The 140576-nt window shown below is 35.4% G+C and overlaps 15 protein-coding genes, 5 long non-coding RNA genes and 2 pseudogenes across 40 annotated transcripts; 8 read left to right on the forward strand and 14 right to left on the reverse strand.

The window, feature by feature from the left end:
* Positions 1-10014: 10014 nt before the first annotated feature.
* Positions 10015-11740, reverse strand: LOC147921479 (uncharacterized). Its single transcript, XR_015588503.1, has 2 exons — positions 11224-11740; positions 10015-10286 (listed from the first exon to the last, which is right to left on the reverse strand). It is a non-coding gene; the product is annotated as an uncharacterized LOC147921479 (long non-coding RNA).
* An 8039-nt stretch (positions 11741-19779) lies between these two features.
* On the forward strand, positions 19780-20603 carry LOC147921480 (uncharacterized). The gene is made up of 2 exons (XR_015588124.1): positions 19780-19926; positions 20106-20603. It is a non-coding gene; the product is annotated as an uncharacterized LOC147921480 (long non-coding RNA).
* An 819-nt stretch (positions 20604-21422) lies between these two features.
* On the reverse strand, positions 21423-22257 carry LOC104760475 (serine rich endogenous peptide 7-like). The gene is made up of 3 exons (XM_010483394.2): positions 22069-22257; positions 21791-21982; positions 21423-21659 (listed from the first exon to the last, which is right to left on the reverse strand). Exons 1-3 carry the CDS (start codon positions 22217-22219, stop codon positions 21571-21573), a joined length of 432 nt encoding a protein of 143 aa, XP_010481696.2. The 5' UTR covers positions 22220-22257; the 3' UTR covers positions 21423-21570.
* A 1524-nt stretch (positions 22258-23781) lies between these two features.
* Positions 23782-24675, reverse strand: LOC104760474 (serine rich endogenous peptide 7-like). Its single transcript, XM_010483393.2, has 3 exons — positions 24444-24675; positions 24149-24340; positions 23782-24037 (listed from the first exon to the last, which is right to left on the reverse strand). Exons 1-3 carry the CDS (start codon positions 24529-24531, stop codon positions 23940-23942), a joined length of 378 nt encoding a protein of 125 aa, XP_010481695.1. The 5' UTR covers positions 24532-24675; the 3' UTR covers positions 23782-23939.
* Positions 24676-32184: 7509 nt separating this feature from the next.
* Positions 32185-32847, forward strand: LOC104760471 (uncharacterized). The gene is made up of 2 exons (XR_762934.3): positions 32185-32346; positions 32519-32847. It is a non-coding gene; the product is annotated as an uncharacterized LOC104760471 (long non-coding RNA).
* A 2434-nt stretch (positions 32848-35281) lies between these two features.
* Positions 35282-49507, forward strand: LOC104760470 (uncharacterized). 3 transcript variants are annotated; one of them, XR_762931.3, is made up of 3 exons: positions 35282-35517; positions 35592-35793; positions 36534-36945. It is a non-coding gene; the product is annotated as an uncharacterized LOC104760470 (long non-coding RNA). The 3 variants fall into 3 exon arrangements; XR_762932.3 differs by having other exon boundaries at positions 36543-36945; XR_015588206.1 differs by lacking the exon at positions 36534-36945 and adding an exon at positions 49207-49507 and having other exon boundaries at positions 35286-35517.
* LOC147921481 (uncharacterized) lies at positions 49030-55389 on the reverse strand. The gene is made up of 2 exons (XR_015588207.1): positions 55170-55389; positions 49030-49388 (listed from the first exon to the last, which is right to left on the reverse strand). It is a non-coding gene; the product is annotated as an uncharacterized LOC147921481 (long non-coding RNA).
* Positions 55390-55888: 499 nt separating this feature from the next.
* LOC104760469 (serine rich endogenous peptide 1) lies at positions 55889-63459 on the reverse strand. Its single transcript, XM_010483391.3, has 3 exons — positions 63257-63459; positions 56564-56644; positions 55889-56397 (listed from the first exon to the last, which is right to left on the reverse strand). Exons 1-3 carry the CDS (start codon positions 63372-63374, stop codon positions 56294-56296), a joined length of 303 nt encoding a protein of 100 aa, XP_010481693.1. The 5' UTR covers positions 63375-63459; the 3' UTR covers positions 55889-56293.
* A 3025-nt stretch (positions 63460-66484) lies between these two features.
* LOC104760468 (serine rich endogenous peptide 2-like) lies at positions 66485-67307 on the reverse strand. Its single transcript, XM_019240192.2, has 2 exons — positions 67141-67307; positions 66485-66820 (listed from the first exon to the last, which is right to left on the reverse strand). The coding sequence occupies exons 1-2, from the start codon at positions 67295-67297 to the stop codon at positions 66681-66683; spliced, it is 297 nt and encodes a 98-aa protein (XP_019095737.2). The 5' UTR covers positions 67298-67307; the 3' UTR covers positions 66485-66680.
* Positions 67308-68257: 950 nt separating this feature from the next.
* On the reverse strand, positions 68258-68911 carry LOC147921482 (nucleolin 2-like). Its single transcript, XM_087497414.1, has one exon. The coding sequence runs from the start codon at positions 68894-68896 to the stop codon at positions 68258-68260; it is 639 nt and encodes a 212-aa protein (XP_087353540.1). The 5' UTR covers positions 68897-68911.
* Positions 68912-73701: 4790 nt separating this feature from the next.
* LOC104760467 (vacuolar protein sorting-associated protein 2 homolog 2) lies at positions 73702-76354 on the reverse strand. Its single transcript, XM_010483390.3, has 10 exons — positions 76077-76354; positions 75700-75744; positions 75157-75191; positions 75039-75089; positions 74841-74945; positions 74675-74746; positions 74492-74563; positions 74251-74367; positions 74085-74158; positions 73702-73995 (listed from the first exon to the last, which is right to left on the reverse strand). The coding sequence occupies exons 1-10, from the start codon at positions 76108-76110 to the stop codon at positions 73935-73937; spliced, it is 666 nt and encodes a 221-aa protein (XP_010481692.1). The 5' UTR covers positions 76111-76354; the 3' UTR covers positions 73702-73934.
* A 1656-nt stretch (positions 76355-78010) lies between these two features.
* Positions 78011-78607, reverse strand: LOC104760466 (putative defensin-like protein 9). The gene is made up of 2 exons (XM_010483389.3): positions 78472-78607; positions 78011-78375 (listed from the first exon to the last, which is right to left on the reverse strand). Exons 1-2 carry the CDS (start codon positions 78521-78523, stop codon positions 78188-78190), a joined length of 240 nt encoding a protein of 79 aa, XP_010481691.1. The 5' UTR covers positions 78524-78607; the 3' UTR covers positions 78011-78187.
* A 4829-nt stretch (positions 78608-83436) lies between these two features.
* On the forward strand, positions 83437-84611 carry LOC104760465 (CASP-like protein 1B1). Its single transcript, XM_010483387.3, has 3 exons — positions 83437-83715; positions 83814-83937; positions 84213-84611. The coding sequence occupies exons 1-3, from the start codon at positions 83504-83506 to the stop codon at positions 84468-84470; spliced, it is 594 nt and encodes a 197-aa protein (XP_010481689.2). The 5' UTR covers positions 83437-83503; the 3' UTR covers positions 84471-84611.
* A 662-nt stretch (positions 84612-85273) lies between these two features.
* LOC104760464 (uncharacterized) lies at positions 85274-85741 on the forward strand. The gene has a single exon (XM_019240191.2). The coding sequence runs from the start codon at positions 85274-85276 to the stop codon at positions 85628-85630; it is 357 nt and encodes a 118-aa protein (XP_019095736.1). The 3' UTR covers positions 85631-85741.
* On the reverse strand, positions 85669-89487 carry LOC104763121 (subtilisin-like protease SBT2.3). 3 transcript variants are annotated; one of them, XM_087499471.1, is made up of 11 exons: positions 89288-89487; positions 88835-89206; positions 88573-88732; positions 88094-88413; positions 87898-87993; positions 87748-87820; positions 87369-87651; positions 86965-87296; positions 86612-86882; positions 86239-86520; positions 85669-86160 (listed from the first exon to the last, which is right to left on the reverse strand). In XM_087499471.1, the coding sequence occupies exons 2-11, from the start codon at positions 89041-89043 to the stop codon at positions 85745-85747; spliced, it is 2442 nt and encodes an 813-aa protein (XP_087355597.1). In that variant the 5' UTR covers positions 89044-89206; positions 89288-89487; the 3' UTR covers positions 85669-85744. The 3 variants fall into 3 exon arrangements, with proteins under 3 accessions (XP_087355597.1, XP_087355596.1, XP_087355598.1); XM_087499470.1 differs by having other exon boundaries at positions 88094-88497; positions 89288-89457; XM_087499472.1 differs by lacking the exons at positions 88835-89206; positions 89288-89487 and having other exon boundaries at positions 87397-87651; positions 88094-88497; positions 88573-88592.
* A 3665-nt stretch (positions 89488-93152) lies between these two features.
* Positions 93153-94058, reverse strand: LOC104763122 (glutathione S-transferase T2-like). Its single transcript, XM_010486539.2, has one exon. It carries the CDS (start codon positions 94056-94058, stop codon positions 93153-93155), a length of 906 nt encoding a protein of 301 aa, XP_010484841.2.
* Positions 94059-95674: 1616 nt separating this feature from the next.
* LOC104760462 (putative ribose-5-phosphate isomerase 4, chloroplastic) lies at positions 95675-97989 on the forward strand. 12 transcript variants are annotated; one of them, XM_010483384.3, is made up of 9 exons: positions 95675-96139; positions 96334-96461; positions 96607-96676; positions 96766-96873; positions 96964-97059; positions 97170-97226; positions 97349-97466; positions 97563-97629; positions 97716-97989. In XM_010483384.3, exons 1-9 carry the CDS (start codon positions 95990-95992, stop codon positions 97792-97794), a joined length of 873 nt encoding a protein of 290 aa, XP_010481686.1. In that variant the 5' UTR covers positions 95675-95989; the 3' UTR covers positions 97795-97989. The 12 variants fall into 12 exon arrangements, 2 of the variants coding, with proteins under 2 accessions (XP_010481686.1, XP_019095734.1); XR_002036451.2 differs by having other exon boundaries at positions 95767-96139; positions 97556-97629; XR_015588209.1 differs by having other exon boundaries at positions 95767-96139; positions 97556-97629; positions 97736-97989.
* A 442-nt stretch (positions 97990-98431) lies between these two features.
* On the reverse strand, positions 98432-100201 carry LOC104760461 (uncharacterized; annotated as a pseudogene). The gene has a single exon (XR_015588208.1). The product of XR_015588208.1 is annotated as an uncharacterized LOC104760461 (transcript).
* Positions 100202-100302: 101 nt separating this feature from the next.
* LOC104760460 (uncharacterized) lies at positions 100303-101749 on the reverse strand (annotated as a pseudogene). Of its 2 annotated transcripts, none has more exons than XR_015588218.1 (2): positions 100875-101749; positions 100303-100572 (listed from the first exon to the last, which is right to left on the reverse strand). The product of XR_015588218.1 is annotated as an uncharacterized LOC104760460, transcript variant X1 (transcript). The 2 variants fall into 2 exon arrangements; XR_015588219.1 differs by having other exon boundaries at positions 100303-100626; positions 100875-101744.
* A 2831-nt stretch (positions 101750-104580) lies between these two features.
* On the reverse strand, positions 104581-107749 carry LOC104760459 (putative UDP-arabinose 4-epimerase 4). Of its 3 annotated transcripts, none has more exons than XR_015589433.1 (11): positions 107532-107719; positions 106768-106939; positions 106567-106691; positions 106350-106463; positions 106156-106263; positions 105975-106066; positions 105743-105884; positions 105555-105649; positions 105347-105453; positions 105112-105256; positions 104581-104962 (listed from the first exon to the last, which is right to left on the reverse strand). XR_015589433.1 is itself a non-coding variant. In XM_019240184.2 (11 exons), the coding sequence occupies exons 2-11, from the start codon at positions 106826-106828 to the stop codon at positions 104736-104738; spliced, it is 1239 nt and encodes a 412-aa protein (XP_019095729.1). In that variant the 5' UTR covers positions 106829-106939; positions 107532-107749; the 3' UTR covers positions 104581-104735. The 3 variants fall into 3 exon arrangements, 2 of the variants coding, with proteins under 2 accessions (XP_019095729.1, XP_019095728.1); XM_019240184.2 differs by having other exon boundaries at positions 105347-105476; positions 107532-107749; XM_019240183.2 differs by having other exon boundaries at positions 105347-105476; positions 107425-107540.
* Positions 107750-128784: 21035 nt separating this feature from the next.
* LOC147921483 (uncharacterized) lies at positions 128785-131686 on the forward strand. Its single transcript, XM_087497701.1, has 8 exons — positions 128785-129179; positions 129294-129841; positions 129914-129949; positions 130264-130378; positions 130458-130557; positions 130890-130961; positions 131013-131280; positions 131538-131686. The coding sequence occupies exons 1-8, from the start codon at positions 128785-128787 to the stop codon at positions 131684-131686; spliced, it is 1683 nt and encodes a 560-aa protein (XP_087353827.1).
* A 397-nt stretch (positions 131687-132083) lies between these two features.
* Positions 132084-134666, forward strand: LOC147921484 (uncharacterized). Its single transcript, XM_087500216.1, has 4 exons — positions 132084-132784; positions 133213-133277; positions 133357-133644; positions 133734-134666. Exons 3-4 carry the CDS (start codon positions 133642-133644, stop codon positions 134382-134384), a joined length of 654 nt encoding a protein of 217 aa, XP_087356342.1. The 5' UTR covers positions 132084-132784; positions 133213-133277; positions 133357-133641; the 3' UTR covers positions 134385-134666.
* The last annotated feature ends 5910 nt before the right edge of the window (positions 134667-140576 follow it).

A 140576-nucleotide genomic window follows, 5' to 3' on the forward strand; every position in this document is an offset into this window, starting at 1 on the left:
GCTGAGAGAGCAGCTGAGGAAGAGGATCAAGATGCAGAGGAGGAGCAGATATAAAGAACACGCCAAGCCTTGCGGAGGCTGAAGCAGAAAGAGGTGGAGACTCCGGCAAAACTCTTCAAGGTTTTCAGGAAGATGAGCTTCGTTGGTACCTGATACCCTCACCGTGAGACAATGAGGCAGTTGGGCATCTCTAGAGATGTCGAGTTCTTGTTCGACATGTGCCACCTAGGCCAAATGATGCGAGCCCACCTTGAAGCTTATGAGGAGGAAATGGTCCACTTTCTCTCCACATTTTGGTTGCATTACTTTGAGGACCACCCGACCCTAATACCCGATGGGGGGATCGGGTTCATCACCTTCTCTGTGAGAAACAAGGAGTACCGGCTCACTTTCAAGGAGATGGAGAAGCTGTATGGTTTCAAAGCTGGTAATGGAGAAGGAATGGAGGTTAGCAAGGAGGAAATGAGGTCCCTTTGGCTGACAATAGGAGACAAGCTCCCCTACAAGTCCACAAGCTCCAAATCCGCTCAAATAAGGAGCCCTGTCCTGAGGTATTTTCACAAGTCCCTCGCATGCACTCTTTTTGCTAGAAAGGAGACTGGGAATGTGAATGATCACAAGCTTCAGCTGCTGGATATTGCATTGTGTGAAGTTTTGGACAATGTTAGGGATGGTACACTGCTAGTTGGAGATGTTGTGGATACTAGCATAGTGTTTGTGTTGCTCGATCAGTTCCTCTACATCAAGTCATGGGCCTTTAAGAGAAGAGAAGGAGGCGGAGAGATCACCATTGGAGGATTGGTCACACCGAACTTGGTGTTATGCGATGTGCCCTTAGAGGGAGTGGTACACGATCCGAGATGGCTGGACGTACACTACCTCGTGATGGCGAGATTTTTGGCCAATGAGAGGCCTAACGACATGACGCTCTTCAAGTTCGTCCACCGAAACGCCGGAGCCACCCAAATGATCCTACCCAATGTAATGTGCACCAAGGTTCGGCTAGGAGACAACATCGACTTTGCACCACCATTGGAGGAGTTGTACAACCCGGAGGAGGAGTCCAAAGCTGAGAAGAGAGAGGAAACCGGTCAAAGACAGGGAGATAACTCGGAAGATTTCGATTTTGAGGAGTATGTGTGCTCTCAAAAGTAACCGGTTGGGATGAGGGAAGCCCACAAGAGGATCAGATGGCTGAAGAGGATGAACAAGTATTTGGTGAGAAAGGTGAAGGATCTCACCGGTTCGGTGAAGACTACTGGAGGTCAGATCAAGGAGCTGCAAGACAAGGCAAGCTGTGCCTCAGCTCCTAACTCGACATACGCACCAACTTGGAAGGGGAAAAGCGGACCGCTAGGAGGAACTCGAGGACTGCCTCCTCCAGAACCTTACCGAGCATCATCATACGAACCCCAAGCAGAGGGAGATGTCACCCAACCAGAAGCATCGCGGAGAAGCCATTCAGACGCCTATCCGACGCCTTACCAGATACCATACACGATACCTTATCCGATGCACCCATCAAGCACACAATCGGTGATTACTCAGGACTCTTCCCTCCGCCTTACTCAGAATCCCGGCACCTGCTGAAGCCGGTGACGACCCAGGCTACACGTTGGCGAGTATGGAGGCTGCTGCAACCTCCTTCTTCACCAACCCATGAGGTACCACTTTCCTCCGATCTTCGTAAATAACATTGCATTTAGTTTATTTCATATTGTGTGATTCTTGGATTCTTTTTCCAACTTTTATTTACACAGAGGCTGTGTAATTTAAGTTTGAGGAGGGTCCAGAATATTTTTAACTTTGTGTTTTATTTTCTTAATTTTCTTATTTCAAATTTTTTGCATGCTAGTTTTATTCATTTGAGTCTGCATCTATGTGAATTGAAAAACCCAAAAAAAAAATTTGAAAAAAAAAATAGTGTTTATGTAGTTGCATTCACATATTAGGATTGAGTCTAGTTTGTTTCATATAGGATTGTTGCATATGCATCTTAGGGAACAATGATTAAAATTACCTTGTTTAAAATCAAACCTTAGGATTGAAGCTATAGCCTTTAATCACAGTTCATTGTTGCTAGATCAATCTTTGGAAAAAAATGAAAAATCTTTGCTTAGATCCTTATGTCGTTTGAATGCTTCCTCCACTTGTTTGAACATTGGAACATCTCTATATTATTGGATTTAATTTGAACTTTAATTGTCTTGCTTCTGGAACTTGAATACTTGCTCATGGTAACTCTAAATTCGGGTTAGCACTCCATTATACCAATCTTTTTCGTTTAACCCGATTTATTTGTCCTACCCATGAACCCAAACTTTTCTTTCAAACCTTGTTTTGAATTGTTGAGTGAGGCCTTTTTCATTGTGCTATAGGTTGTGAAACTTTGAGAGTATTGAGAACGACAAAGAACTGCCTCTTGATTTAGCTAAGTTAGAATTTGAACTAGCTAATAGATTCGGTTTTGAAAGATAGGTGGTTAGTATGTTTATTTGGGGTTGGGTTGAGGAATATATATAAAAAAAAAAGAGAAGTCCATAAGGTTAGAATCAATTATCTCTAAGTCTCTAAGTAAAAAAAAAATAATAAGAGAAAAAGTGTTTGCTATAGTCTCCTAGAAAGAAAAAAAAAAAAAATATATATATATATATATATATATATATATATATATATATATATATATATATATATATATATATTAGGAGTTTAGCAAAGAAAGAAAAAAAAAAAAAAAAAAAAAAAAAGAGCTAGAAGTTTAAAGTTTAAACCTTAGGAAGTAATAAAAAAAAAAAAAAAGTTAATATCAAGGATGTGGGTAGTATAATTCTTGGGGTTTGATAAAAAAAAAAAGAGAGAAAGAAAGTGAATGAGAAAAGAGTAGATTATCAAGAGTTAAGCTTTGTATGTCCAAATTGTTCTCAATCTTAGATAGTTTTCACAACTGTCTATCATTCCTTCTTTTAAGAGAAAACCATCCAAAGAATTTGTTTTGAAACCACCTTACTAAATCGATGCATGGTAATAAGCATAGAAAAATATTAGTAAGTATGTTGATTGATCTTAGCACCATTAAACTATCTTTAAGGACTATAGCTTGAATCCTTCGTTCAACATATAAAGGTTATGAGTCCCCGTTTTCAAACCGCACCCTCCTACTTCCTTGCTAGAGGACTAGCAAGATTTAAGTTTAGGGGTTTGATAACTCTCTAGTTTACATGTTTTTAGCATCTTTTTTTGTCCATATTTTGCATTGTTCATACCTTTAACCTAGCATTTTTAGGTCATTAATTGTAAGAATTCACTTTTAGGCCATTTAGGGTGTTGCATTTTTGCATTTGCATATTTTGGATGAAAACAGGTGCTTAAGAGCCTAGAATAGGGAAAAACAAGGACAAACCCGAGCATGTACCCAAAGGAGTCATCGAGCTGGAAGAACAAGTCCGAACCCCCAACATGATCGAGGAGGATCCAAGAGCCGGAAGAACAACCCGATGATCTATCCGAGGAGTAACCCGACTTCATCCTCGTGTACCCCATCGAGTGGACCATCGGACAGGTCTGGGAAGCTAGGTCAAAGGAGTTTCCATATATAAACCCCTCCTCTCCTTCCTCACAAAAGACCACGCCGCAGACCCTCAAACAAGAGAGCGAGAACTTCTGTGAGAGAACTGAGCGACTCAAACACTTTTCCCTTTTGTTTTGGATTTTATTTTCATAACTTTTTATCATTTCTTTTAGATTTCTTTCTTGTACTCTTATCCATCTACTTTATCGTTTAATATAATGAAACTTTCCTTCAGATTTGTTGTTATGTTTCTTGCTATGATTTCAGAGTAGTGAAGTAAAGTTTTTAGGGATAGGATAGATGATTTTGTGTTCTTGATCGGTTAGGATGTCTTAGTTGATTGAATATGTTTAATACATTTCTTTCTAGATTGGTGTTCTTAATGTTGTCAACAAACCGAGAGGGTGAAATTAGATCTAAGGTGTTTTACCACCGAGAGGTGTAGATGAGATGCTTGAATCAACCAATGCTAGAGGTTTGCTCACTTAGCCTAAGAGATTAGATGAGTAAGGGGTTTACTGACAATAATGAATCGGATCTTAATGCCTGCTTGGTCATGTTGGAGAGATTTGGGTAGGGGAGTGATCAAGGTTGATTGTTTCTATCACGAGAGTGTTTTAACAAGATTTTAGAGATTCATTGTCTAGGAAATTTTTGCTTGAGGCATGTAAGGCATCTGTACTGGTTAGGAACACTTAGGATTTATTTACCCCATCCTTAGAAGCTTTCGTATGTTAATTGCTTGTATTTTCATTCATCACTCGATCTCTTACATAATCAGGTACACGATAATCTGTATCGAGTAACCCCTCGAGTTGTTCATATTTCATTTGCTTACTCGATCACTCCACCTGATCCTGTACTCGAATGTTTGCATCGAGTGCTTAGGTCGTGTGGTTCTTTGTTTATATTCTTTTCTTTTATTATTTTAGGATTGTTAGATAAAACACATAATTGCTTGGCTTGACTTGCATTGTTCTGATTGCATCCTTCATGCTAGCATAAACAACCATTTGGATTGATAACCCTTTGTACTACAACTGCATAGGGAATTGATACCCTGGTTGAAAAACCTGCTATCACAGGGTACTAAGGCAGAGTGAGATCGAAGCTGCTCCCAAGTTTTCTTAGAAGATAAGAACCCTGCAAACGAACCTGAGGCACGGAGCCAGAGATATAAATCCTCACCATTGGAGTCATTTGGTGGCGTAATGGTAGTGAGTAGCTCTATAAAAGATTGTTGTTGTGCTTAGCTTGCAGGAGGCATCCACCGTTGACCATTCCTTTGCACCTCTGAGAGTACTGCATTTTTCCTTATTCTTAGCTGTCTAGATCCATTTATCCCCATTGTCTCGATCAAAGGAGAGAGTTCACACAAGTTATCATTCCTAAACCTATTCGTTCTCCCATTTCCAAGCTCGCATCACAGAAAGTCCTTTAGAAGAGGGTTAAGCCTGATCATACCATGAACTGTGCGAGAGAGTCTCTGAGAATCTTCCAATTCCCAGAAGTTTTTCCTGTGGAAAGCATTGCACTTCAACCATGCGATCCATAGGGAGCCCGCATTAGAAAACATGTTCCATATAAGATTTAGTTGAAAGACAAATTCGTAATCCTCGAGCTTTCTAATGCCAAGACCACCCTCCTCTTTGGGGCGACAAACATCTTTCCAAGCTACCCTGGACCCCCGTGCTGAGCCAAATTTGTTTTTCCAGAGAAAGCCAGCACAAAGAGAGTCAAGTTGCTCATAGAACCCTTTTGGGAGATTAAAAACCGCGCTCCAGAAATTGACCATACCGTAAATAACAAAGGTGATTAGCCTGATCATACCCGCGAAGGATAGTAGCCTAACTGTCCACGAATGGAGTTTGGATTTGATCCTTACAAGGAATGCTTGGACGGTGGCAAATGATATCCGAGCAGGATTCAATGGTAAGCCTAGATATCTGGTCGGGAAGGAACCATCAGAGATCTCCGATATGGCACTAAACACTCCCACCTCCACCTCATTATAGCCTCCAAAGAAGATTTCTGATTTGGCAGGGTTCATATCAAGGCCATTGAAGAGCTTGAATTGGCGCATGACCTCCGCAACACCAGTCAGTGAATGCCTAGAACCATCCGTGAAGACAAGCAAGTCATCTGCAAAGAGAAGGTGGGTAACCTGCAGAGATGAGCAGAGAGGGTGCAGGTGGATTCTAGTGCTTGCAACTGCAGCTTCTAGCAGTCTAGTAAGGACCTCCATTATCATGATGAAGAGGTATAAGGTGATGGGGTCCCCTTCTCTAATTCCCTTTTTCCCTGCAAAGAAACATGCAAGTTCTCCATTGATGGCTATAGAGAAACGAGGCGAGGAGATACATTCCTTGATCCAGGTGCAAAACAGAGGTGGAAAGTTCTGGGCTTTTAGCAATTTAAGAACAAAGTCCCAACATACAGTGTCGAAAGCCTTCCTTATAACCACCTTGATCATGCAGTTCTTTGGACATAATTGTTCGTGATAGTCTCTGATCAGGTCCGATGCAAGAACCACATTCTCTCCTAGACTTCTTCCCTTGAGGAAAGCCTCTTGATAGGGACCAATGCATTACAACAGAATTGGCTTCATCCTATTTGCGATGATTTTGGATATGAGCGTGTAATTCAAGTTGCAACAGATGATAGGCCTGAAATCCCATAGATGACTTGCTTGAGGTACTTTTGGGATGAGGGCTAAGATTGTGGTATTGATGTCCCTTAGAAGGCGCCCATTTCGAAAGAATTACTGAACAGCATCAACAACCTCCTTTCCTACAATGTCCCAAGTGGCTCGAAAGAACTCAACCGAGAAACCATCAGGACCAGGACTTTTGTTGAGAGGCATTGCCTTGAGAACTGATTCAATTTCCTCCAGAGAGACATGACTTACTAAAAGCTGTCCTTGTGTTTCCGAGCATCGGAAAGGAATAAGCTCTTTAAGCATCTCCACTGACGCACCTGAAGTATGCATATCCGTTTGGCCCAAAATACCCTCAAAAATAAGCAGCAACAAAGGTTTTAATCTCATTCACATTCATAATTCGGCGATATCCATCATACAAAAGATGAATTTGATTCCTAGCAGCTCGTTCCAGGACAGATTTATGAAAAAGGAGGTGCTCTTGTCTCCCAGGTTCAGCCAGATAACTCGCGATTTATGTCTGAAGAATTTTTCCTCAACATTGAGTAGAATCTGCCATTGAACTCTCTCCTGATGCTCCTTAGTAGCAGTTTGAACATCCGGTGATGAGAGAAGAATTCTCTTCAGATTAGCCACTTTTTCTGCTTGGCTTTTGACCCTTTGAGTTATTCCACTATAGTGGCGCTTATTCAGTTTCCGGAGAACGTTCTTAAGCTTTTTGAGAGATCTGACCCGTTTGAACTGAGAGGTACCAAGAATAGAGGCAGGTGACGATTCCTGAGAGATGGACTGGCGGAACTCCAGGTGATTTATGACATGGTGGAAGAACTTAAACGGCTTCCTAATAGAACACCTCATTGCAGGAACATGAAATAGGCAAGCCGCATGGTCCGATTGTTGAGGCGCCATAAAGTCAGCAAAAGATTATGGGTTCGAAGAAGCCCACGCTTGATTAATGAGTGCATGATCAATTTTCTTAGAGGTGGCATTGTCCTCTTGGTTGTTCCAACAATTGAAGGGAAGTCCTTGAGCTTGAGCCTCGAAGAGCTCAAAATCCTGCAGTGTCAAATTGAATTCGTCAATGCCAGTAGTATCAACTCCTTGGTGAAAATGGTGGGAATGATGATCAAGCCAAGGGATTTGGTTGAAGTCACCGACCACCGCCTAGGGGCAGCGGCTAACTGGAGTATTATCATGGAGAAAAATCAACTCCTCCCATAATGGCACTCGATCCTCTGGCAGATTGTGTCCGTAAGCAAAAGAAACAGTAAGACTTAAACTTAAAGAGGGAATATAGATACCGCATGTAACAAGCTGAGCAGAGGACTAGTACACTACTAAGGAGAGAGAGGGGTCCCAACACACTACAATCCTCGTAGAGTTGTGGTGATCAATTTTTCCAAAATACTTCCAGCCAACTGGAATAGTTGCAACTCTGCTTGCATTATTAGATTGAATATGTGTTTCCAAGAATGCTCCAAAAAGTGGCTATGGATGGTGATCAATTCTTTTGTAAATTCCTGACGCCTAGAACTATTCAGACCCCTTATATTCCACACAAAAAACATCGATGATGGGTATTAATGTGACATCGTTGTCTTACGACCACTTCTCCTGCGAGAAACCAGGATGAATGGAGCGTCAATTTCATCTTCATGAACCGCCTCCTAAGCCTTCTGTTCGCATTTGTCAGGGGGGATGGACCCTTCCAATACCCCGACCTCTGCGTCATTAGCATATGCGACTGGAGCAGAGATAGAAGGGGGTACACTATAGGTCTTTAAGGCAAGCCACTCCAAAATTTGGTTGGTAGAGCCATTCTCTTCCTCCCTGGGTGAACGAGTCTGTGGAGAGTTGTATGATTTGGATGAGAGAAGCTCCCGAGGAGGCCCTGACTGCATGGTTTCCGATCCTTCTTTGACCTTCCAGACTAAAAGAGAGCTTGCTCAAGGGGAAGTCTTTGGTAATCTTACCATAGACCTTCCTTGCCTTTAGCGCCTTCTGCTACAAGGTCTACTGCGAGACCTAGTCGTACGCTTCCTTTAACCAACTGGCAGAGAGGGGCAAGAAGAGGTGCCGTGCCCGAAGGCACAACAAACTGAACATTTAGGTGGGAGCCAGGGATAGAAGACGGCTATTTCCACTTCACGCCCATCATAAAACCCGGAGATTACCTTGGAGGGAAGCTCCTTCGTGAGATCAACCTTGACTAGCACCTTTGCAAATTCAAAATTTTCTTTTCTCTCAGTTTCAGGAGCTAGAGCTACAGATTTTCCCATAGCCATAGCAATGCGGCTAAGACTCTGGCGATTAAACAGGGGGTAAGGGACTCAACAAAATTCGACTGAGATAGAGGCTGAGGTTATCGAGGGAGAATCCGGAGTGAATTCTGGAGACCAAGGAGAGACAAACATTGGGTAGCCAGCTATATTCCAAACATTCCGATCCAGAAGGATAGCCCTGGTCTGACGGTTGGGAACACGCAGGAGAAAAGCACCATATCTGATCTTGTGAACATAAAGACGAGGCCCGAAGCAAGCTCAGAGAGCATTCAGCACACCTATGACTCGACCCATCTCCAGAGGATTACCATGAAGTTGAGCGAAGACAAAGTCCTTGAATTCTTCTCTAGCGGCGTCTAAGTTGTCATCGGGGATTAGAACAAAGGGGGCACCAGAGATATGCTTAGTTGGGATGCCTACTTCTTCCAATTGAGAAGAGTCTCCAAACAAGGATGTCCTTTTCTTGTCTGTTCCAGCCAGAGCTATCTCCGAGGAGTTATCGGAGAGGGAGTTCCTTGAATGGTACCTTGAAATTCCGCAGGAACGAGAGTAGGACCCAAAGCCACTGTTGTTTCAGTTGATTTTTCTGTGACCAGAGACGCTAGAATCTCACGAGGATAGGGTGCGTCTGCAACAGGCACAGAATTCGAGGCATCTTGGGATCGCATATCTGTTTCCGGAGCTGCCAAGAAAGGCGGAAGGACCGCAAGACGAACATCCTCAGGGGAGGTGGTAGTGGAATTCTCCGTCGGCAACGGACCTATAGCAGAGGTACGAGAGGAAGCCAACAGAGTCGAAGTGGAGGAAAAGCGAGTGAATTGGGATGTGCCAGGGACTAGGGGTTGAGTTCCCCTCTTCTTCTTTTTTTTCGCCATCAGTAAATTCTCACCCACCGGTGAGAGGCCGATGAATAGCGGTGATTAGGGTTAGGGAGATCTAATCGCCTTTTCTATCGCCTCAGAAGAGAAGGGAGAGGAATTCAAATGGTCTACACTATCTTGTTTTGAGAACAATTTTTTTTTCTGGGACCGTTGGCGTCCGAAATTTCCAAAAATTATTCTAATTTGTCTTCAATTTTTATTAGTGATTCCATGCTTTCTTTGTTGAATAAATTAGTGATTACATCTCGTACAGAAAAACTCTAATCCAGAATTCTTTTTTCTTAAACCTTAACTTCGACTATGTATGTGATCACCATGCATATAACTAAACCTTAAACTAACAATATTTAACCCCTATTCCCCTGTGTGCCCAGTGGCCACAATTCTTAAACTCATACGATGAAAATGTACGTACAAATGGCAAGCTGCGTACATAATCAATTGAACGCTGACCATGCATGAGTCCATGACCAAGTTTCATAATATTGTCATTTGTCAAGTTTATGTATGTGTATGTATATCTGACCACCGAATTTTACTAGGAATGTTATACTAGGAATGTATGTGACGTTTAAGAAAATGATTTTTTTAGAAAATAGTGAAAGACATAATACACTATTCAAACGTTATGAAATAATTTGATCGTTTATTAAACCATATACAATATTACACTAATCAAATACTTTATAAGCTTGACTTATGATGGCAAAAAATATGAAATTAAACACAGACACACACACACACACATATATATATATATATTTATTAACAAAACACACACACTCATATAGTTAAAGACTTAATAGGTGAAATCGAGATAATCTAGTAGTGAATGTGACCACCACCATGTCCACTTGTTGATCCTTGTACACCCGTTCCACTCATTAGTCTTCTCCCTATAAATTATATTAAAAACTTGTTAAAGCTAATTTAAAAAAGCTTAAAAAGTTTCCAAAAAAAGAGAAGCTAATTCAAAAATAAAATAGTAAAAAACATTAAGATAGTTTATTATACTATTAATAAAATGTTAATGATGATAGTTTTTATTTTTCAACAAGTCGTTAATGATCATAGTTTTAAAAAACGCGAAAAAACCCGAAAAATACGCCATTTAATTTTTTTTTTTGCCGTTTAATTCTTCTAGTTATTAAATTTTACAAAAAATATTCGGTTTAATTTTCGTTATCTTTAAAAACTTTCATTTAGTTAATAACGGTAGATTCATACTTACGACATAACGACTGTTAACTCTAATGACGGAAATATTAACCAGGATTAAAATATAACCCCACGTAATTAATTAGAGGGAACTAAAGATATTGTTGCCCTCTTCTTCTTCCCCCAAATCGATTTCGAGTTGAACCCTAAAACCCTAAACATTACAATTGAAATTAACAACAGTTTCATACCTCATCTCTCAGTCAATTCTTGCAACGAGCACACCACACAATCAACCAGAACCGCAACTACTTAGACGACAACTATCATCGCAATCAAAGGAATTCAGGATTTGAAACTTGAGAAATAAAATTGCTTTTAGGGTTCTACAGTTCTAAAACTTGATTTGGGAGAAGAAGAAGAGAGCAACAATGTCTTTAGTTCCCTCTAATTAACCACGTGGGTTTATATCAAAAAAAAAGAAAACACCAAACTTTACATAATTTGAGACAAATCATCTACCATAGGTAGATAAATATACGTTTCACTAATATCTAGCTTAACTATATAGGAGATGAAAAAAATTTAAAACACCCTTACTTTTAAAAAGATGATAACTGAGAATAATAAACTCATCAACATCTTTTAAGATTTTTTCGAAAGAAAAGGACATACCATTACCACCTCCGCCTGGAGCATGCTAACTGGTTGATGATGGTGTTCCTATGGCACTATCAGGCTTATAATAACTCATCATCCTCCTCCCAATATTTCATGATTTGTTAACAACCTTATGTTATACGTGGTATATAATTGTTAAAACCAGGACCCGGCCCACAGGGGAAGCCACTGAAGCCAAAGATTCGGGTCTCAAATTTTGAAAGTTTTTTTACTTAGAAATAAAAGGTCTTTTTTTGTTGGATATATATAAGGGCTCATATGTAAAAGGCTTTAAAAGAGTATGTAAAAAGCTTTAAAATGACACATTTTTAATTTTTTGCTTAGGGCACTCCTGATTGCTGGGCCGGCACTGGTTAAAACATTAACCTGTCATCGAGAGTGGTTCATGGTGATCAGAAGGAGAAGATTCTGTACGGCAAAGAAAGGTACAAAGAAGCAAAAGCACTATGAGCAAATTGGTAGAGTTCGAAGAAAATGTACTATTTTCCATCTCTTTTTATTTCTTTCTTTTTTTTTACTTGATTGAAGACTAGTATTTATAAATCTGAATGAGAAGGGAACATTCCAAAAAGAGTTGAAAAGATAAGAATTATTAATTTTCCCTAGTGAATTATTAATTTTCTCCACCACTCATTTGTATTGGTTAGTTTGACTTCTTGTGGGGCAAAAATTGACACTGTTTTATTTCTCAACTGGATTTTCTTTTCTTATAAAGTAAATAATGAATGCAGGACTGGGACCTTGAGGTCTGATAAAGGATCCAGTTTGATATTTCCTAATACTTATCTGAGTTCTTCAAATATATATTTGGATCTTACTACATTGGATCGATATATATGATATGTTGGCATAAAGACAGTAACTATTAAATCCTTACTATTAACGGTAAAAAATCTGAAGATACGTTGTAGAAAACAAGATAAAAACCCGCGTTACTTTTCAGGATTTGTTTTTTGAAATATTTGATTCGTAGATATTTTAAATACTTTTAGGATTTAATATTTTGGTTTAATTATAATTAATTATTTTTAATGATATTGTTTCACTATATATGCGTACATTAATAAATACTAATTACATATTACTTTTGTAAAAGATATGTACCATATATTTTACAAATATTAGGTATGACTTCATATTATTTTTTCCAGGGACTATAATACTTTAGAAATCTTAGATTATTTGTAGGGAATATTGGAAACAAAGGATAAATAATTGAATTATTGTCCATCTATGCATTCTATATTTATGTTTGGTCACATATGCTTTAATATCATTTAAACCCCATTATATCCTCATATTTTAAAAAATCTTGTGCAACTATTAAAATTTAAAATAAAAAAGTCATTTATTTCAAAAAATATTTTGGACAATATATAGAGCCAAAAAAATATACACTTTAGTAAAACTTCTTTACATTAATAATGTTGGGACCATGGTATTTTTTTAATTTATAGTGATATTAATTTCTTCTTTTTCAAAAGATATTAAATTATCTATAAATAAATATTTGTTATTTATAATATAAATTAATAATTATTAATTTATAAAATTATTTTGTAATTGTTAAAATTCTTGAAATATATGAATTGGAAAAAAATTCTAAACAATAAGATTAGTATTTGTATGTTCTAAAATTTCCTAATACTTATCTGAGTTCTTCAAATATATATTTGTATTTTAGTACATTGGATCGATATATATGATATGGTTGTATAAAGACATTAACTATTAAATCCTTACTATTAACGGTGAAGAATCTGAAGATACTTTATAGAAAACTAGATAAAACCCGCGCTATTCTGCAAGAATTGTTTTTGTAAATATTTGATTTGTAAATATTTTAAATACTTTTAGGATTTCATATAGATCACATAAATGGGGAAGAGAAGCGGAAGAAATTGAGGTAGAGGTGAAGAAATCAGAGGAGAGAGGAGGAGAGAGAGGATGAGGAAGAAAAAGATAAACATTGTTTGTGATTAACTGAATAAGTTTCTACAGAGAACAAGCACGAGATATAAAGAGAAGGATTAAAGGGCTTAGACAACATTATTATAGCAGTCGATTAAGAACTAAACAAGGCCCAAATGGTCTCTTATAAGTTATAACCACACTATAGATTGTGAGGTAGTTGCACCTAGTAATATATAAATATATTTGAGTTTTTAATAGTAGCCAAAGGGATTAAAGTGGCAAAATGTTTACAATGCACTTACTAAATGATTTAAGTGACTAGTTCGAATCTCACTAGTGACTTTTTTTGTACTGGTTTAGAGGTAATATTTATGTTTAAATATTGGGTATTACCTGATCGGATTCAGGTACCTATTTTAATAGGTCCTATAACCATTCGGGAGTAAACCTAAGTATTTTTTTCGGATATTTTAAAATTTTGGATAAGATTTCTTGGATATGGATTTCATGTATTTTGCCCATGCCTACTTGAAAAGACTTGTAGATATTGAAGCTTTGGTGTCCCATGTTTTCAAGTATGTTCTTCTTTCTTTGATTATTTGTAAACATTTTCATTATCTCTTTACATTAAATTTCTGCATTTTCAAAATCAAAGCCTACATAATCACAACTATGATAAAAACTAAAATTGCAAAGTGATCCAGAATAATATAATACTGTGAAGTTGAAGAGAAGCTAATAAAATATAGAATTACATAATATTATTTTTCTTAAAAGTTACAAATTCTGCTCCCAGGCACTAATATCGAGAAAACTTATCGAAAAAATTTTCTTGTGTGCTTTCAAGTTTTAAGGCGAATCTCTGCTGAAGGCTCCTCAAAGACCATGTGCAACATGGATCCATGGAGCTTGTTCTCCCGAAGAGGATTATCTCACCGCCGATTAGTTTTCCGGCTCGATGCAGCCGTCGCGTAACCAAGGAAAAGCTAGGACTTCACGTGGTGGACCGTCCGTTTCCCATTATTGGGCCTTAGAATAAAGTTTCAGCCCATTAGCAAAAGCTTGTGCACAAACCCATCACGACTTTGGTTCAGGTCTGTCGTTATCTCCTTCCTGTCAAAACTACTTGATATGATGTTTCGATTCTATGAGTACGGTGGCCGAAGAATCCACCTGAAGGATGAATTGGCATCATAGAACAAGTATTGGCAATATTCCTCTGAAACCCTTTTACCATGTAATCTTATGGCCAAGCTTTGTAAGAGCTTACACTCGCTGAACTATTATCGACGAAGTGATCCTGGTTTTAGACTTTCTATGCCCAGGTCAGGTTTTCATAACTTTCTATCAATCACCACCTTAGCGTTGCATTATGTTTCTGTTTTGTCTGGCTCTGAATCCCATGCTAGAAGAGTATTTGTTGCTTTGGGTAACTTTGAGATTCTATGGTGTCGAAGTCAGCTATATGGGTTGATCAGGTACGGCATTATGACCACACATCCAAGGAGTGTTGGTTACCGTTGCCTTATCATTCTCTCATCTTTGTATCCCTTCTGCCTGGAGCCAATCTATGAAAAAATTATTTACTTCAGGGATACAACTCTTACAATGGGAACTGTTTGCCTACCTAGACATGTTTATGATAATGTTATGTCAAGCCCAATGCTTTGGGCACGAGTCTTCTCTGCTTGGTCAATTCGAGTGCTCCTCGGAAGCAGAATGTTGGTTGCCTCAGAAAGGCTTGAGAGATGTCGCTGTCGTGACCAGTTGAACAGCCCTGTTTGGATGTATAGTGTGCTGATTTCTAATTTTGAGTCTGATCCGACTTTGTGCTGCAATCCGATGCTAATACCCGCTGCTCCCCCTTGCGAACCACCGCCAAAAGATCGAGAAATCGAGTCTGCTTCCAATTCTCAGGGCCAAACTGGCTACAAGCTTTTTGTAGAATTCATTAACCTCCATGGCCAATGGCTTCATGCGAGGGAGGACCCACCTGCTATGTTACGGTTTGTCACCCATCATATGCGGTTCCTGTTTTTAGGTTCTACAAAAACAATGAGGTATGTGTACTGTACTAGCTTGTTGGTTGTACTCTTTCACGACTTTTCTTTGGTAGTGATGCATAGTCTGAGTATGAACCCTTTCTACAAGCGCTTTACCTTCACCTCACCAACAAAAGATGGTGCAGTTCTAGGTGAGTTTTGGTCTTGTGATTGCTCCTGGTTAATCCTGCTTGTTTATCTCATTTTGGAGAAAGCTCTCCCACCAAACCTTACCAGCCCTTGGCGACCACCTAACCCCCTAGTCTCCGCCATGGAGAACCTTTCCAAAATCTCGTATACATCTATCGTACGAGCTGATTTTAATCACTTGTTGATTATGGATTTTCTGAAGCACGCCTTCAAGCTGAAATCCTACAAGACATCAAAAGATCTTACAACATCTACAAGCTTATCAAGGTTGTGCATACTCGTGGAAGACTCATGTAGTCTTTATCTTTACCTTTCTTTTAATACTCTTTTTTTAAGTTATAAGAACCGCCTCTTTTGAGACTTTAAGTTTAATGAAAGCTTGTTTGACCAAAAAAAGAAGCTAATAAAATAAAATCAGAAACCGGTTCTACTTTTGAGATAACCGTCAAAGAAGCCATGCCTTGAGAGTGATGACGAGTCGTCTAGATACACGGTGAAGCGCGAAGGCATATGCGAGGCTCCAGAATGACAGAAGGAGATGCCCTCGAGGGACACTGGATTATGAGCAAAATTTGTTGACCTATATTGGTAACGCTTACAAGACAAGGACTGCTAAAACTGGTCAATTAATTTTAACTAATACATATGGTACAAAGGAACACATACCTTTTTCAAAGCCACCCTTTCATCAAATTTTCAATTTCTTTAGCTTTGTAAACTGGGCAGGAAAGGAAATTGATCGGACGATGGAGGAAAGAAGAAGAAACCGGAAATATTAGTAATTTCTTAGGTTTTTGATTCTGAAATATTTTGTTAAAAGGTAAGCAAAGTTGGAGCTGATCTATATTAATTGTTAAAATTATATTGGCTATTGATTTTTAAGAACCCCTTTTAAGAACATGTCAACTCCTCCTTAGAGAGAACCATATTATGTTTTTATTGTATTGATGATATGTTTTTGTAAAAAAATTACTTACATTGCTATTGATCTTACAATCACTTTAAAATTTCTCATTAAGGATAAAAATATAAATTAAGTTTTGAAACTAATAAAATCTTATCCCCGTGAGCCTACCTTAATCCAAAGGCCGATTCGCTAGGTCTAGAAAGTTTTAAAGGTTTTCTATATATTTTACAAAAAAAATTAATGATAATAAAATTTTAGCATTAAGTGTTTTGCAAATCATTGATTGAAGCAATCTCTATGTAACAAATTTAAGGCATATTTGTGATCACGCTCTGTTTTCATTGGCAACATATTTGACAAATTTTTTAAATATATGAAAATATTTGGATTTATAACAAATAAAAAGTATTCCGTCAAGCAGCAGATTTAGTGGTGATGGCTGTCCATTGTGCGATCATGATAGGATCTTACGGCTATTCGCATTGGGAAATCGTCGGCTCTAGGTCTATAGCAGTCAGATCCAGGCCCGGTGTTATCTGTTGTCAAATCTGTCAAACTTTTTAAAAGGTTCAAAATTTATATTTCAAAACCTTTTAAATTTTTAAAATATTATAAGTATTTATGTAAAACATAAATTATCTTATTTATCTACGTTTGTGTTTTTATTTTTTATGAGCTGTAAAACATATTTTTGAGTATGATTTTATAGATGAGTTGATCATTAATTTTTTATTTTTTATCTTATTTTTTATTTTTATGAGAAAATAAATGATTTTGTTCTTGGAGTTTGATGGATTAACAAGTTGTGTGGTAGTCTAAAAAAAGGTTTTTTAGTGGAAGAATGTGAAGAAGTTGACGAGGATGAAGAAGAAAGAAGAAAGAGAGTATAGCGAAGAACAAGACGATAAAAGTAATGATGACGATTACCACAAAATTTGACAACATAAATGACTAGAAAGAATATGAAGAATAAGAAAACATTGAATAAAAACACGAAAACATAGGTGGTAGTGCTCAATTAAATATGAAAATGAGTTAAATTCATGATGATAAAATTGTTTTGTTTTTCTGGTGGTCAAAGAAATGGTTTAAGATATGTGAAGTCATCAGTTTAATTTGTCTCGCCTGGATGTCGAGTTAAATTCATGATTTTTTTAATCAAATTTGATTTTATAACACAACTGATTTTTATATTTCATAAAATTGTATATCTGAAATTGAACTTTTTCTTTAATACTAATTTAAATTTTTATAAGATAATATTTTACTACCGTCATCAATCATATAAAGTTTTCATCAAAATATATCAAATATACCCACGCGTAGCGTGGGTTCAAAACCTAGTATTTTTAAATAAAAAGTGTAATATTCAAATCTTGTTTTTTTGGGCTGAAATATTAATATTAACTCGAATTTTATTTCATGATATGAACGCTTTCGTAAGTGAAATAAATAAACTTTACACTTTTAGTTTTGACTTTTTTTTTTTTTTTGGACAAAAACTCTTTTAGTTTTGACTTAAAAAAAAAAGAGAAATGCATTTTACAGAAGAAATTAGGGGGAAAACAAGACACGTAAATGCGTTCGTAATAAATAATTAACCGTTCGTAATAAATAATTAACCAAGTTATACGACACAATACAGAAAGTATTACATTTTAAAATACAACTGTAGTTAAGTCGAGTTAATCTTAATCGCACATATTATTACGAACGGTGACCAAGTGCAATGGTTTAAAGATAACGATGACCCTTTTGTTTTCTAATGACCTTTCATCTTTAACAAAACGATTATTTATTTTTTATAATAATAGTATAGTAGTCAACTAGTCAGTTGACGACAAGAACAAAATAAAGTCCACTCGTCAAGGCTGTGAATTTTGTCCATGTCTGTAGCCGACTCGTAAAAGTATCGTAGGTACACAGAACCGTATCCTCATGACAAAACAAAGTCTACTAGTCAAGTCTGTGCATTTTGGCCGTTTCTTGTAGTATCGAAGGGAAGATGAGTGTCTTGTTTGTGGAATCGTACCAGTTCGTTGTTATGGAAAATTCTAAACATATATTTGTATTTAGTCCATAGAGATCAATATAAGGTTTGTCCTAATGATTTGTCTACATCCACACAATATTGAAACATTAAGGTTATGAATCTCCAAATTATTCTACGTTTACCATGATTAGTTCTTTAATATTTTTTTATCACAGAATCATATTCATCTATTAGATAATCAAATCATCAGTTATTAAAACTGGTTGAGAGGAGTTTTCTTCTTTCTTTTATCTCATATTTCACCTAATGCAAATGTTAAAGCCAATTCTTTAGTTGATAAGAAAAAAAAAGGAAAAAAATATCATCAGTTGCTGTAAACTTCCATTTATATATAACTATTGTTATTAACATTCTTATTTATCATGACTGTTATAAACTTCCTGATTCCTGAAGGAAGAAAATCTCCGTAACTATACTAGTGGAGACTCTGCACCATCCAAATAAGTCTAGAAGAACCAACTAATTACAAAGAAGCAACGTCTTAAACGTTCCAAACCGGATTTAACCGAGTCTCTGCGTATTTGCATTATCAGATCAAAATATGCCATCATCCATTCAGTCACTACTACTTGACAAGAAAAATATGTATGCTTTCGAGAGGATTTGAAATATTCAATCCAGGACTTTCCCAAAAGCTTTGCACAAGTGTATCATTAGACAAAAGGCGTCTTGGCTAACAAGCATGACTTGTAATTGGGAAAATAAACATTTTATTCATATATCTCATTATTATAATTAATAAACTCCCCAAACTATACCACTTTCTCGTATTTCTACTTTACGACAGCTTTCTCCTATTCCTTAGTTTCTCTGTTCAGCTTATTAACATAATATTAAACAGATATATTGAGACATACATATTAAATAAATAAATAAATAAAATATCATTTCCCATTCCACTCTTCCACTACAAATGGTATATAGTACTTAGAACAAACACTAAATGGAATAGTACTCGTCCTTCTTATTAAAATTCTGAATGCTTCGTTGTCTCTTAAATAGACTAAAGAGCTTAATAAATTATATTTTGTTTAATTGAATAACACAAAAAATTTAATGATTTTATAAAAATCTGAATTCAATAACCCAAATTTGTTAAAATTTTAAATGATTTTTTACAAATCACAAACTAATAATAATAAACTTTAATAAAATTTAACAAAATATTAATCTAATAACAACAGATTCTAATTAACATTTAAAATCTTTAAAATTCTATTCAAATCTCAAACCAATAACTTCGACTATCAGTTAAATCTTGCATGTATGCAATAAATACTTTTTGACCAAATTCACGTGTCAACATTTTTAACCAAATTCACAAGTGACAACAACTTTTTTATTTTTATAAAAATTAACTTTAACTGTCAAGATTTGTTTTGCCAAAAGTTAACTGGTTATTCTTAAATATGGAAAATTAATTAATGATTGAAAAAAAAGACCAGAAGTTATGTAAATATAACCTTTCGTCGAGATCCAAAAATATGAAGAACATCTTAATCTCTCAAATTTTTGAGTCTCGATATAAAGAAAAAAAACTATGGGGAGTACAAAAAACATATTCTTGATAACGTTTTTTCTCGTTGCGATATTTACAGTTTCACTGTCCAACCACAACGTTCTGGTCTCAGGTATGTTTTTTTCTTCACTCGCTCTCAAACTCAAAGTATGTTTTCTTAACATTATGGTATTATTTGGACTTGTTATAATAGTTTAGAATATAAATGTTATATAACTGTATAAATCGAGGACAAGCGCATATGTTTGTATCGATTATGATTAATAGTTATGTGGGGTTTGTAATGTATAGGTGCAGAGTTGGAAAAGGAATCATATGACGTCTGCAAAGCTTCGTGTACAGATCGGTACGGATGGAATGAATGTCTTGTTGATTGTTTAGGGCGTGGCTCTGCACGTTGTGTTTCTCTTTCTCCGAATGATCCTAGGAGATGTTGTTGCCAAAAACATTAATATAAAGATCATAACCCTCTCCCAGTCTCCCTGATGAGTATTGCATGTATTTTCTCTAAGCTAAACTGGTTCAATTTGATACGGTTTACAATACTGTACATGCATATTTTGTATGTGAAAAAATCGGATGCTTACCTCACGTCCTCCGGTGACTCTCTCCACAGCTCCGGTCTTGTGGAAAGCTATTGGTGTATGGCCGACAAGCCCATGTTGTGCTTTGTTATGTTTTTTATTATAAACCATAATATTCTTGTAAACCCTAAGACCTAGTGTTATATAAACTCTTGTATCATTGATTAAGAAAGACTAACATAATAATAAAGAGTTTTCCCCTAAACCCTTCTCTAGTTTCTACATGGTATCATAGCCTACACACGCTGGCCCGTTAACTAGTTCGGTCCAGATAGAAGCCCGATCACTCCATTAATTGATGGCCCAAAGGAAGGTCCAATTCCATCGAGATAGCTAAAAAAAGAGAGCATTATCTCGAGGGGAAGGGATGAATTCAGTCGAAATTAATGGCTAAAAGAGCCATCATCTCGAGGGGGCGTGTGGAGAAAAGATTCTACATCTGATAGATGTAAAAGGACTTGAGTAATATATAAAGGGTTAAGACCTTTCCACTCATTGCCAATTGGTTTTGAGTTGGAAGCCCATATCAAACCCTAATTTAACATGGTATCAGAGGTGGTGGTTCGGACAATACAATGATCATGTAGAAGTATCAGAAGTTTGGCATCAAATGGAGATCTTCAAATCGTTATTTCTTTATCAGTGTTTTACAAGAGCTTGATGACGATCTTTTTACTTTCATTTACAAGTGATTCAAAAGTTATTATTGATTTACTGAAGACATGTCAAGCTATCGAGTAGATGAAACTGATGCTAAAACTTACCTTGAGAGTCATCGACCGAACGGTTCACACTTAAAGTGTTACATCGACAATTCGATTGTGGTAGTGTACACATTAATTAATTTTAGTGCATGTGGTTTTGTAAATCTTTCAAGTAAGATCAATTGATCTAGCAGAAAGATCAGTCCGTCTTTCTTGCTTGGTCCATACATCCTCTCTAATCTTAACATTCGATCCACTAGTTCCAAAACTAAATGCAACTTGTAACTTAGACTTAACTTAAACAACTGGCACTCATAATGTTTAGAGAAACCTTTAGTAAAAACACTTAAACATTACACTAACATAAAATTACGCAAAACTGAAACTTCTTAATTAAAATACATACGTATGAACTGTCTGCAGAAAATAAATGTTACATTCATATACTACAGGGTATTCGAAGAAGTTCTAGGGGTTGCTACCACCACCCCGTCCACTTTTTGAAGATCCTGCTCTTATACCCGCATTTGGAATATAAATGCCCATGAGTCTTCTTCCTACATATTTTTTTAATCAAGATATAATTCAGTTTTAGTCAATAAAGAAAACGTTCCATATAAAATAAAACACTCTGTTATAATGTATACACGTAACAAAAAAAAAACATGCATATAATATGTAATAATACCTTCTGACTGGTGAGTTTTCTCCACGCTTCTTGAAGATGTTTTGCTATTTCGGGATTGCGTTTGTTCTTGTCCCTTCTCTTCAAATCCACGTATTTTTACTTTAAAAGTAGCAGGTTTGGTTGATTGGTAGAGAATTCGTTCAGGTGAGATTTCGTTTGTAGGTTCTGTTTTCCCCATTTGATGAACCGAACCTTCAATTTCATTTATATAACATTATTGAAAAAAATGTATGTGTTATATATATGTAGATATTAGTGTTAAAACTTGAAACACTAACCTCTGACTGAGAATGAAGCCGGGAAGACGCAAAGCAGCAGAAGCAGAACGAGCACTTGAGGTAATAGTGTTGAACACTTCTTTCCCATCTTTCTTTGTGTCTCTCTTACACTTGTTAATTTTAATCTCTTTCTTTTGGTTCGTAGAGACATGTATTTATATATCTAAGAAGAGAGAAAAAGTGAAAATACCAAGAAGTTAAACCATGGAGATAAGAACACACACATAAAAGAAATAGTATTGGTTTCTCCGTCACTTATTTTGAATAATTGACCTTCTCCTCTTGTATCTTAGTGCATATCTTATTTTAAAGTTAGGTAACAGTTCTAAGTTGGACTCTTTTTGTTCATATGGTATTTAAAATTTCATAGGTGGTTGTTGGTTTTTTTTTTAACAAGATTCTTATAATTAAGACTTCGGACTTGGTACATATTTCGTCACAAATTGTTATGTACATATATAAACTGATTAGATTGATAAAGACTGTTTGACATTAAAACGTTTTTGCAGAATCACAAAAATAAAGCGCGTCAAATGGAAATTTCTAGGGCCCGAGAATCCTAGCAGTACTGCGGTTAATAAGTATCAAACGATGCTTCATTTTCTTATCTATATAGATATATAGAGATATAGGTATATAGGTCTTCTTGTAATGAATTTTTGATAGAGTAGAAAAACTTATCTAAATGATAATTAATAGTTTAATACATATATATGACTTGTATGAATTCTAATTGCGGAAAATAAACATTATTTGATATATGTCAGTATATGTCGTTGAAGCCAGGTAGCTAGATTCGATAGCTATCAGAAAGATGATGGAGAAATGGAAACTAGGGCTTGTTTATACCACCACTGGCTTGTCCGCTGATTGATCCCCCCAAATCTATGTTACTATTGGTCTTATAGAGTTATAGATACTCATCAAACCTCCTTGATCCTGTAAAAAACAATTACGTAGTATATATATATGTATATATGTATATGTATGTAATCAATAAAAATATGTGTGCAGTCTAACTAAAAAAACTTAAAAGGTATATCACAACGTTTAATACTTTATAATTGAAAAATAACTATATACTTTTATAAAAGATCATGGTGACTATCAATTGCCAAACATAATATTTTCAAATGGTATAAATTCACAAAATTCTAAAATCTAGCGATCTTAGCTTTCATTTACAAATGATTCGTGTAAAATCTAACGATGCAATTTAAAGTTATAGCCGATCTATTAATGACATGTCAAGCTGTCAAGGAGATGATCGCTAGAGCGGATTAACTTTACCATAGTAATTTGAGTTCAAGAACGGTGCCATATATAATTCTTCTTTAACTATTTGATTTATGATTTCATGAATCTCTGCAAATTCTTTGTGCTCAATGCTTTTATTTTATTTATTTACATAGCTTTTATGCTTTGTTTAGTGTAAGTAAAAACAACAAAATCTTTTTTATTTGTCTTTGCTATACTTGATTTTACCAATTTCGTAATGAACCTTTTAATCTTTGTGGATTTGATAGTGTTATATCGACAATTTGAATGTGCTAGTATGCACATTAAATTTTAAACGATGTGTTAATATTTTCTGTACATCTTTTAAATACGATCGATCCATCTAGCAGAAAGATCAGTTGGTTTTGTTGGTCGGTCCACATCTGCTCTCTAATTGCACAATTCGATACACTAGTTCCAAAACTAAACCTAGAGTTAACTTGAAACAATTGGCATTCATAATGTTTAGAGGACCTTTATTACAATCACTGAAACATAAAGGTACGTAAAACTGAAATTTTTGAAAGGACATACATATGAATACAAAAAATAAAATTTACCCTCATATATACTAGAGGGTATAAGAAGAAGTACTAGGGGGCGGCTTCAGGATTGCGACCACCACCCTGTCTACTTTTTGAAGGGTCTGCTTTTCCCACATTTGGAAAATAAAGGCCCAAAAGTCTTCTCCCTACATTTTTTTTTTTAATTACGATATTTGAATTCAATTTTAATTAATAAATAAAAAGCTCCATATAAAATAAAACACTGTTATATAATGCATGCATATAATATGTAATACCTTCTGACTGGTGAGTTTTCTCCACGCTTCTTGATTTTTTTTCACTATTTAGGGAGTGCGTTCGCTCTTGTCCCTTCTCTTCAAATCCACGTACTTGCACTTCGAAAGTAGCAGGTTTGGCCAGTTGGTATAGAATTCGTCCAGGTGAGTTTTCGTTTGGAAGTTCAGTTTTCTCCGTTTGAAGAACCAAACCTTGTGTTTCATTTATAGAACATTGTTTAAAAATCTGTATGGTGTTAATGTAGATATTAATGTTAAAGTACTGTTAATGTGTGTTGCAACTTGAAACACTAACCTGTGACTGAAAATGGAGCCGGGAAGATGCAGAGCATCAAAAGCAGACCGAGTACGTGAGGTAATAGTGAAGAACACTTCTTTCCCATGTTTCTGTCTCTCTTTTATACTTGTTAATTTGCTCTATTTCTTCTGGTGTAGAGACGTTTATTTATATATCCAAGTAGAGAGAAAAGGGAAGTACTGAGAAGCCAAATCAAAGAGATGAGATCGAACACACACCTAAAAGAAATAGTATTGGTTTCTCCGTCACTTATTTGAATTTTTACCTTCTCCTCTTGGATCTTAGTGCATTTCTTATATTTTAAAGTTTAGCAACGTTTCAAAGTTGGAGTATTTTTGTTCATATTGTATTTAAAATTTCATAGGTGGTTGTTGGATTTTTTATTTTCTGTCAATCAAATATTAGTTAGAAAAGAATTGCATTATTGGTGGTCCAAACAAAAAAAAATGAATTTACAAAATCAATTTCAGAGATAAGCAAACTGGAAAATCGAGTAAGACAATTCCGCTCTCAGATTTGATGATTGTGGGATCTCTAGGTAAAGAAAAAAGTCGAAAAGAAGCCTAAAGCAAGATGAATTCATCTATAAGGTTGGAAAACGCCGGCCATTTTTCAAGGTTCTGCACCAATGCAACTAACAAACAATTCCGCCGAAAATAATACTCTCCATGGCCCATATGAGTACTTCAAACTCTAAAACAGGGGGAGAAGGACTTTGTCGAAGACATTTAGTTCCTTACATTAGAGTTTGATCCTCATCGTCACAACACCACCATCCCAAGTCAAAATTTAAATCTATTAGTTTCCAAGAGCCATCAATCTAACAACGAGATAAATGACCAGGGGCTACGAAAGAAGCCGAGGTGACCAAGGAAAGCTTCGAGATAGATTGCGCCTCCTCCTACAATAACTTATTGCATAAAGCCTGAGACATGATATCAGTATGCCCTACCTCAATTCCTTGAAAAACTTTTTTATTTCTATCTTTGTAGAGCGACCATAAAATCCATGATAACTGAAGATGATTTTTTCGTTCTCCCAATTGAGGCAACCTTCCCCCCCCCCCCCCCCCAGGTCAGAAAATATAATCCAGATTCAAATACACAGAATTGTAAAAAAAAACTTTTGAAACTACCGAAAACCGAAATGGGAAACTACTCTCAAATATTACGCGAACGTGGACATACAGAGAACGTGATTGTTGGACTTTTATTAACAAGATTCTTAAAACTTTGGGACCTGGGACATATTTCTTCACAAATTTAATATTTTATAAAAATTTAAAGATTTTTTGTTGCAGTTTAACATTTTGGTGACAGTCTTTTAATTAAAACTCTCTTTCTGAAGAGTTATAAATTTGTGGTATTTTAATTTTATTGGTTTGTGTTGGTGCGGGATTCAGCACCCCCAACATACCGGTCTAAACCACAAATCGAAATTGAGTACTCCAACCGGGAGTTCGGTCTTGAGATGGATTCAACCTACAAATGAAGGCCCAATTGTGTCGAAGGGTCCAACTCCAGAATGAGAAACCGACTTCCCAGATCGCCTGCCGGCCGACCTCACAAGAAAGGAGAAACTTTCTTGTTCTTGGTTTGGCCGATTAGAAAAGTAGCTATATTTTGTAATCAAAGCATTCATATAAATAGGGGGATACCTCCTCCTTGTAAGACATCCAACAATTAATACAAAAACCCGCAATTCTTTATTGTTCTTAAGCGAAACCCTAACTTCTTCTTCAAGAGATCTTAATTCCCTTTTGCTTGATAACTTTGATCTGATTTCTTAGAGAGATAACTTTATTGAATTTGTTTCCCCTTCAAACAAATTCATTGTGTGAAACTCAGTTTCAACAGTTTGGTTAAAGTAAAAAATTTATTAATCACTCACAGAAAAGAATTTTAAGCTGTTAAAACCATTTAAAACCATCTACTAAACTTAAAACAGAAACTAATTGGTAGGCCCGGCTCATAGGGGAAGCCACTGAAACCAAAGATTCGGGCCTAAAATTTTGATGGCCCTTTTTCACTTAAAATTATGTTAAATAAAAGGTTTTTTTTTTGTAAAATATGTATAAGAGCTTTTTTATTTAGATGTAAAAGGTCTTTTACTATACAATATGTAAAAGGTGTTAAAATATATAAGTTTTGGTAAATTATAGAAAATCTAAAACTTTTGTAATAAGCGAAAATAGTACATTTTTAGATTTTTGCCTCGTGAACGTTGGCCGGCAATTGGGAAAACGTTTCATTTGGAGAGATTAACAAAGACGGCATATAATTTCTCCCTATTACACAAAGAATCCAGGAAAGATAAGCGGACAACGAATCACTTTGTCAATAAAGTAGAAGGCGAGAGGTTGTTAGTAAAGGTGAGTCCTTGCTGGTCGCAGTTCACCATATGGAACGAAACAGCAAGCGTCTCCGGATTTCGGACTTTATTTACACACCGCTGAATGGTTGTTTTATGTATGAATATTTTTGTGTATTCATTTCATATTTTCATTATTCACATGACGACTCACACAATACATAAATTTACCAATCAATATATGTTTGAACCATTTCTTACTATATCTTTAATTCCAAATATATTATCAATGGTCATTTATTATTAATTAAGTCAAGTCTTTAGATTTTGTTACTTATCAAAAAACCAGAGTCTTTGGCGGAGGGATCGGAGTATCTTTGGTGAGGATCTCTCATCTACAGACTCCCTACGAAACCGAAAGAAACCGAACCGAAAGAACCGAACCGAAAGAACCGACTTTTTCGGTTATTGGCACCGAACGAGAATGAAGGACTAAACCGATCGGCAAAATGTTCAAGGGATTTCGGTTTATGATTCGGTTCGGTTCGTCAGGCTATAACCGATCGGTTATTCGGTTTCTGTTCTACATCACTCCATCTCCTTCTTCACCTGTCAGCTTCTGTGTGTTTTGTAGAAGAAGAAGTGATGCTGCCACTAATCCTTCACAATCGATTAGGTTAGATGACTTGCATCTTTAATTTGTTTTGAACTTGGGCTGCTTCTAATTGTTTTGTATTAAGCCCAAAAGAAATCTGACGGGCCTATGTTTTTAATAAGTCAACAATAAAAATATGTGGCCCACTAATGTTTTTTACTCAGTCCAAAGTGACATTTTTCCTCTTGAAACCTAAGATTCTTTCGACACTATCTCAAATAATCTTTTGAGAGCCGCCGAACGGTTTCACTCTGTGAATATTGCCAATACTCTGTCGTCGGAAACTGGGGCTGTTTCCATTGCATCAACTCAAAAACATATTCATCTGCTAGATTACAGTAAGTTTTCTTACTTATCATCAATTTTTGAGTTTTGCTCTTGAATTTGATTTGGGGTTGTATTATTTGATTTCTCATGGAGATTATAGCGAAAAAGAATCGAGTTTTTCCCCTTTGATTTCGCCTGTTTTAAAGTGTAGCATTGTTATCTATGTTAACAGATCTCTCCGGAATACTCGACGAGGAGATCTAACGGTAGCACGTCGTTGTCGTTGCTGTTACCGTCTGCCTCGCAGCCTCGCCATCAGCCACTTCGTCAAAACCCTAGTTTGTTAATGGATATGGGCTTGAAACCGCAATTATGTAACTGGATTGGTTTTGTAATTGGGATTGTTATTGGATTTTATATTCATTTGAGCCCATTATCTGTATTTTGGTCTAAGTCGGTTTAAATAAACCTAATTAGAAACAATTTCGGTTTAGTTCGGAATGGATTTCAAAGCTGATAACCGACCCGAATAAACCGATTACAGATTAAACCGAACCGAATTAAAATTCGGTTCAATTCGGTATAATTTTTGGATAACCGAAAATTTGAAAAACCGAATAAACCAAACCGATTAAACCGGTTAAACCGGTTAAACCAAATCTCCAGGGCTAGTAATGATGTTTTAAATACTACTTCCTTTATTTTACAAAAATTATATTTTACAAAAAATGTCAGTTTTCATTTTTAGTATTTTTAATGCGATTTTTTTAATCCTAAACATAAAGCTATTTTCATTGAATTTAAATCATTAATCACTTATTATATATGGTTAAACATATATAATTCAAAATTTTCTTAATTAGTGTAAAATGTGTGAAAATAACAATCTTTGTAAAACAGAAAAAATATTTCCTAGAATTTCTAATGCGTTATTTATTGACAGTTGACATATCTCATAATTTTACAAATTAATAATGATCGACACCATCTTTTTTGGTTTCGACCGGTTTGATTTGATAGTGGTTTGGTTCGGTTTGGTTCAATTGGAAACCCCTAAACCGAGTATATAAGAGGAGAAGCGACAAATTAAGGGTTTTAGGAAGTTGTTTTGTCGCCATTGAGTGAGAAAAGAGAGAAAGAAGAGAGAAAGCGTTTGAGAGATTTTTGTCTTATTCTTGGTGTTTTTGGAGAGATTTGTGGCTGTGGAAAGGATAGCTGTTAGTGGGAATGAAGGAGAAGCTTCCTAAGGTGTTGGTTCCACCGTTTCTCATTCAAGTCTTCCTGTAAAAGAGGTGAGTGCTTGACCATGGTTAATCTAAGCCTGAGATCTCTTTTGTTTGGCTGTTCTTTGTCTATTTGTGTTGTTTGCTTGCTTGGGTGTGTTGTTTTCGGATTTTCCATAAGTTCCTGAGGCATTTGGGTGAGTTTGGGACAGTTTCGAGATGATTTGATCGTGATCGTGCAGTTCGTGTCTGCAGAAGCAGTGTCGATCGACACCAATGTGGTGTCGCTCGACACCACTCAGCATCGATTCACACCGAGATAGCATCGGTCGACACCACTCAGTGCCAGCGCCGATCGACACCGAGATAGCGTCGGTCGACACCACTCAGTGCCAGCGTCAATCAACACCGAGTAAGCGTCGGTCGACACCGAGTTAGCATCGGTTGACACTGGTCTCATCCGAGACTTGTTTTCCTGGTTTGATGTATTGGTTGTGTTTGTTTGATTGCTTAAACCTGAGGGTCTCAGTTGCTTGTGTGTATAACCTAGTAGATGAGAGGACGGCTCACTAATATTTATGATAATACTTACGCATTTCAATTGTCTTTTGTGGTGTGAAGGTAAAGGTAAAATGTGATCGTGGAATGCAGGCGATGAGGAGGAGAATGTTCTAGAGACTTGATTGATTGGGGTCTAGCAATGGTTATGTTGCTAGGGTTGAGTTGATAGAACATTTTAGGATGTTGGAACTTGGTTATTTCATTGTTGGTCATGAATTATTTAAATGATGGTTATTGGATTATTATTGTTGAGATTCTTATTGGTTTATTGGAATTGTTTTGGTTATACGCTGTTGTTGATTGTTGCTAGGTTGTTTGTGGGTATGAGACCATTAATATATATATATATATATATATATAAAAGAATGAGTTGTTTCAATATCATTCAGATGTTGACACATTTCAATTTATTATTAAAATTTTAAAAAATAAAAATGTAAAAATTCTAAACCTAATCTAAAGGTTTTATATAAAAGTAAATAGATAAAATAAAACCTAATTTTATTATTATATAAACCTTGATAACAAAAATACTCATTAACAAGATCGTGACACGTGTTAATTATATCATTCAGATGTTGACACATGTCAATTTATTATTAAAACTTTAAAAAATAAAAATGTAAAAATTCTAAACCTAATCAAAAAGGTTTTATATAAAAGTAAATAGATAAAATAAAACCTAATTTTATTTAAAATCTAATTATAAGATAAATTTATATATATATATAATGTTGACACATGTCAATTTATTATTAAAATTTTCAAAAAAATAAAAATGTAAAAATTCTAAATCTAATCTAAAAAGGTTTTATATAAAAGTAAATAGATAAAATAAAACCTAATTTTATTCAAAATCTAATTATAAGATAAATTTATATATGTATATATACCATAAAATTCAAAATTATAATATTTTTACTTACTTTAATTTTTAGTTGCTATAATACAAGAAAAATATTACTTTTTAGATAAATTTATAAAAAAATATATACTATGAAATAGATAGTTAAATGTTATTACTAAACTGAATGTCTAACGATGAAATTTATTTTAGATTAAAAAAATTTCAAATATTAATATGTATCATTTAAAAAAAATTGATTCAAGAATATTATTCATATTTTTTTATGTTTGATTTTATAATTTGAACACATGTATTTTGTAATGCATATGTTAAATCATAAGATAATACGAAATATATTGTAATTTATAGGAATGAATCTTCAGTAATTTGATGGTAATGTCTATATATCTTTATATATGGTTTTATTTTATAAGTTTCACTTATTTAAAATTGATTATGAAATGAGTTAAAATTAGTAATTATGAGATAACAACATAACAAATATATCTTAAATATGTTGATTCAGTTTTATTGCGAATTATATTTTGTTAATTTTTATTTGTATTTTCAATTCTAACTAAGATATAGACTTGATATGATTTATTAATTGTGTTTGATATAAAATATTTAGTTCTATGCATTAAGATGAAATGTATTATTAAACTTAAAATATGGTTTATTACGATGTTATAGATATTTAAATGCTACTCCATGTCCTATAAGAGTTTTTGGACAAAGACACAAACATTAATAAACAATAAATATTATGTCATTTATAAACCAATAAGAAAATATACGGAAAACGATATATTCTCCAAGAGAGTATCATATCAAGCCATATAGAGCTCAATCTATTACCACGTGCTACATATCTCCGCAAAAACATTTCTCAATCTATATATCTCAGACTCCATAATCAAGATCTATATCTTCTTTGAAACATAGTTTTCACCTAATTACCCACAAACATGGTTTTGCTCGGTTCACTATTTACTGAACCAACTAAATAAAATAAGAAAACAAATATAACCTAATTTAAACCGAATTAAATTAATTAAAACAAATTAAAATAAAAAAGAGCATAATGATTTTCTTCTGTTGATCAAAGATTGAGCTCTATTTAGATTGATGTGATACCTTTTGTGGGAAAATAGATCGTTTTCCCGAAAAATATATTGCATAGTTCAAATAGTCATGAATTATTATATTAATAAAAATTGTACATAAAATTTTGAGAAAATATTATAAAATAATGCAAAAAGCCTTCAAACTCTTATATAATAGAACTGAGAGAGTATTAAAATGAAATATGAGAAGTTCATATTCAATATTAAATGTTAGAAGATAAAATCTAAAAAAATGTCTATTACTACTTAATTATTCTCAATAATTTTTTAAAATTTTTATATGTGTTATTACGCGGACCTTATCTAATATATATATATATAATAATAATTATAATAATAATGTTCGGTTTACCTTGTTAACTTGAAAATATTAATGATTCTTGAGAATTTATATTTTCTAGTTTTTATGAAATTTGATTTTGTCTTATACATCATTATTATATTATTGCCTTGTTATTATATTTTAGGTATTCTGTACGATTATAATAATCAAAATTCTCGGTTTTGCATGCTACTGAAAAGAGATTCTTTAGATGTAAACTGAAACCTATATGTGGTTGAAAACACTATAAGATGTAAACATTTAAGTATTTCCATCTATTAGTACCATTAGCTTGGTAAAGAGTTTTTAACAAAATGTTTTTCCAGAATCACAAAAATAAAGCGCGTCAAATGGAAATGTCTAGGGTCCCAGACCTCCCAGCAGTATTACACTTTACAGTAGTATGAAACGAGGCTTCGTTTTCTTATATTTATAAATAGGTCTTCAAAGGAAATCTTGATAGACTGGAGAAACCTATCTTAATGGCTACAATGACGTCAAATTTCGTTTCTCTTCTTCTTTCTTTATTTATTGTGCTCTTGTTTGTCTCATCTCAAGTTGAGGTCACCGACGCCAAACTTCTGCAACGTAAGTGTTTACACGCATAAGGTCTCTTGGTTTTTTTTAAACACGATCAGTATTCTCATGCATTTGTATGCGTGTATCTAAGATTCTAAGGTTTTCTTACATATTAATATACGTTATATTCGTAATCACATGTATATTATTTGTAGAAACTAATGATCTATATTGTTAGAAGGGAACAAATTGCGCTTGGATTACGTTCCTCTTCCACCACCTCCACCTCCCCCTCACTTCTTCCCAAAACCCCCCACCTTCAAGCCACCCTCTAAATCGGAAAGAGGAAAAGGCCCATAAGCAAAACTCATCTCCGGGAGTGACGGATATGAGGTCAACGAAAGTGAGTAAGAAGAACTGTACTCATGATTATTATCAAATGATAAACATTGGTGAAGAGAGTCTTAAAGTAGCTTATAGACTTTGCAGATACTGTCTTGAGTTTAATTTAAATAATGTCTAAGTATTTGGCTACAAATAAACCTATGTATAAAATAAATCTTTGTCAAATTATTTTTTTACAAGGCTCAAAACCAAAATTGAACACGCCTTGTGAAACGGCCGGCGACACTTGTACCAAATTATTTGGTAATATATAAGCCCAAAATTTTCGGACAAACTAAACTATTATAAAATATGTACAAAAATGTGGTCAGAAAAATATAGACGAAAGATGTAGAAATATTATAGAGTTAACTAATAAGAAAATATGTAAACATAGAGTTAACTAATAAGAAAATATGTAAACAAGTGTTGTTAATATAGTTATTTAATTAATTCTTAAAATTCTCAATTATTAATAAGTTATTGAGAGGCTATAGTTTTTATACATCAATTATTGTATATGTACATAAAACTTTTCGCAGCTTCGTAAAGTGAAAGCGCGTTGAATGGTGAAATATTCGTCGGGCAGTAGGCCCATTGTCCAATTTGTATCTAACGATGCTTCATTTTCTTGTTTGTGTGTACTGTGTGTATAAAATTGAGTATATGATTTGTTTTTTGATAAATTGATTGTTACAACAAATCTCCTCTTTATGTATGAATATAAAATTTATTCACCGCAAAAATGTTTGAACAATGAATATGAACCTTGAAATTGAAGTTTTGTTGGCTGGAAATGAAATTTTTAGTTAACTAATACAGAATAATAGATCTAACACATATGCATGCTAAATCAATAGTGTATCCCCTCCTTCATACACCGTCTCACAATACATCTATACTATAAACACATCTTCAACCGTACCTTACTCTATTTTAGAGTTAAAACTCTATTATAAAGTAGCATTTGCTTCAATGTCGTACTTATATCTTACTTTAAAATAGAAAAAATGATAGGATTGGTTTATATTTAGAGTAACTCTATTCTCGATTCTATTTTTTATATTAACTCTACTTTAGAGTAAAAAATAGAAAACTTGCTTTTTTTTACACATTTGAAAAAAACATGCTTTATTTTAGAGTTACTTTAGTTTAGATAAAAAAAAAGAAATATACAGATATTACTCTAAAATAGATAAAATGATAGGATTGCTCTATATTTTGAAAACTTGGAATTGGATAAAATAATCAAATTCTTTAAAACTATAAGTAGATAATTGATAGCTTGTTACTGAACAGTACAGCACGACTTATATAGTCATGTCAACCAATGTAAAATGGATGCTGCAATAGTAAAAATTACGAGAAAAAAATTGGAATTGGATAAAATAATCATGCTATAATAGTAAAAATTATGAGACAACAACCACCTCTTAAAACTATATATTCCTGAAAATTTTTAAAATTTTCTATTAAAATTCTTTTGAACATATTATTTATTAACATGAAGAACTACAAATATTTTTTTTTTCATGAATAAATGTGGGGTAAAAACAAAATGTAACCACGTCACCAGTTTTTGCACACACAAAAAAAAATCACCTGTTCTATATCTTATAAATTATTGCAATTTCATAATATATATATATATATATATATATATATATATATATATATATACTCGACGAAGGTTTAATCGTGGGTAGAAATGAAGCTACCTTATACGAAGTTGTGACTGAAATACCAAACCACGGCAGTGGAGGATAATCTTGATGTGGACCACAGGATGGTCTATCAACTTATTTATGGTATGATATAAGTATTTATACTAGGATTAGGAGATCACGATTCAAGTCTTTCTAGTACACTTTATGGTTGGTTATTGTAAACGTAAACATCAATATATAATAGCCTACTTTTTTTGATCCCAAGAACGATTTGGTCCGGACTCTTAGGCCAACAGGCTACAACCCTCTATAATTTTTGAAGATCTTGCTTCTAGTACAGATGCTGTGGATTAAAAAACTGTGGCTCCGACCATTTCGAATGGATTTGATTCTATAATAGAAGTGAGATTTATTCCAACTCACCTCTATTCTTATCTCTAAATTACATATTACTATTTTTTTCTATAAATAGAGAAATTATATTTTGCTCTCTATAAATAAAGAAAATATAGCAATATTAATATAAGATATAAGTTTTTATTTAGTTTCTTTTATCTTTTTATAAACCGCTTTTATAATCAAAAACTGTTGTATAAAGTTTTGGTATGATTTCTTATTGCTATTATTTATGGTTTTGCAAAAAAAAAATTCTGAAGGCATAGTATCTTATTGCTATTTATGACTTCTTATTGCTATTTGGTTTGGGCATTCAATAACGTCGAGCCGGCCCTGCTTGTCTGCTTGAAAATACACAAATTTGTATTACATTTTATATTTGCAAGTCGGCCGAAGATTCCAGTAAAAGACGACAACATAGAAAAAATTATTTTTCAGTGTGGACAAAATCTAAAGACTTGACTTATATTTACTACTGATAAAAAAGAATATTCGATTTACATTTAACTCTTTACTTGGAAATTCCCTATATATATGGCCTACAACATCACATAAGTAACATTTGCCAAAATCTACAACATTTTTTTTCTGAAAAATGCCAAAAAGGCATTATTGTGTTTGTCCCTATTTTCCTGAGTGAAAGATTTTTTTCCTGAATCCTAGAGAGAGAGAGGAGAGATAGAGATGAAAAGCAATACTGTTTCAGAATTGGGTCTTGTTCTTCTTCTTCTTCTATGCACTTTTCTTTACCATACTGAATCTGCTTTGCCTTCTCAACAAACCTCAATAACTGGTTAGTGTTTTCAGATACAGATTTTAATTGTTTCTTTGTTATTTTTTTATTAATTTATTTCCTAAATTGTTTAGAGTGGAGAACAAAGATGGTACGAGTGACACATTCATCCAGCCCACCGAGTCCTCATTATTATGTTTACAAATCGCCACCACCGCCACCGCAGATAGCCCGTGCATCACCGCCACCGCCGCAGACATCCCATGCAACACCGCCAAGAATCCCAAATGTGCCGTCATTGTTGCCAGGGATGCCACATACACCACCATAGATGCGGTATGAACCATCACCATTCACCACAAGTGTTTTCCTTTTTTTTTTTTTTTTTTCTGAAAAAGCCACCAACAGTGTAGTTATCATCAACATCACCTTAAAAGTTAAAACTGATACAACATTACTCTTCATGTAATATGGGAATTATTCTACTCTCGTCTCGAGTCAAATGATCACACAAAGTTTGAAAGCAAGGGGTAGATAACTTACCAATGACCCCATTATTCGCCTACACCTTTGATTACTAAAAAAAAAAACAGCAAAGCAAAGCTCAAAGGAGGATAAGAATAGAATAAGTCTGGGAGAGAGGAAGACTACCAAATGTTGTAAAAAGATATATCTTGCTTGCTATGGTATAGTACGGGAATGAGTCTAAAAGGTTCTTGACATTGATCAAATTGATGAGACCCACTGATGAGGGCTTAATGGAGGAAGTAATTGAATTTGGGTTGAATTTGGGATGCTACGAATGTCAACGGAGAAGTACATGGGGGTTCGATTTGGATTTGTCTGCTAATCATATGGATTATGGTTTGGATGATCATGGCAGTACCTTAGAGAGAAAATGAGTTTCTGTGTTTTCAAACCTCTTTCACAGGTCTAAGCTTATATTTTGCTTGATGGCAAACAAATGTTAAGTCTGGGAGAGTTGATATATCATGGTTTTTGTGGTTTTTAACCATGATATAAGGAGTCTTTTAGAGTATTTTGATTTTTTCTATGATGTTTTTGAGTCTTTACAGATTTTCTAGGATTTTAGCATGGATGGAGCAAAGTGGAGCAATTTGGATCATTTTGGAGCATTAATCCCGAAGAAATGAACTTGGAGTCAGAAGAGAGAGGGAGTGTCGATCGATACTGCTTCAGCATCGGTCGACACCGTGTATTGTCTACTTGAGAACAAGAAAATTGGAAGTTTTACAATTCTGCCCAAAGTTTTCCTAAATTGCAATACAAGTCCCTGATGTGTTTTAGGACATATAAATAGTTTTTTTTAGGTTTTACAAACCCTTAAGTTTTATTCTAGCAAGTTTTATTTTACTGCAACCTTGTGAGATTTTGAGAGCTTTTGGGAGAGAGATCTGAACTACTTTGAGAGAAGAATTCTTGAACTCACTCTTTACTCTTTTAATTTCAATTGCTTATTATTCAGAATTATGTTTTGTTCTTCATTGAATATGTATGAGTAGTTTGCTTGTTAGGTTCAGGGTTTTTCACAGGGATTTTATGAATTATTAGATCTGTTTATTTAGGATTCTTTATCTTTCTAGATCTTCATCATAGGTTGTTCTTAATGTTATATCTTTGATTAGCCATCTCGATTTAGATCTTAAGGAAATTAATTGATATGAGAATAAAATTGATTTTCCTGATAAAATCTTTTGATGAGCAAAATTACTTCTTGCAAAGAGATTTGATTTAGTAATTTTGTGAACAATCTTAACCTGTTTTTAAAGCTGATTTTTAACCTAGAATTTTACAAAGAGATTTGGATTTTCTGGTTTAAAATTTAGATAATATTTGCAGTGAGAACTGATTTATTGTATAGAAGAGTTTAGAGTTCTAGATCTGATTTTAATTGCTTGAATTCTATTTAATTATTGATTTAATATTTTTTAATTTCCTGAGAAATTCCCTGGACCTAGCTTTTTGATCTTATGAATTTACAACAATTTTATTTTAATATTTTGCATTGCTTTTCTTTATCTAAATCAACTTGTTTAGCGTAATCATAAAACTCTATAATTTATTGTGTAATCTTGACTCCTTTTGGAATTCGACCCCTAAGTATTACAGTGACCTCTTAATTTGAGAGAGTAGCTCTAGGGTTTAATTTGAGCATATCAATATCCATGCTTGGGAGTGTTCATGAGCCTCTCCAGGCGGCACTGTTTAAACAGAAACTGCACATCTTCAACTATCCCGAGTTGCTCCATTGTCTCAGCATGGGGATATCTCGTACCCATGAAGCCAAGCTGTTGAAATAGGTCATAGTACTCCTTCAGAGTCAACCTCCCCTCCACCGTACTTCTTCTTACTAATTTCCTGGGCTCTTACTCCGAACTCAGCTGAGGTTTCTCCATCTCGTAATCAATGTCCTCATTTTTTATTCAGAAACTTGTATCGGTCTCTTTCCACGACTCTTACTCTTGGCTAACTGCTTGACTGGTCTGCTCGACCCCGCTTCCGAATTCTGTAACAACCCTGAACCCTCGACAGCTTCTCTTACCATGTTCTTTATTTCCAAAACATGCTTTGCCATAGACTTAGGCGATGAGCGTTCTCTTGCCTTATAACCATATGATTCTCTCATTTCATTTAAGAACTTGGTGCTCTTTCTGCTTCTCTGAGACATGTTTAACTCAAAGAAGAGTTAGAGAACGCTCTGAGTTCTTAGATGAAATGAGAGATGCGTATGGTTGTAGGGCTAGAGAACGCTCATCGCCTCAGTCTATGGCAAAGGGTTTTTTGGATATGAATAATGTGGTAGGAGAAGCTGTTGAGGGTTCAGGGTAGTTACAAAATCATGATGTGGGGTCGAGCAGACAAGTGTAGCCGTTAGCCAAGAGTAAGAGTTATGGAAAGAGACCGATACAATTTTATGAACCAAGAGATGAGGGAAGTTATTACGAGACGGAGGAACCTTACCTGCGTTCAGAGCAAGCGCTCAGGAAATCAGTGAAAAGAAAAGCGGCTGAGGAGAGGATGACTCCCAAGGAGTACTATGAGCTATTTCAGAATCTTGAATTCATGGGTACGAGATATCCCCATACTGAAACAATGGAGCAACTCGGGTTATCTGAGAATGTGCAGTATCTGTTTAAGCAGTGCCACATGGAGAGGCTCATGAAAACTCCCAAGCATGGATACAGAGAGGAAACAATCCAATACTCAGATTTTCCAGCGGAACTGGGACTGCACCACAGATCGATAGGAATGAAGTGGTGGCACTATGGGCAACAAATGGAAGCACCCCCATGTTCATTTCGTCGAAAACAGAGGCGATGCACTTGAGAAGCCTAGTGGTGCGATACTTACATAAGGCAGTTGCTAATGCATTTTACGCAAAAGAGATCAAAATATATATCACGAATGGTGAGCTTGACATGATTGACATAGCGATTAAGGGAGTTTTGTTCACTACAATGGATGGAACTGAACATCAAGGTGACACGACCAACACTTCCATCTCGTTCTACATTCTAAACTACATGATGACCTACAAAACTTGGGTCTCGCAATTCAACAGTAACCAAACTCCAGGAGTGATGTGCATGGACGGCGTGGTGTTCCACTACCCTCTAAGTCATACCCACCACTCTGGATAGAAGTGAACAACTTGCGGCAGCATAACACTCTGGATTGGGTTTTGAGTCATGGACGGCTAATCTACAAGTTTATGCATCCTGAGACTAGTCCCTCGAGATTACCCCTCCCTTGTGCCAAGTTGACGACAATCTTGAGCGGTGCGCACATCGAGTTCATTCCTCCAAGAGACACTCTTTATAAATCCGAGGTTGAGGAGAAACATGTAGAAAATTAAGAAGAGAGACCCGACCCGATGGAGGAAGACACATATGAGTACTAGAGAAGTTTCACTTTGAGGAGTACTCAATGCCGAGGATTCCCCAGGTGGTCAAGGCAGCTCATGAACGTCTCAACAAACTACGGAGATGGGGCAAGGCAAGGGACAAGACGTTCAATAGTTTCAAGAAGACTTTCACGAACTTCATGAGTAAATTCAGTTGTTCGACATTCACTACCGCCATTCCTAATTCCATTCCCGAGGATGCCTTACCAATGCAGGTTCGCGCCTCTGCGAGCTTTGAGCCAATTCTCCAGAGAACACTTTATCTGTTTCCTTCTCCAGTACGCCAATCCTCCCATGTGCCAAGAGAACGTCAGCCGTCACCCGCTTCTTCAAGACATTCGTCTCATGAATCTAGGGAGAAAAGTGAAGAGGTTTGAGGAGTTCCAGGGATAGAGTTTCCTCAAGTCATCGGTCAGCACATCGGTCGATATCTCAAGGTGAGTAAGAGGTTCAACAGCATAATGAAGCTTAGGGTGACTATCAAAGTATAAAAGAGGTTGAGCAGCAGACTGAGCCTCAAGGTGACTATCAGCATGCAAAAGATGTTGTGTTAGTATCAGAACATTGTGAGCCTCGAGTCGACGACATGCAGTGCGTAGAGCAGCATAACATTTTTCAGGACACGCAAGTGATTGAGCAACAAGTCGACCAAGCAGCTGAGGTCACTCTTGCGAATCCAGAATAAGGTGAGGGACAAAGTTAGTATCACACTTCTCCTTGGACGAGCACCGATTCCTTCTTCTACTTTTGAGGTACTCCTACATTTCCTTTGTATATACCATCTCATCCTTCCATTGTTTTTGTTGTGATTCTCAAATCCTTTCTCAAATTTTTTTTTACACAAGGACTGTGTAATTTAATTTTGGGGGAGGGTTTGAGATGATGTATTGATGTTGTTTTTGGTGATTCTTATTTCAAATTTTTGCATCATAGCATATTTGAATCTGCATTCATATATTTGAAAAACCATAAAAACTTTTAAAAAAATTCAAAATTTTCTATAAAAACACAGTGTTCATGTAGATTGCAATTGCATATTAGGATTGATTCTAGTGTTATTCATATATGGCTGTTTCATTTAGCATAGGGGTTAATGATGATTATAACCTTGGTAGCTTGTTGAATTCAATAGGATAGGATCTAGGCCCTTGTTATTAGTTCTTTGATGCATGTTGATTGAACTTGAAATGTAAGACTGAACCAGGTTTTGAATTCTCCAAATCGCTCTATAGTCTTGATTGAAGCATGTTTTGAATTAACATCATTCCCTATCTACGTGAACCTAATCATGACTTGCAATTATCATATTATGCATTGAACTCGAACTCATGGATACCATATACTTACTTGGATTATCTTTCTCCTTTTTACCACTCTTGTTAATCCAAGTAGCTGATTCTCATCTTTGGAACAATTTCCCGCACCCTTAACCAACCGTTCTTTCAAGCCAATTGTATTCGTGAGTGTGAGGCTTTTTTGAGTTGAGCTTGTTAGAAAGTGTTAGGTTCTAGCCGACAAGAGTAGGATCCTGTTTAGTTCTAGTTCGCGTTATCCGGACTAGTAGGACTAGGTGAGAACTCGATTTTGGGTCTTGGGATTGGGTTTGTGCAGAACAGTGATGAGTAAAAGAGAAAACAAAAGGGTAAAGAGTCTTTAGAAGAGGGAATGTGTTTCAAGGTTTACAAGTCTAGTAAAGATTTGGGATAAGAAAAGTAAAAAGAGTTATTGGTTCTGGGCATAGAATGAAAATGTTAGACAAAGAAGAGAAAGCAAAACGCATAAGATGTCTGGAGTTCTCAGAAGAAAAGAAAGAGAACCATAGTGATAAAGAAGAATTCCGAATTCGCTAGAATGATAAATAGTAACCTCCTCTTACGACTAAGTGCAAAGAATAAGAGATTGGTTGGAGAAGATATATTGATGAAAGGTAGAGATAGGACAAACTTCTGGGTTATAAAGATAGAGCTGAGTTTCCTTGGGGACCTTTGGGTAGAAGAGATACTGCTCTTGTATGTATCAGTTGGTTTCAACCTTTAGCCTTCTCTTAAGCTCAACTCCTTTTCATGAGAGAACCTTGTTCTGTATTGATAAAACCACTTGAGAAGGAGACCATCTTTGTCTCTAACCTTTTACCCTAGGCAAATGAGTTCGATGACATTGCATAGCTTGATTCACGATTCTCTGTTAATAAATGTTAAAGGGAATGATTGATAGGAATGCATGTGTAGATTAAAGATTGGAATCGTTTCAGGTTGAGATGACATTGTCTAAAGTTTTTAAATAAATTTCCTTCACCATGCATCATAGAATTAAAAATAAGGACCTTGATTCTAACTACTCTTTTCAGCATGTTTTAAGTTCTGAGACCCCATCTTAACCCTCTCTTCCATACTTTGTTCTTGATTGTTTGCTTGAGGGAAAGCCAAGAATAAGTTTGAGCGAGTTGATATGTGTATATTTTATATCTCCTTAGCATGTATTTATCATGCATTTATCTCGGATAAATTTTTTTTTTCATCATTGATAGTCTCTTTTGCATAGAATGCATACTTAGTTAGTTTTGCATAAGTCGAGATTGGTTTTAAAGTTAGATAAATATTGAGTTTGTGACACGCGATGTCGGAGTCGACTCTAACCATATCTTTGGTCGACCAGGCGAAGGTCAAAGATCTAGTCTTCAAGAAAGTGATTGGCTCCTCCTTGGTGTTGTCGTCGAGTTCGGCTCCAATTTTGACTGTGCGAGAAGGATCTGAATCATCGATATTAACTTGAATGATCTGACAGCTCGGTAATTTTATCAAGTCATGTCCTTGCTAATGGAGACACGGCATGTGTTCTTGATAACATAACAGGTCCGTGATATTTTTTGGTCACCGTACAGGGTATAGATCCTGTTGTACTCGGAAACTTGATGCAAAGGTGATAGGTCGATGAAATTGCTCTCATGGCGTATATCCAAGTATCGCATTATAGATTGAAAGAGCATTGCTGCGAACTTAGTTTTTCTCGTGACTCCTCCATCACGGGCTTGTAATTTGACAACGCCCATTGACAACTTCACGATTTCATCATATCCAGTCAAGGTACGCGACTCAGGCTTGATTTGCTGCTCAGAAATTCCCATTTTTTCCAACGTGCAAAGAAAAATTATGTTCACCATGCTTCCAATGTCGATTAGGATTCTCTCAATGTCGAAGTCACCCATTTTTACCTCAACGACCACAGAATCATTGTGCGGATGTTGTATTCCTTTATCATCTCCCATCGTAAAGATAATGGGATCATCATTGAGCGACACATCTTCTAGGATAGCTTGTATGTTAGACCTACTTTGCCCTCTTCTTAAGGGCCCAAACTGAATTGTAACGCTGCAGTAGTCAGGTATGCTCATTTTCATGGCTCGTTGAGGTCGTTGTCCTATTAGCCTCTTCAGAGGACCTGGGAGATCTTCCTCTCGAACTTGGTTGTCCTCGTTTTCTTGCCGAGGTAAGCTCCATCTTTCCTCCTCATAATTAAGCTCGTGCTTATCATCTTCACATCGATCATTATTGCGATACTCGCGATTGTTGTATGGTGGCCTTCGTTTGCCATTAAGTTGCCCATGACAGTTGCCATCTTATCGCTTAGCACCGCGAGAATATCTTGGTTGGAAAGCGGCTTCCACTTCACCAGATTTGTATTTGTCGAGAAAGATGTACGATAGATGTTTGCATTCGGCTGTCGAATTTCCTAAGAAGCGATGAAAATCACAGTATAGATCTTTCGCTGGGAGGCGCCTTCTGTTGCCCATCCACCTCGGATATCGAGTGGACTGAGGTACATTGGCATTTGACCTTTATCATTGGTGGTTGTTGGCCGTACAGGTTCATTCTTGGCAGCTACCTTGGCATCCTCTTCCTCGACAATAACGTATCTGGAAGCCTAATGTAACGCATCATCGAGATCCTAAGGCTCGTGAATAGGCAAGTCCTTCCGCAGGGTAGACCTGTATATGAGCCCTTTTCGGAGAGTGGGAATGGCAGTGTCCTTTGAAACATTTATCATGGAGAGCACCTATTTGAATCTGGTCAGATACCGGTGTAACAATTGTAGGCTTCATGGGTTATGCCCCATAGATCGGCACTAGAGGCTCTCGACTGGATGCAGATTCGATAGTGCTTAATGAAATTTGTTGATAACTGAGCGAAATTATCGATAGAATTGTTCTTGAATTTTAAAAACCAAGTCAGTGCATTTCTGGAAAGCTTTCGAGGAACAGTTGGCAATATCTGATGTCCTCTTGCTCGTCGGAAAAGTGAGCCTTAGCGACGAGGGTCATAAAAGACATCATGAATTTCTTCGGGTCTTTGTCTCCTTCGTAGGTTGGAAGCTTTGATTTGACATGTGGGATTCTAGTCCGTGTGATTCGCGCGGTGAGAGGTGTTTGCTGCGTTTCTTCAAACATTCTATCGATCTTAGGAGCCAAAATTGACAGCGCGGTTAATTTGAGAGCTGATATCCCAAAGTTTCGAATAAAGTTCCTCGATTTTCGAGGCTACGACCTGTAGTTGCTGCACCATCGGGGGAATAACATGGGTTTCGAATGCTGAGGTTATCTGTTGTGGAAGAAATCCGCCGACATGGTTGGACCGAGTGTGAGTGATATCTAAAGTGCGGGTGAGGTTGCCCAAGTTAGTTTGACCCAGAGATAGGGTTCCCTGCTGAGGCTATGGAGTAGTATGGCGGGCGACCTCATCAATCCGACGATTCGTATCGGCAATCATCTGGAGGAGATATGTGGTCATTGTACCAAAAACCATCTAGAGCTTGCTCATTGGAATTAGTCGTGTTGGATGTGAAGTTGTGGCGTTAGACGGTGTTTCAAGAGTGAGTTGCGCTTCAGATTGACATATAGCAACTTGTTATGCTTCTGTTAAATCGGCTTCGATTTCACTAGCTGCATTACATGAGCGATCTGTTGGGTTTTCTTTTTGTGTGAGAGCTGGGTCAATGACTCTGTTAGCGAGTTTGCAGCGAGTTTGATTGGCGCCAATTGTAGAATCAAGGATTTTCACAATGAATTTGGTTAAAGGGAGAATTTAATTCAATTAACAATCTCTCTCAAAAACTAGATTCAAAGCTAGAACATAAGGTGAATTAAAATCTCTTGAAGAACAAGGTAGGTTTTTTCTCAAGAACAATTTAAGATCTAGGGTTTTTTGCTATTAGAAATCGGATCCCTTCATAGGGGACAACCCCCCCCCCCCCCCCCCCCCCCCTATTTATATGAAGTACTTAGATTATAAGATAAGTAAAACTTCCTTAGATCTAAGAATGAAATCTTCTCCTTTTGCTTAACTTTGTATGTTTTTCTTTGGGAAAAATACCATAAAAATCTCAAACTTTCAAAATTGGGACAAAAAAATCCCCAACTTTGGAGATGTCATTTTAATCCCCAACTTTGGGTTGACTTATCCAAATAATAGGGAACTTTCTTTGACTTTGCCGTTTTAGGCACGCGGTTAAGTCACTGTTAGAAGGTAATAAACGGGGTTAACAATCCGTTAACGGCTTCCGTTTACTCGAAACGTCGACGTCTTATAAACAACAAAACAATGAAGGAAATAAGAATCCCCAAATCGATTTCTAGGTTTTAGTTTTCAAATCCCCAAATCGATTTCTCAACCTCTCTCTTTTCCGATGAGTCCAAATTCTATCACATCCGGTGGCGTAGGTGAACGTGGTGTGCCGTCGAAGTGTGTGTGTTGCTTAGATGTCAAGATATTTACCTCTAAAACTCAAGAGAACCCAGGACGACCATTCTTTCGTTATGTAAGTAAATGAGATATCAATATATGGCAAGCAAAAGGGATGTAAGTATATGTCAATTCGTGTAGTTCAAATTCGTCTTCATTATCATGGTAAGCTAACTATGATTATGTTTAATTGTACATTAGAATCATTTGTTCAAATGGGTGGAGGATGCCGTGTTTGAAAAAGTAGAAGATGCCTTACCAAGACTATGCATCATTGCAAATGAGATTAGCAAAATCAAAGCAGAGGTCAATGAGATATATGCTATGGTGAAAGAATTGAAGGAAGAAGACATGGCCAACAAAAAAAGAACTATGCAAGTTTATGCTGTGCTTCAAAGTCGGTTTTGTTGGGCTTGGTGTTATGACTGTTTTGTGTTGTTTTGTATTGTTTAGCCAAGGAAATCATAACACTTTTATGTTAGGTTATTAACATGAGCTTAATGTAATCTCTTTGTGATATTCCTTGTTTGATGATTTCTTTGAACTCAAAAGTATTTGATATCTCTTGTTTGAATTGTTTCTCAATCATGATATAAAATGTTTTGATACAAACAAAAGGCCAAACATCAATCCTAAAAAACAAAAAAAAAATAGAGTATCCAAACGAAACCCGACTTTGAAGTTTAACGTGAACATTCAAACCATGGTGCCCAGCCTCCTCGCAGTGAACCTCCTTGTGATTCAGCCAGATGAGTTCTTGATCTGACTGAGGTTGTTGGATGAGATCTGTCTTGTGATGGTTGAGCTGGTTGTCGTTGAGATGGTTGTGATGGTTGAGATTGTGCTCCTTGTGATGGCTGAGATGGTGCTCCTTGAGATGGTTGAGTTGGTGGTCCTTGAAATGGTTGAGTAGGTGGTCCTTGAGACTGTTGAGAAGTATCTCCTTGCAATGGTTGACCTTGTCCAAAAAGTATAACCCTCGGCTCCTGATTTCAATCAAAAATGTTACAAATCAATGTTCAAAATGAAATATAATGTTCTTCATGAGTCGCTTTTTTTTCTTTCATAACTATTGTCTTCGCCTTCGAGCATTAGTCTTCTGTGACTTCGAAGTTGTACTCTCTCTTAATCTCTGCAACCATCTGTTGCTTGGTAATTTTCGGATCCTTTCTCAACCTCTCCCTAAACAACCAAGCAATTGTCCCTCGCTTCAACATCTTCGAGAATCCGAATCTCACACATGCATGCTCACCATCGTATATTTTCACCTTGCATCTTGTGTTTCTTCTTAGAATAAGAACAATAGCATTTCCATGGACACTTAACATCAATCGACGGGCACTTAGCACCAACTTTTATACTTTGTGACCTATACAACTTATTATCGTATCTAGTCTTCAGAGAATACCTTAGCACAGCAATCTTGAACTCATCTGAACCATTGAAAGTTCTACCCAAACTCAGAATCTCTTCCGGATTTTCAGCTTGTGGAGCAGCACATTCTTCATCGCAATCTTCATCATCGTCAATGTATGAAAGAGGATCAGGAATCCTCTCCTCATCCCATATATCATCTCCACTATCAGCATCACTCTCGTCTCCATCGTCCTCTCTCGCATCCGGGCCAAACTCAGCTTCAAAATCATCACAATTTTCTTCTTCTATACCAATATTACTATCATCTCTTTCTTCTACAGACTCTACATTTGGCTCTAGAACCACTACAATGCTCCATGTCTGATCTTCTTCACGGTTACCTTCGTCTGCATATCTACCCTCATCACAATCTTCATCACCATAAATCTCACAATCATCTCCACTCACGGCCTCACGGTCATCTTCGATATCATCATCAATCCTCTTCCTTTTTCGTTTACGTTTAAGTTTAGAAACTACCTCAGGACCATCCTTTGCAGTCTCCACTTCGATATGATCCGCCTCAGGACCATCCTTCTCATTCTCCTCTACGCATCGATCAGCCTCAGGACAATCCTTTTCACTTTCCACTTTGATTCCATCCGCCTCAAGGCCATCGTTCACATTCGCTTCACCTCCATCGTTCTCATTCGCCTCAGCTCCATCGTTCTCATTCGTCTCATGTCCATCTTTCTCATTCTCCTCTATGAATCTTTCAGCCTCAGGACCATCGGGACAATCCTTCTCATTCTCCTCTTCGATTCGATCCTCCTCAGGTCCATCCTTCTCATTCATCTCTTCGATTCGATCCGCCTCAGTATCAGAAATAATCTCAACCTTCTCGGCTTCAGATCTTGTTTGAATCATGTCTTTCTCTAGAGTATTCATCATCAATCGCAACGACCGCCGTGCCGAAACACACTTTTTTCCTCCACGGGTCCTCGCCATGAATACAATTCGAGAGAATTTGAGAGAAATTGAGAGTTTTTTTTTTAGGGTTAGGGATTATGTTCTCGATTTGAGAATCGAATTGAATTTGGGGATTCTTTTAGTCACAAACGACGTTGTTTTGTTGTTTATAAGACGTCGACGTTTTGAGTAAACGGAAGCCGTTAACGGATTGTTAACCCCGTTTATTACCTTCTAACGGTGACTTAACCGCGTGCCTAAAACGGCGAGGTCAAAGAAACTTCCCTATTGTTTGGATAAGTCAACCCAAAGTTGGGGATTAAAATGACATTTCCAAAGTTGGGGATTTTTTTGTCCCAATTTTAAAAGTTTGGGATTTTTATGGCATTTTTCCCGTTTTTCTTTTATTTGTAGGAGGGTCAGTTTGGAGATGAGGTCGGCTTCGCGACCTTAGCTAGATTTTACCCACAATTCCATTATCAGGCTTTACCCGAGATTTTCTAGTTTAAACGGAGTCTAAATTTCCTTAATTTATCTTCGCTTTATGTTGGTATGTCGTGGATGCCAATTCCGGCATCATCTTCCCTTTCCTCAAATGCTTTTATTATATAGCCAATTAAAATAAGGCAATGACTACTTTTGGAATTTATGTTGAAAAAGCTCGTTTACTATAATGTGAATATCGGACATTTTGTAAAATGTGTTTCGTAGAAACTTCTTCTTTTAGAAGATAGTTTGACTTCTAGTAAACAGACCAAAGAAACATAGATAACGAAGTCAAATGTGACCTTTTGCAGCCACTAAATTAGGATGGATACCAGAAATGAATGTGGAAGTCGAACTATTTATCGAGATTCCCTTACATCCCTTATTAATGTTTGCAAATGTTACAACATATTTCAATAGAAATATAAAACAAAACTCAAACTTCTATTTGTGTCGTTTCATAAAAACTACTCACAGTGGTGGTGAAAATGACGGCAATGGAGGAGCACTTCTAATACGAGCTCGTTGATTGCTCGGTTGTTCTTGTGATTTGTGATGCTCTTCCCCTCCCGAAATGCATATATTATAACCTATAAGAATTTAAAAGATAACCCTGACTACTTTGTGGAATTTAGGTTGAATAGGCTGATTTGGTGTAATGTGAGATCATTTCTATGAAAAGGTTTTGTAGGAACAATTTTTAAAAAAGATAATTCGACTTCCACTAAACAAATCATCTTATTGTAAAAATCATCTTACATTCGTTAAAAAATTGTCGATAATCTTTAATCTCACATGTATCATCCAGCTTTTGGCTCAAAGTTCTCAAAGAACATTTGTTAGCTAAGCTTATCTATCCTCTTATCTCTCTTTGTAAGACATTAGGGAATGCTCTCTATTGTTTTACTTAGAAATTTTAGCTCTCAAACTCCTTTTGTATCTGTTCTTGGATTCTATCTTACTGAAATGAAAACAAGTGTTTGTTCAAAAAAAAATATTCGTTGAAAAAATTTAAAACAATTACTAACACACAAAAAAAAAAAAGAACTTAGAGAAGAAAGCTCTATCCTCATTTCGAATCACCAAATCAAATGTTTAATAAATCATAAATAAACACTTTATTTATAATGAATCATATATTGAATATGAATTTTACTTTTAAGTTGCATTAGATCTCGTCTGTTGAAAAAGAACAATCTTCACAATATTTGATGGGTTGACCACTTTAATTGGATTTTGTTTATGTTTTTTAAGCTTATATTATTCATTTCATGGCAGTGATAGTGCCTCTGATTGTGGCGGTACTGAAGGTGACGACTGACATAGCGGTGGTAGCAGTGGTGGGGGATGGAACGGTAATGGTAAATTACCACCTCCACCTGAACCACCTCCACCTGGACCACCTCCTCCACCATGTCCACTAGTTGATGATTTAACCCGCCGCATCATTCTTCTCTCTCCTGTTTGATTTATTAATAAAAAAAACATTGAGAATTAATTGAATGCTGTTATTAGATTTTTTTTTTGACAAAAGAATATATATATATAACCAAATATATAAACATGTGCCTTATCCATTTCAAACGGTTGAAAGTTGAAACTATAATGATAAGTTAAAGCAAATAAATGAATAAACCATTTTTTTGTTTATTTTTCATGTTACAAACAGATCCAAATTGAAATCAAAGTGAAACAATAGAAATAAACAATCTTTCTTTTTTGAGCAAATACAAATAAACCATCTAATAAAAAATGTTACTAAAACCTACCAAAACCAAAATGCAAGCGATGCCAAACTACAAACTACAGTAGAACCTCTATAAATTAATACTTTTTAAATTAATACTTGCTATAAATTAATAAATTTTTCTGATCTCGAGTTGGGCTAGTGTAAAAAAATGACACAATTCGATAAAATAATAAGATAATACTTTTTTTTGAAATCCTTTATAAAAATATGGTCCCATCAATATCATAAATTAATAATAATATAAGTTAAATATATATGTATATATATATATATATCTAAATTTTTTTTATGAAATGTGACTCTAATGGTATTCTTGAATTTGCATTCTCGTTAGAACCCATCTATAATCTTTCTCATTGCATCAAAACAAATTTGTGTTGTTTTTTCAAAAATTGCACCAAAATATTGTGAAGCGTCTTGCATGTGATAGTTGATTCTTTACGTATAATTAGTTTTTTTTTTTGAATGAATGTGAAAATATATTCAAAACAAAAAAAGTTCCTTTTTACAATAAATGCGTCCTTGAATCAAAAGAATTATGCAAATTGCCTACGAGTGTAATTAAAAAATTTGAATAAAATAGAAAGGAGAAAGAGTCAATGTCAAGTTGCAAGATAGTTGGAGGCCATCAGCATACTTGGTCGTGTGTTGCTGCAGCGAGAGGAGCTTGGTACGGACCAGTCTATCCAAGAACTTGGTCAATTGCGCAGATGTGGTAGACTTATCCCCATGACGTCGCCGGTTACGCTCCAACCAAATTGAGTGAACAGCGGCTTGGAAGATAAAGCGTAGAAGAAAACATGTTGTGCCTGTGATCGTGGCACTCGAAAGGAGAGACAGAATCTGAGTGAAACAGGGTCAGTAGCAGTGGGGAAAGAGTTGACGGGTGAGGTTTTCCCATACTCGAACCGAATAAGGACAAGCAAAGAAAAGATTACCAAGGGTCTCGACTGGCGCCTGACCGAACACACACGAGGGATTCAAACCACGGTTCCAGGATAGTATGCATTCTCCGGTAGTAAGCCGTTGCCGCGCAGCAAGCCAGAGCATGAAAGAATACATTGGAACAGAGTCAGCAAACCAAACACATGGATACCAACCCACTGTTGAAACCACTTGCCTTAGTTGTAGCCATGTCTCTGAAGTTGAAAACCGAGGCATGTATGTCCCATTAGACTGTCGCCACAAAGCATTGTCACCTTGAGCACGCTGTCCCCGACCTCTGAGTTCACCAATCTCCAACTCAATATTGTTGAGCAAAGTAGAGCGGTGACGGCGACCCCGGTGAGAGTGAAGAACTGACACAACTGTAGCAGAGGAAGGAATGCCAAGAGTAATGAACCCCCGGTCCCCTAAGAGGTCGTAGAAACAACCAAGAGAGCACCAAGTGTCATACCAAAACGATGTGTGAAGACCATTCTGAACGTCCATCATGTGAAAAGGCTTTGCTAAGGATCTGTACTTGAGTAATTTCTTCCATATCCACGGGCCCAAGGTTGTGGATTCCCTGACTGACCAAAAGGAAGATGAACGCAGGAGCTCCCTCTTGATCCAGTTGACGCAAAGAGAATTCGACAGCTAACCTTGTTGACCTCAACAATAGACTTCAAACCCAGACCACCTTCAGACTTACGCTTACACACATCCTCCCAAGCAAGTTTATTTTTTCTGCCATTGAGATCCGGACCAGACCAAAGAAATTCTGCACAAAGGCATTCAATCTCGTGAACACAAGCATTGGGCAGCCTGAAAGCTGAAATACAAAAATTAGTGAGACTCGCAATCACTGAACTGAGCAACTGTAATCGTCCTGCAAAGGATAAAAATCTATGCTTCCAAGAACCAATGCGGGCCTTTATCTTCTCTGTCAATGGAAGGCAATCATGGAAAGTCATTCGCTTAGTTAAAAGTGGTAAGCCCAAGTAACGAACAGGTAGAGAGCCAAATGCGAAGGGAAACTAAGCCAGGAGCTCTGCACGAGAGGAATTTGAGACACCGGCCAGGAACAAAGTCGACTTCTCCAGACTAATAGTAAGCCCGGACATTGCCGCAAAATCTTTGAAAACCTCGAGTATACCTGCTAAGGAGGAGGCTTGCCCATCTGAGAAGACCATGATTTCGTCCGCAAAGCAAAGATGTGTAAGTTGCAGGTGCCTACAGCGAGGATGATAACCAAACTGACGATTCACAGCGGCCTGGTCAAGAAGAGAGGACAATACATTCATGCAAATCACGAAAAGGTAAGGCGAGAGAGAACAACCTTGCCGCAAACCCCTCTCACTATTGAAATAACCAGCCAGTTCACCATTGATTTGGACCGAAAAAGAAGTCGTGGACACGCACAAACGAATCCAATGAATGAACTGATCCGAGAGATTTAAAGCCTCCAACACATTGAACAGAAAAGGCCATTGCACTGAATCGAAAGCTTTTGAAATATCAATCTTCATGGTACAGCAAGGAGAGATGTCATCCTGGTGATAGTCCTTAACTATTTCTGTTGCAAGAAGCAGGTTCTCCAGTAACAACCGGTCCTTGATGAAGGCGGATTGGTTTGGAGCAATAAAACCTGGTAATATGGATTTGAGATGGTTTGCCAGGAGCTTCGAGATGATCTTGTACAAGACATTGCAACAGGAGATAGGCCTGTAGTCCTTCATTTCCCGAGCGTTAGTTGTCTTAGGGATAAGGGCAAGGATCGTGGCATTGAGACCTTTTGGGAGGAAACCAAACAGGAAAAAAGATTGAACAGCATTTGTGAGATCTGAGCCGACTATAGGCCAGCAACTCTTAAAAAACTCTATTGTGTAACCATCCGGGCCAGGAGACTTGTTTAGAGGCATGGAGTAGAGAACCTGTTTCACCTCATCTGATGTAACAGGCATAGTTAGCTGATTCTGCTCGTGCATAGAACACCGGAACAGAAGTAACAGTCGCAATTCATCAACAGTGATACCAGTAAACTCCAAAGGCTTATGTGTCAATAGATGGGAGAAAAAACGTATGCCCTCAGCTTTAATACTCTCCATACCGGTAAGACAAATCCCATGTGGGTCTATTATCTCATGAATCAAATTCTGGGAGAACCGTTCCTGTAGAGCATTGTAAAACACTCTATTGTTTTTGTCCCCCACATTTAACCAATGCAAGTTAGACTGCTGTTTGAGAAAACGTTCCTCCAACCCTACAACTCTCTCCTATCGTGTATGGGCTGAAGATTCAGCAGCAACATCCTGAGGAGAAGGGTGAGAAAAAGAGGCAAGCTGTTTTGCACAAAGATCTGCATAGGCTTCTGAAGACTGACGGGAAATGTCAGACAGCGTATTCCAACTTATTTCGCGAATCAAAGGTTTTAGCTGTTTCATCTTCTTACTCAAAAAGAACAATGAAGAGGTGGAATGATATAAACTAGGAGTCTAATGCCAAAACCGTTCAACACGCGGCAAGAACTCTGGCTGGGAAGGCATCAGGTTAGTGAACTTGAAAGGCCCTCGCCGTCGCTGAATGTCGGATGATAAGTTTATCTTGCCCCGGAGATGGTCAGAGCATCCACCCGCTTCCATCACATAGTAAGAGGTTGGGAAAACAACAGACCAATGAACATTATGAAGGACTTTGTCCAACTTCTTGCAAATCAGGCCAGATTCTTGATTATTAAACCAAGTAAACGTCGGGCCGAGACCCCAAAGCTCCAGTAAAGGGCTGTAGCGACACACGTCCTGGAAATCTTTCATCCCAGAAGAGACAGTAGGCATAACAACAGAGTTAGAATGCTCCTCAACATCAAGTGTCTTATTAAAATCTCCGCATTGTATCCATGGCATACCTCGTAAGGTGTCAAGGTCATGTTGCTGCTTCAGATCCCGCCAAAGCTCTTTTCGTTCCTTGGAAGTGTTTCTAGCGTAGATAAACGAACACCAAAACTCATCCGTAACTCCACTTAGTTGAACCGAACACGTTATTAATTTCCCACTTTTAAAAACCACTTGTAGTTTGGTATGCTGACTCCAAACAACCCAGATTCTGCCCAACCTACTGAACTCATAATTAGAGACCAAATTCCAATTACCAATAGCATGTTTCAGCACCTTACCTACATGAGGCTCCTTAATTTTCGTTTCCAAAATACAACCAAATTGAAAATTGTTATTCCTAACCCAATCCCGAATAACATCCTGCTTATTTAACTTACTCAAACCTCGGATATTCCAGAAGAAACCCAACATTATCGTCTTTTTTTAGTGTTCTTTTTGCTGAGACCGTTCGGGACAGAGAATTTATGAGTCTGCTTCGATAACCGGGGTAACTGCACACGCACACTAGAGTCCGACGCAGCTTGCTGGCGAACAGAGTCAATGACAGTCTTCTTTTCTGCTTTAGAGACCTGTGGGATATCAAATTTTTCAACATCCGCTTGATCAGCCTCTATCACTATCTCTCCCTCCTCACTGTCAGTATGGCTAAGAGTGGCATAACGAGAAGGAGAAGGGATCTCCTGGTCAAACACCGACTGTTTTTTTTGCACTATTTGTAGTTTTACCGCCTGAGCCTGTTACTTCTGTCCATTCCCCTTCATCTGCAGAAATTGTTGGACCTGGTAATATGACGCGGTCCTCAAAATGGCATGTTACTGTAGTAGTAGGTACAATAGCAGCAGAGCAGGAAGGAACCGACTCTGTCGCATCAAGCAGTGGAACTGAGACAACCGATACACTTTTGGGGGCTGGTGGAGGGCTCGAGCGAGGGGGGACCTCCCCAACTTAGCCAGACAACCATCATCTGAGTGACCCCACTTCCTACACTGCCCACACCGGGGTGGCAACCAAGGGTATTCATAGCGGACACAACAGTCCTCTCCCCGAACTGTAAAAAAATAAGTTTTTGGCAACAGTCGTCTCCCCGAACGTGTTATTAGTTCTAAAGACTGTAATATCTTTTTGGACTTCATCATGAAGGAAAGTAACATCAATTTCTTCTAAACTTTTAACTTCTAAACATCTATCATTTTCACCTGGATAATCTACTAAACTATTGATATCAATCATATTACGATAGCCGAAATTATAAATTAAGAAAATTTTATAAAAGTATGAATTATAACAAAAAATATCTTATTTTAATTTAAAAATATTCAAAATTGTGAAAATAAAAAATTCTCATCATAAATTATTATTTTATGAATTTATCAAGAAATTAAAAGCTTTATAAATTAATAAAATATTATGGTCCCGCCCTTATTAATTTATAGATGTTTTACTGTAATTTCCTCAAAAGATTTTTGGTCTTTAATTGGTCTTACTTTTCATAAACCAAAAAAAAAAGAAAAATACACAAAAACTTCACGGAAATTTAGATTATGAAATGAGAGCACATGAATTTGATTGGTATTTGGGGAGAATCATATTTGCACCTTTTTATTTATGAACTTTTTAAGTACTCGATCGATTCTAAAAAAAATCATTAGGAATACATGTCTCAACTCAAGACTAACCTGATGATGGGCGTAACTCCTGTGAAGACGACAGAGCATAGTCGTTAGAGCATGCGAGCAAAAGAACCAATAGAAGCAAGAACACTAGTCTCAAATTCAAAGAACCCTTCATTGTCATCTCACTTACTCACTTTGATAGGTTGCTAATTATTTCCTGGATTGCAACTCTTTTATATATAGTGTCGTGTCTCTTTGCGGATAGTTTAAGACTTTAAGTTCCATATAAGGACAGCGAAAGACGCGTGCTAAACTGGTAATAGCAGTTTCGACACTCTTTAGTTAAGTCAAACTGTCAAAGAAGACCAAAACATGAGATTGACCATTAATAATATTATCTTGTAATATCCTAATTTTGAAAATCGGTGGTGCATGGAAATTATTACGTCATATAAGAGTTTAAAGCACTGTTCGTCTATATTTTTTTTGAAAAAATGACCATTCATAAACAGCGCAAAGAAAGACAAGGTCTTTTTTTTTTTTTGTTCGTTTAACTGTGCAAGATAATACATCAGAGTTTAGTTTTAGAAAGTATTAAATTCGCAATTCTTTTGCAAAACTGAATTACTGATTTTTCGCATAAAATATGAGTAAAATATGAGCTTTCGACGAAGATTTTCCCGATCATCATCATCATGTACATATCAAGACTCCACATCTAAGGTTACATTGCATATCCATTTTTAATCAATTATTGTAGTAGATGTCAGAACTCATTAAAATTGTCGACAAAACTGATAACCAATTTTTTTATTTTGCAGATAACTGGATTAAATACTATGACCGGACTGTCAGTGGGCACAGCGGACTGCCGTAAAGTCTCGGGAATGACACAGCGAAACGAAGACAAACAAACAAAGCAAAACAACGACTAAACACACAGACAAATTATATAATCATGATCATCACATAAAAGATGATCATATAGCATATATTTTTATATTATATTAATTTATTTCTCTGCAGTTATTCAGCTCATTCAGGTTCTTCAGCTCATTTAGGTTCTTCAGCTCATTTTTATTCAGCCCATCATTATTCAACCTATTCAGCTGGTTCAGTTTGTAAATCACCATTTGCAGCCACAATTCATAAAAGATAAATTTCCAGTTTTGTGACCAGTTCAAAAGCTAAGGAGAGGAATGTTGATGAATGCGACCACCACCATGTCCACTGCTTGACGGTCTTGTATAGATGTCTCCATTTGGCTTATATATACTCATCAATCGCCTCCCTATAAAATAATATCTATGCATTAATCTTTATACATAATGAATATTTAGTTATTTACAATAAGAAAATCTAAAATATAGAAAAGTAAATTATTCTTAAACATGTGAATAGAATTACTTTCACAGAAAAAATAATAATAATAACAAATAAATATGAATATGCCATACCGTGACCACCACCACGTCCACTTCTTGATGAGGGTGTTCCTATGGCACCATTGTGCTTATAAACCGCCAAAATTCTCCTCCCTTCATTTTCGTTTTAAAAATATTAATTCTTTTTGAAAATTAGGATTGAGAACGATCTTGTCAGTCTTAATCAAAAAGCTCTTTATAAATATCTTCATTAATCCATAAATCAATAAAACAATTAGTTTAAGTAGAATATTTATGAGAAAAGCTCAAAATCTGAAACTATCCAAAAATCTTGCTACATCATGTCTTTCATATCCTAAAAATTTGCATGTGTTTTATCAACTTCTCAAATGTTGTGTGTGATATCAAGATGGGTGTAGGAGCCTGATCTTATTGTGATCATGATAATGATACTACATATGTGGAATTTAAATTGAATTTATGTTCGTTTGTTTTTCTTTTATATATGTATAGTTGTGTGTCTCTACTCTCTATGTATGGTGTGCTTAGGATCGGAGCTTGCATGTACGTAGATCTTCCATATGACAATGTATCGAGCCTCTAAACCACGTGGATTCTAGAATTTGAATACTTAGATCAAGAATCTAAAAGCACCTCTTTTATTATCTTTAAAAACTAACTTAAAAACCAAAGCTTCTTAATCTCTCTCTCAAATCCCTTACAACCAATGTCATACCATGACATCCTTTTTTTTATGAAAAATCAAAACCTATTCCTACGTACTAAGAAACACCTTATGTTTAAATAATTCCTAAATACAATTCACTCCTATCTCTTAACCAATACTCTTTAGGATTACAATAACTTTTGCTTAAGCTAACTTCAATCTTATCCAACATTTTCTCCCTTAAGCTTGAAATCCTTCTTATTTTCATCTTGAATTCCAATGTGATATCTCATTTCTCTGAATTTGTTCTTGTCAAGCACCTTAGTTAATTAGGATATCAGCCTTTTGTGTTGCTGTGGGAACATGTTCTACTTCAATATGTCCATTCTCAACACATTCACGTATGAACTGGTACCTTTGATGGATGTGTTGGCTTCGTCCATGGAATACATGGTTCTTGATAAGTGCGATTGAGACTTATTTTTGACTCGTATTGTCACTCTTTCACATTTTGTTCCAAGAATCTCAGCAAAGAGGTCTTGAAGCCATATAGCTTGTTTAGTCGCCTCTATGGCCTCCATAAACTCTGCTTCACAAGAAGAGAGCTCCAAAACTTGTTGTTTTTAAGTACACCTTTTGATCGGACATTCATTGAAATAGAATATAAGTTTGGCTGTGCTTTTTTCCATCATCCACATCCACACCATAGCTGCTATTAATGTACCCTATGAAACCAGTTTTAGACCCTCCCTTAAAATACAGATCATGACAAGGTGTCCCACGTAGATACTACAGAGCCTGTTTCAAAGCAGCTCCAGGTGACTCCCTTGGTTCCTGCAAATATCTGCTCACCACACCAACGGGAAAGGAGAGAATCTGAGCGTGTATGGAGCAAGTACCAAAGACACCCAATATTCCTTCGGTAGGTTTCCTTGTTTATACGACTTTCATGTGGTGCTTTAGACAGCTCCAAACCAAACTCCATTGGTATAAGAACAGAGTTGCATTTACTCATACTGGTTTCTTCCAAAATCTTCTTAGCATAACTTTCTTGTGACAATCTGATCCCATCCTTTTCTTGTAAAAATTCAATACCAAGGTAATAAGTAAGCCTTCCTAAATCACTCATTTCAAACTTACTCGCCATACCGTTCTTGAACCCGAGAGAGACGATGTTCCACTCGACCGACGCTCCCGGTAGAGATGACATTCCACTCAACTGACCAACGCAGGGAGTATCCCAAAGAATGATTTTCATTTGACTCGATCAAAGAGGTGGAAGGGCGTCTAATTCAAGTCGTTGGGTAGTGCAGGTCGTGTCGCTAGTCACGCACGACTGTAAGTCGACTTGCTGGACTGCTATTCTGTTCCCTAATTGCTTTTGATGTTTTCCACATCTCCTAAACACTTGAAACAACTCCAATATGCAAGATGCATGCAAGACCAATGCAAAGACTACCTAGGAATGCATATTATACAAAAGAGACTAAAAACAATGCAAAATGATGAGTTACCCTCAATTGGTGGCAACTTGTCCTGTGGGAAGGTTGTTAAAGGGTGGGGACCAGGGTTCGAGGAACGTCTGGCGCAACAATAACCTACTGTTGGATTGGGATATCCACAGTGATGGGTTATGATCGATGCCCTGCAGGACCAGCTTGGGGTCCGTTAGGACAGCTAGCGGGGGGCTAGCAGGGTCCACGGACGGTCCGTTGGGACAGCTAGCGAGCTAAATTTATGATAAATACATGCTAAGTAGAGACAAAATATAGATAGATCAACTCCCCCAAACTTATTTTTTGCTTGCCTTCAATCAAACAATCAAGAACAAAGTATGGAAGAGAGATGTGAAGATGGGGTCTCATAATCTAAAACATGCTGAATATAGTAGTTAGAATCAAGGTCCTTGTTTTTAATTCTATGATGCATGGTGAGGGAACTTTATTTAAAAACTTTAGACAAGTTCTTCACAACCTGAAATGATTCCAATCTTTAATCTATACATGCAATCCTATCAATCATTCCCAGAAAACCGTGAATCAAGTTATGCAAATTCATTGAACTCATTTGGCAATATTGAACAAGGTTCTCTCAAGAAAAGGAGTTGAGATTAAGAGAATGCTAAAGGTTGAAACCAACTGATACATACAAGAGCATTACCTTGTCTACCCAAAGGTCCCCAAGGAAACTCAGCCCTAACATTCTAACCTAGAAGTTGCTCCTATCTCTACCCTTCATCAGATACATCATCTCAAACCTATTTTCTTATTCTTTGCACTTAGTCTTAGTAGGAAGTCACTTATTATCATTCTAGCAGACTGGGAAATCATTTTTATCACTATGGTTCTCTTTCTTTTCTTCTTAGGACTCTAGACATCTTAAACGTTTTGCATTCTCTTCTTTGTCTAATCTTTTCATTTTATGCGCATAACCATTAACTCTATTTACTTGCTCAACCCAAATCCTTTATTACACTTGTAAACTTTGAAAACACATTTCTTTCCTAAAGACTCTTTCCCCCTTTTACTTTCTCTTTTACTCTTTCACTTTTCTACACAAATCTAATCCCAATACCAAAAATCAAGTTTTCACCTAGTCCAAGTAGTCCGAATAACGCGAACTAGAAATACACAAGATCCTACTCTTGTCGGCTAGAACCTAACACTTTCTAACAAGCTCAACTCGAAAAAGGCCTTACACTTAATAATACAATCGGCTTGAAAGAATGGTAAGTTAAGGGTCCGGGAAATTGTTCTAAAGATGGGAATCAACTACTTGGATTGACAAGGGTGGTAAAGAGGAGAAAGACAATTCAATTATGTAGATGGTATCCATGAGTTCGACTTCAATGCATAACAAGATAATTGCAAGTCAATATTATGTTCAGGTAGATAGGGAATGATGTCAATTAAAAAGATGCTTCGATCAAGACTAGAATGCAATTTTGAGAATTCAAAACCTTGTTCAGTATTACATTTCAAGCTCAATCAACATGCATCAAATAACTAATGATAAGGGTCTTGATCCTATTGAATTCAACATGCTAACAAGGTTACAATCATCATCAACCCCTAAGCTAAATGCAACAGCCCTATATGAATAACACTAGACTCAATCCTAATATGTAAGTGCAAACTACATGATTACTATATTTTGTGGAGTTTTTCGATTTTTTTTTTCAAATTTTTATGATTTTTCTATGCGAATAAATAAAAGCAGACTCAAACATGATAATTTGCAAAAAAAAAATTGAAATAAGAATCACAAAAAAACAACATCAGATACATTATCTCAAACCCTCCTCCAAACTTAAATTACACAGTCTCCTGTGTAAGAAAAATTTGCACAAAGATTTGAGAATCACAACAAAAACAATGCATGAATGAAATAGTATATACAAAGGAAAGGTAGGAGTGCCTCAGTAGTAGAAGAAGGAATCAGTGCTCGCCCAAGGAGCAGCATGGTACTTACTTTGTCCGTCACCTTGTTCTGGATCCGCAGGAGTGACCTCAGCTGCTTGTTCGACTTGCTGCTCAATCACTTGTGTGATCTGATAAACGTTCGGCTGCTCGTCGAACCTACATGTTATCGACTCTGGACTCACTATGGTCTGATACTAACACAACAACCTTTGTAGGCTGATAATCACTTTGATGCTCAATCTTCTGCTCAACCGTGTGCATGCCTTGATAAGCACCATGAGCTTCATTCTGCTGCTTAACCTCATGCTCACCTTGAGCTCTTGAGAGATGCGCCGACCGAGGAGGCTCTAAATTTTAACCTTGATTGATTTTAACGAGGTTACCTCCTCAAGTCATCGGTCGGTGCATCGCTCAGCAGCTTAAGGTGAGCAAGAGGTTGAGGAGCAGAATGAAGCTCAGGTTGATTATCAGGACATGCACTTGGTTAAGAAGCAAATTGAGCATCAAGGTGATTATCAGCCTACAGAGGTTGTTGTGTTAGTATCGGACCATGGTGAGTCCAGAGTCGACGACATGTAGTGCGACGAGCAGCCGAACGTTTATCAGAACACGCAAGCGGTTGAGTAGCAAGTCGACCAAGCAGCTGAGGTCACTCCTGCGGATCCAAAACAAGGTGAGGGACAAAGTCAGTATCACACTCCTCCTTGGGTGAGCACTGATTCCTTCTTCTACTACTAAGGTACTCCTATCTTTCTTTTATATATACCATTTCATTCATGCATTGTTTTTTGTTGTGATTCTCAAATCTTTCAGCAAATTTTTCTTACAAAAGAGACTGTGTAAATTAAGTTTGGGGAAGGGTTTGAGATGATGTACGTGTTGTTGTTTTTGGTGATTCTTATTTCAAATTTTTTTTTGCATCATATCATGTTTGAGTCTGCATTCATCTATTTTCATATAAAAACCATAAAAATTTGAAATTTTTTTTGAAACTTTCCACAAAAACAGGGTGTTCATGTAGTTTGCACTTACATATTAGGATTGAGTCTAGTGTTATTCATATAGGGTTGTTACATTTACCTTAGGGGTTGATGATGACTGTAACCTTGTTAGCATGGTGAATTCAATAGGATAGGATCAATGCCCTTGATATTAGTTCTTTGATGCATGTTGATTGAATTTGAAATGTAAGACTGAACCAGGTTTTAAGGTCTCGAAATTGCATTCTAGTCTTGATTGAAACATCTTTGGAATTGACACCATTCCCTATCTACCTGAACCTAATCTTGACTTGCAATTATCTTGTTATGCATTGAAGTCGAACTCATGGATACCATATACATATTTGGATTGTCTTTCTCCTTTTTACCACCCTTGTCAATCCAAGTAGTTGATTCCTATCTTTGGAATAGTTTCCGCACCCTTAACTAACTGTTCTTTCAAGCCAATTGTATTTTTGAGTGTGAGGCTTTTTCTAAGTTGAGTTTGTTAGAAAGTGTTAGGTTCTAGCCGACAAGAGTAGGATCTTGTGTAGTTTTAGTTCGCGTTATCCAGACTAGTAGGACTAGGTGAGAACTCGATTTTGGGTACTGGGATTGAATTTGTGCAGAAAATTCATGAGTAAAAGAGAAATTAAAAGGGTAAAGAGTCTTTAGGAAGAAAATATGTTTTCAAAGTTTACAAGTGTAGTAAATGATTTGGGTTGAGCAAAGTAAAAAGAGTTATTGGTTATGGGCATAAAATAAAAAGATTAGACAAAGAAGAGAGAGCAAAATGCTTAAGATGTCTAGAATCCATAACTGAAAAAAAAAAAGAAACTAAACTGAATCTGAAACCAAAAATATCTGAATGGATTCTCAAATCTTATAACCCAAATAACTGGAACCGAACCGAACTGAATCAAAACTAAGATAGACAAAAGACTTAAAATTATCAAAAATATCTCGAATTCTTAGTTATTTTTATCAAAATTAACCAAAATTTAATTCAAATCTAACTATTTGAAAATTTATATTTCAATATTTACACAATTAAACTGAATCCGAACCAAAATTCTAAAATATCCTAATAATCTTAAACTCTTATACTCGGAATCGAACTGAATATCGGAACACGCATAATTATTTAATAGGCCTATTGGACATATAGCGTGTGCGATTGTGCGTGTTTATTTGGTTCCTGAAAGAAGCAATCAGTCAGGCCACATATATTCCGCTAATTAACTGTTAATCAAATCTAAATTTGTCAAATATAGGCTCAACGCTTTTAAACATTCTTTCTTATTATATTTGTTGTTAAAAATTAAAGTCATTTTACATTACTAATTTTTCTTTTCAAAATAATGAATTGACTAATAGTATGAATCGTTTGGACCATCTGATAGTATGTGTTTTATAAACCATGTGATATAAGACATATAATCCAAGCTGAAATAAGAGAAATATAACCAATTGTTTACATGTACATACAGCAAAAAGTGTATGTATATTTAGCTATTTACTGAGATCTAGTTTATGTGGTTTATTTATATATATTTTATGAACTTCATCTATTAACTTTTTCTAGAATATGATCATATACGTGTTTTTATTACAGTATATAGAGTAAAAATATAAACAACTATCATATAGACAAATTAATATACATGTGTGTATGTGTGTGTGTTGAAACACTAACCAGTTATTGAGAGTTGTTCATGATCAGCAGGCAAAGCAGATTCGGTATGGTGAAAGAAGAAGCTAAGAAGAAAAAGAAGAACCATGAGTACAGAAATTGAAGAACCGTTCTTTTCCATCTCTTCTCAATATGTTTTGTCTTTGTCTCTTCGTAAAAAAAGTGAGTGTTTATAAGACGTCAAGACAGATCAAAGTTATCCACTCAAAAAAAAAAAAAAAAAAAAAAAAAAATTAATAATTGAAATAATTTCTCAGCCATTCAATTTCAATAATTGACCCTTTTGCTTTTCCGTGACTTTTCTTTATATTTTCTTTTTGTTAAAAGATTTCTTTTTGTGAAATAACAATGAAGTCCACACCCCAATCCCACAAATACATATCACACATGCGAGTCTACACAAAAATAAAGGAAAAATGATCACATTTGTTGAACTCGTAAATGGTAAAAGAGAGACAAGCATCATTTATAGTTTTCTCTATAAATTTTTATCCCATCACCGAAAAAGCCATTAAACTAATTAGCAGTCAGCTCACTTGAACCAGATCATCGCTCGGCTCGATTCAAAACTAAGAAGCTTCACCAACACGGACCAATGATTATTCTTTACTCCAACAAAGGCTGAGATATTGAAGATTCAGCGATAATATGGATGTTTTATTAAATAATGATCGACTCATATAATATGGATGTTTTTATAAAGCGATGTTTGATCAAAGTAAAAAAAAAAAGAGATCGTCGTGAGAGCCTTACCCAAACAGTCAATGAGAAAACTACTCTGACAATCTTACCATAAGCAATGTGGAATTTTAAGACAAGTTGTCGAGGAACATTCATTTTTTGTCGAGCTAATTCAGGAAATTCCCTCTAGACCATACCGCGAGCTTTACAAACACGTACCATCCTTCAGCCCATTCAAATATTCACCTCCAGTTTCAAAATTCACGAGCGAACCATTAAAGATGAAACTTTTGAACAAAAAAATTCACCCCATTGTCATGCTAAATTCAGAGGTTTTCCATGGAGCCAACAAGCAGACCGTGAGCCACCCGATGATTGTTTTGGAGTTGATTTATTTGTTCTAGTTGTACTGTTTTGAGCTCTTACTGAGAAAGCTATTCCTCTCAAAAACTGATACAATGGCCATTTTTAAGTGTAAATTTGATGGATCCGAGTATCGGACCATCATTAATTTTATACTGGATTGATCCATGATGATCCATGATCCAGTTTGAATTTCTTTGCGATTAAGTCAGCTTAGAACTTTTAAATTATACCTAAGAAATGATTTATCTATTCATCAAATGTAGAACACTCTTTACACAAAACTTAAAGGAGCAATCTTAAGCTTGATGTCAAAGTTACTCATTAACAAAATCCTGACATATATCAATTGTATATCTAAGATTTTTACGCGTATCCAGATTACTGCTTAATATGATCGTGACATGTGTCTAATTAACGATCTTAGATTTTGATTCATGTCTATAAGTTAATCGCTAGAAAAAAAATATTTACAAAAAAAAAACTACTCCAAAAGCAAAAAGGAATTTACCTAGCTATCACCATAAGTAAATTGAGCATATGTCTTATTAAAAGTTCTAAACCTATCATAAAAAGAAAATCTATACATAAGTAAAAAAAATATAACTATTTCTATATATAAAAAATTGAACTAATTTCTTCTTATTAACCTAATTCTGCTAGATTTTTTTTCTATTTATATAATAAGTGATACATATATAAATGTTGGTTTCAATTTAGTTATTAGCATGATTGAGAAAAGTGTCAAGTCTATCGATAAGATTTTACTTGTGTCCAAAATTTTAGAAAAGGAAAACTAACAATTTTATCATGTAAATTATAAATTTTTGTTTTCAAATTTAGTCGTCAACGTTATCATCACATATTTCAAGTTATCAATTTAAGATGTTGGCAAGTGTAAAAATATGTTCTCAACGTAACAGCACATTTATAAAAACTTCGTTTTGAAGTTACTGATTAACATGATCAGAACTATATTCTATTTTTATGTTATATTCTTATAAATATTATATATGAGATTACAACACGTATAAACGTTTGTAACATGTGTCATGATTTAATTCAAAATATTATATTATTTATTTAAATTTCATTATCAAGTATAAATATGTGATGATGTAAATCAAGAATTTAAATGTTTTTATTCAAATTTTGTTTTCAGTTAAGGATTTGAACGATTCGTATTTGATTATATTCCTTCTTCTTAATATTTTTACTTTTTAATGTAATATTTTTAATTTTTACATTATTTACTTCAATTTGATTCTCAAATTGGAAATCTGTGATGATTTAAAATATTTTTTTGTAATATTTTTTTTAAGTAAAGGATATGTAATATCGAAAAAAATTATTTTTGAAAAAAAAAATTATTATGTTGTAGTATTTTTAGTTTCTATTTATATATATGAATTATCCAAGTCTCATATGTCATTGTGCTTATAATTTTCAACTTTTTATTTTTATTATGTCAAATAAACTTTTTTTTCTTTCAAATTCTCAATCTTTATTGGGTTGGTTATAAACTCAATGCAATGGTGGAAATACTTTTTCTAAGTTTTTTTTTTGTGAATAAACAATTTTAATGGTTAAAAAAACTATGACACAAAACAACTTTAGTGGTTAAAGGAACTATGTTAAAGTGAAAGCAAAGTGACATAAAAGTGGTTTAATTTGTTCAGAGACATATTTATAGGTGGTGATAAAGAGTATACTTTAACAATAAAATATTTTTTGGTGTATGAACACGTTCTTTGTGGTAAAACTTAGAGTTAATGGATGTTAATGAGATGAAGCTTTGATGAGTTATTTGCATGAAAAATATTATATGAATAAGTTGTGGAATGTTTTTGAAAATTTGACAATAATGATATTCATTTTTAATGTTTGGCAAAAATAAATGAATGCTTGGCAAAACTTTTGGTTTATGATAATTTAATTTTAGATTATTTTAATAATTTATATTATAAATTTAAAATATAAAAGTATAAATTAGTGTATTAATGTAAAAATAAAGAAAAAACAAATTTCATCTACGGGAATATGATTCTTTCCCTAACTAAAATTATTTATATATTTTTCCTTCCGAAAAGTAGTTTTTATTTATAGCAAAAGATTAATATATCATTTTATTTACTTTTTATAATTTATAACCCGCATATTTTGCGGATCCTGATCTAGTAATTAACGTAGTTAAAACTTAAAATATATTATGGGGTCCATGTACTAAATAAAAGTCACAAAAAAAAAACTTACCAACCAATATTAAATTAAGACCACAACCATCATTTATCTATATATATATATATATATATATATATATATAATTGTATGTATAGCTTATCAATGCTTGCAAAAATCACAACATTATTCGATCCATTGGTATTCAAGAACCGTTATCCTCAAACCCCGGCGCGAGCGACGACGACGGAGGTGGTGATGATGGAGAAGGCGACGGTGGCAAATCTCTTTTCCTAGCTCGTTGGCTTGTTGATGATCGTACCTCGATCATCATTCTTCCCCGTTCTAATTTTAAAATCATAATTTATAAAGTTAAGTAGCATGCATGTCTTTAAAAAAAACGAATAAAATTTATTAAATTAGCATAACAACTTAAACCTTATCTACTCACTAAAAAAGTTGTCTAATCTGGTTTAACTAAACCAAACCAAATTCTAAAAACTAAACTGCAACAAAAAAAGAATACAACCTCTGGATTCAGAACCCTAGTTTTTACATTTTCCTGGATCAGTACTTATGCATGTTTTGAACATTTCAATATAAAATTTTAAAACATGGTATTGAAATATAAAAAATTTAGACATAGTATTTGAACCAGCTCTAACCGGTTAGTGGGGGTAACTCTTGTGGTTGTGGAGAAGCAAGAGCATAGTTGATGGAGCATGAAACCAAAAGAACCACGAGAAGCAAGAGCACAATTCCTAAATTCTTTGCCATCTCTTTTTTTTCTTGATTTTCTAAACCTTTTGATTCAATACTCATATTTATATGTGGCTGCGTGAGAATGGTTTAAGCTCCAACGAAGACAAGTTCAGCAAAACATTTATTGCATTATCAACTAGTTTCGCCTTTTCGGGGTGAAACATTTATTGCTTAATTATGATATCAACCAAGTGTAGAAGTTGACGAAGTCCAAAAATTGACCCAAATGATGAATATTCCACCATCAATATCTAACAATATTTAAAATGGAAAACTATATTCATCATTCATGGCATAACAATAGATCGGCTCATGTTTTATCTTGGGAATGCTTTATCTAAAGTCTAACCACATAATGAATATCTGAATTCTAGGGTACATCACCTCTTGGTCATGACTATAGATCGGCTCATGTTAGTTTCTCACTTAATTAGTGCTTGTTTGTTTTATTGCTTCATTGATTTGTTTTTCGTCGATTTAAACATACTTTCATGTTTATATTTGTTTCTCCTGTTCTCCATCACATTCATGAGAGTGTCAAGACCGAATATTTGACTTTAGAAGATTGAGAATGTGATATTTACCTAATAAACTACAAGACTTTAAAGTCAAAGTGAGTATAGCTTTCAAATTTGATAGTATATGAAGGGTATATTGATGCACTCATGCACATGCACATACTATGTTAGAGAAGAGATTTTTCACGCAAATAATGTTGTCATGCAGATACGACACCGTGAAAAGAGAAAATATAATAATTAATTAATTATTGGTGTAAAATCCTCAATCACGGAAAGAAAAATATTGGCCAAAAAAGTGGTTATTTATTAAAACCATATTATCGACATCGAGCTTAACTTTTATAAACATGCTGATTGCTGACAAAACAAGAGAAAATCCGAAGTTAAAAAAAAAAAAAAAAAAAAAAAAAAAAAACACGAAAGGTTGGTTGCATTGTCCTAATTAAGGAGAGAGCTAAAACCAAAGAGCTTTGTCTTGTCCTAATTAAGGAGAGAGCTATTACTCCGTAGTTTTCTTCCCCTTCTCCATCTTCTCCATCTTCGCAGCCTTCTCCATCTTAGCCTTCTCAATCTTCTCCATTAGAATAAATGGATTTTCACAGCCGGTACGCTTTCTTTTATGTTCATTTGGCGGGACAACATGCTCAACTATTATATTCCATCCTTCTGCGTTACGTTCACTTAGTTCCAGCGCCTTCTCTACACATCCTTTTCCCATAATAGAAACAAGAGCACCTCTTTCGCGAGCAAGGATTCGGTCGACCAAATCAGCTGTGTGAAAAATAATAACACTGGCGACCTCTCCACATGAAGAGAAATGTTCACACAACCCGATCTTGAAATCAATATTACGCACCGAAGAAGGTAAATCATCTACCTTAACAATTAGCGAGCGTTCATCTCGACCGAAGAGGTGGTTGTTAGATCCCGCAGGTTCTTTCTGCTGGGGTACAGGCTTAACTACTAGAGTCCATCCTCCCAGGTCACTTCCACTAAGTTTCAATGCCTTGTCTCTTGCACCTTCTCCCCAAAAACTAATGAAGAGAGGACTCTTGAGGATACCTTTTTCAAAGTCTCTGGGAACAGCGATACGCGCGATCTTTCCGCATGAAGCGAATTGCTTTCTCAACGCGAGCATGAGAGGATACTGATGAACCCTAGTGTCATATCCCTCTACGGAAATCGTGCTAGTCCTACAATTCACTGTAAGAATATTTTATATTCTATGTGGTCTATGTGTCTTACGATTTAATAATAAAGTTCAAATTTATATTTAACATTGTAGATTCTAATATTAAAGACGATACTGTGATGAATTGGTTTCGATTAATGTATTAGAATTTGGGTGTATTGATAACCCTCTTCCCATCTCTTAATTATATTATATAAGTAATATATATACATGTATATGTTATGTCTATGCATTATTAAAGGTTGCTATTACGAACTAGTACATTTAAAAGGTGCTATTACAAACCAGTACAATTAAAGGGTATTATTACAAACCAGTACAATTAAGGGGTGCTATGACGAACCAATACATCTCTTCAAATATGACTGTATATATATGTATATATATGTGTGGCTGTTGAATCATTACTGCAGCGGTTGTATTCTCATAACGTGAGAAACACTACCAAACCAAACACACACCGGAAGAAAGAGATTATTGATCTTCTTCATCAAAGATCAAGTGAAGGCAATAAGGAGTAAGGGAAGAGAAAATCAATTACTGAAGACTTGGATCCATCACCAATCATAGAGAAAGCAATGGATCAAGGTTAGTGTTTCTTCTTCTCTAAGAAAGTGTTTATGGTTGAATTAGATCAAATCTAGATGATCTTTGGGATGTGTAGATTACATGAATATAGAAATCTGAATTTATATTTGGTATCATAACAATCTAGATTTATTTAGTTCACCATCTAACGACATAAAAATCTAGTGCTTAACGTACGGTTCGTAAATCAATTCTTGAATTTTTGGTGTGTATGAACCAACGTAACCGTACGTACAAGGCACGTATAGTAACTGTCATATTCTTCTACGTCGTTTCATGCATGAATGAACATAATTCTTAAATAATAGTTTAATTCACTTTGAATAATGTGTGTGCATGAAGATCTTCGTAGAATCATGTCTAGAGTTTCTGGGCTTTTGTCTTATTTGAATAGCAAACTAAGATGGAAAGAATCTGGGTAATTTATGATTAAAATTATAAGGATTAGAGTGGGTATGAATTATGTTAATATGATGGCAGAAAGTGTTATGTCATCTATGCCTAAGACAGAGAAAGCAAGGCATAGAAAAAATTAAGGAGTGTTCACAATCTGATTTGGCTGATAAGTCGATTGTAGAAAGTCTCATGAATGAGCTTACTACGAAAAAGTTTGACTGATCTCATTCAATTTATGATCATGTGACCCACATGTCTAACTTGGCAGCAAAGTTGTCAACCTTGGGGATGGAAGTTCATGAGAATTTCTTGGTCCAATTCATTATGAACTATCTACCTTTCAAGTTTAGCCAGTTCCAGGTGAATTACAACACCATTAAAGATAAATGGGACTCTAAGGAGTTAAAGGCTATGTTGGTTCAAGAGGAAGGGAGAATTAAAAAAAATGAAGGATCATGTTGTCAATCTTGTGGGCTATGGAATTGCTAACAACAATAAAGGAAAACCAAGTAGGAAGAACAAGATGAAGGATAAAGCTTTCATGAAAGGCCCTGAAAGTCAAATACAGAAGGAAATGAAGTGTTTCTTTTGCAAGAAAATGGGGCACTTCAAGAAAGACTGTCCGAAAAGAAAGGCTTGGTTCGAAAAGAAAGGTGGGCAACATGTTTATGTTTGCTCTGAATTGAACCTTGTCGAAGTGCCTAAAAATACTTGGTGGTTAGATACTGGTGCTACTACTCATGTGTCTCATATTAAATAGGGATTCAGTTTGATTCAACCCATAAGAGGACCTGAACAATTCTTGTTCATGGGAAACAGAATGAAGGCACAAATTGAAGGCATTGGGATTTATAAGTTGATCTTGGACACTGGATGTCATGTAGATCTTGAAGGGTGTCTCTATGTACCTGAGTGTGATAGAAAGCTTGTTTCCGTTAGTAGGTTGGACAATTTAGGTTTTGTTTTTAAGATTGGACACAGTGTTTTCTCATTGTACCGAAATGACTACCTTAATGGAAGTGGTACTTTGTTTGATTCACTTTATCGTTCCAATCTTGATATAAAGTTTTCTAAATCTCTGTTTAATGTTGAAAGTCAAGGCATTAAGCGTAGTGAATTGAATGAAAGTTCAGCTTTCTTGTGGCATCAAAGACTAGGTCACATTTCCAAGGAAAGAATTATGAGGTTGGTAAAGAATGAAATTCTTCCTCACTTGGATTTTAGTGATCTAGATGTGTGTGTGGACTGCATGAAAGGAAAGCAGACTATACACATTACAAAGAAACCAGCCACAAGAAGTACTCAAGTTCTTGAGTTAATTCACACTGATATATGTGGTTCGTTTGATGCTCCATCTTGAAGCGGTGAAAAATACTTTATCACCTTTATTGATGATTACTCACGTTATGGTTATACTTATCTTCTGCATGAAAAATTTCAGTCTGTGAATATCCTAGAGATATTCATTAATGAGGTGGAAAGGCAATTAGATAGAAAAGTAAAAGTAGTGAGATCTGATAGAGGTGGTGAGTTTTATGGAAAATTCACAGAAAATGGACAATTTCCTGGTCCATTTGCAAAGCTACTTGAGAGTAGAGGCATTTGTGCACAGTATACAATGTCTGGTACTCCTCAGCAGAATGGTGTAGCTGAGAGGCGAAATCGTACTTTAATAGAAATGGTTAGGAGCATGATAAGTAATAGTTCTTTACCCCTTTCGTTGTGGACATATGCATTAAAGACTGCAATGTATGTCTTAAACCGGGTTCATAGTAAGGCAGTTCCTAAGACTCCTTTTGAACTGTGGACGGGAAGGAAACCAAGCTTAAGACAATTACATGTTTGGGGATGTCCAGCAGAAGTAAAGCCATATAATCCACATGAAAAGAAACTTGATTTGAGGACTGTCAGTGGCTTCTTTATTGGCTATCCGGAAAAATCAAAGGGGTATGTATTTTATTGTCCTAAGCATAGTACGAGAATAGTGGAATTGGGAAATGCTAGGTTCATTGAAAATGGTCAAACTAGTGGGAGTGGTGAACCAAGAAAGGTGGACATTAAAGAAGTTCAGGTTGAAGTTTTTTCACCTGTTGTCACACCTAAGGTTGTTGTTCCTATTGTTTCAGTACAGTCAAATGAGGCAATAGAACAACATGATGATGAACCAATCCCAATAGATGAAGGGACAATTAATGAACCTATCGCTATTCATGAAGAAAATGGTGTACCACAAGAACCATTAAGGCGATCTGGAAGGAACCGTATATCTGCCATTTCAAATGACTATGTGGTTTATGCTGTTGAAGGTGAATGTGACTTAAGCATTGACGAAGACCCGAACACATTCCGAAAAGCCATGGAAAGTGACAATTCTGAAAAATGGTTTATTGCCGCGAAAGAAGAAATAAAATCTATGGGTGATAATAATGTTTGGGAATTAGTAGAGTTGTCAAACAGTTTCAAAACGTTGGTTCTAAATGGGTCTTTAAGACTAAACGCGACTCGAAAGGTAACATTGAAAGATACAAGGCTCGCCTTGTTGCCAAAGGTTTCACCCAAAAAGATGACATTGACTATAAAGAGACCTTCTCTCCAGTTTCAAAGAAGGATTCTCTTAGAATTGTTTTGGCTTTGGTGGCTATTATGATTTGGAGCTTCACCAAATGGATGTGAAAACCGCCTTTCTTAATGGAGAGCTTGAGGAAGAAGTATATAAATTAAACAAAGCCATTTAATAAATTAAACATTGTAATATCCACTGTTGTTTCCCAATTAAACAAAGTTGAAAGGAGTGTTTTTGAATAAATTATTTAAATATGAAACGATCTATGTTTATATAGAAGTGAGTATTTACAAAATTTTGAATTAATAATTAACTCTATATTTTTTTAATCTATTTTTCTATTTTTTGTAGAATTAATAACTTAAAATTAAAAATAAGTAAATAATATTATAATTTCGAATTCTATGATATATATATAATCTCCTTATAATTATTTCGAAAAAAAATTGTATTTATAATAAATTCTGTAATTTTTCATAATTATATTTTTACATTATTAATATTTTTTGAAACAAAATATTTTTTTTTGTTATAATCAAATTCTTCCTATTAAATATTTACACATGTCAAAATCTCAGATTGATAACTTGACACATGTCAAAATCCTGTTAATGGCTAACTTTCAAAATCCAACTTTATATAATAAGATATTAATTAAAGAATTATTTAAAATCAACAGAAAAGTATGAAAAAGATTTGTATATTTTAGATTTACAAAATCATCAACATAATTATATTTTCGTTTTAGAATATATTTGTATGCATTACATCTTGAGATAAGGTGAGATTGTGAATTTTGAAAATCAAAGAATATTTTCTAGAACCAAAAATATTAATCCGTAGTAGGTTTAAAGTTTAACCAAAAATAATATAATTCCTTTTTTGGGTTTTTTTATTTTATTTTTTTAATATAAATATAATGATACAGACCTGTAAATAATTAAATGTTTTGAGGGTTAAATGATTAAAGATGTTCTGAGCTCTGTAATGTTGATACATCAGCTTTTTAGCTGAGAATGCTTACCTTTTAATATATAGGGATATTTGGTGTTGAGATCCTCATAGGCGAAAACATTCAACTCATGAATAGGTGATCAAATTACATATTGGATAAATACAAACGGTAAGAAACAAATAAAGAATAATTTAGCCAATGCATGTTGTTCGTTGAATAACCGATTACTAAACAAAAGCAAATCACTTATTTATCTATAAACATGCTTATTATACTGAATATCAAGCGTAGAGGAGGAACTCTATAGTAAAATATGTATACATGTTCCGAAAATACTTAATAGTGTTTTTGATGACCAATCTTAGTATCAAACAGCTTAAGTTTCAGCAGATTTTTACAGAGATAACAAAAAAGAGGAAGGAAGCTGCTCTCTTTCTTTCTTTCTTTCTTTCTTTCTTTCTTTCTTTCTTTCTTCAGACATCTCAGATTCGTCGTAGCGAAGCCAACCTCTTCTCAAGCTCATCCACATCACTTGATTCAGAGCTGCAAGTTAAACTAACGGTTAGGTATATTTTCCTTTATAACACTGTGATTTTGATTTGGCCGAACTTATATATATGACATGAGCTCACTTGTTAGTAGCTGCAGTAGATGTGGGAGGAGCTGCTGTTTTTGTAGCAATCCGACCTTTTGGAGCTGAAGATAGCTGTTTAAAACAAATGAAAGAGAAGACAGATTTTAGTTTTTGACTTACTTAAGAATCCGAAAGACTTTGCCTTAAGTTCAGAGAAACCTGACCTGAGATGCAACCCCAACACCAATCTCATCAAGAACCTGGTTAGTAAGATCTTCTGTTTCTTCTTCTGCCTCATCTTTGTCAAGTGTTTCATCGATTGCCTCTGACATCATCTCTATCTGCAAATCCAACAACAAAGAAACCAATCAAATGTTAAAGAAAGCCAAATCCTGCCTACTACTCTGTACCTGTTGCTCATTAGATTAAGTAAGCACTTAGGATTAAAGAGATGTATTCGTTTACCGTCATGTCTAGCTGTGCCGACTGCTTCTGGAAATCCTTAATCACCTTGGCTTGTTTCGTTGGTGCCATTTGCTGAAAACATATAGTAGGAATGAAGTTAAGTGTTATGAATTACTAATGTACCTAGTTCATCAGAATATCAATGAAATTAAGTATTTAGAACTGAAACAAACTAACACTTACCTTGTTCATTGCAACCATAGCCTTGGTAGCACCTTTCATGCCAGATGAAATCGAAGTGCTTGCATACAGAGCCTAAATGAAAGTAAAAATGTAGCTTTATATTAACACCAGGTTACTATAAATTGAAGTATTAGTTTAGCTGGTGTTGAACAAAAGGAAAACAAACCTGTGTATGAGTGGTTACACCCCTGATTTGAGCACGGCTTCCCTGTAAGTTAGTAATCTGTTGCCTCAGTCGAACAAGTTGACGAGCTAAAATCTTTGTGGCCGCCTATGAATAATCCAACAGTACCGAGAATTAACAATGAGGTTCTTAGATGAAACAGGAAGAGAGAAAAGAAAAGAATTGAAATGAAGAACTTGCCTCATTTCCAGTCTTAGCCGTTTTCTTGATTTCTGCAACTAGTCTCTTCTCCTAGTTGTGACTTAATGTTAGTGAAGGATATATAAGTCAGACAAGCTCACAGTTCAATTAAACTTACCTCTAGTTGAAGAGATGTAATCTCCCGTTCGATACCTGCGATGGCAACGGATATCAAGTAAGTCACAACAGAATAAAAGCTTAGCTCTACACTGATAATGCTTTTTGGTATAAATAGACAGAACAGATGCTAAGAAAGAGTTCATACGATTAACAACACAGTCCCAAAGCATCAAGAACAGATACCAATCACTAGTTCTTGCCAAATTTCAACACTTTTGATGATGAGAATCGTGAAATCAAAATTTCTCTTTGATAAATTCTGGTTTTAAAAGGAATAAGAATGATTCCCAAAAAAAGCTGGACAGACCAAGATACGAAAACAGCATCTCAGTGAAATTGGCTAGTAAGAAAGGTTGCTTCAAAGAGTAATATGTATGCGTCATTGGTGAATCTCAACCACAACTAGTAAGGTAAAGCATTCTTCACTCTCAACCCAATCAGTTTACTAAAGTAGCAATAGATTGACACAGATCAAAAACGCAATCTACTTAAGTCAAAAAACCAAACTTTGTTAAAGATTGGAACCTATACAACATCATACCTCGTGTAGCAACAGCCATCTCTCTCTTACTGGTACGAAGAGCATCTGCGGAATCACAAAATAAAAAATCACAACTTTTCAATACAAAATTCCACAAAGCTAACCTAAATCAGGGTTTCCAATTTCGAGCTTTCCGCACACTTAAATTACACATCTAATTAAGAAATCTACCTACCCTTTTATGGATAACAAGAACAACCCACACAGCAAGATCCAATTTTTAACACAACAAAAACACTTAAAAGATCCAATTTTTATATCCAGATTGAGTTTGTTCACCAACAGAAATCAATACCATTACTCGCAATTTAGTCAGATATGAGGAAGAAAAAACTAGATCTCTTGAGAAACAAAGTTATCAGCTTTCTTTGTTTTACCTTTAGGAGTTGTCTTCTTCTTGAAGATGTTCATGGCGATTTCTCTTCTTCCTCTCTTCTCAAATCGAAATAGTCTACAGTCAACGAAAAAAACCCTAAATCAGAGATAAAGTGATCTGAGTGAAGATGATTAGAAAGAGGCAACAAAAGTTGTGTGCTTTTTTTTTTTTTAGCTTCTCTCTCTCTATCTCTGTGAGAGTGTGAATGTGTGTGTGTATATGGAATGTGTCAGAGCGTGTATTTAATTAAAGAAACGGTACTTTGGAACTAGCCGTTACAGAGTCTCCAGATCCTCCTATTAATATTCCTTTTTTGTTTTTTATCCATTTTCTTAAGTTAATTGTTTTCAGATTTGTTGTGTTTTTTCATGTATGTTGTTATATGAACCGACAAAAACTCTGGTTATTTATAGAAAAATTGCTTATTATGATATGCTAAACGAATTGAATAAATCTGTTACACAAATTTGTCGAGTTGAGTTTTTTAAAGTATATATGATAATATGAATATGATGGTAAATCGATGGAGTTAAACAAATTACTTTATTTAGGTATTAAAGTTAGAGATTATTAGATTTTTTTGATGTAGTTACTATAATTTAGTTATTTATGTCTAAAAGAAAAATTATAAAAATTAGTTTATAAGAACTTTAAAAAAAAGCAAAATTAAATCATTTTATCATTTAAATTTAAATTATTATTATGCAAAATCAAACATAAATTAAGTAATAAAAATCATGAATTTAACATCATTTAAGTTACATTAATTAACCACATAGTGGTGGACCAGTAACTTTTTTCTTTGGTAAAAAGAGGACTTCCGGGAAGTTTATCCATTTAGTACTATTGTCATCTAAATTGTTTAATTGTGGAATTTTGATGGGATCTAGTGTATTAGTGTTGGTATAATCGCATCCGTTAGTACATCTCATGCAACCACATATATTATTAGTATGGGTTTTAGTTGATATATGAACCGGTTTAGTCAGCTTAGACGTGTTTCCAAACTCCAAAAAAACAAGTTACAACCATGTCGGGAAACAGTTTTTGATCCGCAAATCAATTTTTTTGGAACGTAATTACTCCTCCTTTATATATAAATAATTAAATATGAGTCTTTGTTTTCGGTCTACTTGAATGCTCCATAAAAACATTTATTTGTGGATTAACACCTTTTCCAAAACTTAGATGAGATTTATCCTGAATAATTAGAATAAGAAAAAAAAAGGTTACGTTTAATTATGAAATTAAAAAAAATAAAGGCACATGGCAACTTCAGCGGCTGAAAATACAACCGATGTTTAGACCCGAAGACCACAAAAAATGAGTCAGCCATTCTAACTCCGAGACTGCACGAGTCACGACAAGGTTCAAGTCCAATAGGCAATAGTGGTTCACTATAACTAGATTATATTTATTTATACGAAGTATCTTATTATATAAAGTTTTTTTATTTCAAATTTATTCATTAATAAAATTGTGATACATGTCAATTTTATCAAAAAGATATTAACACTTATCAATTCTAATTCTATGAAAATATTTTTAATAAAAAAAATATAAAAATGTTAATTTTATCGAACAAAGCTTAGTAGCCATATATTATAAAATAAAGCTAGTTTTGAATACATGTATAGATATCTTAGACTCTTAGTGATGGATTAAAATTAAATTACTCTTTTTTTTAACAAATAAATTAAAGTATTCATAATAGTATAATATTTGATTTAGGTAGAATCTTTGTTTGTAATAGTTGAACGGTAGCTCTTCGCCGCGATTTTAACCAAATCGGACTAGTTAATCGTTAACCCGATTTTTCAGTCACTAGGCATTGAAAATCGTTAAAGTCAACAATTTAAAAAAAAAATTCAGTTTGAAACCAAAAATATGTTTGGCCAGAGCTAATTAAACCCATATAATATAAGCTAAGTATGATTTTGACAAAACAAATATATATATATATATATATAACATAAATATTTAATTTAATAAAATAATATATATAACTAGTTTCCAATTAAATTCCGTATAATCTCCGATTTATTCGCTAGGCGCTAGACCAATCCTCATTGCCCAATTAGCGATTAGCAATTTTTAAACCAGCGGGCAGAATTAAAGAGCACAAGGCTTCCTGCACATACATTTGTTGCTGAAGATTAAGAATCCTTCGCATTGACCATCAGGGAAACCTTCGCTGATACACACTCTCTTGCAAGTCCTCCATTTCACACAAAATCCCCTGAAGTTGATGCTTTGGGCTTCGCACAGTAAGGGTTTTCCTTCAACCATCTTCATCACACCTATATAAGAACATATCAACAATAAGAGTATAACCAAAAGAATTTGTATATTTCAATAGATTTGTTTATAGCTAGTGGGAAGATAGATTTGTATACCAAGTAGGACTAGGAAGAAGAGTGTAGAGATAAACTCCATAGAGCTCTTCATTTTTATTTTTTATTTGATAACTGATTAAGCGAGATAATTAAGAGAAAGCAAGTACAGAGCTCTTGATGTTTAAATCAAGCTTGTAAGAAATTATGTGAAGAGATTCTCATTTTATAGTAAATCTATATATATATATATATAAAGTTTACTTTTCTCTCTTCTGCTTCCTCCACATCATCATCCATCTAATCAATATTTTTTTTTGTTTTTGCTTAAAAAATAGTATTTTAAATAATCATTAATTACTTATTTATTATATATAATTAATAATAGTAAAAACTAATTAAAAAAATAACTAAAATTAATTAAATTTTAAAATAGTATGAAGAATAATATATTTTTTTGGTAAATAATAAAATTAATAACTATATAAAATGAATTAAGTAAAATAAATAAAAATTTTAAAATAGTAAAAATAATACTATGAATTTGTTTTAGTAATAATGTTATTATTCAAATTATAACCAAAAAATGATCATATTCCTAAAATTTAGAATGGGTTAATGAGTTTTAGAATGGAAATAAAATTCTAATGCATGGTGGAGTTAAAAAAAACTTATGTAATTGTTATAATTTGATAAAAATTTAAACAGAAAAATAAAATTGAAGTCAAAAGTAAAAAATTAATTATATAACTCAACTTAAAAGTTTTAATCTAAAAAAAAGATATTATAAGGGTCACACTATTTTTTTGAGAAAACTATGAGAAAGATTTTGAAAAAATAATCCATTTTATAAAAAGAAAATTAGTGGTCAGAAAATATAGAAAAATGATACGTAAGCCGTTACAAAAAGTGACATGTGATTTGTGTAGCTACAATTTTAATATATATATAAAACAAGCTTGAGACTTCATCAATTTTGTCAAATGATTTTAACCCAAAATATTGGCAAAACAACATATTTAAAGTACAATATGTTTTTTTTGAGAAGACGAAGCTGAGGTTGCATCACAAAATTAACATCTGCAAATAACATATGAGGTTTTAGAAAAATATGTAACTTGGATTAGTGACTGGATATTCATTTTCGGGTTTAAATGTTTCACCATTTAGACATTCTTTACTTGGTCGGATACTCTATTATGTTAGATGATCCACTTGGACAACTCCATTACAACGACATAGCACTAAAACTGTTCATGAAACTTTGTATATTTGCATTTATTGTGTGATATCGATATGTTAAAATGGTCTCTATAATTAGATCAACAATCTACATTCAACGTTAGAAGTTTTAAAAAGATGTTTTCATGGGATATAAATATGGAATGAACTCTTCTAAGGATAAAAGGTCTGGAGATTGTCGACAATATTGTTTATTTTTCCAGTGAGATTCTTAAGTCATTTTTTGTTATCACGTAATATATTGTTTATTTCCCCCAAAAACATTATTGTGACACTAGACAATTGAAATGACCCAACCCGTTTTTTTAATATATAATAAATAATAATTATGGTGTAAACTAGTGGTCCTATACCCACTAGCCACCTAACCACAAAACACAAAACATCGGATAACATAAACAATACCATTAACCAATAATAACCAGTACTCCCATAACCAATATTAATTTAATAACCAATATTAAATCATGACAACTCACCAATAATCCAAACATCATGAATCAAATAACCAGCAACCTAAACCACATTCTAATGACCCAACTCTAGCAACCTAGCAAGGCCAGAAAACAACAAATCGAGTCACTAGAACATCCTCCTCTTCATTGTCTTGATTCCATGATCACACTTTGCCTTTACCTGCACCACAAACACAAATTGAGATGCATAAGTATTTGAATAAACACTCAGTGAGGAAATCCTCTCATCTACTAGGCTATACACACAAGCAACTGAGATACCAATGTCAAACATAATCAGCAAACAAGACATACAAACCAAGAAGCAAGTATCGTCTTCACTAGAAGGGAGGTGTCGACTGACACCAGCCAAGTGTCGACCGACACTGGCTACAGGTGTCGATCGATGCTGCTCCATGGTGTCGACCGACACCCACCTAGAGTCGATCGACACTGACTCTGCAGACGCGATCTGCTCGAAACCGAGAGTCGAATCTCGCTTCCCATCACCTCCAATCCATCCAAATTTCACTCCCAAAGCCATATGAATCCGTAGGAACCGTATAGCAACCATAACAAGCAAGAAAAAACACCACAACAACACCAAACAAGCAAGACAAAGGAAAACTCAGGCTTAGATCAGTCATGGTCATGCACTCACCTCTTTGCAGGAAGTTTCTGACCAACCACGACGAATCCAACCTTCCTAGCAAGCTTCTAACACCCTCCTAGCTTCAAATCTTTCAAGAACAGTCAAGAAATCTCACAACCTCTCCCAAAAACCACAAGAACATTTTTCTCTCTTTTCTCTCTCTGTTAAGCGGCGACAGAAACAAACCAAACCCACGACTAGGTCAACTTTCCCCCTTAAATATTCGGTTTTTAGGGGTTTTCTTAAACCAAACCGACCCAAATCGACAATTAAATCGAATTGGTCGAACCAGAAATTACTTGTGTCTACCGACACCACCATTGGTGTCGATCGACACTCATCCCCAAAATGCAGAGTTTGGTTCGTGGATGTTACAACAATATATATTATATGTAAATTAATAAAATAAGTATGGCATTTTTATAGATTTCTCTTTTAATTTTTAAATAATTATATCTATGTTCAATGATTCTTATTGATAAAAATTTTAAATAAAATCTCACGCAAATAGATGTCACAAAGAAATATTATCTTCAATAATATATATATGTTGTATATCACTTAGTAAAGTAAGTTCAGTGTTTCTATAGAATTATACTCAAAAGTTGGAATGATTATATTTGAGTTCAATAATTTATATTGATAGAAAAGGTTAAATTAAAATCTCGTGCATGCGCGGATACAAATTCTAGTAGAACCATAAAACTTAGTTGGTAAAAATATCAAAGTATATTATTTATCAATGTGAAAATGAAGATTAATGAAGATATATAGAATAAAATATGATATTTGAAAAAGATAAAACATATCTACGAAGATATATATGTGCCAGATTGTTTTCTTCGTATCTATCTCTTGATCTAGTAAAAAGTGTAAAATAGATATGTTTTTATAATTTACGTACAATAAAATTATTCCACTTCACATTTATAGTATTTTCTTAAATAATCTACTCAAAAGATTTTATATTCTTAAGTTTTTTAAAAAAAATTGTATTTTTCTTTATATTTTTAAATTAAAAAAAAATAATATAGATAAGTATTAAAATATTTTTATCAATATTATCCACATATATCCCCCATATTATTAATTCAGAAGTATATTTGGCAAAATAACATCTTTTTGTAAAATTTACTTAATTAAACCCTTACCATTTAAATAAATATCAAAACTTGAAGTCAGTGGCGGAGCTAGTGAAAGAAGAGGGGTGTCAGTTGACACCCATAAAATTTATGAAATTTTTAGTTTAGGCTTGCATATATATCAAATAATGGCAAATTTTGTTTGTTTTTAGTGAATTGACACCCATGTCTGAAGTTCCACTACCTTTTTTACCCTCATTTTTTATTTTTCAATACAATGTTTTTTTGTGTTTATATAATCTCTTAAGATTTTAATAAAAACTCCAATAATTTTTGTTCATTAGTAATATATGACCCCCATAATCCATTATTCTGGCTCCGCCACTGCTTGAAGTTATTATTTGTAATATAATCATACTTTAAATTAATATCAAAAAACAAACTTTAAATAATTGTAAAAAAAATTAGTATCTATAATTTAAATATTTTAGATACTTTTCACTTACTAAAAAAAATACTTGTGGATCATGTTAGCAAGCGGGTTAAAGCTGTTTAAATAAATATGTTTATATAGTTTTTTTTTACGGGTTAGTCTACTAAAATACATAAAATTATTTAGTTTGATATCAAATGATAAGTTAACGAGATATGTTAAGCCAATTCTAACCGGTACAAAAAAACAAAAAAAATGCAATCTATCTAAAATTATAGAATCTGAATATTAATCAAAAGATATTAAAATAAAATACAAAAATCACAACATACAAATTTTCTTAATAATTAGATTTAAGAAAATTCGCGTGTACCGGTAATGATGTAATGATTTAGCATATCCTTTTGTTATTCATCTCTCTACACCGGTTGGTCCCGGTATGGAATTTGGGTTTTATTTTATTTTTGAATGAAAGCTCTAAATTTACAAATTAGCTCAATATTGCAGAAACGTTTTTCTATTTAGGGTTTTTTACTGCTTCAATTGCAATTTCGGCCTGCATGTTTGTGTTTACATGAAAAAAAAATCACGACAGATTCCCATTTTTTCTGGGGGGAAAAATTATGAAGAAAAAATAAAACAAAAAGGAACTTATCCGATTTGGCAAACCAAAAGTTCCAAGTTCCAACTGTAATTCATTAAAAATCACATAAGATTCACATTGTTTCAACTGCAATTTCTACCTTTAACTTTGCGTTTCTGTGAAAGAAGAAAATTCACATTCTTTATTTTTTTATCAGAAAAAAAAAATTCCAAAAATAATAATATGCGATTTTTCCTTTTTTGGCATCTAAATTTTTCAAATCGTTTTGTTTAAAATATTTGAAGTTGTAGATTCACTGGAAAAGGTACACACTAAACGCAGACGCGATCAGCTAATTGAGTTTATACTTCCACAAAAAGTCAAGACAGGTTTAAGTGGGTAGATGAGACTGTCCCAAGAGTAAGTTAACTTGCCACAGAACAAAAAAAAATGGGAATCATATCTGATATTTTTTTCACTGAATCTTCACAACCACCAAAACCTAAAATTAACCCTCCCAAAGTTAGATGGTCAGACAAAAGACCAAACACAAACACTCAAAAATAAACTCAATATATAACACAACACTCTCTTTACACACATTACAACACACACAAACCAATTACATCATACATCATCTTCAAAACAATGGCGGTTTCAAAGCTCGCATCGGCTGCTACGAGCGAAAAGAGTTGCAAAATACTCTTAGGGATGAGATTACTTGCCTTCTCAGCCACGTTATCTGCAGCCATTGTAATGGGATTAAACAAACAAACAAAGACTTTCGTCGTGGGAAAAGTTGGAAACACTCCAATCAACGCTACTTTCACTGCTAAGTTCGACCACACACCAGCTTTTGTGTAAGCAAGCTTCTTCAAATACACATTCTAAGACTTTCTAAATCTTGATTTTGAGACTAATCTTTTCTGATAATTTTTGGTGTTGGGAAACAAAAAAGGTTTTTTGTTGTAGCTAATGCAATGGTGAGCTTCCACAACTTGTTGATGATTGCTCTTCAGATATTTGGAGGGAAAATGGAATTCACTCGTTCTCGTCTTCTCTCTGTCGCAATTCTTGACATGGTAAACATATAAATATTTACATTTTCACGACTATAAAAACCAACTAGTTGGGGTTAATATATTTATTTATTTTAAATTTAATTTAATTCACATTTATAAAGGAAAAAGACTTTAGAGACAAAATATACAATTTTAGTTTCACGAAAATTTTAACAATATTGTGTTTAGAAATAATTATGAAGTTTCACTTTTTTTTTTTTGGAGTCGTTTTAATAAATGTTAGAAGAGAGTCTCATATTTATGCTGACTTGACTTCTTCTCATTGGAAAAAACAGCTGAACGTGACTCTAATCTCGGCGGCAGCAAACGCGGCGGCGTTCATGGCGGAGGTAGGGAAGAACGGGAATAAACACGCGAGATGGGAGAAGATTTGTGACAGATTCGCCACTTACTGCGATCACGGTGCCGGAGCATTAATGGCCGCCTTCGCCGGTGTAATCCTTATGCTCATCATCTCCGCCGCGTCAATCTGTCGTCTTGTCCAATCTAATAAATACTGCTCCACCACTGCAGCTCCCTCAGTCGTTCCCTGAAAACATACACACGTGTTTCGTTCGTTCCCCTGTTTTTCTTCTTCTTTCTCTTACTTCTTTGTTTCTTGATGAGTGTTGTTTTGTGTGTATCTCAATTCTCAAGTGATCTCTTATTAGTAAAACTTTCTTCTTTTATGTTTATTCATAAAATAATTACGATGATTAGGGTTGGGTTACTACTAGATATCATAATTCTATTATCTGCGAGTAAGTATTATTGCTAAAAATTTTAAGAAGCGATCAAAAATTTTAGGATTTGGGTGATGATTTTAGATATTTAGGATAATTTTCTTACATCAAAAATTGAGTCACACATAATGAGAATCTCAAAAATTGACATCTTTGCCCTACACAAGACATATTTTGCATAATGCATGTTTACAACAACCGATTTACATGGTCATGTTTACAATAAGATGACCAAACATATGCATAATGCATGTTATGTAATAGAAAAAAAAATGGAAAAAGAATAGATAAAATTTACAACAACCGATTTACATTTTTATATTTGTTTTGTTGAAGATTTTGATACTTTTGGCCCATGAGCTTGGTTCTTGTCAACCTAAACATGAATATTGAAGAAACCCATAGATCATCATCTCTCATGACATGGTCATGCTCAAATCATGAAGCTTTAATTCGAAAACTGGTTTAGGTAAGAAGTAGAATCCCAACGTCAAGAACACATCTCTTTTCTAACCTCAAAGATCGCCACTTATATATAAGATTATCCACAAACCCCATAAACACGCACACAATCACAAAACACAAGAGCTCAAAACAAAAACACCATAGCAACAATGTCGAAAATCTCAAAGGCTTCTTCGCTCTGTTCTCTCCTACTCGTCTTCGTCCTCCTTAGTTCCCGACCCGCACTCTCACTCCGCGGCCCAAAGCTTCTTTCAGAACCAAAATCAGATCAATCCCTAATGGATGATTCATCTTCAATGAACAAGATCAAGTCCGGAAATGCAAAATCCATGATTGGTGGATTCTTCAGTCACATGTTTCCATTGAAGGGCTGGCCTTTCCCAAAGTACCCACCTTTCACAATGGTTAACCCTAACATTCCTACAAACCCATCTGGAGCTCAAGAGGAAACCACGAAGTTACCTTCTTCTCCAAGCAAAGGCAACAAAGATGGAGGAAACGCTTGAAGATTGGAGTTAGCTACTTGTGTTTGAAGACATTTCTATGGTTTTAACATTGCATTAAATAAAAAATGTAACTTTAACAACTGAATGGTAAAAGAAGAATGTGTTTATCTATCATTAGCTCCAAGCTCTTTTCGATATGACAGTTACAGGAATATTAACAATGTGTCCTGTGTTTCCAAACAATCCGATTCTGCCAAAACTAGAACTAGAACTGTTCTTTGTCGCGTTGAGGGTTATGCTAAGTACTTGAGTTTCTCCCAAGCCTATAGAAAACAGACCAGGTGATACTTTCATTGAAACACCATAAGGAGGACTCCAGCCAACATTATATGTCTCATTCTCGGCTATGTTTCTTACTGATCTCTGAAATATTTGCGTGCCATTGAGCGTCGATACAGTAATCGAAGGCATGTTGAGGTCAAAGCCGCTGATCGTTGTGTTGGTAGCGGAACAATGAAGTCCAGTATAGTTAAATACCACCGGATCCGAGCCATTGATCCCACATAGGAATGACATATAGTCTTCAAAACCTACATATGAGACATTTTGAAATGACAAATCAAACTTTGACTTGTGTGACCTAATATGCATATACACAATACACTTACTTGTATCAAAAATTAGACCAGGGTTTAAAGCTGAGGTTGCATTAACAAAACCGCTTCCCATGTCAAACGGTGTTGCGGTGTAGAGGCTTTGATCTGGATTGGAAAAAGATCGTTGAGCCATTATCGGACTGCCTTTATTATCATAAAGAAGAGCAGTTGTTGAAAGCGCGGATGCGATTTGTGAAGGAGTAAACTGTGGGTAAGTTTGTTTGATTAATGCAGCGACACCAGCTACATGAGGAGCAGCCATGCTTGTACCGGACATCATAGCATACTTTTCACCTAAACAGAGAAAACAGAACAAAACTCAAATCCTAAAGTTAGTAACTTTATATAAATATCCTCTGTTTTTGATCACTTGTATATACTTTACCTATAAACTCAGTTGAATCTGTTGAAGCAGAACTCCAAGCACCCCAAATAGAGTTACCAGGAGCTACAAGGTTCGGTTTTAATATGTCTGCGTCGTTAAAAGAGTTGTCTTCTGGATCAGGTCCTCTTGCTGAGTAATACATTACCTTAGGAGCTCTGTCACTAAAGTTAGCATTTAAGCCACCTTCAATAGCTGCAACCGCTCCAAAACTAACAATTTCTTTGGTGCTTCCATCTCTTTGAAGAGAAGTGTTATAGTACTTGAGTAAAGTCTGCAAGAAAAACATGTCCTTAGTGCATTAGAAACCATGTATAATATAAACCTTTAAACAAATGCTTTATATATTTTCCCACCTTAGAATCTTCTGCTGATGGAATTATGATTCCGGGCATATCCATAGGCGTTGGATTGATCTGAAAGCCAAAAACATACGGGTCCATATAGAACACAACGCCAACCGCGGATAGATTCTTGGCAACATCTAAAGCTTGTTTAATAGTCGAAAGACCGATAACAAAACGAGCCGAGTAGCTACATATCAAAAGATTCCCCGAGACAAGATCTTGATCGAAATTGTCATAATCTTGACATTCACCTACATACATATCCTTATCTACAGAAGTACTATTGTTCAAGGCATGAAAAGCAGATATCATCTTGTACATTTTCCCATCATCCGTCGGAACTATAAAGAGAAACAAAATTACAAATCAGTAATCATCGAAAGTTATTAGTTTGAGATGGTAAGAGGACTTACTTGCGAATCCTATGCCTGGAATAGTTACATTGTTTCCTAGGGTTAACGAATTGGAGTAGACTCTATCATGAGAGGAAGCACCAACTGTGAAAATCCAAGGACTAAAAGAAGACATGCTTTTAGGCGCTGGACCGGTATTTCCCGCAGCTTGGACTACGAAGATTCCAGCTTTGACAGCAGAGAGTAATGCCATATCTATAGGGTTAAAGAATGTGGCAACACCAGGAGGTTTTCGATTCGGTGTAATTGATAGACTTAGTATATCTACTCCATCTTGAGCTGCCTAAAAAAATGTTACAACCATTATATTTTTAAGTCTTCAAAATTTGAAAGAATAGCTAAAATCTTTAATCACATTTTATTTTCTTGATTTGCAAACCTGATCTATAGCTGCAACAACATCTGCAGAAAAACCTCCAAAACCCTTGTACAATGCTTTGTAAACAGAAATACTAAAATATAGAAAGAATCATAAAAGTTAGTTTGTGAAAGAATTTACCATTGATCCAAGTTTTGTTGTTTTACTTACAATGCACGAGGAGCGACTCCACTAGCGTTTCCAAAGCTATGATTAGAAACTATCACTGGAACGCCGTGGTTACCCGCTGCGATGGAAGCTGTGTGTCTGCATATATATATATATATATATATATACATCCAAAGTAACAATCTTTTAAGCTTCAAACTCTGTTTTTTATATGACATGACCAAATAGTTACACTTACGTGCCATGACCATCTCCATCAAAAGGAGAAGCGTAATCTTCAGATGAGTTAAAGATTCCTCTTGTAACAGCGGATTGCGCGAAATGCCGCGCTCCAATCAGCTTTTTATTGCAAGATCCTGATGGGAAATCTGGTGTGACTTCACAAATACCTGAGAAATGCTTAGGGGTTGGATATGAACGCTGAGAGTAAGAGTCCTTGTCGTCGAAACTAGGATGTTTCGGATCGATTCCGGTATCGATAAAACCGATAACAACTCCTTCTCCAGCAATCTCGAATCCACCTTCTTTGACCCATGCTCCTTGTGGCAAACCCATGAACTGTGGAGTATAAGTTGTTGCTGTCCTAACAGAGTAATCTAACACTATGTTTGCTACTTCTCTCCTCATTGAAAGCTTCTCAGCCTTAAAGAAACTCAATATCAAGTATACTCAAAGATTAGTTCTTACAATGATCAAGAAGTCATGTGTTTATAATACCTGTTGTGAGTTAACAAACAGAGCAAATCCATTGATTAGATAATGGTAACTATAAAGCTTTATATAAGTCTCTCCTTTTAATGTCTTTCTCAAGAATGAGTCATGAGATTGAGCAACAGATGGTATCTTTGACCTCCCATGACGTTTCCTTGAATTGTTCCTATACAAAAAAAAAACACACACAAAAATGGGTTTTAATAAAGCTACAGAGAGAGAATCTAGTGACAAGAATAAAAGAATCAAAATTTATCAGTATATATACCTTGGTTGAGGTTTTGGTGTAAATTTGGACTTTTTGTGATTATGTCTAGTTTGTTTAAGCTCTTGTTCTTCAAAGAGATGAACATTAGGTGGTTGTTTAAGTGAGACAATGTACACAGCAGTATCATCATCATCTTGTTGTCCCAAAGTGTTATTAGACAAAAACACAAAAGAGATCACAAGTAATAAAAACCCAAACTTCACCAACATTTTTGTCTACCTTCTAAATTAAGAAAGTAGAAACACCCACAAAAATTAAAAAAGGGGTTTTTGATCTAACACTTCCCTCTAGGTTTTATACAGAGAATGTATAAGTAAGTTCATAAACCCTACCAACTGAAAAAGAGAAAAACAAAAGATAATCTAATAAAAGCTGCAACAGAAGAAGAACCCATTAAAGCATATTCATGGTGAACAAGTGGAAGTGACAGAGAAACAAAAAAAAAGGACTTGCCTTTTTCGTGTCGGAAGGTCGGTGAAAGAAGAGTGCGCATTTATAAATGTACTATTATTATTAAGAACATAGAGAATGAGATACATGAAATAAGAAAAATATAATCACGAGGATCTGAAACTTATTTTTTTCTTGGATGGATTCTGAAAAAAGTGTGAGATGATTTGAGTGGTTACCACGTATTTGGTTCCCACATGAATAAAGCAGAGGAGAAATAGAAACACTCATAAGTGCGATCGAACTTAAAAGGAGTATCCTTTTTGTTTCTTTTCAATTATTCAATGTTTCTCTTTTTGGATCGTTGATACATGATTACTGTGAATTATTGTGAATACAATTATTTTAAAACTCAGTTAAAAATAGACTGAATTATTTTAAAATTTAAGAAATTGACATACTTTGTTTAGGTTTCAGAGCTATTGAAACTGAGGTTACTTTTAAAAGCTTACCTAATAAGGTTTAGGGTTTAAACTTTTGACTATAGGATTTTGATTCTGGACCCTTAGAGTATGGGCATTGGTATCCCCTTGTTTTTGGTCCCCCAAATTTAATAGTATTATTTTGAAAAGTTTTTATTTTTAGTATGAGCATTGATGTCTATTTGTATTTGGTCCCCCGAATAAAATAATAATATTTTTAAAGTTTAAACATTAATTATTTAAAGTTGAAAAACAAAAACATACAATTAAGACATGAAAAACAGAAAACATAAAACATAAAAACATCAAAAAAACAAAATCCTAGACAAAATCTTCTACCAATCACAACCTACCACGTGTCCAAGTAGACGGACGAAAAACGTCGTGGTTAAAGATACGTTTCTTCATTATTGGGCCTTTTTTGATTTATTTTTAAAAGACAAATCCCGGGGGACAGTCCAAATAGACGCCGATGCACATGGTCTTAGAGCATGGGCATTGGTGTAGAACACATTTTGGTCCCTCAAATATAATAAGATTATTTTCAGAGTTTTTTAAGTTTGGTATGAGCATTGATGTCCATCACAGTTGGTCTCCTGAATAAAATAATAATATTATAAATTAAAAAAATTAATTATTTAAATTAATAAGTAAAAACATATTAAAGTTTTAATTAAATAAAACATATAACATTAACATTAAAAACATAAGAATACAAAGTTACAAAAACTTGAAAAAAAAACTAAACATACAATTAAAACATTAAAAATTAAAAACATAAAACATACAAACATCAAAAATAAAAACAAACATTTTATTCAATTAATAGATTTTTTTTAATTAATCTTCATTATCTGGAAGATGTCCAAAGTTAGTCCAAATAAGCTCAATCAAATCTTCTTTTTAACTGCTCATGGGCTTGTTTATCCCGAATTTTTGTAAGACGAGTAATCGTAGTGCTCATATTTGAACCCAAACTGGCGGCACCGACGGTATATGTTTGATCCACATCTTCTCCGTGTTGAAATTCAGAAACAATGTTTCAGAAACTGTATGTATCTCGTTCATCCTCGACAATCATATTATGGAGTATTATGCATGCTCTCATAACATTTGCTATTTTGTATTTATCCCATAAAGGAGATGGACTTTTAATAACGACGAATCTAGCTTGCAAGACTCCAAAGGCACGCTCAACATCTTTCCGCACAGCTTCTTGTTTTGTCGAAAAGAGAGAATTTTTCATATCTTGTGGAAGCCAGATAGATTGTATAAAAGTGGCCCATTTTGGATAAATGCCATCCGTGAGATAGTACGCCAAATTGTACTCCCTTCCGTTGACAAAGAAGTTGACCTCCAGAGCTTTACTGTTAAGAATGTCATCAAAAACATTTGATCGATCTAGAATATTAAGATCGTTCATAGTACCTGGAGCTCCAAAAAAAGCATGCCATATCCAGATGTCATACAAAGCTACCGCCTCCAACACGATTGTAGGTTTTCTAGTTGATCGTGAATACATCCCTTTCCAAGCTGTTGGACAATTCTTCTACCCCCAATGCATACAGTCAATGCTCCCAACCATCCCGGGAAATCCACGTTTTTCATTTTCATAGAGTAGTCTTTCTAGGTCGTCCGGTCTGGGACGTCTTAGGTATTCATCGCCAAACAACAGGATTATTCCGGCGGTAAACTCATGCAAACATTTCCGAGCTGTTGAAGCACCAATTCGTACATACTCGTCAACTGAGTCGGACGCAGTACCATATGCCAATTGACGAATTGCTGCAGTACATTTTTGTATAGGTGATAGACTAGCCTGTCCGGTTGCATCATGGGATTGATGGAAATACTAGACTTCGGTAGAGAGACGTTGCACAATACGCATGAACAATGGCTTGTGCATGCGAAACCGTCGCCGGAATAAATTGTCCGGGTATGTTGGAGTATCACTGAAATAATCATTCCAAAGATTATTGTGGCCTTCTTCCCGGTTTCTCTGGATAAAAATCCGTTTCTTTGGCTCTATTGGTTCTTGAATGATATTAGAATTTTTGAGAAAATTATCAAAATAAGCATCAAAATTATCCGCACCATCTCTTTGGTAGTGATAATGGTTTGATGAAGATGCCATTTAAAAAAAAAAAAAAATTTGAGATCTTGTTTTGATATTGAGAAGAAATCGAGTATAGAAAAAAGAGAAGTGAAGTGTTGATTTATTTTGTTTGGTTTTGTATTACAAAAGAAGCATATTTATAGGAAATGAGATGACAAGCTTTGTGTTACCCGTGATTGTTAAATTTCCAAGCATGTGACTCATTTGTTTAAGAAGAATATCATAATAACTCCCATGTGACTCCTTTGTATACTTAACCCGTGACACTAAAATGTTCAAGACTATGATGCTTGTGACTATATAGTAACGACCTGTCTTACTTCAATCATTTTAGTTGAAGAACTTGATAATTTCGGAAACAAAAAGGTTACAAACAGATCCCCAAAATTTATACAAAGGCCATAGAAAAAAAACAGGATACAAGGATACAAACAAAGGATACAAACCATCAATTATTTAGACATCACCACCATACCTAGTAAAGCTACCACAATAGCAATTACCAAAACCATCAATTCAAAACCATTTCTAAACCTATTTCTGGTCTTCCCTAGCTCAAACACTACATTCTCTAACTGGACTATTTTCTGCTCAGTTTCATTACTGATGTGTGAGGACTCATAGTCACTCGAGAATGTAAGGTTATCTACCTTCTCAGACAGCACTTCACATTGTCTGTCCATCTCTCTTATCTCCTCCATGACAGCTACATCCCACCACTTGTGAATATGCATCTCTCCATCATCAACATTCCCACATGTGAAGAACCTGCATTAACATATATAACATAGAAAATCACTTCATAATCAGTTAAAACATAGCAAATCACTTCATAATCTGTTTATGTTAAACCACATATCTTCTGTTGTAGCTTGAAGATAGAATAGGCTGACCATCACAGTAGCATACCTTGGGGAATCCGAACTCAACCTCAGGTTGAGGAGAGTATTGAGTCGCCTAAGCATTGATGAAGCTACTCTCAGCCTCATCCATCCGAATCAAAGCTTCTATTTCCCTGTCCTTAGTGTCCTCAGAGTATCTATCATACTGATCTAAGGAATCAGGCTGAGAGTAGCTGTAGTCTTGGCCCATCTGATTTATTTGAAACATATAGATTCAGAGAACAGATTGACACAATCAGAGACACAAGGAGAGTTTAACATAATTAGAGAACAGATTAATATATAGATAGCAATTCAAAGTGCAACAAAAGCCGAGTTGATGAAACAAGAACAGACATAATTGAATACATATCAAACTAAAACAGAAATTCAAACTTAGATACTAAAATAAGAAATACAAAGTTACATCTTAAGTCAATACATCAATCTCAAAAATACTGAGCCACTATCTTATCCTTGATAACTTGATCAGCTGCACTAAGTGGCTCTGGTTTGACAAGAAGTGTGTCTAGTATGCCAAGCTTCTGTAGCTTCTCCTTTTCAGCCATATCCACCTTCTTTACTTCCCACATGCTCTTGTACTCAGCAAGAGCCTTCCCCTGAGCATTGTTCCTGCTGGCCTTTGCAGCCTTGATACCTTGAGGCCTTTTCTCAAAGTCTTGCTCAGTGAGGGTTGCCTCGGATTGTGAAGCTGCAGCAACTGGTTTGCTCTTTGTTCTGACTGAAGGTGAAGGGGTGTTAATAGCGTTAAGGTTCAGCCATTTCTGCTCAAACCTTAACAAACACCAGCAATGCTCCATTGTATACTTCGTCTTATAGTCAGAGAAGTAGATGTCGTGAGCCACCTTCAGCACATCGTTCTCAGAGTGTCCACTACTGTTTAGTCTCTCTGCAGCTGCATAAGCCCCGCATAACTTGTTAGTGAACTCATTGATCTTGAACCACCTCTGCTTACAGTTTATGTTTAGCCCCTGTTCACCATTGGCTATAGCATGAGGAGACTCTGCATAGTATTTTTTAACCCTTTGCCAAAAACTTCCTCCCTTTTGTTGATTTGCAATAATCGGGTCCTTTGAAGTGTTCAGCCACGCATAGATAAGAATTTCATCGTCAGCCGGATTCCATTTCTTCCTATCCTTCCTGACAGGTGTCTCTTGAGAAAGAGGTGCATCCTGGGATTGTTGAGAGCTCCAAGGAGGTATTTCATAAGCACCATTGTGGCCAGGTGGTGGAAAACTCTCATAAGGAGAGTTTTCTTGGTTAAGTGACTCTCCTTGACTGTTGAGAAGCTCTAAATAACTAGAGGACTGACTGAATGGATTGTAAGAACTCATAGGAAGAAGAGTTTTAGATGATGAGGAATCGGAAAAGTTGTTGGTTTACCAAAGAAGAGAGATAGAAAATGATTGAGAAAGATTGAAGGCTGGTTTGGTGTTTTAAAGGTGAAAAGGTATCAAGTAATAAGTTACCATTCATAATGACCTATCCTTCAAATACCTAAGTCTAATCACAATTTATGACAACTTACACAAGTACAAAGCATTATAGTATCCCATTAAATTCATAGAGGAGATGGTTTAAGACAAACATCTTATCAATAATAGACTTGGGAGCTATCCTTTATACAAAGACCAACTATACAACAACCAAAGCATTTCCAGAACTGAGTCCACCAAACAACAACCAATGGACATTTCTGATGCTAATGGAATCAAGTATTTACCTCTGACTCGATGATTGTTGCTACTTCTTCTGTGATTTCCCGTTATGTGTTGCTTTCTTCACGTGACGCTGAGAAAACTCATGAACAACAAACAATTGCAAGGTTATACTCAGTTTAACATAAAAGAATCCACATAATCCAAACAAACTGACAACAATCTTAAAGACAAAGCCAGAAACTCAGACACTCAACTAGCTAAATCCATAAACATAATCCAAAAACCTAATTCGAACCAAAACTGAGATACTCAACTATCAAAACCCAAAACATAATCCAAAACCCTAAATCGAAACAAAAATCAGAGACAAAATATACCTAAACCGAGAGAGTAAACTATCCAAACAAAACTCAGAGACTAAACTATCGAATCCCAGAAACAATATCGAAAACCCTAAATCGAGAATACATCAAAAATACTAAATCATCTAAAATCGCAAACGGCGTTGGAATACAAACCTCCTTTCAATTGGAACCGGCAGATAATCTTCTAGATGATACAAAATACTAGGTCCGTGTGAGAAAATTTACGGATGAAATCGCCGGCTTTGATTAATCGCCAAACGAATCGCCGTCAAGAAAGAGAGAGTCAAGAGAGAGAGTCAAGAGAGAGAGTCGGAGAGAAAACACAAATGAACTGGACGGACCGATTTTTGGGTTCGCCCTACCCAAACAACACCAACCACGCAGACGCTGCCATGTGTAACGAAGGACGCAGCAAATTACGTCCCGTTTGGAGGAACATTTCTTCGATAATCTGTTTATTTCGATTTAAATTTATAATTTTAATACCGAAGGACGGACCAAACTAACACTAATGCACTTGCTCTTACATAAAAAAAAAAGTAGATTATTTTCTTTATTTTGAAGTTAATTTTTACCATCAAGATTTTAAAACTTTTAAGATAATTTGTTAGAAATACCTTTTAGGATTGAATATTTTTATTTTATCCTCTTTTACATAATTACAATATGTTAAATTAATTTTTAGAATTTTTTTTTAGGTTTGACTTCTCTATTTTACATTTATGATATAGTTTTGAAAGATTATGGTTTAATATTTAGAGTTTAAGGCTTTAAATTTAGTTATTTTATACATAGAAAAGAAATATTTTTGAAAATAAATAACGTAAAAATTTATCTTTAAAAAGTGATATAGAAAAAATGATATTTTTGAAAATCCTCCGACTTTTAAATGAATCACAAACTCTTTGATTAATTTAAGTTCTCAAAAATGTTTTTAGGAAAAGATGTTTTAAAATGATTTTTATTAATTGTATTCACTTGACATAAAATGATGTGTGAAAACGTTTTATTTTTATAAGTAAGACTTTGTTTTTGTGATATTTTTTAGGCTATTTTCGAAATATCAAAATTATTCGATTTATAATTTTTAATATTCTGTGAACAAAAAAAAGAAAAAATTAATATCATCGTCTAACTCGGCCACACAAAAACGATATTGAACGAGATAAGAGCGGCAAAGCCACAGAGTCACCACCGAGTCGCCGTGACTCGGTGACACAAATCGTTTTCCAAAAAAAAATGGCATTTGCAGCAGTATCGACTCCATTTTCACTCTCTTCCGTGTCCCCCACACGCCGCCGTAGCTTCAGAAATGTTTCGGCACCTCGAGTAATAAGCGCCAGTCTTTCTCCGGATGTCTCTCCTCTTCTCCGAGCAGCTCACCACACCGTAAGGGTTAAACCGGGAAAAAAATAATTCTTTAACAATTTAAAACATCACATTTCTATGATCAATCAAGAGAAAGATTGTTCATTGAAACCCAATTTCAAATGGGTATTGTTTGAATTGTGTTAAAAGTTCACAAAATTGAAGAAAGATTGATACTTGATACTTACAAAGCTTTGTCTGGTAAATGTTTTCAGGTGGATAGTTATGTAAAGAGTGGGATGGTTATTGGTTTAGGATCTGGAGAAGCTTCAGATATGGCTATACGTTATTTGGGTCAGCAACTTCGTTCTGGTTCTTTACAAAGTGTTGTTGGTGTACCAATGTGAGTCTTGAACTCCATTAAAGAATCCATCTTTTTGTTTGATTCAGTTGATTATATCTCAACTCATTACTTCTTGAATCATGATTCTACTGGAAGTTGAGTTTTTACATGTTTCATGATGATTAGTTCTTGACCTTTTGTTCAGGTCTGCTCGAAGCGCGAGTGAAGCAGCAAAGTATGGGATCCCCTTGGAATATTTCCGAGATGATTTTCAGGTAGTCGTTTCCCTGCGGTTTCTTAACCGATTTTGGTTCTTTTGTAGATTGATTTTGAGGTAATGTTTGAGGTGTTGGTTCTTTTGTAGATTGATTTTGCATTTCATGATGCTGATGCTGTAGAAGAGAGTACGCTTATTGCAGTTATTGGACGGCGTAGAAGTTCACAGGAAGCTGACTATATTCTGAAACAAAAGGTGTGTGCAGTTTTCGTCTAAAATTTGCAGTTTGATGATAATAAACCCATTGGTTAGCTTTGGGCTTACAAAGAGAGATTGACAATGCAGTCTATTGTGAAAGCAGCTGATGAGGCAGTCTTTCTGATAAAGGAAGAACAATACAAAGCCAGCCTTGAAGGTTCTATCCCTGTTTTAGTTCAATCCGTAAGCAAATACCTACTAATGGAAATTTGTTCTAGTCCCACGGTGAGGGCATTTACAATGCAACTCAGAACATGGAAAGCCAGATATGACCTGTGAAATTTTGGGTGCAGCTTAATTGGTTGGCCATAGCTGAGGAGATAGATGACTTGTATTTAGGCGATGCAGAGGTATGAGGCCAGTGCAGTTTTGTTCTTTCTCACTTGTTTTCTCGGGGTTTTGGTTCTTATTGATTGTGTTAAGCATCGTCTGGTTCATTTTGTTTTTTTATCTGTGTGTATATGTGTATAAGGTGTGGAGAAGAGCTTCTGTAGGTGATGCAGGTCCTCTTGGAGGAGACTTTCCTATAGTAACCAGTGATGGTCACAACATTCTTGATGTTATATTTACAACTCCAATTCCAAGCCTCGGTAAAAGCTTTACTGCTACCATGTCCATTAGACATTGTATTGTTGAGCATGTTGTTGATTGATGGTATATTTGTTAATCGATGTGAAAGTTTGCAGCTAACGTGGCTGAAAGCCTGGAAACGATTGATGGCGTTGTGGACCATGGACTTGTTATCAAAACTAGGTTAGTTTCAACTTTCAAATCATCAGTCAGGTTTAGTATGTAGTTGGTCGGTTTTAAGAATCCATTATCTGCTTTTGGCATTACAGATGCTCGGTGGTGATTGCAGGAGAAACTGAAGTAAGAACTGTTACCTTGCAGACCAGTACAGTGGAGGGTGATGTATAAACCAGAGATAGAATCTGCTGTTAGTAGATTCTTATGTACATAACCGGGCAAAGATAGCCTAGTGTGGTCAAAACCAAATTGCCAGTCAAAACCATTAGAGGCCTCTTTTACAAATAGATTCAGTTCATAGAGCAATTTTGTAACTCTTTTACAAGTTCACTGTGTCTAAAATCAATAGCTTCTTCCATGAGAAAATCACCAACAATGCAAGCTCGAGCTCCTGGGCGAACAAAGTTATGCCGAGGGGTCTTACCACTCTTGTGGATGTGACATTTGTAGTAGGACAATCGGGTTTTCGGATCTGCATAGCTGACTCATGTGAGAAATGTTATTCTTGTCATTCACTTGCTTAATTATCATGAGTTTGGCTCAATAACTGATTTGTTGTCCAAAGTGAGCCATTAGAAGCCACACAAAGTTTATGAGCTCACCGCCTCTGCTTAGTTTCTCCACGTGAGCCGTAGGGTCGCAGTAACAAGCTGCATAACAGAGAAGTTCCACCCACACTTTGCTCAATATCTCTCATTTGTTTATGCTGTACCTCAACTCCAGATGCATAAGGTCTTTGGCTAGCCTGCTCGCGTCAAACAACACAGACTTGCTTCGATCTCTCTTCACTCCCATTGGATCAATATCACTATTGACGTCCAGACCAGGTTGCAAGATCAGGAGATACATCATGTATTGTAGTCTGAACTCGCGGTAACTCAGAGTTGGTCTCTTCTTGTTGGTAACAGAGTTCGGTTGCGAAGTGCCATATCAAAAGACTCTTATCATAATCCACGTTTGTAATATAATGTAACAGTTTGTTACGCTCTACATCCTCAGGCAGGTAAATAGTACTACGAGCCAAAGGATGATTTCTTGATAACTCATTGACTCTGTGGGGCTGACCCACCTGTGCAAACCATTGATTAACTTGGCACTCCATCCAAAAAACTTTTGGATGATGAACTTGAGTATCTCGAATGGTAGAGCTTTGATGATCCATGAGTAGCGGCCGAAACTACCTCTGGCGTCGTGGATCCTCTTTACCTCTGCTTTTGTGGCATACGCTAGAAAGTTGAATACATTGATGCTTCCACACCACCTCCGGAGGAAGAATGGTGTCGTGAGCACGTCATGCTTTTGTTCCGTTGAACACTTATGCACACCTATCATGTGACACTCTTGTGGCTTCCAACGCAGCTTTCTTAAACCAAGTAACCAGTTGAAAAATCTCTCTTTTAGTGTTTGAGGCTCGTCGGGGTTGTCCTTCAAGCTACTAAGTGCAACACATGTCCAGTCTGAGAACAGAAACAAGACGATGGATATGAATCCGAAGCTATGCCAACTGCAAACAGCGTGTAACAACATCAGCTCCATGAACTAGTTTTTCTTTCTTGGGTTTCTTATCAAAGAGGATGAATGCAGCCACTTGGGTGCCATAAGCAACGATGCGTGAGAAAATTCCCAAAACAGTATGAAGAACCGTGATCTTGGTGAATCGAGCATCATAGAGGAAGCCAAGCTCAATCTCAATGATCTTCAAAGCTTCTTCTGGATTCTTCAGATTCTCAAAGATCTCTAGGATCTCATCACGCTCCCTGAAGCTGAAGATAAGGTTGACTACAAGGCCCTTGAATGTGTTGAAGAACTTATGAGCATACTGAGCAATCTTAAGATGGGTCAACACTTCTCTGTTCTTAGGCCTATGTTGCTTGTCAGGCTCATCCATCAGAATGATCTTGGTCGGTAATCTTGCCTCTTTCTTGGCCTTGTACTCCTCCATAAGCTTGGCGTAGTTTGGTCCTGGGTCTGGTGCTTGAATCATCCCTAAACTTGTCCAAACTTGCACTATACAAAGCCGTTGTCCTTTCCAGATACTTTATAGTCCCAGAAACAAACACTAAAACTATAATCACCCAAAGGCTATTAGGTAAAGACTGGAGAACCACAAAGCCACCAGCAATGCATGAAAGACAAGCCCAAAGACATGTCTGAGCCAGAGAGCGTCGTTATCTTGAAGCGTGAAAGCTGTGATTGTGTCTGGTCCAACAAGATGCAAAAGCAAGAATGCTGCCCATAAAGCCATGAGCTCTTTTCCATCAGGAGGATCATCTGGTTTGGGTTCTTTACCTTGGTTCTTGGAATAAGAGGACCAAAAGAGCATGATAAAGAGCCTTCTTGGAGTGCGTTTCCTTAAAGGAGAGAAGCAAATGAGAATGGTTTGAAGAGTAAGACTTAAAATGATTACTCCTCTTATGTTCCATCTCTCCCACACTTTGATGAGTTCTGGTACTACTTTCAACATTTTTGCTCTCTTGAGGAAAAAAGACAAAAGGTCTTCCGTTATTGATGTTTTTTTCTCAGATTTACTTGAGAATGTTTTAAGGGTTGATGTTGCTTTCGGTAAGTCGTCGTTCATTTTTTTTTACTTTACTTTACCAGAAACGGGAGAGATAGACGACACAATAAGACGGTAACAACTTAGGATTTGTTTGACTCGCAGACCAGTGCAGTGGAGGATAGTATGAACTAAAGACTTTCACAATGCCTAGTTTGGCGAGTACCAATTTGCCAGTCAAAACCATTAGAAGCCTCTTTTACAAATTATACATTAAGTTCATAGAGCAATGTTGTAACCTCTACAAAGTCACTTTTTTTTGTAAACTCAATAGCTTCTTCCAAACGAATCACCAACATGTAAGCTCGAGCTCCCAGGAGAAAAGAGTTCTGACTAACCAAGGGGTCTACTCATTCCTGTGGATGTTATCTTTGTGGTAGATGAAGTGACTCCTACAATCCAGATCCACAAAATTGTACTTAGCGGTTGGTTTCTTCAAACAAAGACTGCGAAGAGTTTCGGTTAAACAACTCAAGAGATAGCAGGTAAGTTAAGAAGTTGAGTCACTAAAGAAGGCCAAGCTAATCGAAACAATTTCAATTTCAATCAAACCACACATCATGACCAAGCTACCCATATAACTACGGAGTGACTACTACAATCCAGATCATGACAAGCCAACCATAAAGGCTTAACAAAGTATTCAATATCAATCAAACAACTTTGCCTTCAAAGAAACTCTCATAAAACTAACCTAATCAATGTTGTTGATTCTGGTGATTTGGCGGAGGAGGGGGCATGCCAGGACGAGGCGGAGCAAACATCGGAGCACCACCAGGCGGAGGACCCATTCCAGGGCGAGGCGGAGGAGGTCCTTGCATCCCATGAGGTGGAGGAGGTCCTCTCATCATACCACCAGGCGGAGGAACCATCATTGGCCTTTGTCCACCGTACTGAGGTGGTGGTGGACCAGGATACGGGGGTCTCATACCATAAGGTGGAGGAGGACCACCTTGACCACCGAAAGCGGGCGGAGGAGGAGGCGGCAATTGTCCCGGAGGTCGAATTATCTGCGGTGGTCTAGAGATCTGTGGCTGCATCATATTAGGAGCAGGTCCACCAATTCCACGAACAGGACCAGACAGTCCCGGCTGAGCTTGAACCAATGGACCAGTCGGTACTCCACGTCCAGCAGCGCGGCCGATTCCGGGACCAGCAACGGCGGTTACAGATCCTGATTTAGCGCGAGACTCTTCCGGCGGCGGTGGACCTTCGACAGTCATCGAAATCACTTCTTCGCCTCTAAGAAGAACCAAACCAAGAGTACGACGCTCTTCTCTTTCTTCGTTCGTCTTCTTGCCACCTTTCGCCGGAGGAAGTTTCCGAAACTCTTCGCAGTCTCCTAGAACAAGATTCATATGGCGATCGAACGCCATGAATTTTCCGATTAGCTGTCGTCCATCTTGGATCGTTACTCTCATTCTGAAGTTTATAAACTGGAGCATCTTAGCGCTCTTCGACATCGACATCGTCGCGGTGGACTTGAAAACGGCGGAGAATTCCAAAAATAGAGTTAGGATTTGGGAATTGAGAAAGGGAAAAAATTCTAGGGTTTTACACAAGCAAAAGAGTACGAGAGAGATACTTATAGTCGGGCTTTGTTTCACTTTTGGGCCTACTCATGATGGGCTAGGCCCTAAATAGGTAAATTCTACACCCTGTTCGGAAGAGTGACGCTGGAGCGACCGGAAAAAATGCCGCAAATAAAGACAAAATCATTGATTAATCAGAAATAAATATTAGTTGGAGACGGGATTTACCGTCGCTAGGTCCGGAAAAACAGTCGCTGAGATTACCGGCGATCGTTTGAACTGACACAGTGACTGAAAAATCATTTATATATTAATTTTAAAAAAAATAATTTGTCTAAAGTATAATATTTAAAATGAATAACATTTCCAATTAACATTACAGATTTTTTTTTTCAAAAAATTTAGATAATGTGTATGCATGTATAAAATTTATTATATACATGTTTAATTATTTAAGATAATTTTTATAATATTTAAAAATGTAAAATGTTTCCAATTAACTTCATAGATTGTGTTTCTCTAGGATTTATGTTTGATTCTAACAATTTCTGATTTTTATTTGATTTTTTTTCCTATCCTTCACTCCAAAGACAACCATGGTGCCAAAGGTGTACGAGAAAGTAAAAAGCCTAAGCAATAATTTGAAAATTGTACAGATGACTACTTCCGCTTTTTACATAATAGAGAGTGGTATCGAGTCACTTGAAAATAAGCTTTCAAAAATTAGTAATCAGTTATCTGAAGTACTAAGAGCATAACCAACGATGGAAACGTTGAGGGTTGCTAAAAAACAAAAAAAAATCATGTTTTAATTAAATAATTTTTAATAATGTTTTAATAAATAAACCAATAGAAAACTGACACATGTGTGAGAAACGGGTTTTTAAGTTCTGGGAGAAACGTTCCTTCGTCTCTCTTATGCTTGTCTCCTCTTTATTGTTATTTTAATAAAGAATATCTGCTTTAGTAACAATGTTGGAGATAGCCTAACTAGATTAGCATATTCTCAGCTGAACTGGACCTCCACTTTAAAAGGCCCCATATTTTTTGGGTTATATATGTATGTAAATTCAACAAATATATATGTAAAATCAGTAATTTTAATAATTTTGTATAAAAAAACATAAAAATAGTTTTTTTTTCTTGGCATAAACATCCGCTATATATTAAAAGAGAAGCATTCTGGAAAAAAGTTGTATCATCGCCAGAGAGCTTTGTACCCAATTTATTGTTAATCCTTAGTATTCCATAAAATTACATAAAACTGTCATTTTTTTTTTCAACTGCCACTCCTATTCAATTTATTTATATACATAATATTTTGCTCCTATTAATTCTAAAATTGGTAAATATTATTCAAAAATTAATAAATATTATCTCCTATATATTTTCAAAATTAATTTCAGTATGTATTGTAATATAATAATACAACTATATTATGAGATGTAAAAAAGTATATATTTAAAATCATATATTCTGAAATATAAATAATGTTACCTTTCTAATAATTTTATGAAGCTCTAATGGTGAAAGAATCAAAGATCATTTGAAACTGGCTCAATGTTTATTCTTTTGCTAAAAACAATAACTATATTTGCCCAAAAAAACATATGATCACCAATTAAAATGACATGAATATATACTTTAATTTGGATAACTATGTAGTTAAACATTATATATAAATATGTAGTTATAGTGTTTTACAGAAATCTTAAAATTTATAAAATCCAGTCCAATAAAAATAAAACAAGTAATAATATTATACTAATAGCTGAGATATATAGGGATCTAATGACCAATTAAAATTTGTAAAATCCAGTGATATAATACTATAACTAAGACCAATTCTATAAGGGATCTAATGACCAATTATAGTCTTTCCCCTCACGAAACAATTTTGTAATTTTATTTCTCCATCAATTACGAACACATATATTACTTAAAAAACTAATAATATCTAAATTAATAAAATTCTCCTTAATAAAATACCTTTTGGTTACTCCTATAATGGACCTATATAAAATACTCACGCTTTCTATCCCATTTTATCATTTGCCCTTCTCTTACTATATTATTTACATTAAATTTTCATTAATATAACTAAGGAATATTTCATTCAATAATTGAAGGAAATCTATACTATTAATTGGGGATTACATTTAAGGGTTAAAAAAAATTCATATCAAATATCCATATTGCCAAACTGACCCAATTTACATATTAAGAAGAAAAAAAGATTAAACACCAGATTTATTATATTTTAGAAAATCCTTCAAATTAGTTCCATAATAATCAGGTTATGAGAATTTTGTGTGGATATATTCATGTATGACAAAATACGGGACGAGAATTTTGGGAACAAGAATTCAAGCAGAACATATGCGGACGTACTATGTACTCATATGAATTACGAGGAATGAGTTTTTTTGGGGTCAAAAAAAAAATGTTGCAATCAGACATATTAGACGGGTTTAATCGCTTTACAATTTTTTTTTTTTTAAAATATGCAAAAATAATTTCGCACGTATGTGCGGGTCCAAACCTAGTTTTTCTCTAAACGCATTGTCTTGAGACAAGGAAGTGAAACAGATTCAAAACTAGCCAACGATACCCCATGGAGTCTTAAGTAAACAAGCTTCTGACTAATATAGAGGCTTAATGGCTTCACTTCCAAACACTCACGCTTCACAAGAAGACACTCAAGATCAAGATGCCTAAGTTTGTCAGTAGCAACAAAATGTGACGGCCAGAGAGTGTGTTTAGATTATCTTTCTCCTCAAGCTTCACGATTCTCACTTCTCCGTAGTCTTAATTTTTCTATCTTGTAATGGACCACAGAGGCCCGATAACTTTTCTAACGTCAGGTAGTTTGAAAAAACTGCGTTTAATATTTTATTCATTTCTCTATATGCTGTTAGAGTATATTAATAATTACGTATATGTAATCCCTATCAAAAAATTATGCCAATAAAGAAGAAAATATTGAAACCAAGAAAAGCCTTTTTTATATGTTTGCTCTGTTTTTAATAAGAAGCATATCCATGAGGATGAATCTTTTGCCACCTCCAAGCAACTTGAAGACTATCTTGAAGATGAGTGAACCGAGCTGTCCAGTTCAAATCTTTCAAAATCTTTGTCGGATCACTATAAACTTCTGCGTGATCTCCCGGTCGTCGAGGCAAGAAATCTACTTTTATCTCGACTCCTGTCGCTTTCTTGCACGCCTCGACGAATTCTTTAACCGATCTTCCTGTTTAACCAAACCACAAAACGGTTACACTCACATTTTTTAACTAAAATATTGTGCATTGAAATCAAATTATGGTACTTAGATGATGAACGGTTATAAGAAGAAGTAAAACAGAGTTCTTGTGTAGTGAAAATGTTAGAAGTAAAGACCTTTTCCGGTTCCAACATTGTAGATACCGACTTTTCGAGGCTGAGCTTTCTCGAGAGCCTTCACGTGAGCATCCACGAGGTCAGTAACATCTATATAGTCTCTAATGCAAGTACCGTCTGATGTTTTGTAATCTGTTCCTTTCACCTATCACCAAACCAATCATTTTGTATAAACGATATTGCAATATATGATTATAGTATATTTCTTATAACAAAGAAAGTAATGTTTATGTACTTGAAGTCCGGGAATGAAACCGCGAGCTGCGTCAAAACAAGCACCAGAAATCCGTCCTTGCTCGCGAAGCTCGGGTCTTGGAGCTTCTCCTAATCTACCTCCTGGATCTGAACCAATCACATTGAAGTATCTGGCAAAGTTCATAAGATTCATTGACATCTGCATTACTGTTTCATTGATCATATCTAGAGTACTTAATGAACCTAACCTTAAGATCATAACCGCCATGTCAGAGTTCGTAGAGAAATCCAAAATCATATCCTCTGCCATCTTTTTAGCTTTTCCATATGGATTAATCGGGACCTAAGTACACGATATTTTGCATTAGAAAACAAGTACAGAAGATGAGTTTCATTTATATATCGATTGATCTAGTTCGAAATCAAGGTTACTTACTTGTGGAGTATCTTCAGTTATTGGCATTTTATCAGGCTCTCCATATGTAGCACAAGTGCTAGAATAAATTAATGTCTTCACTTTATGCCTAACCATAGCTTCTAGAACTCCTAGTGTGTTTGATGTAATGTTATGGTAGTATCTACAACGAATAAACATAACAAACAATGAGACCGAAAAATAAATTCTTGCAGTGATGTTTAGAATTATATGGAATGAATTAGGACTGTACTTTAGAGGATAAAGAGTGCTTTCTCCAACATAAGCTACCGCAGCAAAATGCATCACAGCGTCAAAAGCATTCTCCGAGAAGATTTTCTCGACCTGAAAATTGTATGCATGGTTAAGAATGAAAACACAAAAAAAAAACATGCTTTAAAGCTTAACAACATCAAAAGGTTACAAAGGGATACCGCTGCCGGATCTCCTAAGTCAGCATAAATGAACTGAAGCCTTCCGGTTTGCGGGAATAATCGCTGTAAAGTCTTAACAGCCCCGAGATTCCCACGCGAAAGATTGTCCTGTTGAGAGGATCAAAAGTTTATTAATGTAACAAATTTTTATCACATAGTTATTGAAAATTTTGAAAGTATAATATGAATTATACCACAATGGTAACACGGTATGAATCTCTAAGCAGCCTTAAAGCGGCATGTGACCCGATATAACCAGCACCACCTGTGACTAACACATGCGTCACTCCTTCTTCTCTTTGAGAAAACTGAAAGCAAACACAACAAAACCACATAGGAAACATTAATTATAGGAGTGTAAAAAAAGCCTTGAAGGTGTTTTTTTTTTTGAGTATGAGACGATTGTGTTACCACGCTTGGAGATGTGAAACTTGAGGCTTGACTGATCACAATAATGGCTAAGATTATTAGTGAAGCTATCAAGAGAAGCTTTCCAGTGAGTTTGTTCTTTGTTTTTGGTTCTAAGCAATCCATTTCTACAAAACTCAAAACAATTCTCAGACCAATTATGATATGATAAACAGATATTGTTAAGAGTAATAATCTCTCTACCTCCAACAGACAAAGGTCTTGAGTTTCTTCGTTGAGTTCTTACTCCAGTAGAATTTAGCATTGAAAAACTTCAACAAATTTCCTCTGGTTTTAGACTTGAGACCAAAGCAACATATAAAGTCCCACAAAAATCAGTATCTAGCAACAATGAAGTTCATGTTGCTGGAGATTGCTGCAAAACAAAGGAAGAGTTTACACCCAAAAAAAAAAAAGATATATACAAAAGACATACACATGTCAAAGTTACCAAATTCTGCATACATTTATTTATATGCATGGAAAAAGAAAAAGATTATAAAATATGTTGCAACTTGCAAGTGGGACATAAGGAACAAATAAAAATTTGAAATTTGTGAAAACATTCCTGTAAGAAAATTGGAAATATATGGAGTTATTTTTAGATTCATCTGATAAAATTATTCATCTGTTATATTATAATAAATAAAAAGGTTTAAAGAAACAAAATAGTTTTAGAATTTTATTCAAAAAAAATTTGCACAGGGAAAAGAACAGAACAGAGTAAAACAAAATGTAAGAATAGTCATCAAAATTGACTAAAACTCCGATCGTTCGATTAAAAAATTGTGATCCGACTCTGATTCAATTGAATAAAACTAGGACAAAAAATCAGAAAATGGTTTATAATCATTTTAAAACCTATTAAGAAGATTTGTAATGTTGATGATTGATGAATATGATGAACTTGATCAGATGATAAACATCTAAATTATGCCCACAAACAATAAAAAGAGAGATTTGTGCACCTGAGAATTGTGAGAGAAACAGAGGAAGGCGATAAAAAAGATGGTTTTGGAGTATGAAACGGGCGAGTGTGTGAGAGAAACTCGTGAAGAGCAAAAACGTAATAGAGACGAGAGGAAGTCTGAGAGAGAGAAGAAACGTGAATTGCAAAAACGAGAGCACGACTATGACCTCGTCGCGCACTCTCTTTCTCTGTTCTACGTTTTTCTTTTTTATATATAATATAATATATATCTGGTATTATATGGTATATAATATATTATTGAGAAATTGTTAACATATCCTTTTCAAAAAATTTTGAACAACTTCATTTTTTTTTACACTATTACATTATCTTAAATTAATTTTTAGAATCTTTTTTAGGTTTGAGTTCTCTATTTTACATTTAGGATATAGTTTTTAGGGAGTAGAATTTAATATTTGGGGTTTAGGTTTAGAATTTTGTCATTTTATATATTAAAAATGGGTGTTTTTGAAAATGTACACCATGAAAGAGTATTTTTGAAAAATGATATAGAAAAGGGTATTTTTGAAAATTCTCCTATATTGTTTTAAGATCATGTAAATATTTTTTTAGTGTTTATCTATTTAGAAAGAAAAAATGTAATAGCTATCTCTTTTTTATACTGCTGTGATTGTTTATTTCGTTTATTTCCTTATATAAGCAATTTTTTTTTAAGAAACTTCATACTTGAATTTGTAAAAAAAAATTGTTGACTTGAAAGTTTAAAGTGGACAGACATTATTAGGATTTAATTTCATAAAGTAATCTGCATATAAGTTTATAATAAATAATTAATAAAAAGGTAGCAAACACATAAAGAAATCAAATCTTATGTTTTGCAAATATATACTAAATAATAGTTGATTGTTTTGCAGTAAACATATCTCATATAATGTCAAACAAAAAACAGCATCTTAGATTTGTTTTACAAAAAAAAAGTTTCTTTGTAGACATAATAGTTTTGGAAAATAATAAATATACTAAAAGGAAATAGTTTGACAAAAAACATTATATGATATAATAAACAGTATATATGTACTATTTTTAACATATGTAAAAAAGAAAAACATTTTTCTGACAAAAAATACATAGAGGAAAAAAACTATAGTACGATTTGATGGGATATCCCGAGTAAAGATTCCCAAATGGACAAATATATTTTCCTTTCTGAAAAATAATTGATTTATTTTTTTCAATATTTTTCTAATTGATATCTCAAAATAAAATGGATAATTTAAACTTTTTTTCGTTGGCCACCTAGCCTAATTTAAAAAGGCTGATGAATTAGATTAGAGATTAGAATAGCGAATGTGAAGTGGCTAACGACCCTTTAGTTTAATCAAAGTCAAACAAGAGTTATAGTACAAATTATTGATGATAGATGGATGTAAAATAGGGGCCGGCTGCTTAGTTGTAGCGACTGCCCAACTATCTAACGTGTTTGGCCATCGTGGTCAAATCAAATGATTTCTTCCTACTTTTTGCACTTTTTATCAACTATAATATGCAATTATTTTATCATTTTTAACATATATACATGCAACTACTAAGTTGGAGTTCAGTCATATGTAAACGTTGATTCTTTGTAGTGTTATGGAGTTCGGTCATATGTAAACGTTTATTTTCTGCAGTGAACACTCAAGTTTGATTAGTTCTTCTGCAATTACCCGCAAATGATCTGTTTGAGGGCGGGTGCCGTTATTAATGTTTTCATTTTCATTAAATTAAAGAAATTATTTTTTACTATTTTGCATCATTCAACATTATTGAATTTCAAAACCTTCATTCTGCAAGGTGTTTGCCGGTAACTCAAAAAAAGAAAGAACAGAAAACAGAACAATTAACAAAGTAAAAAATATATTATCAAGCTCTAATCATTCGCTAACTATAATTTCTCAATAGAAATAATTCTTTTTTGTTTCACTACAAAATTTATTTGTTTGATTTTCAAATGATTGTTTAATAATTATTGATGATTTTTAAAAATTATTAATCATGTTCATAATTTATATATATATATATATATTTAATTATATATTATAATTTTTTTTTGATAATTTTTGGTTTAGTAGTTGTTGTACCCGCTATCTTCCGTAACTGGTTAAACGAACTCATGTGTAATTAATGATGTCTAATTAATATAATTTTTTTTTGAGAAAAAACAAATGAAAAGAAAAAAGAACTAAACACACTCGTTAAACTCACATAAAATATTGGGGATAAAATATGTAAAGTATATATTTCTTCAAGAAATAATAATATTAACTAAATCTAAACCTATATCCTAAATTCTAACTCACAAATCTTTAATTCTTAAAACCTAATATTTGAATAAAACGATATATCTCCAAAATTTTAAAAGATTGTGGCATCTTTCAATTTAGATTTTGAAAGACAATGGTACTACGTAAATCCAAGAGTTTTGACTTTTGAGGCTAAATGGTACTACATACGTAACGTACGTACATGGTGCTTACAGAACAACAAATTCTATACAAAATGCAAAAACATTACAAAATTTCAAGTAAACACAAAAGACTAAACTTATAAAGAATTAAATGTAGAAACTAGAAGAAGGGTTTTGGACAAGGTTTTTTTTTTAAACAAGGTTTTTTTTTTTAAACAAGGTTTTTTTTTTAAAAAAATCGACGAAAGCTAGAATGAAACTTCCGATCATAGATGGGCTTACTTGTTTTAGAGGATTAAAACTAGCTTGGTGGTACCAAGATTTCAGTCATGTTCGAAGTCCAAACTTACATGTCAATGAGAGCTAGCCCAACCCAAACTTTTCCAACCCCAAGCGCACAAAAACCATTGAAAAACAAGAAGAAGTTATTGAGCGGGATAAGTGATATGATCTTCCCAAGGATTCGGCACCTTCGAGTTGGTTGATAGAGACACCTCGATTCTAAAGATGATGAAGCCTTGATATGTCTATATTTTGTCTCTGCTAAGCATGTATTTGTCATGCATTTAGCTAGGACAACTAGTTGTTTTGCATCAATTTCTAGTCTCTTTTGTACACTTTGCATATTTAGGTAGTTCTTGCATCATCTTTGCATACATCGTGCATTTCGGAGTATTTCAGGTGTTAAGAAGATGTCGGAGTCGCACCGTTCGAGTCACCCACTCGAGCCGCCACTGGATCCGTTCGAGTCGACGTCGTTCAAGCCAACACCATCACCGATCGAGTCGCCATTCGAGTCGTCGTTAGAGTTAACGTTAGAGCCACCGGTAGAGAGATTCAGCTTTTGACGTCTTCATCAAAGTTATAGAGAATTGAGTCGTCTTTCCAATGCCGTTTATTTCAAGCCAATCGGAGCTGTGGTTCAAGAATTATCACCGTTTTAGTGGATACATATATACCCAGCTCGAGTTGCATCACCTCCACTCGATCCAGCTCGAGTCGCATCACCTCCACTCGACCCAGCTCGAGTCGCATTACCTCCAATTGACCCACCTCAAGTCGTATGACCTCGACTCGATCCGTTCCACTCGACCGCACCCCAAGGAGAGACGACACGCGACTCGACCGCACATGTTGGTTTCACACGCTTCAGGAGATTCCCGAACCGACGCCCTATATTGTCGTTTTAAGTTTTAGGGTTTTCCATGTTGGATTACTATAAATACGTTTTGTTAAATCTTGGCTGAGACATCTTATCTTTTATCTCATTTTCGTTTTGTTCTTAAGGTTCTACCTAGCCACCTAAAACGTTTTGAGACTTAGTATCCAGATATCTTTTAATCCGTTTAGTTTTTGTATTTGATTTCTTCTGCAAAGTTGTTCATTTCATCCTTTTCTATCTTATTATGCTTTGTTCAATATTTTCTGGATTTGTGTCTTTGGTGATGATTTCCGGATCTGAGTAGTGCTAGAGTTCTTGTGGATGGGATAGACTAGGTGGATGATCTTAGGATGTAGAGTGTTTAAGCTTTGATTTTTATGATTCCCTTCTGGACTAGTGTTAGAAATGCTAGTTTCTCTCTGATCAATTGGAACTAGGTTCGAGATATTTCCACACCCAAAAGGTGTTTGATGAAATGTCTGACCAACTAGTGCCAGAGACTTACGTTCCTAGCCTAAGAGATTAGTTGTCTAGGATGTTTGTTGACATGAATGAACTTGTTTGTCATGCCTGCTCAACCATGTTTCTCTAGCGAGAGTTGGGTATGGAAGTGGTTGAGTCTGAGTAGCTTTTGCCAAGAGATTGGATTAGCTAAGTTGTGATGTTCGTTATTTAGGGATAGATCGCTTGTGGCATGTTAAACACTATGTAGACTAGGATACTCCACCGACATCAATTACTCCCATCCTTAGGACTTCTTTCTTTCTGATTTTTATTACATCCTGAAACTGTTTCTGATCTTGCTATCTAATTCTTGCTTAGACTCGTTTTCTGTTTTCATTCATTTTCGCTTTCTGTCATACATTCTCGTTTCTAGTCCTGTAGCTCATTTCCGTTTTGCATTTTCATCACTCTAGGTTGTTAGCCAAAAAAACTTTTTTTATATTGGCTTGACTTGTGAAATCTTGATTGCATCTCAATTGTTAGTAAAGTTTCCCAACTGGATTGACACCTTAAGTATTACAACTGCATAAGGTTAATTGAACCTACTAGGATAGACATACAAAAATCCTAGTATCAAGCCTCAAGAATAAGGATGGTGGAATGAATGATTGCACAAGAGTTGCAGAAAGACTCTTGATATACCGGTTTGATTTTTCAGCCTCGCACCAAAAAGATCGGATCTCTCAGCCTCGCACCAAGGAGATCGGGGTTTTAACTATTTTAATCACACCAAGTAGTCGGTTTTGATTGTTGGAATCACACCAAGCAATCGGTTTTGTTCACAAAGAACAGAAGAGAATCACTCTCAAAGAAAAGAAAAGGTTTTGATAAAAAGTTGGTTGATTATTTCATTACTATTACATGAGTTTATATACGATAAGAAAACTTGGTAACAAAGTCAAGTATTATTCTTGAAACTAAAAACAATAAAGATAGATAGTTGGATGAAGATTCAACTCTTGGTTCATGTATCTCTTCCTGCAAAGTAACTCTTGATGCATGTATCTATATTTTCTTCACTCCTCTTTGACCACAAAATAAAGTGATAATTTTGGGCTTTCTTGGACTTGAATTAGGCTCAAAGTGGACTTTTGTTCAATCTATTCTTCTCTCCTAAGTTACTCTCTTATTCTCCTATATATTCCGCAATTCTAACATGGTATCAGAGCTAGGTTGTTGTTCTTGACAATCTGAATCTCTCATTCTCTTGATCCTCTGCATTCTCAAAGTCTTATCACTCTTGTTCTTCGTTAGACCCTAGTTTACATCTTTTATTCTCCGGTTAAAAGTTTTATCCAACGGTCCTTAGCAAACAACCATGGAAAACTCAAAACCTCTCGTATTACCTACCGTCCTAAAAGGAGGAAACTATTTCTTGTGGTCAAGAACCACCAAAACCGCATTATGTGGCCGCGGACTCTGGAGCCATATTGAAGGTGGAAAAGCTCCAAAGAAATCCACCAAGGAAGATGGGAAAGAAACCGTCAAAGAAGATGAAGAGGGGGCTAGACTCGAAGAGGAAGCCAAATAGTTCCAAGAAGATCAAACTGTCCTCTCAATTCTCCAAAACTCTCTTGAAGCTCCAATCCTCGAAGCCTACTCATACTATGAGACAGCGAGTGAACTATGGGAGACTCTCAAGAACGTGTTTGGCATGATGACATGTGCGCACAAATTCAGAAAGAACAAGGATCACTTGGTCTCTTCAGTGGCGAAGGAGAGTTAGTCACAGCTAACAAAGGAGTTTTTAAACATGAAGATAGAAAATCAAAGGGAGGATGTGAGCATTGTAAGAGAAAGGGTCACACCAAAGATAAGTGTTGGTTCCTCCATCCTCACTTGCGACCTGCAGCTATCAACAACAAAGATCTGAGAGCCAACCTAACCCACACCAAGGATGAACAAGGTCAACCCTGCCAATCAAAGAACGGTGGAGAGGTGGCATCTGGAGAATATGTGAAGAAATCCGATCTGGAAGCTCTCTTTTAAGTCTCTAGCTCTAAAGGAGTCTTGTAAAACATTCTTAACCTTTAGTCCTAAGAGCTCTCTTATTGTTGATTCAAGAGCATCACATCACATGATCAGTAATTCAAGTCTCCTAAACAATATTGAACCTGCTATAGGAAATGTCATAATAGCTAATGGTGATAAGATATCATTTCAAGGGATCGGGCATTTTATATGCCTAAGTTCACTTCTAATCTCCTATCAGTAAAAAGGGCAACCAATGATCTCAACTGCTATGCTATAATTGGTCCTAATGATGTCTATTTTCAGGATATTGAGACTGGAAAAGTGATTGGAGAAGGTCATCCTCATTCTCGTGCACTTGAACTAATGATACCTAATGTCTCTTTTGATCATTCAACTTGTGAAGCATGTATTCTTAGTAAACACTGTAAAACTGTATTTTCCAAGTCTACTACTCTTTATGAAAAATGTTTTGACTTGGTTCATTCGGATGTGTGGACATCACCGTGTGTCTCTAGAGACAACAACAAGTACTTTGTGACTTTCATTGATGAGAAATCGAAATAAACATGGGTCACTCTACTGCCATCTAAGGATCGAGTGTTTGATGCATTTGTGAACTTTCAAAATTATGTTACTAATCAGTTTAATGCTAAGATTAAAGTGTTTAGAACAGATAATGGAGGAGAATACACAAGCAATCGTTTCATAGAACATCTAGCAAAACACGGTATTATACACCAAACTAGCTGTCCATACACTCCTCAACAAAATGGAGTAGCTGAGAGGAAGAACCGACATCTGATAGAAGTGGCAAGATCAATGATGTTTCACACCAATGTACCTAGGAGATATTGGGGCGACGCAGTGATGACAGCCTGCTATCTAATCAATCGACTCCCAACCAAGATCTTGGAAGATCGATCACCATTCGAGGTATTGAATACCTTTAAACCATCCATTAGTCACCTAAAAGTGTTTGGATGTGTCTGTTTTGTTCTAGTGCCAGGAGAATTACGGAACAAACTAGAAGCTAAGAGCACAAGGTGTATTTTTCTGGGTTATTCGATCACCCAAAAGGGGTACAAGTGCTTTGATCCTATCAATAATCGCATCTTTGTCTCTCGAGATGTCAAGTTTCTTGAAGAGCAAGGATACTTTGATAAGAAAGACTGGTCTACCTTTAAAGACTTGGCCACTCCGACTGATCGGTCTGCAAGTCTCAAGTTCCTACTCGATCATCTTGGTACTACCTTCGATCCACCTCAAAGAATTTCCCAGGATACTCAACCTGACTCTACTAATGATGCACTACCGCCAATAACTTTGTCATTACCGGGAGAACAGATCAATGATTCGACTGAGGTTCTGGTTCAGGCGTCAGAGGGGGAGGAAGATGACGATGTGATGCTGGAAGCTCAAAACAGAGTTCAAAACAGAGCTCAAATCAGAGTTCAAACCGAAGAAGAGTCGACGTCATCACATCATGATCCGACACCACCACCAGTAAGGAGAGGTACACGGATCAAGTATCCATCAATCTGGAAAGACAAACGATTATACTACAACAACCAAGCCATTGCTCATCCGATTCAAGCTGTGTGCTCCTTGGCGTTACTATCGGTTGATCATCAAGCATTTCTTAGGAAGATAGATGAACATCACATACCAAGCACCTATGAAGAAGCCAAAGAACGCAAAGAATGGTTAAATGCGGTAGATGATGAAGTTGGAGCCATGAATCACAACCACACCTGGGACGAAACTGATCTTCCACCAGGAAAGAAAGCAGTGAGTTCAAAATGGGTATTCACAATCAAATACTTGAGAAATGGAGACATCAAACGCTACAAAGCTCGACTAGTGGCGCGTGGATTCACACAAACCTATTGACAAGACTAGAAAGACACATTTGCACCAGTGGCTAAAATCCACACAGTAAGGGTAGTTCTCTCGCTTGCTACTAACTTATCTTGGGAGTTGTGGCAGATGGATTTCAAGAATGCCTTTTTACAAGGAGAATTAGAGGAAGAAGTAACATGACACCCCCACCAGGCCTTGAAGATACTATATCTCCGAGAAAGGTGTTGCGACTGAGAAAGGCTACATACGGGCTAAAACAATCTCCTAGGGCCTGGTATCACAAATTGAGCACCACACTTATAAACCATGGCTTTAAGAAGTATCATTCAGACACTACTCTCTTTACTCTCCAAAGTGCCAAAGGTATAGTCGTTGTTCTCATATACGTTGATGATCTAATCATCTTCAGAGACAACCAAGAGGGTATTAAAGATATCAAAGCTCATTTAAATTCAGTTTTTGACATAAAGGATCTTGGAGAGCTTAAATACTTTCTTGGGATTGAAGTATGTCGCTCTCCGGAGGGCGTATTTCTATCACAACGAAAGTATACTCTTGATTTATTGTGTGAGACAGGGAAGCTACGAGCCAAACCTATAGACACACCACTTCTAGATGGATATCAAGTTGAGAGAATGGGGGAGAGACATGATCCATCATACGAAGATCCTTTTGGCTACCGCCGACTTGTATGTAAGCTAATTTACTTAACTCTCACCAGACCTGACATTTGCTATGCTGTGAATCAGGTAAGTCAATACATGAAAGCTCCCACAACATATCATTGGAGTCTTTTGGAGAGAATTCTCCATTATCTTAAAGGAAGCCCTGGACAAGGCATTTGGATGGGAAAGAACTCTAATACTGACCTTGTGGGATACTGCGACGCAGATTGGGGTGGTGATAAAACAGATAGAAGATCTGTAACGGGCTACTGTACATTCATCAAAGGTAACCTTGTCACATGGAAGACAAAGAAGCAAAAGGTAGTATCAATGTCCAGTGCAGAATCAGAATATCCTGCAATGAGGAAGTTCACAACCGAACTTACATGGCTCAAGGCTTTGCTCGAAGATCTTCATATCAAGACAACTACTCCCATTCCTATGCACTGTGACAATCAAGCAGCCATACACATTGCAACCAACTCAGTGTTTCATGAGAGAACCAAACACATTGAGTTAGACTGCCACAAAGTTAGAGAGAAGATTGAAGAAGGTGTTACTCTTCCATATTTTACACCAAGCAAGGATCAGCTCGCTGATATATTCACCAAGGCTGCAAGTCGCCAAGTATGCTCCCATATCTTTAGCAAACTAGGACTTGTGGACTTGACTCATCCGTGATCTCACATTCCCTCTTTCGGAGGCATCACACTCTTTTTCCCTCAATATAGTTTTGTCCCAAGTGGTTTTATATATTGAGGTTTTTAATGAGATGATGACTCATGGAGCTACAAGTTTAGCCATTGCATTCGGCTAAACTTGAGGGGGAGTATTGATCAGGAGTAGGAACATGTGATCAAGGAAATGGTGTCCATGCGACTGTCCGTACAACCATGGTCAATAGGCCATGAATCGAGTGAGAAGAAGAGGCCTAGAGGATATTGAAGCCCAAGAAGAAGAAGAATCTAGAAGAGAGTTGTTGTGAAATATTTAAGGAGGTTAAGCATCACATGTGTACCTTGGAGGACGAGTTGGTGCAAGCCAAACAAGGGACAGGCAAGTCGCTCTCACCATTAAGAGCTCACAATACAAGTCAACATAGAGTCACTATCACTACTCTTCCTCTCTCAAACGGCTATATGCTATCTGTCTCTCTATAAGAAGCATTGTAACATACATTTGAGATACTCTAATTAAGTCTTTTGTTCACTCTATTCTTCTCTCCTAAGTTACTCTCTTATTCTCCTATCTATTCCGCAATTCTAACATTCATAACTCCCCGCTCTAATAATTCACGACCATACATGATACTGCGCAATGCATAAGCAGGTCTATATCCAAGTTTTGCTTTCAGAAAAAGCTTGTCATGAAAATAAGTTGCTTTATATACTCTAACCAGTAATGAGTTTCGCTCATCCAACAACCGCCATGCTTGTTTCGCTAGGAGCGGCTGATTAAAACGATCAGTGTCTCTCAAACCAAGCCACCCTGCTTCTTTGATTGACAAACCTTACAAGCTCATGTTTGGAAGAACAAGTGTCCACCGAATATCCGACATTTCATGTTGCAAGCCTTTACTGGCTATGTGCCAGTTTCAAAGAATTTGAGGTATCGCGGGATTGCATGTGATCCGAGTTGCACAAAATGCGGGAATTGGCAGAGACCATAAATCACGCCATCTTTTTGTGTCCGCCATCACTACAAGTTTTGGCTCTTTCGCGCTTTTGTGGGCCATGAAGTGTATGATGGAAGCAAACAAGCGAGAAGTTGTTGATTATCAACCTAAACATTATTGAACTTCTGAAAAAACTTTAGAGAAAAATAATTAATGAATTAATTTTGGATCTAAAATGTAAAACATTACCTTTGAAAAATTGGCGAAATAGAATCTGGAGGGAGAATGAAACATTAAAAGTACTAGTTTCAGCAAATTATAATTATATACACTAATCATACTAGTAACAATTACAAACAAGATAGACTTTTTTTTATCAGTGCTAAATGTTGGTGTGAACAATTATGCTTCATAAGTCAATCAAAGTATGAATGAACTTGTGTCAAAGAAGAAACTGTCATTTTTCGTAGAAACACCAAAATATTTTTAAAAATAGTTTCCTAATCTATGTAATGTTAGACTCTATATTTCATGCTTGCGACGCTTTTGTCCCAAGCACAAATCAGATGGGATCATAACTACGATATATAGTTTGAGCCCTTCAGAGCTTAAAGGATTTACATGTGGTACAAGTTGAGATAGAAGCAGAGTGCATGTTGCGGTGGAGGCAATTTAAAACCCGCATCCTGACCGCATTCAGGGTTTGATGGGCTTTCAGCATTTGATCTTAAGGTTACCAACTCAGCAAATACAAGTTGAGATACGTCACTCTTGCGAGACGTATTCAGTCCTACTTAGCATTACGAGGATCTTCTTGGCTGCATGATCAACTGTTGTAGAAAAATACTGTTTGATATTTTTATATTCGGTTTTTTTTTTTTAATTTGCTTATGTACTATTGGTTTGGTTGGCTTTAATTATATATCTTGATGTCAACAAATAAAAGGACAGTATTACTCTTTCCACCAGAAAATATAAGATTTTACCTAATATCTCGAAGATTAGGAAATTTAAAAGTAAACTATTATTGAATATTTAGATGAAATAAACCTAACCAATCATTATATAAAAAAGGACTTTTAAGAGTCAAAAATATAATACAACACTATAGAAATTTGAAAACATGATTGGTTAGGATCAAAACTCAAAAGCCGAGTATCAAGATACTGATATCATTACAGAGATTTTGGTAAACGCTTCTACTCTAAAATTTGGTTGATCACTCCTGAATTTAACAAACATGAATTATAAATTTGTGATTCCGTGACTATGTTTTAGGGGTTTGTTAAATGCAAGAATCCGCATACACAAAAAAAAAAAATCACAATAAATATGTTGATTTTTTATTTTTATAATTGGAAACAAAAATATCAGCACGCAATCGTATTATGCAATGGTATATAAAAAGAGTTATTCACATGTACACCTACTTTCATACAAAGTTATTTCACTTTGACATATTTTTAGCTATTGGTGTACTTTTTAGCTTAGAGAGAGTTATTGGTTCTATCATTTTAATGAATTTGGAAATTCAAACAAAAATCATGTGTTATTTAATCATTGATTTTAAAATACTTATCAAAATTAGGTGTTATTGGTTCTATGATTTACAAATACTTGTTAAAATCTCATGTTATTCATTTAATGATTTGTTTTTGGATTTCAAAATCCACGATATGTTTTAAATGGATTTGAATGGATTTGAAAGTGTAAAATAGAAGGGTTCAAATCAGGATAAAACATGTTATTTCAAAATCCATGTGTTTTGATTTGTATAATTTACAATTTCATATGGATTTAGAAATCACTTCTCCAATAACAGCCCCTTAGTTTTACATTGTTCACCATAATTTTGGACAATTTTAACCATAAACTTGTAACAAGAGGATAACTAAAGAAAGCAAACTAAATAAAATTTGAACGGCCCGATTTTCATTAATAGCTTAGATCTGATGGCTTATATTTAATACTAGATATTCATCCGCGGTACACCACAAGACTATATTTATTAAATTAAAATATATAAAAACTAAGTTGCATTTATTTCTTTAATATATATTCAGTTTTATCATTTGTTATAACCCGTAATCACCAATTTTCTTTTATATATGCAGAATGATATAATTTTAAACAAATCATATGCACGTTAAAATAAAATAAAGATATGTTATATATTTGGTAAAATATTTTTAGGGTGCTTTCTTCTTCAAGGCAATAATATTTCAGTTAACAACTAATTAGAGAGAAAAATCTGTGTAATCTGTGTAATCACGTATTCTTACTTTGATTAGGGAGAATATTTTTTTTTTAAAGTTTAGGGAATGTTATATTTATTTAATTAATTATCAAATTAGTATTTTAATGTAAATATTTTTTTTGGAAAGTTGAAAACCTTATCATAATTTAATAAATAGAAAATTATAAATTAAAAAAATATTTAATATCAATGGCATGATTGTAAATAAGTTCCAACTCCAGGATTTATTTCCTAAATGTCTCCAAAAATGTATATATAGATAGCAATTTGTTTGTCTCTCTTCTCTCTCTCGTGAAATAAGAATGTTTTTTTCTCTCTTGTAAATGGACTGTAGTTTATTTAGATTTGGGCAAAAAAATTTACATTTAGACAAGTTGTCTACAAAATCTTATACTGATCATGTTATATATCAATGGAGACCCAACAATTCACCTCCTCTCCGGCAACCTCCTCCACTCCGACAACTTTATCCGCTCTGATTTTCGTCGGACTTGGATTGACCATTGAAACCCAAAACCACTCTGATCAGCTTTATTATAATCTTTTTGCAAGGTTTCTGAGTTACCCAAAACCCAAAGAGAGAGTTTTGCAATGAGAACATAAAAAAAAGAGTTTAAGATGATTAGTTACAGACCTTAACTTGAAAAGAAAAATAACAAAGTTTAGTGGCTAGATAAATTATGGATAGGTCTCCATGGATTTTTGTTCTAATGTTAGTCTCTATGGATTTTTGTTCTAATAGTAGTCTCTTTTCCATCCAAACCCATCCGCTAAACTTTGACCACATGGTCATTAACCCTAATTTGTGGACCATCCGAGCCCATCCATTAAACTTTGACCACATGGTCATTAACCCGAATTTGTCGACATATGCTTGTTGAACACAAACACATGCTTTCTTCTTCTTCTCAGTTACAAACTTGTCCTGTGGGAAGGTTGATAAAGGGTGAGGACCAGGGTTTGAAGAACGCCTGACGCACCAATAACCTACTGGTGGATTGGGATATCCACAATGACGGGTTAGGATCGATGCCCTGCAGGGCCAGCTTGATGTCCGTTGGGACGGCTAGCAGTGAGGCTAGTGGGGTCTGCAGACGGTCCGTTGGGGCAACTAGCAGTGAGGCTAGTGGGGTCCACATGACGGGTTGTTACACAAACAATTCAAGCAACCTAATACATTTTTTTTCAGCAGCTACAATTGCTTTCTTCTGTTTTCATACATTTAGAACGAGAACATGCTTTATTCTGCTTTGATATTATTTAGTTTAGTTTGGTTGCTACAAATGATAACCATATGTACAAGGTAGCATGGATACCATTGGTATCTTGTTCATAAATATTCTATTGGTATAGTAATGTTTTGTTCTAAAGTTTCTTCTTTTGATCTCTCAATGATTCTGAATTTGTACGAATATGCAAAATTTAGAGAAAAATACAAAATTTTGGATTTGTAATGAGAAATTCGAGTTTCCATTGGATTTGATGAACAACGGCAAAGGACAAGAAACAAGGAAACATAATTGGGGACCTAGAGCTTCGACAGTGCGTGGAAGAATTGAGAATTTGATGATTGAATAATTGGAGATCTAAGGTTTGATTTTTTTTATTTTATCTTTTACTTTGAATCTAAATCCTAAATTTTAACATCTTCTCTTTCTTCTCTTGCGAAAAACACAGAAACTGAATGAGGAAAAATAGAGAGAGAGAGAGAGAAACTATAAAGAAGACGAAGATGTATTTGTTTGATTTAAAAAAAAAAATCAAATATAAAAATATATATAATGGAGGTGGGGGTCGAGAAAGTAAAGAAAGAGAGAGTTAGTTTAGTTAAGGAAGGGGGTAATATGTAATTTCAAAAGTTAAAAGTATACTTGTACCAAAAAGTAGGTGTATGAGTGAATACAACGTGTGAAAAAAGCACTACAAGAAAACATGAAATTGTCGACTGCAAGATGCGACTTAAAACACAGTCGTTAAATTTAGCGATTGCATTGCGATTGTTTTGCTACTCAATGGCTACTAAAATAAAACAGTCGCCTAATAGCCGCTAATTCGAGACTGATGCATAATGTCGCAGTGTAGCCGTCAATTTGCGACTAATTTGGACACCAATTTGACAGTCGCCAAATATTGCGACTAAAGAGCTACTCTTTAGCGACTGGTTTATTTAGTTTGGATCTTAAACCAAATTTGGGCCATAACAAAACGGCGAAAACCCAAAACACATTAATCTTCCCCGAGAAAACCCTAATCCCTCATTTCTCTTCTCAATCGACAAACCGTTACCCCTAATCTCTCATTTCTCTTCTCAATTAACAAACCCTAATCTCCCCATTTCTCTTATCAATCGACAAACCCTCCTTTCTCTTCTCAATCGACAAACCGTAGCCCCTAATCTCCCCATTTCTCTTTGTTTATTCCTCAAAACCCTAGATCTCAATCGCGCTCAATCAAAAAACCCTTGTATCTCTCGATTTTGATGGCTGGAGTAAAGAAAAGAGTAGGAAAAAGAAGAAACCCCTCAAATCGAACCTCTGGAACCTCATAAACGGAAAATCGAAGACCCGCTAATCTTCCCAGCAAGTATGCCTTCACGCCGGCGAACCCTGATAATCCAGACACTGATTCTCAGGGATTTCCTGTCCCAATCCTCGAACCTCCAGCGAGACCTACACCTACTTATAAGGACTATCCCCCTCCAACAAATCTGTTCCAGAACTCCAAGCAGGCGTCCTTTTCCTCAACCTCTCGCTTCTGAGTCAAATCCACCAGAATTCTCGAGTCAATTTCGAGAGCCTCCTTAACCTTCAGTCACGAATCATTCTTGACGGTCTCCTCAAGTCTCGAATCAACCTCCATAGTCTACTCAACCAGTCTCAAATCATCCTCGACCCTCTACTTAACCTCGAACAGCCTCTGCATCGCATTATTGTTCTCATAGCGCAAAACTCACATGAGGAAGAATAAGACAGAGCTGATTCTGAGGATGATGGTTTAAGGCAATCAAATCTCCCAGCTGATTTACTTGCTACTTTACATGACATGCTTGTCCAGCCATGACGTGAATTGTATACCAATGTCCTCTCTCCCAGTTTAAAGCTTGGGACCACTTGGTAAGATAATTTTTAGTTGATTAGAATTAGGATTTTTAGGTTTGTTTGTGTTTGTGTTTGATTAGATTGATTAGAATTTTTATTGGAATGATTAGAATTTTTAGGCTTGTTTGTGTTTCGAACCACTTGTGTTTGTGTTTGATTATATTTCTCAGAATTTTTACTTTCGATTTGTTTGTGTTTGAAGGTTTGGTAAGGACAAGTCAAAACTTACTCGAAAGATTACAAAAGTGTTTACAAACAAGTTTGATGGGCCATATTACAGTTGGGGTTGTGTTTCTAATCAAAGAAGAGAAAGATACTTGGAATTCACGGTAAACTTCTACTCCTTTCCATTTGACTTCTGTATTTATATTTTTTTTTTGGTTTTTTGATCACTAACACTTTTCTCTCTTCTTCTTTTGTAGAAAACACAAACCTGGGATCCTTCACTTACCGGTGTGGTTTAAGAGTACTCTTTGGAGGTCAGCGAGATCAAGCAAAATCGACTTGGATTGAGAGTACTCTTGGAAAGTAATGTGTGACTATTATGACACAGAAGAAGCCATAGCAAAGAGTGCAGCCACTTCAGCAGCTCGAATGTCTGACCGTAATGGTCTTGGTCCTCACAAGCATGAATCAGGGCCGAAGTTTTACTTACAAATCAAACAAGAGATGGTGAGTTACTTCTTTACCTTTTCATTGTTTAATAAGTTACATCAGATGGTTCCTCACCTTTTCATTGTCTAACATTTCAGGAAGTGGAATTGGGAAGACCGCCAACTATTCCTAAAGTTTTCTTCAGGACTCATACCAAAAAGGATGGTACTTTTGTCGATAAGAAAGCACAATCAGTTCATGAGGCATATAAGAATAAAGGAAAGCTAAGTTGGCTACTCTGGATAATGACGAGTCTTCTGATGGTATTTCACGTCGATCAGAGCTATCTCAAGAGGATGATGATGAGCTCTTTCTTCAGGTAATTTGTTTCTTGCTAATAAGCTATTAAGTTTTTCATTGTTAAGTAATTATGTTAACTTTTTCTCTCTGTTTTGTTTATGCAGTCTACTTTCATAAGCGATAGAAGAACATACTTTGGAGTTGGAAGCCTAGGGAGTTCCATCAACGGGAAGCAGAAGTTCCCTGGAAGCTCTTCTTCTTTCACAAGCCTGCAACAACCGCTTGAAGAAGCTAACCGCAAAATAGAGCAACAAGCAGCGCGTGACGCAGAGGATTCACGGGTTGCAGCTGAGGCTTTATGGGTTGCAGCTAAGCAACAAGCAGATATCAAACACTTGGTGACCTTCCTCAAGACTGACCCAAACTTTGTCGCCTTCCTCAATTCTCAAACCAATGACCCCGACCCTACTGATGACAAAGTTAGGTTTCTTTACTATCCCTCCTTCCCTCATGACCTTAAAAACTTTTGTAATGGTTGTACTTGTACTCTTGTAATGGTTGTTTGGATGTTTTTTTGAACTTATGTATGTTGAAACTCATGTCTTTGTTTAACTTCATGTTTGTTATGTTTTAGTTATAGTTTTGATAAGCAGTTTTGGTATTACAAAATAAAATAATTCAATTTTACCGGATTTTAAAAAAAAACATGATAAATCGATAATTAAACAGTTGTAAAACAGTCACCAAAACGTACATAAATCAGTAAACCAAAACAGTCGCAATGAATAACCAAATCAGTCGCTTCGGCGTTGCAATTCAGTCGCAACTTGTAGCGTAGGTGTGAATGCAAAATTCTCTAGAAAAAATGCATGTGAACTAGACACCTTCTCCTGCGCTATAAATGCATTTGTTTGACATGAAAAAATGCATCTCGATACCTTTGTCAGAAAATTTATAGATATAACCTATCGAAAGCAATAAATTTAAAAATAACTTTGTTACCAAAAAAGTTTTTGAATATAACTTTTTCAGGAAATTTAAGATACTACATAGTTTCATCTTTTTATTGTTTTTCTATTCTGTGTTTCAATTAAAGTTATGTTTAGATATAATGATTACAAATTATTAAAGTTATAGAATACCTTTCACGTATTATAAAAATAATTACCTTTAAAAAATTGGCTAAAACATAACTTATTATAATCTGGAGGGAGTATGAAAAATAAGAAGTACTAGTTTTGTATATAGTATATACATTGTAACTAACTAATCATACTAGTACCAATTACAAAGAAGATAATTTTTTTTCAATTCTAAGTTTTGGTGATAACAATTATGCGGGTAGTCGTTGGAGTGTGGATAGGGATGTTAAAATGGGGTTTTAAGCCCAGTCTAGCCCTGTATAAACTCAGTTCTTTAAAACTCTGGATATGAAAAGGGCCCTTTAAACACTAGCCCTGTAACTTTAAGCCATTTATAACATCCCTAAGTGTTGATGACTAGATGAACTTGTGTCAAAGAAGAAACTGTCATTGTTCTGAGAAACACCAAACAAATACTATTTCTTAAAGATTCTCTGGTGCTTATGTAAAAAAATGCTCATGAAATTAAGAGTTAGAACAAAGTAAACACAAAAGCGTATTACATGATAGAGCGGATTATTTAGTTTTCTCATCTCCATCAAAACTAACTTTCTTTTGGAGATCGTGTAAGAGCGGATTTGGGTGGGATTTGATTTAAGCTCTCGACAAATAATGTTAAAAGATGTGTTTATAGATATATGTATAAAGAAAAATATCCTGCACCACGTGTTTTGGTATCTCTACATATTGTTATCATTAACATAATATCAATGTAAAGGCTAAGTGGACATAAATGCAATCCACACTTAAATCTTTGCTATAAGACAAGGACAATCATTTTTTAAGTACACTAGGATTGTGCCCCCACTACGTGGTGAAAATGTTTTTTCTAATATTTTATTTTAATTACTTTGAGAATAATTTTTGTATAGTGTAGACTCTCCCATATACTTTAACTATATCTCTTCGTTGTAGCTTTCTCACATTTATACTCTTACATAGCCCTAGACGTTCCGATTTTCGGTTCGGATCAGATCGGATTTTTCGGATTTACATTACTAACATCCGTTTGGATATTATCAACTTTTGGATTCGGATCGGATTCGGATCAGATTTTTTGGGTTCGGATTCGGTTATCCAAAGTACTCAAAAATCTAAAATTTTATGTCCAAATCTATTCAAACTACTTAAAAGGAACCAAAATATCTAAAAATTACGCTTATTTTTTACCTAAATATATTCAAAAATAGTTGTAATACATTAAAATATTTAAAATATCCAAAATTTTAAACTTTTAGATACCTAAATTATTACAACTTGTAAGTATTACTAAGATATTATTACTATGTATTTATATTTTGGACATGTTCTGATATCCATTCGGATTTCGGTTTGGATCGAGTTCGGATTTGGATTTTTGGATCCTTAAATTTAGAATCCATTCGGATATTTCTAAATTTTTGGTTTGGATTGGATCGGATTTTTAGGCTCGGATTCGGATCGGTTTTTTCGGATTTGGATATTATGCCCAGGCCTACTTTACACCAATGGCTCATGACTAGCATCACCAATAAAGAGCCTTTGGTGCGACCAGCTTTGGGAAGCTTGATTCACGTGTCCTTACCATTACGCTAGTGTGAAGACACCCCTAAGTCATTAGAAGGAGCTATACTCTTTTTCTTACTTTGGGTTTGTCCCAATGAGTTTACCAAATGGGTTTTAACGAGGAAGTGATCTCTAGTGCATCTTCACTTCGTTCCCGCTTAGCTCGTGACTTGGAAAATTACATTGACATAATAATGGGACAAGGAAGTGAAGATTCTATCCACCATGTACAGCCAATGACATGGCAATCCTATCTCCTTCCTTCCTTTCTTTTATTTCATCTTGAACCTTCTATGACTGTTGGATTGGTCTTTGCTTCCTTTTACTTTTGCTTTTACTTTTTGTCCAAGTGTATGGTTCAGATCATGGCCGCGCGTCTAGGGTTTTAGTGTCCCCCTTATGTAAGCTTGCCTATATAAAGGCCTAAACCCTCGTTGTAAAAGGCAGACTTGAATAAGAATTATATTTCCAAAGAGAGAATCTTTGTTTCTTGTCTCACCCCTCTCCTTAGCCCAAGTCCGGAACTTGGCTCTTGAGAAACCCTAGGAGATTCACGAACTGGGTTCGTAATCCCCTAGCCTGACCATATCACGGACCGTGCCATCTCCCGTGTGTCGTCGCATCGATCCACCCTTCCATCTGCCGTTTCTCTACCACTACAAAAAAATAGGCGATTAGTGACTACAAGTATCGACTACATTTGTAGTCGCCAAAAATAACGACCAAATAGTGACCACTTTGCGACTACGTTGTTACTACAGTAATTTAGTCGCTACTGAGTCACTACAGTACTGACCACAGTTGATAGTCGTACTATAGTCGCTAAATTAGCGACTATTGTGCGACTCATGCGGCGAGTCATAAGATAGTCGTCAAATAGCGACTAGGGTACCGACCAAAGCTGACAGTCGTATATTTGGCGACTGCTCTGCGACTCTTGCGGCAAGTCATTAAATAGTCATCCTATAGTCGCAAAATAGTCGTAAAAGACAGTTAAAAAAAACGTGTTTTTCATGTGGGGGTTGGTGTACCAACTTTTATTAATTAGTCGCCTATTAGTCACCTAGGTTTAGTCTATAAAAACGAATTGCACGCATTTGTTTTATTCATTCCGACACAAGTGTCTTTCCTTCCAAAAAAAAATTTCTAACAAAAAAAAAATTTGGCTTTATAAAAACTTAAATTTTCTATTACAATTATGGTGGTAATGGCGGTAATTATCGGGAGTGGATGTACAAGAGGTTCGATGAAGTGACGGGAAATTTTTCATCTGAATTCGAAGTGGGGATGAACCAATTCTTATCGTTTGCAAGTAGCCAAGATACAGTTCAGAATTATAGCGGTAATTTTCTCTGTCCATGTAGTGTTTGCAAGAATAATAGATGTCTCTCGGGTAGAAGAGTTATGAGTCATCTGCTTAGTAATGCATTTATGCCAGATTATTATGTGTGGTATAACCATGGAGAAGAAATCAATTTGGATATATGTAGTAGTTACAATGATAGGACGTATGATGGGAGTCATGAAGAAATGGGTAATGTAGTAGAAGATCCATATGTGGATATGGTGAATGATGCGTTTCGTTATAATGTGGGTTTAAATGACAATTATCATCAAAATGATAGTTATGAGAATGTGGAAGAACTGGTACAAAACAATTCGCAGAAATTTTACGACTTGTTAGATAGTGCAAAAACTCCTTTATATGATGGTTGTCGTGAAGGTCACTCGCAATTGTCATTAGCTTCTTGAGTCATGCAAAATAAGGCGGAATATAAAATGAGTGAAAAGTTAGTGGATTCGGTTTGCGGAATTTTGACGGATTATTTACCTGAAGGCAACCAGTCTACCGTTTCAATTGATGCGTAATTTAGGCCTTCCATATTATACAATTGATGTTTGTATTAACAATTGTATGATTTTCTGGAAAGAAGACGAAAAGGAAGAGATATGTCTATTTTGTGGTTCACCAAGATGGAAGCCTAAGGAGGACCGTCGGAGAACAAGAGTACCTTATAGTCATATGTGGTATCTACCTATTGCTGATAGGTTGAAGAGAATGTATCAGAGCCAAAAGACTGCAACGGCAATGAGATGACATGCAGAGCACCAATCAAAAGAGGGAGAAATGAATCATCCTTCTGATGCGGCGGAGTGGAGATATTTCCAAGAGCTTAACCCTCGGTTTGCGGAAGAACCCCGTAACGTCTATCTTGGATTATGTACTGATGGGTTCAATCCATTTGGCATGTCTCGTAATCATTCATTGTGGCATGTGATCTTAACTCCATATAATTTACCCCCTGGTATATGCATGAATACGGAGTACTTGTTTCTTACAATTCTGAATTATGGGCCAAATCATCCGCGAGCTAGTCTCGATATCTTCCTACAACCTCTTATTGAAGAGTTAAAAGAGTTGTGGTCTACTGGAGTCGATGCATATGATGTGTCTTTGAATCAAAATCTTAATCTAAAAGCTGTGCTGATGTGGACGATAAGTGACTTTCCGGCGTATAGCATGTTATCGGGATGGACCACCCATGGTAAATTGTCTTGTCCAATTTGCATGGAAAGTACAAAGTCATTTTATCTACCGAAAGGAAGGAAGACATGTTGGTTTGACTGTCACTGAAGATTCCTTCCTCATGGTCATCCATTAAGGAAGAACAAAAAAGATTTCCTGAAGGGAAGAGACGCTTCTAACGAGTATCCACCGCAGTCTTTAACTGGTGAGCAAGTTTATTACGAGCGTTTGAAATGCGTAAATCCACCAAAAACCAGGGACGTCGGTGGTAACGGTCATGAAAAGAAGATGACAGGCTATGGAAAGGAACATAATTGGCACAAAGAAAGCATATTATGGTCGCTACCTTACTGGAAAGATCTCAATCTCCGACATAATATTGATGTGATACATATCGAGAAGAATTTTGTGGACAACATCTTGTATACTCTTATGAGTGTGCAGGGTAAATCTAAAGACAACATCATGTCAATATTGGACATAGAACAATTTTGTTCTCGACCACAGTTACATATTGATAGGAAGGGTAATGCTCCATTCCCAGCATATACATTGACAAAGGAAGCCAAAACAAGTTTATTGGAATGTGTCAAGCATGCGGTGAAATTTCTAGATGGTTATTCGTCAGACTTGGCTAGTTGTGTTGATCTGGTCAATGGCAAGTTTTCAGGAATGAAGAGTCATGATTGCCATGTTTTTATGGACTGACTACTTCCATTTATCTTTGCAGAACTCCTAGACCGGAACGTTCACCTTGCGTTATCAGGTACTACGCTATTTTTAACTCTATACAACGAGTATATATGAATATTGTGAGATTCACAATTTGAGTATATATTTTGTAGGGATTGGAGCATTTTTCAGGGACTTATGTTTGAGAACTTTGCAAAAAAAGTCGAGTTCAGATTCTAAAGCAGAACATTGTTTTGATCTTATGCAACTTAGAAAAGATTTTTCCACCATCATTCTTTGATGTGATGGAGCACTTGCCTATACATCTTCCTTATGAAGCAGAATTGGGAGGCCCTGTACAATATAGGTGGATGTATCCTTTTGAAAGGTTTATCAAAAAGTTGAAAGGAAAAGCAAAGAACAAAAGATTTGCGGCAGGATCAATTGTTGAATCATATATCAATGACGAGATTGCTTATTTCTCAGAGCACTACTTTGCCGATCATATACAAACAAAGTCACGGTAATTAAATGCATATATAATTTAGATATTTGAAGATAACTATATATTATCATTAATTTGAATTAACTCATTTGATCAGGTTAACAAGATTCAACGAAGGTGAAGTCCCTGTATTTCATGTCCCTGGAGTACCAAATATATTTACTCACGTCGGTCGTCCAAGTGGGGAAATGCATGAAGTATGGCTTTCAGAGAGAGACTATCAATGTGCACATGCATATGTTTTACGAAATTGTGACTATTTTCAACCAATTGAGAGGTATATAAAAAAGACTCTCAGCTTATATTTTCATTTAGAAAATCCACAATTATTTCTCACATAATATATGTGCTATTTTGTTAGTATGTTCAACGATTTTCTTTCTACAAAATATCCGGGATGGACCGAAAAAGAACTCTCCAGGAAACGAGCTGAAGAATATCTACACAAATTTTTGATCTTATTAATGCATTAATTTATACTTAATATATAAATATATTGATATATTGCCATGTTTTTATGTAAATGCAGGTTATATACTGGAACACCACAAATCCATTCCCTACTTGGGTTCAAGAGATAGTGCATGGACCTTTGCACAAGGTCAAAACGTGGCCAATGTACTATACAAGAGGCTATGTGTTTCATACATAGACTCACTGTGCTGGATGGAAGACATTTAACTATGGTGTATGTGCTACTGGTGAAAATTACACTGATGAATCTGATGGCGCGGATTTCTACAGGAACATAATCGATATCATAGAACTTGAATATGAGGGAATGGTCAATTTGAAGATCACACTTTTTAAGTGTAAGTGGTATGATCCTGTTATCGGAAGAGGCACTCGGAAGAGCAATAGTGGTGTTGTAGACGTGAACGCATCGAGGAAATACAACAAATATGAACCATTTATTCTAGGTACGTAAAGACTCCATGTAATTTAGATATTTACACATAAATGTAACTATCCATACTAATTAATGATTTTGCAAACAGCATCTATAGCGGATCAAGTTTGCTATATTCCGTATCCATACATAAAGAAACCAAAGCGGGAGTGGCTCAGTGTTCTAAAAGTAAATCCTAGAGGAAACATTTCCGGAGAATACGAAAACAACGAACCGGCTCGTTGCAAACAGAAACTGATGATGCTGTATTGATGACTACAATTGAAGATCTCATAGTCGACAATTTGGTAGAAGAAGCTAATCCAGTAAACCTTGATTACGAAGTCGGAGATGCGGATCCAGAAGATGAATTCCTGTGTAATTTATCTTCTTCTGATAATGAAGAAGAAGAAGAAGACGAAGATACATATGCTTAATATGTTTAATATACTATATATATCATTATTTGTCAAAAATAAAAAACACTAAGTTTGTTTTAGTATTATTAACTTTGTAATATAATACATTTTAAGTACTTTATTAAATAATATTAAGTTTGTTTCAGTATTAAAACCCAAATAAATTATATTTATAGTCTGTAATTTAAATTAATTTTCATTAAGGATTAATAAGTACTAAATAATTAAAATTTGTAATTATAATTTTTACCAAAATAATAAATTAATTTTATTATTATAATTTGTACCTTAATAATTTAAATGTTTATAATTGGACTAATTTAGGCCCAAACCCACTTACTAATTAACTAATTAAGGCCTACAAATTCCTAAACTTAGCCCATTAACCACTAACTAACCTAAAAATCCTAGTCTCACAAGACAATAACCCTATCCTCTCGAACTCGATCGCCTCTCTCGTTACCTCTCTCAAACCCTACTCTCTAGATCCAAACCTCTCTCGTTACCTCTCTTGTTCTCTGTCTAGACGAATCTATCAGTCTCTCTATCAATCACCAACAAGATGCCGAATCGAGGAAGAAAGAGGAAGGTTGCTCCTAATGTTACTCAGAGACCGAAAGGGGCAACACCAAATCGACGGTCTAACACTCTGCCCAGTCAGTACAACTTCACGCTGGCGGTACAAGATCCTCCTCCTCTGCAGACGCCTGAAGTACAAGTCAGCGGTTTGCAACGAAAGTCATCAGCCCAGATCCGGAACTATCCTCCGCCGCAACAACTTTTTTAGAACTCATTTACACATCCACCTCCACCCGAACTACACCGGACTCCTTCAGAAGAAGTCCACTTCAATCCACAGACTCATGCCAGAAGTCGGGATGTCTCTCCGCCTTCTCCAGTTCGACCCTCTCAAACTCAGGCGAGAAGTCAGGCCAGAAGTCAGGAGCATCCATCGCATCCATCGTCTCAAGGGAACATCTTCGAAGAAGAATCTTCTGCGGTGTTGCCCAAACTACAGGCGGACGTGTTGCATGCTCTAAATTCACTGCTTCTAGTTCCAGACAGGGATAAGTTCACCATCGTCCTCTCTCCCACACCCATACCGAACACCCAATGGTATGATTTTTCCTCTTCACATGTTTTGTAATGGTGTTATTAGATTGTTAGAAGAGAAATTGGTGAGTCAATGTATTGTAATGATTGTGGTGTTGGCTTATACGAATAGCAATGGTGTTTTATGATTGTGGTGTTGGCTTATACGGATAGCAATGGTTTTTTTTTATTGTTGTGTTGGCTTATACGAATAGCAATGGTGTTTTATGATTGTGGTGTTTGCTTATACGAATAACAATGGTTTTTTTTGTCTTATTCGTATGCGTATTGTAATCCAATAGAAACTGATGCCTCTTGTTTTGACCTCATTTCTTTTGGTTTGTCTATTATTTGCTTTTGAGTATCCTGCTTCTTTATTTTATTGGTTCATGTGTATGGAGGATCGAAACTTGTTCGGAAGATTACTAAAATTATTCAAAACAAATTCGAAGGTCCCTTCTACAGCTGGACATGTGTGCCGCGGGACAAACAAGAGAGATACTTCCTTGAATTTGCGGTAAGGATTTATGTCACATAGCCTTCATACATAGCTTTACAGGTCTTCTTTTCACTCACAATAGCTCCTTTTTTTCTAGAAAACCCACACATGGGATCCTTTGATAACCGGGACTGTTCAAGCTTACTTTGAGGAAATCTGTCAAAAGCGGATCAAAGACATGGTTAGCACTGTGAGGACTAGTCGAGTCCAACCAAACTGGATTGGCGACACTCTCTGGGTTACAATGGAGGATTACTGGGACACTGAAGAAGCACAACAAAGGAGTAAAACTTACTCTGATGCCCGTCTGTCTGACCGTAACGGCCTAGGTCCTCACGTCCACCTCTCAGGGCCAAAGTCGTATTGACAGCTTCAAGACGAAATGGTTAAGTAGCTGTTATTTTTGCCACTTTCAATTCTTACATAGCTGTTATTTTTTTTTAGTTAATCTGTGTCTCTTTGCTAACATTGCAGGTTGAGGATTTGGGAAGAGAAGTCCAATTTGGTGAGGTTTTTATCAAGGCACATACAAAGCCTGATGGTACATATGTTGATCGGAAGGCAGAGAAGATTGCAGAAACTTATGAGAAGACTGTTCAAGAGAGGTTGTCTGAGCTCGAGGCAGAGTCTTTTGCTGTGTCAGATGGAGAATCACGGCCACAGGACCTCACAACAGAAGAATATACAGAAAATTTCCTTGAGATTACTTTTAAAAAAAACCAATACACATTTATAGTCTTGGAGTTTAATTTGTCATCCTCTAATCTTAACTTTTCTCTTATTTTCAAGTCCACTGCTAAGGATTCAAGAGAAACACCTTATGGAGTTGGAAGCCTCAAGGACTGTCTTGTCAATGGAAAGGATAAGCAAGCATGTGGCTCTTCTACCTTTGTGGCTCTCCAAGAACTGTTGAAAGAAGCTCAACGCATGATAGAAGAACATGCTGCTCAACTGCAGAGGCGTGATGCAGAAATAGCTGCGCGTGAAGCTGAGCAATCCAAATTTATTGCTGCCCAGAAGGACAAGATTGACCAATTCTCCAACGTCCAGGATTTTCTGAGGGAATGTGATCCGCGGTTTCAGAATTTCGTTGCAAGCCATTCAGCTAAAGAGACAACCACATAACCTCTTCCCCAAAATGATGCAACTCCAACTCCATCAACCGCTGCTTAATAGGTTTCTCTGTCATAACTCTTTTTGGATGAACTCAATCTCACTCTTTTCGGATGAACTCTATCTCACTCTTTTCGGATGAACTCTATCTCTCACTCTTTTGGATGAACTCGTTGCCACGTTCAGATTGTGTTTATGACCTTTTTTTATTTCTGTAACTTGAACATGTACCATGTATTTCAATATTTCGATATTATGTCTTTCCAAATTCGAAACTTTCAATTTAAATTGGAATACAAGAATGAAAGGAAGAGGATAAAGGGAAATTAGTATATGCAACATTCAAATTCTGTAATTAACATCAGTGGCCAAATAGTCGTAACATACAGATTCTGAAATCAACATCAGTGGCCAAATAGTCGTAATGTAGTTTCTAAATAGTCACTAAGGTAAGTGACTATATAGCGACTACCAAACACTCAGTCACTACTTAGTCGCCAATTTGACACCACAATTATACGACTCAAAACCGACAACAGTAAGAAGACCATTTGTTTGTGCTAATTAATCACACTATAGTCATAAAATAGACACTACTTTAACGACTACGAGACGACGACTTTATGACCATATGACGATTATTAGTTTTGGTCGTAAAGTAGTCGCTAAAAGACGACTATATATACGACTACAAAAATTAGCGACTCTCGATCTCCGACTGCTTGAGGTAATCGCTATTTGGTAGTAAACACAGTTTTTACGACTACAAAGCGACTAAAAGTGTAGTCGCTAACCGCCTATTTTCTTGTAGTGTACATCCATCCGTACGTCGCGTCTCATCCGTCCATTTCTTTGAGAACCGATCGCTCCAGTTTCTTATCGAGACGTTCTCCCATCCATCCATCCTTTCTGGAGATTGCCGAGTCGAGTTATTCATCCGCTAATCTTGTCCCGCTTCCGTCCATCTCTTCCAGAGATCGCCGAGCCGAGTTTCTCATCGGTCGATCCCCTCCGACCCATCAAACCTTGAAGAGAGCCGACTAGTTTGAAGGTCCTACGATGATCTGCAACCGGAGATCCACATCCGACCATCCGCAATGACTGTCCGACCGTCTGCAGCAACTCTCTGTCCGCAGCGTCCGTCCGTCCATCCGTAGCGACCGTCCGTCCACGACTTAGAATTCCGTCCAAACCTTTAGGCCGCCGGCGTTCTCCTCAACCTGGGTGGAGGTCGACACCAACCATGGACAGAAACTCCAAATGCCACATCTTCCACTCCAGTTGCTGACAGAGTGTACAAACCCAAGGTTTCTTTCTCCAAGAATCCAAGAAAGTGCAAATAAGAGCTAGATGATGCTAAATGCAAAGCAATGATGGACAAGCTTATTGTCGAGTTACCTTTGATTGATGTTATTATGACTTCTCCAATGCTAAGGAGATATGTCAAGAGGATGGTAACTGATAACATGATTTTCACCCACGGTAAGCTTTCTCATCTTGTTCAAGGGACTCAATATTCTGGAGACAATGCGATGCAGCTACGTCACAATGAAACTACAATAGTTATTAGATTGCTATTGAAAAGGTGATTCAATTTCACATCCAAGAAATGTAAGCTCAAGATGGTTGTTTTTGATTTGAATACACTAACAAAAAAAAAAGCAAATGGTGGGTTTTCTAAATCGCTTAAATAATCCAAACATGAATTTTGTCAAAATCGAATATCCCCTCTTTAATATTTGGGAAGTACATGACTTATTTTTGGTAGACCATATAATAGTTATATGGATCATTAGTTGGTTATAGAATTGACATATTAATAATTTAAGTATAACATTTGATAGTCTTTTCATATTTACGGGTCTACTTTGATTATTGTTACATCCTATATCGCTTATTTATTTAATTATTCATAATTAATTATTAATTATTAATTATTAATAATAGCTTTTTTTTATTGACAAAAAAATAAAAATAAAAATTATTAGTAATAGCAATAGCAATGAATCCACTTTAAGCCTAATCGGGAATAATAATAATAGCATTTGAAGGAATAAAAGATGATATACACAAATGAAACAAAATATTTTAACTCGAGAAATCTTCCTAGTTCGGTAACCCTAAACATAAAAACAGTGATTTTTGTTAAACTAAACAATATTTCGATCTTACCAAACAATATATACCCTACTTCTATATACTGTTTAAGGAAATTTAACAAATTTAAATATCTCCCGCTTTAAATAGGATTAACTCTGTAGATCCATTCGACGGCCAAAAATATTTAAAATTAAAAATACTGCTTACACATAGTCTACACAATTTTTTATAATAGATATATGAGTCGAGTCAGTACATAATTTTTTTTAGACTATATAATAGATATATGAGTCATTAATTAGTTATAAAATTAAAACATTAATCATTTTAGTTGTATTTAAGTGTATCATTTGTATAATTTACCTTTATGGGTTTGCTTGATAATCGAGATTCGAGATCGATATTGATAGGGTTCGCTTGATAATCGAGATTTATAGGGTTCGCTTGGTAATCAAGATTTATAGGGTTTACATAATAAACCCTTGCCATTTTAATAAATATCATATCTAAAAGTTATTATTTATAATATGTACAATTTAAATGTCATATCACAATTTAAAGTTATATGTACTTCTTTCCTCATAAACAGATGCATATCTTATTTACATATTTTATTATTATTTACCATTTAAAATGTAGTTAGTTTTATAATAAAATAAGTTATAAACTTATAATTCGGTTTAAATGTAAAATATCAAGGTTATATGATGATATTGTTTAATGTTAAAAAATATATCAAATAAAAATATTTAAATTTGTTGTATAAAATAAAATTTAACCTGTGATATAGCACGAGTACTAATCTAGTATATATATGAAAACCGATGGATGATGCCTTGTTAACCGTGTCTATTGCTTTTAATAAAATGGTGCGCTTTTAATAAAATGGTGCATTCACGATATAAGAAATAATAGATTTGTGTGTTTGATGATATGAGAAATGCAATTCCATAGAGTATTTATAGTAGACAAAAGTAGGTCAAAAAAATCTTGGTGCCAAGCATAATATATTTGATACTATAACAAAATTGTAATATTACTTATTTGTTTCTATATAATCCGTTTTATAAATATTAGGAGGAAGAAATATTGAATATGAAGTGTATGCACATAAATATTTACAATATATGTGCTAAATAATAACCAAAATATCTTTCTAGATAGGGAAATATAGTTATTTTAGATTAAATTGTTAGGATTCGATTAAATAATCGAGATTTTAGTAATAATAATAATTAATACAAATAAGAAATCTTTAAAATCTTACCTAAAAATCGAATGTAGATAAGGAAACATCATATTTAAGCGAGATTGTAGGACCAAAATCGTTTTCTTTAAGAATTAAATTAATGTCTTGTTTTTTTTTAGAATTCCTTAAATCTCTTATCCATGATCAGATTTGAAATTAAGACAACATCCCTTAAATTGCTTATCCAAGATCCGGATATAGTAAAACCGGGTAAATCCCGGATCCAAATGAATTAAAGCAAAAACGTACTGCAAAAATGTATATGTAGATGCAACCTCTCAGTATCTCGCTGTTTGGTTTAAGAAACTCTTTAGACTCTTACCGAGTTTCGAATTATATGGCCTTTTTTATTTATTTTTTAACATTACCTATACGACAAGATTGCTAATTTTCATCAATATAAACCAATGTGCTTCTACAAACCAGTTCGATTCAATTAACTGGCCCGATTTGAACATAAATAGAGTTTCAGTTCGAGTTGGGTCTTGTCGGATTGAACAGATAGAGTTTCGGGTCGGATCGGAGCTTCTCGGATTTAGTTTTTAATTTTTGAGAACCAGTAAAAACCTGGAATTTTTCAATTCTAGCCGGTTCTTGTTCGGTTCGAGTAATGAACCCAAAAACAATTGTACCCGAAATTACTAATAATAATCTACGCAAAATTTCGAAAACAAATCCATCGAGGCCTCGGATGCACTTACACAAACAATCGTTCTTTCCAAAGAATGGATCAATGGGCCAGTTAACTCTTCCCCAGACCTCTCTTGCTACCCTAATCAGCAAAAGCTTTGCATCAATCTCATATCGCGTCGAGAACTCCATAGATGTAGCTTGGAAAGCTGATACACGAGACGCCGAATTTGGATGGATAATCAAAGGATTCAAACCCGGATCCGATCTACCCAACCAATCCTCTGCGAGAAATGTAAGATCGGCGTTAATACCGGAAGCTTTGGCTATTCTTCTAGCCCTTCAACATGCAAAAGACCTCGGCATCACCACCCTTTCAATAGCCTTTGACTCACAACAGTTGATAAAGACCATCAATTCAAGGACTCCTTCACCGGAGTTTCATAGAATCCTTCACGACACTCTTCGTCTTGCTTCGGAGTTTGACGATGTTTAAGTTTTCTTTTATCCCTCGATGTGAAAATCGAGCTGCAGATAAGTTATCAAAAGTTGGTCTTGCTTCTATTTCAATTGCAATGTCCCCGGTTTAACTTTTTTCTCATTAATGAAATCATTTCTTCGCATAAAAAAAAGAAAAAATAAATAACAAAAGAGGGAAGAAGAAAGCAGAGACGTCGAATAAACATTCAAATCAAAGTTTGACTCCCTCACCTTGATTTATGCTTGAAATATGTGTTCTTATCTTTGCAAAGATTTTTTCTTTTATTTCCCTTTAGTAAGTTTTATTTTTCTTTCTCCCCAGTTTCGTTTCTCTATTTTCGTTTCTCTTTTCACTTTCTCTAAGAAATGGGTAATGCTGCATTTAGCTGGAGGGTGAGCCGCTATTACGCTCTTCGGCTCTTGCATAACAGTGATGATGATCACAGTTGTGTGAGGTCTGCTGCTTCTTGGGATGAAAACCAACAGGTTTACGGTGGAATAAAGAAAAAAATAGGAAAAACCATTGGAGATAGTTTCAGAGTTTTGATTGGTAAAATGAGATCTCACTAGTGAAATACTAAACTCTTTTTTAAAAAATTCTACTTGTAAAATTGATTTGCTTTCACGTTGTGACAGTAACTTAACTTAGACGGATTGAGATGCTCTCGAATCTCAACCATAGCCGGAGCCAAGGAATTCCTAGTTGGTCACCACGCGCAGCCACTTTTGACCAAGTACTGATATGATCCTCCCAAGGATTCGGCACCTTCGAGTTGGTTGATAGAGACACCTTGATTCTAAAGACGACAAAGCCTCAAGAATAAGGATGGTGGAATGAATGGTCGCACAAGAGTTGCGGAAAGACTCTTGATATACCGGTTTGATCTTTCAGCCTCGCACCAAAAAGATCGGATCTCTCAGCCTCGCACCAAGGAGATCGGGGTTTTGACTATCGGAATCACACCAAGTAGTCGGTTTTGATTGTTGGAATCACACCAAGCAATCGGTTTTGTTCACAAAGAACATAAGAGAATCACTCTCAAAAAGAAAAGGTTTTGATAAAAAATTGGATTGTTCATTATTTCTTTACTCTTACATGAGTTTATATAAGATAAGAAAACTTGGTAACAAAGCCAAGTATTATTCTTGAAACTAAAAACAATAAAGATAGATAGTTGAATGAAGATTCAACTCTTGAATTTTGTCTTCCCAAGGTTTCCTTCCCAAGATGAGTTGAACTCCAATTTTCGTCACTTCTCTTTGACCACAAAATAAGGTGATTATTTTGGGCTTTCTTGGACTTGAATTAGGCTCAAACTGGGCTGGACTTGATATGTATCATCCCCAAAATAATTTCCCATGCTCTCTTTTACCATAAGTTCTTGTATTAGCCCATTAAGTACCTCTTTGATCTTTTTAACTCTCTTTGACTACTTGATCCAATTTGCTGATGAGAAACAGCATGGGCTGTATCATTTCTTCATCTTGGGCTTAGTAGAAAACAACTCCTGGTTGCCAAACATAATTCTGGAAGCTCTTAAACCAACTGGACCTAAAACTCATCAAGTTAAGAAATAGATCCACCTCCTTTGGCAAATGGGACGTAACTCTGTGGTTTGTTGGCCAAATCTTGTGTTCTTGAGCTTGTTGGAAACATAAGAGATCGATTGACATCCTCCAGTTGATTTCGTGTCCAAATTGATTCTGAGTTGGTCTGTGTAACACGATCTTTGGCTCAGACGCGA

The sequence above is a fragment of the Camelina sativa genome, chromosome 18 (genome assembly GCF_030686135.1).
Source record: "Camelina sativa cultivar CO46 ecotype springtype chromosome 18, ASM3068613v1".
Lineage (NCBI taxonomy): Eukaryota > Viridiplantae > Streptophyta > Magnoliopsida > Brassicales > Brassicaceae > Camelina > Camelina sativa.

Coding starts and splice junctions, on each gene's coding strand:
- LOC147921483 (XM_087497701.1), top strand. CDS start 128,785: ATGAATCATCCTTCTGATGCGGCGGAGTGGAGATATTTCCAAGAGCTT. Junction 130,379..130,457: donor CATATACAAACAAAGTCACG/GTAATTAAATGC, acceptor TCATTTGATCAG/GTTAACAAGATTCAACGAAG. Junction 131,281..131,537: donor ATATGAACCATTTATTCTAG/GTACGTAAAGAC, acceptor CTACAATTGAAG/ATCTCATAGTCGACAATTTG.
- LOC147921482 (XM_087497414.1), bottom strand. CDS start 68,896: ATGCTCGCGTTGAGAAAGCAATTCGCTTCATGCGGAAAGATCGCGCGT.
- LOC104760467 (XM_010483390.3), bottom strand. CDS start 76,110: ATGAACATCTTCAAGAAGAAGACAACTCCTAAAG. Junction 75,745..76,076: donor GAAGAAGACAACTCCTAAAG/GTAAAACAAAGA, acceptor GTGATTCCGCAG/ATGCTCTTCGTACCAGTAAG. Junction 74,159..74,250: donor GTGTTGGGGTTGCATCTCAG/GTCAGGTTTCTC, acceptor TGTTTTAAACAG/CTATCTTCAGCTCCAAAAGG.
- LOC104760468 (XM_019240192.2), bottom strand. CDS start 67,297: ATGAGTATTGAATCAAAAGGTTTAGAAAATCAAGAAAAAAAAGAGATG. Junction 66,821..67,140: donor AGAGTTACCCCCACTAACCG/GTTAGAGCTGGT, acceptor TTTTAAAATTAG/AACGGGGAAGAATGATGATC.
- LOC104763122 (XM_010486539.2), bottom strand. CDS start 94,058: ATGAGTTCTTACAATCCATTCAGTCAGTCCTCTAGTTATTTAGAGCTT.
- LOC104760465 (XM_010483387.3), top strand. CDS start 83,504: ATGGCGGTTTCAAAGCTCGCATCGGCTGCTACGAGCGAAAAGAGTTGC. Junction 83,716..83,813: donor GACCACACACCAGCTTTTGT/GTAAGCAAGCTT, acceptor GAAACAAAAAAG/GTTTTTTGTTGTAGCTAATG. Junction 83,938..84,212: donor CTGTCGCAATTCTTGACATG/GTAAACATATAA, acceptor TGGAAAAAACAG/CTGAACGTGACTCTAATCTC.
- LOC104763121 (XM_087499470.1), bottom strand. CDS start 89,043: ATGTTGGTGAAGTTTGGGTTTTTATTACTTGTGATCTCTTTTGTGTTT. Junction 88,733..88,834: donor ACACCAAAACCTCAACCAAG/GTATATATACTG, acceptor TTTTTTGTATAG/GAACAATTCAAGGAAACGTC. Junction 88,498..88,572: donor TGTTTGTTAACTCACAACAG/GTATTATAAACA, acceptor AGTTTCTTTAAG/GCTGAGAAGCTTTCAATGAG.
- LOC104760459 (XM_019240184.2), bottom strand. CDS start 106,828: ATGCTAAATTCTACTGGAGTAAGAACTCAACGAAGAAACTCAAGACCT. Junction 106,464..106,566: donor GTTTCACATCTCCAAGCGTG/GTAACACAATCG, acceptor GTTTGCTTTCAG/TTTTCTCAAAGAGAAGAAGG. Junction 106,264..106,349: donor CATACCGTGTTACCATTGTG/GTATAATTCATA, acceptor TCCTCTCAACAG/GACAATCTTTCGCGTGGGAA.
- LOC104760474 (XM_010483393.2), bottom strand. CDS start 24,531: ATGGGAAAGAAGTGTTCTTCACTATTACCTCACGTACTCGGTCTGCTT. Junction 24,341..24,443: donor GGCTCCATTTTCAGTCACAG/GTTAGTGTTTCA, acceptor ATGAAACACAAG/GTTTGGTTCTTCAAACGGAG. Junction 24,038..24,148: donor GAAAACTCACCAGTCAGAAG/GTATTACATATT, acceptor AAAAAAATGTAG/GGAGAAGACTTTTGGGCCTT.
- LOC104760469 (XM_010483391.3), bottom strand. CDS start 63,374: ATGGAAAAGAACGGTTCTTCAATTTCTGTACTCATGGTTCTTCTTTTT. Junction 56,645..63,256: donor TGAACAACTCTCAATAACTG/GTTAGTGTTTCA, acceptor ACGAAAATGAAG/GGAGGAGAATTTTGGCGGTT. Junction 56,398..56,563: donor TGGACGTGGTGGTGGTCACG/GTATGGCATATT, acceptor ATTATTTTATAG/GGAGGCGATTGATGAGTATA.
- LOC104760475 (XM_010483394.2), bottom strand. CDS start 22,219: ATGTCTCTACGAACCAAAAGAAAGAGATTAAAATTAACAAGTGTAAGA. Junction 21,983..22,068: donor GGCTTCATTCTCAGTCAGAG/GTTAGTGTTTCA, acceptor ATGAAATTGAAG/GTTCGGTTCATCAAATGGGG. Junction 21,660..21,790: donor GAAAACTCACCAGTCAGAAG/GTATTATTACAT, acceptor AAAAATATGTAG/GAAGAAGACTCATGGGCATT.
- LOC104760466 (XM_010483389.3), bottom strand. CDS start 78,523: ATGAAGAGCTCTATGGAGTTTATCTCTACACTCTTCTTCCTAGTCCTA. Junction 78,376..78,471: donor CTTCTTCCTAGTCCTACTTG/GTATACAAATCT, acceptor GTTCTTATATAG/GTGTGATGAAGATGGTTGAA.
- LOC104760464 (XM_019240191.2), top strand. CDS start 85,274: ATGTCGAAAATCTCAAAGGCTTCTTCGCTCTGTTCTCTCCTACTCGTC.
- LOC104760462 (XM_010483384.3), top strand. CDS start 95,990: ATGGCATTTGCAGCAGTATCGACTCCATTTTCACTCTCTTCCGTGTCC. Junction 96,462..96,606: donor AGTGTTGTTGGTGTACCAAT/GTGAGTCTTGAA, acceptor CCTTTTGTTCAG/GTCTGCTCGAAGCGCGAGTG. Junction 97,060..97,169: donor TCCCTGTTTTAGTTCAATCC/GTAAGCAAATAC, acceptor TTTTGGGTGCAG/CTTAATTGGTTGGCCATAGC.